At 48.0% G+C, this 144,179-nt stretch overlaps 1 non-coding gene across 1 annotated transcript; it reads left to right on the top strand.

Moving 5' to 3' along the window:
• The first annotated feature begins 28,184 nt into the window (after positions 1-28,184).
• On the top strand, positions 28,185-28,310 carry LOC144147448 (U5 spliceosomal RNA). Its single transcript, XR_013317938.1, has one exon. It is a non-coding gene; the product is annotated as a U5 spliceosomal RNA (small nuclear RNA).
• Positions 28,311-144,179: the final 115,869 nt, after the last annotated feature.

Below are 144,179 nucleotides of genomic sequence, written 5' to 3'. Positions count from 1 at the left end.
TGCAAGCGAACCACGTGACTAGGCGAGGCGTTAACGACCGATATAAGAAAACACTGGGCTCACTGAATTTACCAGGAGGAAACTAGACGAGGCACGATGCAGGCGCACGAAAGAACTGCTTTAACGGCGGCTTTGCGGGTGCTCGCTTCGTCTGTCGATGGCAAGCCGGCTGGGGCAGTCTGTGGGTGCTTCCCGCCGCAAGCGAAAGGTCGAATCCAATTATCCTATGGGTATAACTGTTCGGCAGGCTGCGAAATCTCAAGCAAATGCAAACTTTCACGATGCACTGTGTGCATAGCATTTGCCTTCGCTCTAGATAACTAGTTTTAGAGGTGTTGAACCTGTGACATTGTTTTTAAATCTTTGCATTGCTTGAGCGTTCCAATTCTAGCGAAGACGCGGATTGTGGCCGGCTTTCTTTCGGTTGCAGTAGTGTCACTCGTGTTGCGACCGGGCGGGGGTACCCGATCCGTTCTCCGTGGCCTCCGACATACGAGGGGTAGCGTGTATGATGCGAGCGGCCAGCCGCTGTTGCAGCCGTGAAGAAGTCCAGAGCAGTAGGATAACGTAACTGTTTACTTCATAGCGAGAGGAGAGCCGAAGCCAAAAAAACATACAATGCCCCGACGGGCGAGGTTACAATACAGGACTCGAGCAGAGCGACCGCATGGATTCGCTGCAGTGCTCAGGCAGTAATGAATTTCAGCGTTTGGGCTGCTTCTATTTATACCCAAAAGCAACAATGGTCAAACGCGAACAAGTAGCCACACGCCACGAACATCACAGACACACACAACGCTCTTTCCACAGTTCGTGAGTTATTGATGGCCTCGCCGCACGTGGCGTCCGAGAGAGGGGAGAGAGTGTCCTTGAACCGTGCCGGGGCGCGCTATCAAATGTTGATCGCGCCGATAGCGAAACGTCTGAGCCGGGCATGTCAAGGCGTGACTCACCGAAGCGCTGGCACCTGATGGCGGAGGGGCGCACGTCCGTGAAGAATGCCTGGGCGTGCCGCTGGCATCTGGGGGTGCCGCTGGCAACCGCCGGAGGCGCGTTGCAACGCGAGGTGTCTGACCTTTCATGTCGAGACACGAAAGTATGGTTCACCGACACGCGGGCGGCTGTGGCACACGTGGTGGCTGATGCGGGAAAATACGGCGGCGTTGGCCGATTCGTAACAGCTTCTCCGCCGGGGGTCCGAGATCCCGATGGATAAGGGTCTGCAACCGTTGTCCGGAGGGATGCTTTCGCAGTGAAGTGCTCAGCAGACGCTCGACTCCAGGTCTGGGCAGTACGACACCGTGCTGGAGCTTCACAGGACCGATCACTGGACGAGTAGTGGCTCCCCAAGAACGTCTCTGGCTTGGTCAGGCAAGCAACAGAACAACACAGGAAGACACAACCGCATCGCCGGCAAGTGCGAAGACAAATCCACACTGAAGATCTACCAGGCTTTCTGTTGCGAAAAAATACGCTAATACCTAACTACTCTAGTTATATTTTAGCCCAGCAGTACTTTAGACAAGTGCACAAACTTGAAAGGTGACATTTTGCGTGATTGGAAATGTCCCATACAAAAAAAAACATAATCGTTAAGGGCGAAACCTGCTTCAGGAAAAACAAAGAAATTGAGAAAGTCAGGCGTCTACAGGCCACTTCTCGCGCCGAGAGCTGCGATTTGAGCTCTCGTCAATGCCCTGAGCTTTTCCCCTTCTGTACCGCACTTTAGATGCAGCCGTTCTCTCAACGCTGCTGTGACCGCGTGAAATGACACCGGTCGTCTTGTTCGACACAGGTCGAGCGAGCGGGATTTTCCCCCGTTCATACGTTAGGCGCGCACTCCTTGGAGGCGGCGTTACCTCGGCGCGATGCGAGCTCACGGCTTTGCCCCTCGGCGTGCCCGCACTGAAACACGTGCCGCAAGTACGCGCAGAAGTCTTGCCTCTCTCCTCGTTGCTCCCCTTTTTGCGAACGCGTTCGACAAGCGAACATCGGAACGCGTTTACGTTCACTTCTCTAGGCTGGTCGGTTCCCGACTTCGGTTCAGCCACAGGCGACACCGGAACCTCAACTAGCTCAGCCGATGTTGGCCTATCGACGGGAGCATCAGCTGGGAGTGAAACGGGCACGACGAGCCCATTAGACACCTTGCAGTTCCCAACAGTCACCACCTCGTCGTCCCTCGCGCTTTCGGCGGCAGCCTCAGTACGCGAAGCCCGAAGCGCGTTCCCGTTCTCCTTCCTCACTGCCAGAACTACACTACAACCAGGCTGCCCTGTCTCAAAAGACGGCTCAGCCGCCGCAGACACCTGAATCTCTACGAGCTCGGCTGGCCGTTGCTCGAGGTCAGCTACCTGAGCTGGTGGCAGGACGGAATCGGCTTGCCCAGTGGCGAGATCGCCATGACTCCCAACTGAACCCTGCAAACCGTTTGCTGCCTCAACGGCAGGCTTTCCCACGACGTCGCTCGATTCTGCACTACCGTCCGAAGGAACAACCTCCGTTTCAGCGGACTTGTGTCGCCTTTCGGTAGCCTCATGGTTTCTGCATTCCAGCGAAACCTCGCTATCTCGCGAACTGCGCGCGTTCGGGTCAACAGCCGTTTTCAAGGCCTCCCGTGATCTAGCGCACTTCGAACATGGCGACGAAACATCTCCGCTCACCGTAGGGGCCTTACACACAGTGCACTTACGCTGCCGTCCGTCGTGAGTCTCCAGAAATGCCCCATCATCGCTTTCCGTCTGAGTTTCGCCATTCCTCACAGAGGTGGCGACCCTATCGTTACTCGAGCTCTTCGCAGCGAGCCCAGCTGGTTCTTTCCTCGGCAGTGTCTCAAAATTGCACCCCTTTTCGCTTAACAGCTGATCCGACCTGTTCGAGAATAGGTACCTGTACTCCGGCAGAAGTTGTGGGGATACTGCTGCCTGCGTCACAAGTTCACCAAACGGACCTCCGATGCTGACCTTAGCAATCGGCAGACGCACGTTTCGTGCACCTACGGCTGGCTTCACCCAAACACACTGCCCTGTTAGCTGATCCGGTTCAACGTACGAAGGGTGGACCATGTCTACCGTCGCCGCGGAGAACTCGGCACGGTTGACCATTGACGACTAGCTCACGTACGTACGGCTCTAGAAACTGCCTGCTGTCCTCACTCTGACCTAGAACGTGAAAGTCTAGTTTTCCTTTCTTACAAATGGCAGCGAAATGTCCCGTCTCGCCGCAGTTGTAACACGCAGCCTGTCTGCGCGCTTCGAAAGCTTTCTTTCTGCGCTGCTCCTCAGCGTCTGCTGCTCTCTCTTCGTTATCGTGGCCAGTTTCTCTATCCACGAGAACGACTTCCCTTGCTCCACCGTCTTCCCGGGGAGCTCTGCCTTTCGGCCCTGACTTATCAGGCCTCGGCCTGAACTCTTGTTGGCCGTCTTTCGGCCCCTGCGTACCTCGACGTGCGACAAACTCGTCGGCTAGCTGATCTGCCTGATCCACAGTACTTACCCCTGGCCTATCTTGGACCCAGAGTCTCAGGTTCTCTGGTAGACGGCGCTAAAACTGCTCAAGACCGAAGCACTCAACTACCTTGTCGTGCTCTCCGAAAGCCTTTGCCTCTTTGAGCCACTCTTCCATATTTGGCCTCAGCTTGTAGGCGAACTGAGTACGACTCGCCTCTAGCTTTCTCGGCTTCACGGAACTTCTGGCGAAATGCCTCTGCTGACAGCCTGTACTTACGCAGGAGGCTCGACTTGACTTTCTGGTAGTCCTCCGCCTCCTCCTTTGGCAAGCGGGCCATCACGTCGTATGCCTCACCTGGCAAAAGCGTAAGCAGCTTTTGCGGCCATGAGTCTCGGCTAAACTGGGCCCTCTCACACGTACGCTCGAAGTTGACCAAAAAAAGACCGATGTCTTCTCCTACCTTGTAGGGTCGCGTTAGGTCACACATTCGTACATTCGTAGCGTAGGTCGCTCAGTCGCCGCAGACTGCACGCTGCTGCCACTCTGACGTCTAGGTCGAAACGCCTCGACGTCTGGACGCTTCAGTTCCAGCTCATGCTGTCGCTCCTGTTCTCGCCTTCTATCCTCGCGTTCCTCTTTCTGCCTCTCGAGCTCCTGTTCTCGCTTTTTCTCCTCGCGTTCCTCACGCTGGCGCTCAGCCTCTGCAGCCTGACGTTTAGCGGTCTCCCTGCTGTGTCACCGTGTCACCGAAAGCTGTGTCACCGAATGTAATCCTTACTATGTAAGCTTTTCATCATTCCGGAAACCGGCAAATGGAATGAAATTGTGCAGTGTGTATACAGCATTTCAACTGTGAGAGCTCCCTGCCTTCATCGCACCTATTGTCGCATTGCACCCACAAGTGCCCGACGTTGCTCCTGAGCAACATCATATTTTGCACGCTTTGCGTCATGAGACTGTAAACTGTTTTTTTCAATGCTCCTGTACACGAGTGTTGTCTACCTCATAAATGAAGAGTTGCATGCAGCACTGATGTTGACAACAATGCATAGCTTGGAATAAGAGGCAAAAAATTGGGCCCATCTCCCTACGAGGGGGACTCGAGTAAATGCGTCGCATAGGGGGTGGGTGTATTGCGTTAAAGGGACAGACAACCGATTTTTTTCGCGTATATGTTCTCTAGCTCATATGAAAGCCAGCGTTTTATATAGCCCGGTAACCACAAGCAATTTTTAAACAAACTGGCGGAAATAATTTTAATTTGGCAGCAAACTTCCTGAAATCGGAAGGGTGGTGCACGGCCTCCGCGATCGGCAGCCGGCGGCGCGCCGTTGCTCCGGCCGTCCCAATCGCCCGGAGAGAGCGTAATTCCGTAGAGGCCGTTCCACCGTTTTCCGCCGCACCGCGGCGCGCGGAGCCGATGGTTGAAACGAAAGCCGGGTATGCTGCAACGCTTCTCGAAATGGCGTTTCGTCAACTTTCGCGCTTCGTATCGCAATAAAAAGAAAGTATAGCTGATGTTATGGATGCAAAGCGACTCATAGAACCTGATAATAATGAATTTATTTTACCTACGATTGCACCTATGCGACTTCTTTAACATGGGCCGCATGACGCCTTCAACACACGGACAATATTCCCTACTACCAATGGAAAATTTCTGCTGCTTAAATAACGTTCGGTTCGCTAAAAGGTGATTATTTTTCAGGTATTTTTTATCCAGGCTTACGTACTTTATATAATCTGCATGGTCAATGCAGTCCAGTAGAGCGCGGGGCGCGATCGCGTCATACGCACGACGGACGGCTGCGCTCTTATCTGGCCTTCGAATTAATGCCTGTTGGGTGGAAGCACCCGTCATATTTTGAGGATTAACAGGTTTAAAGAGTATCACGTTGAGCGATAGCCTCAAAGATATGGCAATCTGTTCCACACATGTGAGTTAAGCAAGTTACACTTTCAATTTCAGTCGCAACAAATAAAACAACTTGAAGTCAGATGCACCTCGATATCATTGTATTCTTAAACGTATTTCGGTGACCACAGGCAAGCCCAATTTTCCCTATTTGGGACCCAAGACTAAAGACATTCAAAATTTCAATTACTGATTTCGAAGCCCATCCATGTGTAAAACAATGATGACAGGTTTCATGTTTGCTTTGGTCATGTACACACTGCAGCTGTTTTCAGAGGCCCGTTCTTCCACACGAAAATATGCGAGACTTGTCCGTATGAAAAAAAAAAAGGTGCCGACAACCGTGTTTGCAAAATCATTTTAGTGTGACAGCGCACAACCTGCATAAAACTCCTCGTAAGATTTTCTGCGTTTTGGGGGGCAACCGAATGCTTGTAATGCTGCTTTCTTTAGATAGTGACAGTGTGTCTTTCGTTTAGAGAAAACTGCATAAAGAAGGAATAACACCATCGTAAACAGCGGCTAATTGCTAGCTGAGTTGCACGCCGCAAAAAGCGAAGATAAATTGAAATCTTGTAAATTAAAAAAAGGCATGTGTGTAAGAATATAATCAACTGGCTGCATAACAGGTGTTCCTTGGACGAGGTATCAAGCAAAAATATACAAATGCTCAACTTCTAAAAATAACTGGCAAAATCAAACACGGCGCGCCAATATAAAAAAAATGCAACCACTGCGCTCGATTGATGTCCATAACCCACCCTATGCGGAAATAAAAATATAACTGCTGTTCCAACAAGCAAGCACCCGATAATTCTGTAGCCGAGAAGTTTTCGCACCCAAATATCCGCGCACCTGAATGTCCGCACGGAAATGTCCTGCACCGATCAAGCGCAGCAATCACAGCGCGATTAACTTTTCAGTGCTGTTCCTCGAAGCTTCTGAGACAAGCGAACTTCATGACCCGGTAGTTCGGTTTGTCAGCTCAACAAAAATAAAGCTGCAACAGAGTTACACGAATTCCGGCCGTGAAAACACGCAGCAACTCAGGCCCCAAAAGCCGGCCAGGGGAGTCGGCGCAAGCTGCCGAACCATCGGCTAACACCGCCACCTCGCGGCGCGTTGCGGAGTTAGCCAAATTACATGTTTTTGCTGGGGGACGCGCCGAATGGGACGGCCGGAGCAACGGCGCGCCGCCGGCAGCCGATCGCGGAGGCCGTGGGTGGTGGTTCGTAGTGTCGAAACTTGACACTACAATATGTGTCCCTGTCACGTGACCTGCAAACCTACCAGCTACTGTAACTGCTGAAACGTTTATTTACGTATTGAAAACCTTTTACACAAGTATTTGTACAAGCTTAAATAGTATATGTATTTCTATACATTACTTTGAAAATTCTAAAGGCACGCCGCCCGCCGCCGCTGGGTTGCTCTCAGTGTGGCTAACTGAGCCACCATGCCCAGAATCAACGGCAGCGTTCAGCAAACAGACCCAGCGAAGGAGCTTTGACGATTCTGTCTGAGTCAGGGGCGTTTGTTCTGCCAAAATATTTTATTTCAGTCTCCAAATACGCCAACGGCAGCTTAGAAAAAAAAGAAAAACGTCGCGCCCGGGGAAAATCGAACTTCCCGCCTCCACAACGTGAAGCCAGATTCTACCTATCGTCTATCCCAACAGATGGCGCATTCATGCAAAAAAAAAAACACATAAAGGAACAGGAAAGCCTGCGATTCAAACTTTTTTAGCTGGGAACAAGATTTTAAATATCGTTTTTTGTTTCGCATACAGACAAAACTATGTTGCCGAGCTACTCTATGTCATGGTTGCCAGCATTAGTTTTGGGAGGGACACATACGGCTCGTAGATCAAAAAATTCGATTTAAAAAGTTCTAGAGCGTTATCAGCAAAACCGTTTCTCGCCAAGGTGCTTTAAGTGATGCGCTTTCATTTGGCATAGAGAATATATACTCGACAAAAATCGGTTGTCTGTCCCTTTAACGTTTGTGTTTGGGGAGTTGGTGGTAGTGAATGCGTTGTATCAGCAGCTTCTTGACGTAGTTTGAATGACTCAAGGATATAAGGCGCGTCCGTAGCCTCCCATTCTGTGTCGGCTTTGTGGCGCAGTGGGTTGAGCACCATGTACATTGCGTTCCGCCCGCAGGGTCGAGGGATCGAAACCAGGCACCGGATAGTATTTTTTTTTATATAGTGTAGGGGGAGGGGTGCGGACTACGACTACGGACGTCAACGCGGGTGACATCGTGAGTTACTGAAATGCTCTGCATTTAATATCTCACCTTGTGCAGAGGCACGCGCGGCACTTCTGGAACGCCAGTGTGTGACCTTCTCGTGAGCATGAACGGATAAGTGCTGCCATCTGTTGTTTTTTTGTAATGTTAAGGGACTCACTACGTTAACACGAGGTGGCGCTACCTACTTAAAAGCGTGCTATCAAAAAATTAAAGCCGTTCCACTCAATGTGAAAGCTGTCGGAAGTGCAGAGCAGTGGTTCGCCATAATGGGCTGTAGCGCCGTTATCGGCTTACTGCTACCACCCCATGCGATTCAAATTTCCCGCCTGCGCAGTGCTCACGCACCCCCTGCCTGAAACTGCGCCAGCGGGAGTTCAGTTCTCTTTGTGCTTTGTTGCAAATCGTAGAGGAGGAAGATGAGGCTCCTGGCTCTAGGCCACTACTATCATTATCATTGTACTTAAGCCAGTCATCGCCATTAAAGGGTCGTTCGATCAAGGATCCCACGGCTTCGTTTCCTGGCGGCGCACCCGCAACGAGGTGTCCAATCCGCAACATTTGGTGCCGAATCCCAAGGGGAAACGAGCGGCTCCCACCGACGTGGGCAACGAGCGACGGCGACGACAAGTTTCTTCTAGAAACGGTCGCCCAAGCAAGCTTCGTCCTTCTCGGAACCGCACCCAGGGAGACAACGCGCGGACCGGGCTGCCTACCAAGCGAGTAAGCCGGACTTTGTCGCTAAACGATGGACCGGCTGAAGGCGAAACGAGCTGCCAGGCGAGCCCAAGCCACAAAGATTTCGACCGAGGCGACAGCCCTCATCGAGAGCGGCTGCTCGGACCGGCTCGCGCTCCGAAAGGTGCTGGACAAGCTCATGGCTAGCCGCGAGGAGCTTAGCAAGATCGACGCCCAGGTCGAAGACGCCATTCCTGCCGAGGAGCTGGAAAGGGAGTACGAATCGGCGCCCCATTACAACGACAAGACGCTCGAGGCTCTGACTCGGCTTACGTACCGGCTCGAGGAGCTCGGCGTCAGCGACACGGCGCAACCTGCTCCCTCGGCTGCGGTTAGCATGCCACAGGCCCCAACGACGGTTCCATCTCAGATCTCTGGACCTCGTCTCCCAACGCTTACCATCAAGCCTTTTTATGGGGACGTGTGTCAGTGGACGTCGTTTTGGGAGCAATTCAACGGCGCAGTCCACACCAACCAGGCTTTAACCACCACCGACAAGTTTCACTACCTCCGCAACTACCTGGAAGGTGACGCAGCAGCTGCCATCGCCGGACTGCCAACAACGGAGGCGTGCTATGAGAGTGTCATCCAGCAGCTCCAGGACAGGTTCGGGGACAAGCGCCGGATCGTACAGCGGCATTTTAGAAACCTCCGCGAGCTGCAGCACGTGACGTCTCTCTCGGAGGAGAGGGAGCTGCGCAGACTTTACGACTGCGTCCAGCTGAACGTCCGCTGCCTAAACGTATTGGACGTTCCAACGATCAGCTTCGCCACGATGCTGTACGACATTTTGCTCGAGGTTTTGCCGGAAGAGATCGTCGTGGCGTTTCACCGCCACGTCCACCTCAAAAAAATATCAACGGGCATGACATCATCTTCGTCTGGGGACGAAAACGAAGCGGCTTGCCGGCAACTGGAGCAACTCTTGCGGTACACGCAAATCGAACTCGAGGCAAGAGAGCAATGTGCTCCAGTGGTGACTCCTACCGAATCGAGTGACCCCTTCCAACGTAACGGCCAATCAACGTCAACGTCGGTTCTTCACGCCTCGCATGCTTCGATGCCCAAACGAAACGAGTGCTTTTTTTGCAGATCGCCAAAGCACATGACCGAGGCATGCCATGCTTCTCTGAGCATCCCTGAAAAGAAGAAGCGGCTAGCGAAAGCTATGCGATGCTATAGATGCACGATGGTGGGCCATCGATCGAAGGAGTGCCGGCGAAAAATATGGTGCAGGATGTGCGAGGGGAGACATGCGACTGTCATGTGCGACCCTGGCTACAAGGCCAGACAAGACAAGGTCCGAAGCAAGACCACTTCCAATTTCGCGGTGAAGACGCAGGCCACCAAGTTGGCATCTACTGCCCTCACTAGCTGCCAGCTGGGTGAAGACATTTACCTCCAGACATTCAGGTCATGGATCACCGGTCCCAACGCAGCAAGCTACGTACGAGGCATTTTGGACGGTGGCAGCCAGAGAACCTACGTTAAGGAAAACCTCGTGGAGAAATTGCAACTAAAAGTCGTGGGAGAGACAAACCTCGCAGTCAAAACCTTTGCATCGTCAGTCACTTCTCAAGTGGGAAGAAGAATCGTTGAGGTTCGACTGCGCAGCCAGTTTGGCGACGCCGAGCATAGATTACAGGCAATTGCCGTACCAACCATTTGTCAGAACGTCCCAAATACGGATATGAGCGGTGCTTTTGCTATGGATTTAAGAAAGTTAGGCTACCGACTTGCGGACGAACCAACTGTTCCCCAAGGAAGTGCGGACGGAGACATCGACCTACTCATAGGAGCCGACCAACTGTGGAGAACAGTGGCAGGAGAAATTATTAGAAGCGAGCAACAGGAAGGACTAGTCGCGATAAACACTTCGCTTGGATGGACGCTGCAAGGACCTGTCAGCAAACCGAGTCCTGCGCTTAAGAGAACGACGGGAGTGACTTGCGTGATGAGTGCCCAGGTATCACTAAACGATCGATCAAGACTGGGCTCTGCACAGCATCCACGTGATCGACAGAGCAGCGCTGCTACCCTAACGCATGACGTTGCATCCGTCGCAAAGTGCACCACAGAAAGTGAGGCAGCAAAGGCACTAGACGGACTCAAGAAAGATCGGCCTTTCAAAGAGTCGACTTGGTCACCGGCAACACTCCGGGCTTCGCAGGTTACAGGCGTATATGATGTGCAGAAGCCTACTACTGCTGATTGCGTGACCAGAGATCGACCGCATTATTTACCCAAGACGGGAGCTGATTCGCTGAATGACACAGCAGCACGGACATACTTGAATGCCTACAAGCACCGTCACCACAGCAGACACTGTGCGCATGATAATCATCTGCGCACGTCGGAAGCAACGCGGTTTACAACCTGGATGCACCAGAAGAAACGAAGTAACCGGAAGCAACGCAGGAAGAAAAAAGCTATCTAAATTTAACTGACCTGAACGTTGGCGTTTCACCAGGAACTGCAGTGCTATGTTTTCGCCAGGAGCCCTGTGCCAGATTTTAATGTTTTTCACATCTGTTTTGTGGCCGGGAGTATGCTGCAAATCGTAGAGGAGGAAGATGAGGCTCCTGGCTCTAGGCCACTACTATCATCATCATTGTACTTAAGTCAGTCATCGCCATTAAAGGGTCGTTCGATCAAGGATCCCACGGCTTCGTTTCCTGGCGGCGCACCCGCAACGAGGTGTCCAATCCGCAACACCCCCTGCCTGAAACTGCGCCAGCGGGAGTTCAGGTCTCTTTGTGCTTTTCTGCCCGCACGTGCCGGCGTTGCACGGCCACATTTTGAGTTTACTATCGTAAATTTAGTGTTTGGGGAGTTGGTGGTAGTGAATGCGTTGTATCAGCAGCTTCTTGACGTAGTTTGAATGAGTCAAGGATATAAGGCACGTTCGTAACCTTCCGTTCTGTGTCGGCTTTGTGGCTCAGTTGGTAGAGTACCGTGCACCTTGCGTTCCGCCCGCAGAGTCGTAGGATCGAAACCTGGCGCCGGCGAGTATTATTTTTTTATATAGTGTAGGGGGAGCGATGCGGACGCGGACTACGGACGCCAACGCGGGTGACATCGTGAGTTACTGAAATGCTCTGCATTTAAAAAAAAAGTTTGCGAGTTGTTGCTCCAGAGCAACGTTGGGCATCAATTTGGTTAATGCCGTGCGGGCCTATCGAATGATCAGTATAGGTGAGTTCCCGGCGTATGAATACTATGACTTTGCTACTAATCCCACAAGCAGATGACTCGATTCCTTCATTAATGGGCAGTCTTATTGCAGTACGCAGGTTTGTTCACAGATCTCAAGAATTAGAAGCGGATTATTGACTGCAAACTGGCTAATATCAGAAATGCGGGGTTTGAGACCACTGCCATTCCACTGAAAAATGGATGCTCCACCGAGTTCCTGGCGGAATGATGCGGGAACACGAGCCATGATATCACTTTAGGGTAGCTAGTAGAAGATCCAAATCATCCATAACTTCCAGGGCGCTGAATGCGGTCGGCATTCTCAAGGTATAAAATAGCGTACTCATGGATTTGATGAAGGCGACGAAGTGTGCGCCATCCTTCGACAAAGCAGTCCGAGTCTGTTAAGACTTAGCACCTGCCCATCGGCGCTCCACCGCTGTGATTAGCAGCAACCTTTGCCACGGGTTCACTGGTGGTGATGACTTCCCAGCCTCGTAAACCTTTGCAGATGAAACTGTGGCCACGCTGCTTGTTGACTCCGCTAGTTGTACTGGTGGTTGTGGTGGAGGCGGGTCTACCGGCGGTGGTGGAGGCACTGCCTGCGAAGCCGCGGGTTCTCACGTGAGTGGCCCTGGCCGTCTTTGACACCGACAGCATTCGTTGATATTCGCCGTTGCGATCGTCGGCGGTGTCGCACTTTTGCGGATGCGTCTTTGTGCGGCGAGTTATCAATGACCATCTGCTGCAGAACCTTTTGTTCCTGTGCGAGGCGAGGGCAGGTCCTCGGAGGCGTCATGTGCGCCTTGATAATTGGCACATTTGAGCACACCGTTGCAGTCATTCGCATCACGAAGCCCAGCAAATTTGGCGCACACAGTACCTCGTCCGCGAACGCTGCTAACATGGCCGATCTTTAGGCATTTGCTACACTGCAGCGGTTTCGGCACGAAAGGTCGCAGTGCGTGCCCATTGCAATGTGGCCCACTTTGACGTGTGCGGCAATACAGTCACCTTAGAACAAAAGATTAACACACCGTTATTTTCCCAGATGACTAACCTGCTTTGTAATTGCACCATTCATTGCCTTTTTAATATGGATGGATAAGTTGGCATCCGGAATTGAGACGTGAATATTATATAGGATGCCGACGGACGCCCCCTAGCGTCGAAATACGTAGGCACCTACCTTTAATTGTGCCATAATCGTGAGTGCATATAGCGTTTCAACTGCGTATCAATGCTCCACGTCAATGCCCAGAATATTCTCTCAGTGATTAATTCTGACCTTTTTAATTTTTCCCTGCAGAATGGCTTCCAAGGAAACAGAAATTGCTTGCCGATTGAGCATCCTGAGGTTGTCATTCGGGGACTCCGGCATGAAGAAGACGGTATGAACAGGGGGCGTTGTCGGGGTAGTTAGAGCCAATGTGGTAGACGTTGAGGACGCTCCAGTTGACCGAGAAGCCGGTGCAGGCAGCCTCCTTTTTCGCCTTCTTCCCGTGCACAAACCCGAAGTCGTCAACGGTGCTGTCATCGTTTGGGCAGAATACAGGTCGGTGTCCTCGGAGCCACGCGCGGAGGCAGGCTATGCTTAGGAACGTAGCTTAGCAGAAAAGTTCTTCTTTGGTATCGCCGAGTTCACTCTAACAGCCTTGCCCGTTAAGTGTAGTGTGTATTGGTGTTCGCAGTTGTATAAATGTACGTATGGCGGTGTGTACTATGTTTGATCTGATTATATCGATTCACCCCAATTTAATAAGAACTCAAAAAAAGATAACGCTCAGTAACATCAGTCAGGAAGCCACTTACCGTATGAGCTCGATCTATTAATCTAAAAAAAAAATCTCCAACTTCGCCGTGGCAATAATGAATAAAAAAGAAACTCCAATCTTCCGCTCCAGCAATCTCTTAACTGATGCCACACTGGAACATACAAGCTATGGCCAACAAATTACGGAACCTTTCTATTCTATCCTTTTCCGTATCTCTTCCTTGTATTTCAGTTGTTACTTGGAGCACCTATTGGGAAAGGTCGAGCTGAAAGTGCAGTTTTCCCGTACCTCCGGCCTCTTGTTGTGGTTGAGCCACTTTTGGTTCCCTTTTTGTCTCCTCGGACACACGGCGTGGCTTCGCTGTTCGGCCGTGGGAGAAAATGTCGCACAAGGAAAGTGCTGGCGAAGAGGGGTCGATATTCAAGCCTCGGAATAACCACCATACATGTTTATGACGGTTCCACCAGCCACGCTCGCTCTGCGAGGCAGTTTGCTGTGGCTGCGGTTATAAACCACGATGGACGAGGCAGTAAATGGTTCGTTAGAGTAGCGCCGCGGGGATAAAACGGGCGAGTCGCAAAAGCGGTTAATGGAACCGGGAGAGCGACGCTATTTACGAGGGGTACCTTGTGCTTTGTTGGCTTAAAAAGTCTAAACAAAAATTTGAAAAGAGGAGTCGTGGGGTTGCTAACCTGTTAGTGTCTAAGTAGGCGTGTACAGACCACACCTTCTAAACAAACATCACTGTTAAGTATTGGTTCGCTTGAGACAAAAGAAAAGCGACAACTGTGGAGGCTGCATCAACAGACGGTTATCTTTGTGTCTTAAATTGGCTCTGAAGCGTTCTGCGCCGACCCTACACAGCACGCGGTGTACCGGACAGCAAAGTTTAAGTGACCCTTTCTCTCAATATTCGGATAATACGGCTTTTATGGGCAGAACCTTTGCGTATTTGATCGTATATTTTTAATTTATTTTTCTCCCGCACTGTTCGTAACGCTGTGAAAGGTACCAAGGCGCTGTCTATGGCTGTGACAGGCAAAAGTTAGCGCGAGTCAGTGGACGGCCTCCGGTAAAACGTATTTCGGAAGACTATGGGGCGACAATATTTTGTCTCGTGTGTTTAAGATTTCGCCGCAAGTAGATACCCCCAGGTGGTCAAAATTTATCCGGAGCCCTCCACTACGGCGCCCCTAATCGCCTGTGTGTGGGGCGTCGGCGCGTTAGGCCTCATAATCAATCATTGAAAATCAACAATATCTTGTGCACACTACGAAGTTATCCTTTAAAAACAACATGTTTATTAACAGCAAAAGCTGCAGGCTTCAAGGGGAGCTTTTGTTGTTGATATTTCTTTGGGCATTTCTTTTTCTTCTTCACCTTCTTTACTTCTTCATTTTGGTTTTATATTATAAATAATATAATATAAAACCAGAAAATAGAAAATCCTTCAGAAAATAGATGTTACTGCACAACATATCACCAAGAAAACGAATCGAGCTTAATGTTTCGGAAATCAACCTGCGTTAGTGAACCTGCGTTAGTGAAATCCCACGGAAGAATCCAGCTGTCTGTCTGTCTGTCTGTCTGTCTGTCTGTCTGTCTGTCTGTCTGTCTGTCTGTCTGTCTGTCTGTCTGTCTGTCTGTCTGTCTGTCTGTCTGTCATACAACAATTCCACTTCCAAAAATATAATAAAAACAGGTAGTCGTCGCCCGTCTGAGTAGGCCATCGTGTGAATATAGCACGAAAATAAACCGCCTAAGTGAGTACTAAGTAAGCCAGTATGCAGCAAATCGATCAAGCAAACAAGCAAGCCAGATTTACGGTCATAGTTGGTTACCCGAGCGTTCATTCATTCTTGGCCGCTTACGCTCGTGGGTGCGTACCTGCCAGAGGCTGGTGCGGCACCGCGTTGTCTGTATCCTCATTATTAGGAAGTGTGTTTTATTCTTGAAATCTGCGCTCAAATCGTCTATGCACAAACGCACGCACCAAAGTTTAAAGCTTGGTTGCAGGCTCAATCATTGTTCCAGAGAATCTCTAAGCATATTCTGATGAGGGAACGCGAAGAGATTTTTTTTTGTTGAGTTCGTCGACGAGTCTTCTGCCGATGTCGTCGCCCAGCCGACAAAGGGATAACGGAATCACTGCAGGCAAGGCGAGAGCGCGCTGTGGTTGTAGATGCTACGTCGGTAGTCACGCGTTGTGTTTTATTCCTGATTCATTTCTGTGGGTCCTATCACTGCCAGTAGGGGCTTTGTGACGCGTGCCCTTTCCTTTATGTTTTATTTCTGATGCACGCACTCCGGAACCGTCGCATAGATTGCTACGTGAGCGCACGCCAAGTGTTTCTGCGGCAGGCGTAGAGCTTTTGTGGGCGTATTTTAGGGCATCAGTTGGGTCAGCGCTTTCGCCAACCCAGCCACAATGCGCTTCCTCGTTAAACAAAATTCCCGTTGGCTATGAGGCGCGGTGAAATGGAGGATTCCTTTTGTGTACTTTCAACGTTAGCCAAAACATTGGCACACGCATAGGTTGGGGACTACTAAACACACTTTGTGGCTAGTTTAAAGATGTAACATGTGCAGTGGTTGAGAGCGAATACTCCAGCATGACAGACAGCAGTGGTGTAGCGGACTAGGATGGAAGGAATCCCGTTGCTTCGAAGTTAATGTCGGGAATGATGAATGCACAAATACAAGCTGTACCGTTGCTGCCATGTCGGACCAAAGAGTCTTCATACTTGGAGATCACGCTGCTTAAATTGCTCCAATTAATGTCTTCCTAGCAATTAATTTGTACTTAATTGTATATCCTACTTTATAGAGGACTGCTGTATTCCTCTCTAGCGGCTCTATGCCACTAGCCTTACGCAGGTATTTAATAAAGCGTCACAGACCTTTCACGATTCCATATCAGACAGCTCATTGCTCCTGAAAAATGTAATGTGAGCGTTGCATTTGGTTTGACCACTTTAATACCACTTCAATGGGCTGGGTAAACAGCCGAGCTGTTTCTCAAAGCGAATTTTCTGATGCCTCACTAATGGCTTTTGGTGTCACTTCATACCGCATTGCAGGAAAGCCAACTTGAATTTCACAAAACGATGAAGATGATTAGCGAAGCCGCATCAAGCACCTCAAGCATAAAATTCAAATGCAGCTTGCACAACGGTGCATAGCTTAGTGAGACGAACAAAGCAGCGCTCTGTTCATCTCACTCAGCTAAACTCGACGAGTGCCACATAAGTCACTGAAAATAATTTAACCTGTGTATATATACGGCGCTCGTCAACAGAAGAAGAAATCAAACGCAAATTAAAGTAATAAGTACTTTATTTTTACAGTTCCCGTTTCAGTCTTCGTATACTCAGACTCCGCCGCCGCAGTCTTCGTCGACCGCTGCCTCGCCATTGAAGACCTGCAGTACTTCTTGTTCTTCGGGGTGATTGCATTCTCTCCTGGCAGCGCGGCGCGCTTCCTGATAAGGCGCCTAATCATCGGACGTCCGTATTTTCTTGGGTCACCTTATTCTCCACGTGCACCGCAAAGAGTCGGAGGGAGTGACGTTAGGAATATACGACAGTCGTTTCCTCGCCAATGCCCCAAATGGGTATGTTCTTTTAAATGCAGAGCATTTCTTTAACTCACATGTAGCTTCCGCCGTCCGTCCGCAACAGCTCAGCGCGCAGGTGCCCCCTCTCCCCACTCCTCCTCTCCCGCATCACGCTACCCTCCTCGCTCTCAACAACAGGTCCGCACCCCTCCCCCTACACTATATATATAAAAAAATAATAGTTTTCGGCGCCCGGTTTCGATTCCACGACCCTATGGGCGGAACGCGAGGTACATGGTGCTCTTCCCACTGCGCCACAAAAGCGACACAGAATCAAAGGGTACGAACGCGCCTTATATCCTTGACTCATTCAAACTACGTCAAGAAGCTGCTGATACACGGCAGCAGTTGCATCGATCTCGTCTTCACCAGTTGCTGCAACGCACGACCACTGCTTAAAGACCCCTTAACAGTACACTGTAGCGACCACGAAGCCGTCGTTCTCAGCGTCCAATACAACGACAACAGCAACAAATAAATAAATAACGACTTACAACAACCTACTCCTTGCCTTCACTTCTTGCGTCACAAAAAAAAAAGAAAAATTGGGCCCATCTCTCCATGAGGGGGGACTCGAGTCGCAAAATCATGAAAGTAATAATTAATATATGAAAGAAATAATAATAATTAATAGTAATAAGCAATAATAGTTAACACATTCACTACCACCCCACCACCACCCCCCAAACACTAACGTTAACGCAATACACCCACCCCCTGCGCGACTCATTTACTCGAGTCCCCCCTCGTGGGGAGATGGGCCCAATTTTTTTTTTGCCAACCCTCACATGGAGCGATCCCACGCTCAGATCTGGATACGCATCTGACACACATAGGCGCCTGTCCTGTCAGCTTTTTAGACCCGCCGCGGTGGCTCAGTGGCTAAGGCGTTGCGCTGCTGAGCACGAGGTCGCGGGCTCGAGTTTTATTCAAAGGTTATGTCACTTGAAAATGTTTTTGCATGTGTTTAGACAAAACTGCTTTAGATGCACGTTCCCTTCATTGTATTAAGCTTGATGCCTGCACTGCCAACATTTTTTGGCTATTAGCATAACAAAATGCACCTTCACCTAACCGCGAATGTCCACAACACGTGAAAATGTCTACCGTAACGTTGATGATGGCAGCCAGGTTGCCCAATAGTCTGCTTAAACCAAGCGCTCATTGGCGGCTCGGTGCTGATAAGAAGATGCCAATGACTTGTGTATATCTTTGACAAGGTTAAGCAATACCTGTCGTGGCAATACTGGGTGCAATAGAGTTATAAGGCTTCTTCAAGTGGAGTCTGGCTGGGAGTGATTCAACATAATTTTTTATGGTTCAGCGCATCTAATTTTTAAGCCAAACTACGTTTCAAGCACGTTACATTTTCGTTGCTGGGGACGCCCCAGTCGAAAATGACAACAAAAAATTTTGTAGTTATGTCGTATTTTACTGTCGTCTTGTCGTATTCTTGTTGTGTCGGGACTCTGATGTTCTGTCGTGTGTCCAAATCCTGTCCTCATTTTGATGTTACGTCGTGCCGAATTCCTGTTTTGTCGTGATCCGGATGTTCCATCAGTAGTTGCACATGGTTTGAATGTTTATTGCCCATTGTGAAGGGTAGCGTGAATGGCAGTTCTATTGTGACTACAGGAATGTTTGTCGTTGAGAAAATTGACTTTGTCGTTACGACAGAAATATGTGCCGTAACAACAGATGGCTTTGTCGTAACAACAGGACTTCTGTTGTCACAACAAGATTTTCTGTCGTACGACAGAAATTCTTCTTAGGTTTTTGCGGTATTCCTGTTGTGATTTTAGTCTGGGGCCTTTTTTAGACACAAAAGTTTACGATGCTATTCTGGCCCAAAATTGTCTTATTTCACAATTGATTTGCTGAAAACACTTTTTTGTTTCTTGCGAATTTTTCTGTCCCTGAAATAAGCGCTATTTTGGTGGAATATTTTTAGCATGCTGCTTCCAAACATCTTCAATAGGGTGGGCGAAAAACTTCTCATCTGCATGCGGGTCACCGAGAAAAATATCTGGCAGCTATCACTTGCACGCATAGAGGTATTACATCACATTTCTTGTGAAAAAAAAAAAGGCTGACAACACTCCCCGCTCCATGTACATGTCCCCTGTGCTGTGTAATCTTACTTCCAAGATTGAAGGAACCACCTGGTTTGAAGAATGAAAACGTGCTAAGGCTAAGGTGTATCTGTTCCCTACCACTGGTTGAACAACTCTGAGCATTGATAAGCATTGGAAATATTTTGAGAGGTGTTCAAATTACAAAACGAGCCACGGTATTTCCCTGTCTCTCTCGTTCTCCACTTTCATCCAGAGTTTAGAGAGCCTCCAGTATCCTAAACCTGTCCTTATTGTGTTGACGTTCGTATTCTCTTTCTTTTTTTGTCGCGTCATTAATTTTATGTGCAGTATAATCAAACCGAATGAAAGTCCTTGGAAATGCGCTTGCAAACACCTTCACGCGTCACACAAGTGATATCGTGGGTAAAATTATTGTAGGAAATCATTTACTTGCCCTTACATTTACAGCAAAACTCTAGTGGCAATTTGTCAAGAAGTTATAAGAAAAGGAACAAGATGAATGGAAAATAAATAATAGTTAGCCGCTGCAGAGGGGACGTGCACGTGTTCTGGAACAATGACTCGCTTTTATTGTGCCTCGCACTTTGAACAAATCCTGGCATTTTTTTTACTTCTTTGTTTGGTTTAGAGCCATAACTTGCGTAATCCTGAAACAGGAAGCTGACTTGCAGTTAACACAACTATCATGGTATTAGTGTTGTCTCATATCCCTTAATCTATGCTACGGCACTGCAGGGCAAAATTTGAAAGTCTTTTTAATATTGTTTCGGCTTTTTTTCAGTGAACCAACGCTTCCGTGGATGGAATAGACCCGAGTGACTTAGCGCAGGCTAATTTGTTGAAACTGAACGGAGTTGTATATTTTCTTCATCACACAAAGATAGGAGAGTTTTTTTGCGCGTGTGCGTGTCGTTCAGATTCACCTGCGATTTTTTGTTTAGACACTCTGTGGTGAGTTTTATACTCTCTGAGTCAAAAGTATGGGTTCTACATGTGTGGCAAGAAATTATCTATGATGTCGTCTCGTGCCCAAGCATCTGATATTTCGTGAGGCGTAAAACTCTTCTCTCAGATATGTACCAACAGACACGCTACAGATGGCTAGCTCTTCAATGGCAGGGAGATATCGAAACGATATCCTTAAGTGTCCGATTCTGCGAAAAACCATCGTTGTTATGGTTGTCCGATCAAGAGAATGGCCACGGCTCCGAAAGTGTGTCCGATTGGATTTGAACCCGGGTCTCCAGAGTAGCAGCCTTAGGCATTACCCCTCTGCTATCTCTGCACTTTTTTGTTTTTTTTTTCTTTCATTTCTTCGTGGCGCTTACATATTCGGGGGATTGGCCAGGAATTGGGAACTTTGAGGAGCAATTTGCGTCGGTTTCATAAGTCATCATCATCATCATCATCACAAGACATTGCGGCTTAAAACCAATAAGTGAAAACAAAGGAAGAGACGCAAACACAGTGCAGCAGCAAAGAAGCCTGTCGAAGTATTTCGCACCAAAAGACGAAGAAACGGAAGCGAAGAAAGATACGCAAATAGGATGTAGCGGTAAAGGTGATATTATTAAGTATCGCCAGGCTTTCGCCTTCAAACACGTAAGAAGAGTCTTTAAAAACACGTAAGAAGAGTGAGAGAGAGTCAAAGAGATAGAGAGAGAGATAGAGAGATGGAGTGAGGGAGGGAGGGATAATTTTATTTGATGCGGAGATACGTTCTCAAGGGTAGACGTCTTGGACGGTCTCCCTCCCTCAGCCGTCAGCCAGAATTCCTTTGATCCTCGCGGCGGCTTCGGCCATCCGCTCTGCTGTGAGTTGTGGATCGGGTGTGGAGCTGAACATGACAGTCTCCCAATGTTCTACAGTCTAATGTTGTCTATTTTAAGCGTATTCATACCAAACTTGCTGTTATAGGCGGTCGCACTTTTTAGGATTTTTAAATCCTAGGAAGGCATGTTTGGCTTCAAGCATCCCAGCTGGTTGGAGCTTTCCACATGTAAGGGGGGATAAGAAAATGGGCAGGTCAATTCTCCCTAGTGGCGGTGATAAATAATTCGCCTATCTAGGCGTGATCTGAACCGTTGTTCTTCCACGGTTATGCATTTTTTGTTCAGTTATCATTGACATTGTATTGCCTAACCACGTAACACTATCGTGTATATATATTTTAGGTGTTTTATTTTATAAATGAAGTTTATTTGTGTGTTCAGCGCTTGTCTGGCGCACCCGTCTTTTTGTTCCATGTATACGCTATTTCAACAAGATAAACATTAAACTTAATTTGATCGATTTTCACTACTTCGGCCGTTTTAAACCCTTTGACGAGTCTCCATTTTAATTTAATCGCCCCTGTGTTCTTTTAGGGGCGAAGCTCCTAAAGCCGTGGGTCTGTCCATCCATTGTGTCTCGTGGTACGTGACCGCCTAGTTCGATGACTCACTCGCAAGTGGCGCTACGTGACCGCCTAGTTCGATGACTCACTCGCAGGTGGCGCTGGTGTGAGTGACGTCCTGATGACGTCACTCGCACGTGACTGACACTATAAAAGGCAATCGCTGTTGACACGCTTCCTCTTTCGCAACGAGTCACCGGTTGGAGGAGGTGGTTGTTGACAAGGCTGCGGAGCGGAGGGCGCGCAGGGCGGCGGCAGCGCGCGCTCGCCGACAGGATCCCGCCGTGCGCGAAAGAGAGGCCGAAGCATCTCGTCCAGAAAGTCGCGCTTAAACCGCGCGTCGGCAGCTTCGGGCTGAGCTCGCTTGATGCGTTTTGCAGCCGCCTCGCGAGCTCTCACTGCATCGGGGTTTGCCTGCCGATACGAGCGCTTGCTTGCAGCCTCACGAACCCTACAACAACAACAACAAACGAACAAGAACAAAATAAAAGTTGATTTGTACGATGTACGCACACAGTCTTACGTCTTTCTTAATGATGTAATGGGCGAACTTTCACGGGAGAGTTACGGTTACCGATGATCTCCCCGTCTCGAGCTTCGCCCCACTTATCATCATTCATTCCGTGCATATGGCGTGATTTTTTTTTCCTGCTACCGGCCGCGTCGAGATGCAAGAGTGAAAATATTTTTTTTTCTTTCAGGTATGTCGTAGTGAACATTCGATCACTGTAACATTGACGAACAAAGTAATTTATGCAGTTTGTTGAAGTCAGCATTGGTTGAATATCGTTATGCTTGTAACGTTGTCTGTAGTTTCTCAAAAGAAGGTGAAAGGCAATGTTTTTCTGCCAGGAAACGGCGTTGAAATGTAAAGAGCGACGCTCATTTTTTCGCCCTCGAAGCTTTTAAGAGCTCCTTGAGAGGCGCCGTTATACCCCTCCGGCCATATGTGCACGGCCATGCTAAGCGAGGCGGTAGATAGAACTCATATATCAGCAGTGATTACAGCCGACTTTTATGCGGGGAACTCTGATCAGCCAATAAAGGAGGATTATATACCTCGCTGTATGCGCTGGGAAATCCTCGACTGGTCGAATACGTCGCAGTGTAGTGTGCGGCAGCGCCAACCTCTCGTAATGCATTGTAATTTATCCGGTAAGCTGCCAAGACTGGGTTATTTTGCAAGGCCGTGTCGGAGAATTTAAATAAAGCTCGCTTGGAAGTACGGGCCTTGCGGGTTATCTTCTCTTTCTGGTATTTCCTCCTGCCTCATTTAGAACGACCTGAATCGATGCGAGCAGGGTAGACACATATGAGGTATGAGAATGCCCGCGCTTTTCGTCCTTTTCCAAGCATTTTTTCGTCAATTATGCGGTAACCTTAACCACCCTTCACAAGCGCGTTAGATTAATTGATGGTTAAGGACAAAGAAAAATCTGGTAGCACCATGGCTTTAAAAACAACGTATCGTTTTGTTGACTGGATGTTGGAATACCGCTAGGCGGTTTTCGAGATTAAATCTGCCTATGCAGATATGTTCTGTGATGGGAGATAACCAAATTATCTGAACTGCAGCACGTGAAAAAGGTTCTTCTTAAAACTTGCGAAGCGTTTGCGCCTGATCAAGTTATTTAACTTTTTTCAAGCTCCTTTTTTTAACACGGCTCATTCTTTCTTATCTATTGTCCTCTTTTTGTTGTTGAGCCGGCTTTTTGTGCGTGTGGCTGAAATGCTCCCAAGAAAGAATAGTGCCCTTCCCCTTCGTGAAAAAGGATGATCTGCGAAGCTGGAGGCAGTACACGAAATGCGCGAAACAAAACACGGTTGTTCGTAATTTGCGATCGCGCAATTAGCACTGAGCCCAATGAAACCTTGAAGGACTCGAGTTTATTCTAGTGGACAAACATGGAGCGGTATGTTTCTCTCCCACGTCGTAGACATTTTACTGTCTGCGTAACACACCAATCCTATGCGCTCGACCACTGAGGACACCTGAAAGTTCTCATTGGGACGGTGTACGTACACGTTTAAAACTCCCGCTAGCGCAACAGACCCCCCCCCCACCTTCCCTCACTCCCAATTAATGCCTAATAAACCAGCTACCAGTTATGTGCGCGTGTTTAAGTGAAAGGCTCCGCCAAAAATGTCGCTGAGAAAGCCCTTCAAGCTGAACAATTAGTATTAGCTCACGTCGACGATGCTGTTCAGACGGGAAAGGTTACCACCTACTGGGCGAGCTGGAACTTGAGGTGAAAACGGCGGCGCCAGCGGCTTTCTGTTGTTTTCGCACCCATTCGCACTTCTGTTCCGGCCGACGCTCCTTCGATTCCCGCTGTTCTTCCTCCGAGCGAAGGACACGCGTCTGTCCATAGGGGGTTAAAACCCGGAAGGACTCAACCTTCGTTCTAGTCTACAAACATCTGGCTGTCCGCTTCCGTCCCGCGTCGTAGGCATCTCACGGTGCAACACACCAGACCAAACACAAACCGCTCGACCATTGATGATATCTGACAGGTCGGATTGGGCCGCGAGACTTCCACATTTAAATTTCCCGCCAGCACAAAGCGCATGTCATCGGTAGCAGCATGAAGAAAAGCTGTGCATGCACGCCCCCCTGTTTCCACCCCCAACCAGTGCACGCATAAATCGGCAACCGGTGATGGGCGCGTACTAAGGAGTGTCATACACGGGCGAAAATGTCGTGCGGAAAGCTTCTCATGCTGAAAAAAAAATAATAATGGCCTCACGTCGGCGTTCAAAGCTGACAAGTTGCTCCGGTAAAGCCTGATAAGGGTGCAACCGCCGTTATCAGCCGATTGCACAGCTTGTGAAAGAGGCATCGGTGGTGGCGAGGGGAATAACAGTTGTGAAGGGGTGTCAGCGGTGGCGCGGAAGAGCGCCACAGCCACGCGGAGTAAATCGGTTTCACCGGAATAAAAACTGGTGGAGGGGGGAGGAGAGGGGGGGGGGGGGTTAGACGCGTACTGCTTCGCCAAAAAAAAAAAAAAAAACAGCTAGAATGGCCCTGCTTTATTATTAATGTGCCATCCTCACGATTCTCGGGGCTAAGCTTTAATGACCGGGCAATCGCTGAAATATTTGTCTAGGATGCAGCGATGTTTCTTTGAGGATCTAAGCTTGTTGATGGGGTCGTTATATGCGAGCCTCCGGTCATACCATTTGATGACGCCTCCGCTTTAGCTTATCGCTCAACCCTTGATAAATTTCCTTGAAGATGGCAGCTGTAACGGCGCTTATACGATATATACGTTGTATTAAAATTGCCGGATGAACACGGATGACAAGCAGTAGTGCCACGCTCAGTGAACCTATACCGATTGCCTTCAATAACAACTCTTTGTAGTGCTTAGACAAGATTGGCTGAGTGAATAATCTGTCGCCCAAAAAGCGTTCTTTTGTGTGGACGTGGTTAGTTTGTATCTGCACTAGCGGTCGCTTTTACCATCAAGGACTTTGAAGCTGGACCTTGCGATATATTTTGTTCTATAGGCACAGGTCGTGGAGAGAGAGAATGAGAGAGATTACACGCAGTCACAGACCGATTTTGCTGACGCCGATTCCGACTGCGCTACATGTTCAAATTTTGCTTTTTTTGTTCTTGTTTTGAAAAATTTTAATAGCGTAGACTGGTCTTTCGGACCATCTGATTATTCGGACATGTCTACCTTCCCAGTCAGGTCTGATAAAGCGGTCGTTGACTGTGAGTGCATATGCTCCCAGTGCGAGCTTAATTAAGCTGTGGCGGATAGATTTTGCGACCTACTTACAAGATATTTTACGGACCACCTGCCTTCAGAATTTCGGATTCTTTAGGGGGAGTAATTGGAAAACAAAGCATGCCCTGACTTCACGTGCCGCAAATAAATAAAATTCAAGGCTACTCGCAAACATTGACGATTGGTGACCGTTACGCTCGTTACCCAAAGCTAGTCAGACCTGACATCGACATGGCGGCCGTTCGTTCTACTTATCTGCACAAGTAGTACTCATAAAAGTGGAGGACAGAATCCCAACATAGCAAACCACGGTTCCAAGACCAATCGTGTGCTGCTTGCCTCCTATACTTCGTACGCAACTCTTTGTCTACGTCGAGCCGCTCTCTAACGAAGCGTAACGGACTTAGGATACGGGTGCTTCGCAGTCAAGCTTGGTTCCTGCAAGATGAACTGGACGGGCGACAGCTCGCCTAGGAATTTTAATTCGTTGCCCTCAGGTGAGTCACTGAGGTGGAGTCTTCGATCTCGGAAGCTCGGGACCATAACTGACTGACGCGTGACGTGAATGTACACCGCCAGGCTTCGTGGGGCGGTTTTGAGACATCCAGTCACATATAGTCCCGTTACCGTCGCGCTTATGCGAGACCTCGGAATGAAAATGAAGGCCACTTTCTACACCGGGGAAAGGGGAGGGGGGGGGGGGGGCTTAGACAAAGCTATATACTTACTGTCAACAATGCCGCAGCTATACAACGGAGTCATCCGCGGTGTAGATATCGACGCTCACGCATGCCAGTGTGCGTGCAAACCCCATGCGTAGTTTTGACAGCCGAGGCTCCCTGTGAGTGCAGAGCTGCGCTCAAAGTATTGCAGGCGTGGTTATGTTATCATTGCGCCTGTGTCAGCATCAATAATTTGAGGGCTTCAAGTCAGCTTAAAACCACGTCGCAAACCTGTACGGAGTCACTGCAGTAGTTTGTGTTGCCGTCGTAAAACACTTCTAACGTTTCCTCGCCTTTCCAGTCTCAGAAGTAACCTAGCGCTCTAGGCTTCGGCTAAATAGTGAAATTAAAGTTTGCATGAGTTGAACGCATCATCATCATCATTGTCGTCGTCATGATCATCATCATCATAAATCATCAAACTTCTTTTTATCACCTCATTATTGTGTTATCGAGTATTTCCCCACGTCTAGTATCGTCGTTCGGTAGCCACTGTGTTACCAACACAACCGACAACGCCATGGAGCTGCAAACAACAGTTCCAGGAATCGGCTCCAGTGTCCCCCAACGTTCTGTCGGTGCGAGGAACCGCCCTCTCTTCTACTTTTTAGCAACCGAAACTGTTGCCTAACAATGAAAACTTTCAGCAGAGATACTTCCGGCAAGACAGTTTACGGATGAGAATGCATTCCCACGATCCTTCACTGCGCAGTTCCCGCCGTTGAGGTCACACGACTTTGTCATCACTCGAGTCGACGCCGATGACAACGGCGGTCACTTTCATGTTCTCTTTCCGCGTTTGATTAGACATATATTGGGCTTTCATCTGAATTAAGCGAGTCAGAAAATAACTCAAGACGAATTTTATCAAGCGGCTTTTCTTTCATGACTGTTTGAAAGTTTGCCAGCAGTGGAACACAGCCAACTTTGCGAACAAGAAAAAATGTCTTAACACACCTAAAATTTCAGCATTTTTAATACACTTAACTGTCACAGTCTGATTATATATTTACCTGAACATATTTTGGAGGCCCTTAGGCGTGGAAGTGCGATAGTTGGTGCTCGGGAGATCGCCTCTCCGAAATAAATCTATCTTTAGTGATCTCGGGCTACACCAACCACAAAATTTCGCGCAAAGTCAGCGTACATTGCCGTTTACACAGCGCTGCCCAATACCTCCCCGCGCATTCGAGTTATACCTTTATCGAGATGTAAACTCCAAAATATGGGACGCTTCGCCCTGTCAACGGCTTGCTACATCCCCGAAATCGGCCCCAACCTTGCAGACAGTGGCTGTGTAGGAGTGCTTCCTAGCAAAACAAGAAGCTGCACTTGCATGAGTACCTTGTCTCCGGTGCTCAACTTTCAGATATGTAAGCGCGAATTACTGATTCATTGATTGACTGAAGGGTTTAATGCGCCGACGCAACGCAGGCGATGAGGCGCGCCGTAGTGGAGGACTCCGGAATAATTTTGACCACCTGGGGCTCTTTAACGTGCGCCAAAATCTCGAATACAGGGGCGTTTTTGGTCTTCGGCTCCATCAGAAAAGCGGCCGCCGCCGCCGGGAATCAAACCCGCGACCTCGTGCTCAGCTGCGCAACGCCTTAGCCACAGAGCCACCGCGGCAGCTGAGCGCTGAATTAATGATATCGCACCCTACTTAATATTTTGCTTGTATTTACCAACCAAAATTTTACGCCTTTTCAATGGGAAAAAGTGTTCCCTTCAAGCGCTCGGGCTAGGATAATAATTTTTGAAAAGTAAAAGCTAAAATTGCGTAATGCTACGAACTAGTTACTCGATTCCCGATGCAATGTGGGCTTTGTTCGCTGACTTCGACCGGCAGTGTCCTATCAATAATGGTGCCCGGCTGCTAAGGCAGCCACTCCGGTATTTTAGATGGAAACGTTAGCGCAAAGAAAGAGCTCATCACGCGTCTACAGTGACTGTTGGGGAAGCAAGGTAGGGGAAACGAGTCACCCGATCGCTGCGGTGGTCATGTGAACAACGGCGCGTGCCCGAGGACCCAGATTAGCTCCTGGTGCCCATGCGCGTGCGATATGCACTTCTTGTATACGCAATTATAAACAGCTACGATTTCGCTAACCAGGACCGACTCGAAATTATTCCTATAATAAAAACGTGCTTTTTAAGTTGCCGAACGGTGCCATTATAACCAAAGCGCTACTTGCCTGGCCAATAATAATTTATGCCGTCCCAAACACTCCTGCTCACCGGCGAATGTTGGTCGTTCGCCTGGAAGGGCCCCCGAATGCCGAAAAGTTCAGGCATGCGCTCAGGCCTCTCCTCAGTTATGTGCGCGCTGATCTTTCGCCTTTTACTAAAGATCACCGTGGGGAGAGGCTTTTGAATGAGCTTTTCACATCTAATTTTTGCATGGCCTTTGCCGTTTGGCAATGGCCTCATACTGAAACCCAAAATGAGAACACACGATGAACACCACCTCGCAACGTCTGTAATTCTCCAGACAGCGCCTTGGTATTCCAGCATTTTATTGTTCAGGGTCATTGACTCCACGGAATATCGTGCGAAAATGGCGTGAAATCCGGTTTTTGAGACATTAGGATATGTAACACTTTGGTAGGCTTTCGTGAGCGTTCACGCACTTCTTCTGGTGGACCATATACTAGTGCTTGCGCTCTACTTAATTGATTAATTGTTTTTATAGCTAATACATGCCCCTCGGACTGTTACATTCCAGGTTTTATGGTGTTGGCCAATACACCCCTCTTCGTCGGCATGTGCTGTACTGTGGGAACCCGCCCTGGTGGCTCAGTGGCTATGGCTTAGTGCTGCTGAGCACCAGGACGCGGTTTCAATTACCGTTCGCGTGGCCGCATTTCTGATGGAGGCGAAAAAAAAAAAAAAAAAAAACGCCCGAGTGTTCGACATTTCGGCGCGCGTTAAAGATCCCTATGTGGTCAAAATTAATCCGAAGCCCTTTAGTACAGCGCGCCTCATCGTCTGTGTACCGTCGGTGCGTTAAACCCTACGATCAATCAATCAAATCAATCAGATACATTCTGTGGGCGCGCGTCACTTGGCTGCAATAACAGCAACTGGCGGGTAGGCGCAAGAGCTTAGGCCTACCGGTTGGCTATTGTAGTTTCACCATGTGAACAGATACCCGCAGCTTGTTGCTAACAAAGTTGGAAGAAAGGTACTTCAAGGCTCCTAAGACATCTCTGATATTCACAAAAAAAGAGAGAAAAGGTTGATTACAGCGGATGAGCAGGCTTCTTTATTTTTTTACAGCGACAAGCAGTTGCGGGCACAATGTCGTGAAGGTCCTGCACTGCACAAACCTAGCCCCGCCTGAAGCGTGTCAAAACGCCTGTAAGAGCGATACAGCCTCCGTGTTTTCTCGGTGGCTATAAGGCGCGTTTCTGAGCACGAATACGCGGTTTAATAATCTGCAGCCCTCCTTATGGTGGGCCTCATTTACGGATGCACCTCGGCGCGTAAAAATATAAAAAAAAATAATCAAAGTCCATTTTTTAAGGGAAAGATTGTTAACCCGCAAAGCTTTCACCATGTAATATGAGACAAAGTCAAAAATCCGTTCTCCTTCGCAATCAAATAGACGTCGGCTTCATAGCGCGAGGGACACAGGTTCGTTTCCGGCCGCGGGAATCGTTTGGTTTTTGAGGCGCTTCTCGTTTCATCATCATCGTCGTCGTCATCGTCATCGTCGTCGTCATCGTCATGTCATTCTTAAAAATATTTTTAGCACAAACATATTTTTAAGAATCATGAACTAACAGCCCCCCAACAAGTTTTGTTAAAATCGTCATGTGACCTTTGTGAAAACGTACCCATTGTGTAAATTTGACTTTCCTGCAGTGAATGTTGGTGTTATGGTCCACGGCGCCAGTGAGGGTTAGAAAGCTCTTTAATATTCTTCCTCGGACACTTAAAGGGACACTGAAGTGATATGTAAACATTGCGGGATTACTAGCGCAAATTGTAGTCCGGAGTCCCCAGGCCATGTTTCGACCACTCTAGGCGCGTTTACGCGATTTTATTTAGTAGAAAAACTAATTCGAAAATGCTGTCCTCGTCTCTTTACGCTCGCCCATTTTCTGTGGCGTTTTCGTGTGACGTCAGGAGGGGATGAGGTGGCAATTGGCTGGCTGCGCTACTGCACGGCTCCCCGGCCTTCAGACAGAGTCAGTCGGCCCAGCGTTTCGTCCGCCGGCCGCCGGCGGGTCGTCGCAATCAAGGAGGTTAAAAAAAATTGCTTGGTCGCAATTCGTTCGCTTAGTTAAAACGAAGCCAGGACACGTTTGTGAATGGAAGAATGTGCCTTTCTTTACTTGGTTTGTTTGTACACTGTATCTAGCTCCAAGTCAAGGTCGCTTCACACAGGCGCTGCACAAGCGCACATGCGACGCTTCGCTGACTGGTACGCCAGTAGGAAAATATAAGGCCTCTTGAAGGCGGGAGAAGAGTCAGCGAAGTTAATATAGGTACTAAATAAATAAAATCAACTGATATTTTTACCGTACAGCGTAAAACTAGGGCGCGGGAAGCACTTTTTTGCGCTGGGCGAACAAGCACAGCGGTCAGCAGCACGACTACGCATCTGCGAACGCTTTTCCGTCTACGAAATGCAATTGCTAGACGTGAGCTACTGTGGAAACTCGGGCGACGCTTACTGCACGAGCGCAGTACAACAAATAGTCACCTAAGCTGCTTGAAATGCCAAAACTAAATAAAAGTGTAAACCGGTTATGCAATATATACCCTATATTAGGAAGGCCTGCAGATCCGGCTTCGTGGCCGAGTGGGCTCAGGCGTTATGTAGTTCACCGCAAATGTTTTGCAAGTCACGAGTTCGAATCCCCGCGGGTACGTGCTTTTTTTTTTTTTTTTTTGTAAGTTAACTTTTATGTTTTCCGCCGATGCTTTCTATATTGAGTTCACCTTTTTTTGGGCCGCAACGTTCATGTCTACACGAACTAGTTCACAAAACACGCGCAAGCTGGCACTGGCGCGCTAGCGAGTTCTCGTTGGCGTGCTGTTGCCATAAGCACCGACTGCTTGCAGGCAGTGGGCACAGGCCAGAATGAACAGACCCTTGGCCTGGTGCGAACACGCTTTTTACGATACAGGCATGAGGGAGGCAAGCTCCAAATATGGGGGAAAAGCGCATGACATTTGGGCGTCTGCGGGTACGCGGAGGGCGTTCATGCACTGCGTAGGTCTCGGCTAGTGAATGCTACGACTACAAGCCGTCCTGGGAGGCTTATCTTGTGCATTTTACAGCCGCCAACATGGCAGAAGCGCGGTACGATGATTACTGAGATATTGAAAATGCCCACCCAACAACGCCATTGGTTATGTTTTACAGAACCGAAACCGAAACCGAAACTTGTTTGATTGCTAACCTTGGGCATCGTCCAATCACGGCGCCCCTCCTCTCAACGTCACAGCCTTAGTTGGTGCGGCCGCCGCAAACCGCGCATGGTAGTTTTTCTTCTTTCGCGCTTTGTAAAATAATTACCGATTTGTCAACCGGATAAACGATGAAAAGTGTGCTAATTTGAGCCAGTCTACGCAGTTCAAGCAAAAACGGGAGCTTGACAAATTCACTTCAGTGTCCCTTTAAGCTTAAGTCTGCTTATGTGGGTTGCAGGCGAGCCTAACACTTGTAGACTTCTTCACTGCTACATCGTTTCTGCATCTGTTTCATGTAATTTCCAAGTGTCGACCGAGGCCTCAGGCCATGTCAAGATGGCTTCTCTTTTCCTAATAAAAGAGTGTTCATTCATTCATTCATTCATTCATTCATTCATTCATTCATCCATTCATTCATTTTCACAGTCTCTTGACGAGCATTCCTCCGACAGGCAGGCTGGCCGAACTTCACGCTGCATCTTCGGCAGCCTATAGTTCTCCGTGCGCACACCTTCAACGCACGTGCGGACATGTGCACCTTCCACAGCGCACGCATTAGTCTATTTCTTGTTCCGCACTGACAGGGTGCCGAGTTAGCGCTGTGACTGGCACACCTGGTTGCTGCTTGGGATACCAGGGCTCAAATACCACACGAAGCCAGCTTATTTTCTCTTTCAGCGGTGACAATTTCAGTAACCTTCGTGCTGACGCCTACGACGACAGCGGAGACGACGACTACAGTCAGTTTTTCCATTTGACGAGGCACCTATGAGCTCGGCCTTAAAAGAAAAGAATAAGAGCGATGCGGATTGTTCCTCTCCGAGAGACACGTACGTTATGGCGCTGGTGTCTTGTTCCTCAGAGGAGCCCGCTGTGCTGCCTGTGTTCCCGCAGGAACGCTGCGTCGTTTGCAAAAGGTTTTTCGCACCGCAGAAGACAGACAGCCCATCAGCTGCGTCACACGCGTGTCTACTCCTTTGGTTGGCAGCAGCAGCACCGGATGCGATATTTTGGCGCGGGTTGAGACCAATAGAGGCCATATTGACCATCTCAGGAAGTGCGTGTGTGCTGGAGACCGAGCAATTAGCGCAACTGCACAGTAGGCGAGTTTTGTAGCGTAAGCAACTATGACCGAGGTTGAGCAGTTTCGCGTGGACATTCAAGGGCCGTGCTGCGCAAGCGCGAGGAGCATTGGATTGGATTGGATTAGATTGGAATAAATTGGATTGGGAATCTAATCCAGTTGGAGAACGGGTGTGTAGAGTATTGGTCTGCGCATTCGCCGCTGTACGCTTCCAGAGGAGTGACGTCATAGCCGCGGCATACGCACTGGTGCCGGCGCGTACCCAGCTGTGCGCTTGCGTTGCGCAGTAGCCAAGTCTGACGTTGCACCGGAGCCGCTTGATAGCCGTTTCTCGTGGCTCCTGGAGAGCCGTGCTGTGCATGCACAAGGAGTGGTGACTGGACTGGACTGGATTGGACCAGACCGGACTGGATTGTATTGGATTGGAAATCGTTTTAGCAGCAGTAAGCATGATAATCAGCTAATCCTAGAGAACCAGGAAACCTAAGAATAACCAGCTGAACCTTAGCTCACGCTAAGTATAGCCCGGCATAGCCGAGTTAAACTGCTAATTTTTTAATAACTGCCATTCACTTGATGCCACCGTAGTAATATCTGCCAGAATGTTCAGTGCAAATTCCGCTGCTGTGTAAAGTGACTAGTGCACGAAAGAACCTTGGGGCGGCTTTTCAGAGTGAGGTGCAAAAAAAAAATAGTTCATCAGAAATTGCCGGTCAGGCAACAGCGGTATGGGGAGGCGTTCAATATTCTGTCCTGGGCTTGTGGAAGGAGGCTCACGCCTTCAAAGGAACCCCTTTACGTAGGTATTCCTGTATGTTCCTTTTTATATACTGACATTCAATGCGTGAACCTCTGAATGAAACAAGGTAGCCTGCTTTCAACATACGACACATAAAATGGCAAAACCCGCCGAGATGCACCATCTATCTTGCATGGGAAGAGTTACACAAGGACGCTGTGAGAACCTTCCCACATGTCTGGTCCGCTCTTATAGAACAGCATCGCTGGAGGCAATAAATAGCCAAAGCAACTAGACAGCATGGGCTATTCGTGTTTGTTCCTGCCCAGACGGCTCACCAGTAGGGCCTTCTTGTTTTGTAACGATTGATCTGATTTCCACACGTCTGTCCCTACGCGTACACTGCGTTCGCGTTGGGAAACCCGTGGGCTACGACGCTTAGAAATAGCTCAATGTCTTCTGCCTACTCGCAGTAGCGACAATACTTGGGAGTGCCGATAACATATGCGGCTTAGGCCCTAAAAATACATTTCCTGCCGGTTCTCCCTCTTGCTTCCTTTCTTTTTTGGGGGCTTGGCAGACAAAGAAAAGAGACCCGGCCTCAATTTTTTTTCGATAGGAAGTAGACGCACTTAATAGGGCCCCTTACGTGTTGGACTGCGAAAGCCTTGCAGTACCTAGGGGTGAAAAAAAAATGGTATAGTTTTTCTGCACAGGGGCTTCGATTATTCTAAGAGCGCGCTGAATACTCGGACACCGCAGTCACAGCCCCGCGCGACACCCGGCGCCGCGACAGCGGTGTCCCAGGTATTCCCGGTGTTCTAGCACGAGCACTTTGCAAGTGGCACATCTGGAGCTGTGAAGGTCACGGGCACTTAAACGAACCCTGCAACACTTTCGATAAACGCTTTCACTCTTTCCTTCGCGTCTTGAAGCACTGCAAAAACTACAGTTATCGCCAGCACGGAGTGGCACTGCGTGATTTGCTCGTCGCACGAGATACGCCTTGCGTTTCTGCTTTGCTTTTGTGGCTTTATTTTTAAAGTTGCTATCCAAAAGCGTTCATTGATGCAACTGAAGGAAAACCGGCAAACAGCCGCTACATGGCCTCCGTGACGTAATTCGAGCCGTCAAAGAACGTCAACGCCGCGAAAGAGAGAAAAATCTTTTGAGCGAGTTTCCAAGTTATCTGATGTGCACAGAGCAGTAACTTTTGGCTGAGGCACTTGCGACCCCTTAATCTAAGCACTGGGTGTGTTCGGTGATGCAAGGATTTAAGATTTCAAAAAAAAGTTGAAAAAAGTGTTGCAGGGTTCCTTTAAGGGCCATGAAGACAAAATACAAGTTCGGTCGATTAAAAAGTTTGTTTTGTCCGATAACAACAATGCCAATGTTATTGCCTACGTCGAAGAAATAAACGAGATATTAAAGAAAGCATATTCACGAGTGGCGACCCCCTAGCCACTTGTCGACAATTTTTCAACGACGTCACAGAATCTTCTTTGTGCAATTGGCGGTCGCCATGCCACCGCCAATAAAACATGACTATGAGATTTTTGAAGGCTCTCTGGATCCGTTTCGTCGTATCACTTGAACGCTAACGCGAAGTTAACACACTGATAAAAATGTTTCTAATGCCGGTCCGTATTACGATCACGCCGATATTACGTCACTATAGCACGAGATATGAAACTTGTTCGATATTCGTTGCATTTTTTTTTAAATAACGTCTTTCGTAGCTGGAATGGCGCTTACTGAGCTACAAAAGTCTAGTTATTTCAATTCGAACAAAATTGTATTTTGTCTTCATGGTCTCTAATCTGCTTACGAGCTTTGAATGCGAAAGCGGCGAGCCACGGTGGCTCAGTGGCTAAAACGTTGGGCTACTGAGCCCAAGGGTGCCCTTGATCCCCGCCCGCGGAGGCCTCTTTTTTATGGAGGTGAAAAGCGAAAACACCCGTGCGTTTGAGATTTGGGCGCACATTAAAGATCCCCTGGTGATCAAAATTATTCCGGAGACCTCCGCAACACAGGCGGCGCGCTACACAGGCGGCGCGCCTCACCGCCTGTGTAGTGTGACCGGGCGCGTTAATCCTCATAATATATCAATGAATGCGAAAGCATTGGGGGACGAAAGGGGACGCGCTGTACACAAAAAAGCCATTGCCATGGAGTTCTCTCGGTCGGAGGAGGGGAACGTTTAAAGATCGTGTCAAGGGACCTCGTGGCTTACGTGACGACTAGAAACATCGTATAAAGCGCTGTTAAGAAAGCACTCAAAACGACTAACACGAGTCATCCTGCAGTGAAAACGATCGTGCGCAAGACTACGGAGGTCTTTTTTTCTGTGTGTATTGCTAGATGCATTAGACCAAAGCGTCGCTGAGTGAATGTGCGTGAAAACAGTAGACGAAATATAGATAGCCGAACTAACGGCCCAGAATTTTCTACTGGGGAAATGGCTTAGATGGAAGCTAAAAAAAAGGTCTCCATCTCGCCCTGCCAAAGTCGACGTCAAGCGAAGTTCTTGTAAACCACTACAAATGCAGATGGGGCAGGGTATGAAATGTTTACCATCGTCTCCGTGGGCTTGTCGCTTGCGCTCGGTTTCTGTGGCGGAAAATGCTGGGTCGTGCTATCCTGAGGGTTCCAATCTTCGTAATACTTCTTTTGTAAGTTCCTTCTGGGGCGACTGTTCCTATGAATTGTTTTACTGTTCATTTACAAGAGGTCCCACCTCAGTGCCACACTTCGGGCCCTCTTTCTGTATTATTAATCACCATGCACTGTACCTTTGTTATGGGTTACAGTAAACTGAACAAACCAATATTGCCCCTGGTAAATGTCTCTCCTGTAATGTGCTTCAGTGCGCTATCGAAGTGAACTTTAAATGGGCCTGGCGAACAGGGCTTCACTGGGGTTGATGGCGTCATATGAAATTATTTGATAAAAGCCACTAGTGCCTCCATATTTTCATATAATTCCGATTATATCGGCCCTAGAAAGAAGTATTAGGAAGAAGACCCTAGAAAGAAGAAAAGTAAGGAAGCCGACTCCAAAGCACTCGGCGAGTCGGCGTATAGCGTGTATTCACTGGCGAGGCACGCATGCAGGCAACCACGTGAGTGCGCTGTCACTGGTTACGTCAGGCTCCGTGGGATGGCGGTACTTCTCCGTGCTAAGCACATGATGTGTGTTGGACGTTCCGAACTTGACCCCACCGAGCGCAAAGTAATGCTTCAACTCCAGTGTGAGCGCGAAGAATAACATCTCTGTTGGCACCACCGTTGAGAATCGGGTTGAAACGGAGCATACAACGCACGCTGGTGTTTTTTTTTTTTTTTCTGCGGCGTGCGGGCGCAGTGGCACAAACCGCGCCATGTCCGTGGCGCTTCGGTCACGTTCATGGCCGTTTCCAGTGTTGCCAAGTGAAGAAATTGACAGCTAAACTTTTCAGTGAGTACCATCTATAGTGCTTTGTAGGGATAGCTAGGGTCGTTTGTTGGTATTTAATAAAAGACGCTAGGATCATCATGCTCAATATCAGACTTCTTATATTGTCCCTAAAGAATGCCTCCCTATTAAAAAAACAACGGTCTATAGCAGTGAAGCCGACTTTAAGCGACCCTCTGTAGAGATACATGGGGTCTTGTGGAGGCATTTAATAAAAGGCTCCAGGAATTTCCTACTCTGGTATCAGTCTGCCTGCATTTCCCCTAAAGATGTCCCCCAAACAATGCTTTTGTATATAGTAGTGAAGCCAACATTAAAATGGCTCGGAATGGAACAGAGCGCCCTGGGCATATCCACTTGGGCTATTTTTTTTTTAATTTAAAAACAATATTTCCAAAGGTAGCAAGAAACCACGACAAAAGCTGTAAGAGTACGTTACCTAATGTCTCAGCTCAATCAAACGTTTAATAAATTTCCAATCTTGTTATCTGCATGGACGCTCGGACTTGTGAGGAATGGAATGGATGACTTTATTATAGGAGGAGGCCAATAGGCCCTGATGTGAGACATGGGAAAAAGGTTAGGGGTAGATTGTTCATATCACTCTGAGCGTTCACTTAGCACGATATGCACAGTTGAGGTTGTGGCGAGGACACTCTAATACGATCAACCATGATCTGGGCATCCAAAAGGAGCCGTTCAAGAGCCACAATAGGTGTGTTTGGGGGACATCTGGACAATGGGTGAACGATCCGCCATCATACTACTGACCTGTTTTGGGACCGAATTCTGTTTTTTTCTGCAAAATTTGGGGGTTGTTCCTGACGTGTTGAACATGTTCTTCAGAAGTCGTCGGGCGTACTTGCGTTGTAAGGAACTGGTCGCGGTCAGTTGAGTAAGCTGAATATGCCCAGATGAGGTCGAAAATGTTTGGTGTATTGTTGCTGCAGCAGTAGGGGCACCGAGGACTAGGAAGGTGCCTATGCGTTGTCCATTTGGAGATGACGTCCGGAGTGTAGGCCGAGTCAGCGCAGACTTTATTGGCAAAAATTTCTTCTGTTCTTGGCAGGGACTGCAGAGGAGCAAGAAATCCAGGTGGTGAGGCGTCGGCAAGCCGTTGCCGGCTGAGTTTCTTAATTCGACGGAATTTTTGCTGCCAGTCCAATTCGCATGCCTGTTGGGGGTCAGGTCGTCCCTGGATGGACGCGGGAACCATGGGAGGATTGTGTAAACACTCCCGGGCAGCATTATGCGCCGAATGGTTTCCGTTCGCTCCATGTGTGTGAACAGGAGTCCACACCAGGAGTATCTTGAACCCTTCGTGAGTGAGGTGTCGGATTTTGTAAAGAAGGCCGGTGACCGTAGAATTGGGCGAGAAGATCCTGTTCAGTTCCCGTAGAGCGACATTGGAGTCAGTGATGATACGGAACTTGTTGGTGGTGATAAATGAGGTCGCACTTTGTATGGTCTGAATGGCGCCGAGGATTCCTAAACGTTTGACTTCATCAGTGAGACCATATGGGTTTATTATGTTGCGAGAGCGATTAAGCTGGGGAATGTCAAGGCAGGTCCAGGCAACCGTTGCTGTTGTGCCGTTCATGGCTGCGTGGGTAAAAATGCCGATCTCATCCGGAGCTGTGTCGTTGGCGAGAGTGCGAACATATTGTTCCCGCACGGCATGGTTACGGCGAGAAAGGGGTCGGCGTCTGAGATGGCCCAGGGCGGGTCGCTCCCAGGGTGGAATAGCAGGTGGAGAAGTGTCAGCGCTAAAAGTACTGTTTAACGTGTCCCACTTCAAAATAAATTGTCTTTGAGGTACGTATTCAAGGAAACATGACCTAAATAATACAGGGAGCAGCGGGATTGTGATTACGCCAGTAGCTTCGTCGCTCTGGTACTGGGTCGAGCCCCATAATGTCAAGTGGACAAGACGATGATCGAAACGAGAAAGCGATAGGTCGCTGCAGTGCCTTGTCTTTCATTGAGAGAGCAACTTTCTCCCTATCATCATGGATACAGCATGCTGATGCTGTACCGACAGCGCATTACTGAAAAGTCAGCACCGTCGTTACGCGCGGCGCCTATGAAATTCCGGAGCGTCATTAATGTAGACTGCCACTGAACTGAGTGTCACTGACTGGGCGTTATTAAGGAAGAGTACAGTTAAACCTGGATGTAACGAGCCTTTATGTTACGAATTCCTGAATTTAACGAAGTTTCTCCATTCATTCTCTATGCTCAACCGCATTGAAACCCACGTGTTTGCAACCTCTACGTAACGAAGGCGTTGCGGCGGTTAACCTCGTGGTGAGGTATTCGCTACGCTGGTGATTCGTTAGGTTTTTTCAGTTTCCCTAAAAAATCGGCTGGAGAAATGCAGTAATTTCGCGAATTTCGCCAACACCGCAAAAAACCGTGCGTTTCCACGTGTAAGGGCGATATCAGGTGGTAAGCCTACCTGTTGACGTGTAGTCGCGCGTCTCCACTGCTGTCTCTGGTTTTGATTAGTCGGTGATGAGTCTTGCTGCCACAAAACGAAAAGTTTTCTTTTATTTTCGAGACAAGCTCGCAATGTTAAATGCCGTCACTGCCGGCGAGAAAGAAGAACATTGGCACTACCCGGGACAGTACCTCAGCTACCACCCTCTATACAATTTTGAGTGCGGGAAAGAGCATCAAGTTCGCTAAAAGGCGCCCTTTCAGGAAAACATTGGTCGTTGAAACGCGTTAGGGCACCGAAGAGTGTCGAAAGTCACAAGTGATTCTGAACAGTTATAATTGTAAATAGGGTGTAGGTGACCTTGCTTCTTGATGGTGCCCTGTAGTGATACATCTCGTGGGAAAGACGCAAATCACGCAGTTTTTCGGTGTGAAATAAACCCATAACTCGTGAGTTAACCTTCACTGATGTCTAGCATTTCGGTTGCGTTTCTGCTTCATTCACACGAGACTCAACTCAAAACCTGCATGTAACGAAAAATTGTCGTTTTCGACAATTTTTCAACTTCGTTATATCCGGGTTTAACTGTACCACTCATGTCGACTCTCATGTCGGTTTATGGACACACACCGATATGAAGGTGGCGGATCGCTTCTACCCCCTTGGAGGATGAAGCTGCTGGGTGTTTCAGCTGTGCGGCCTTAGGTTTACTGGTGTTTATAAGCCAGTAATACGAAAAAAACGGCTTGAAGAACACAAATAGTGTTGTCGCATTTCAGAAAGCCGTTGAAGCATTTGTAAAGCGAGAAATGAACTAGGAAAACCAGCGTGACGAGTACCGTCTTTTAACGCCATATTCAATTGTGAGATTCGAATTGTGGGTGCAGCGTGAAGAGAAACTCGTGTCCAGCGATGCGCTCGTTAGTTAACTGCTCTTTATCATGCCACAGGACGCAACACGCGTAGGTCAGAGTGTTCAGTGCAGTACCATTCCTCGGCAAGTCCAGCTCTTGGATTCGCAAATTCTCTTCAGTCCACCACTTACGGCAGTACATCTTATGTTTTACGCTACATATTAAAGAGTACAATTTTTTTTTTGGTGCTTTGTGGACGTGATGAGCCAATGCGCACGTGTTCTTACGAAGACGTAGGTAGATAAAGCGTTGGAATTGAGCAAGGGGGGGGGGGGGGGGGCGTGTCTAAAATATACTTGCTTGCTCTGTTTTTTTCTTGCCGTGTGTGAAGGGGGAGCGTGCGTGGCGCTCGAGAGCCACCGAACATCTTATACGCTGACTCAATGGCGCAGAAAAAGTGAGTAAAAAAAAGGTAAAGAGAAGAATGCGAGGTAAATGTGCCAGCTGACCCAAGATAACCAGGTTTTCACTTCGAGGCAACTCATCCTGAAAGAAGCAGGGTATGAGTCTCCAGCAGCATACAGAAAAGAAAACAGAAGAGAAAAAGAAGCGCCTGCTTGCATTTCTAGTTTCATAGCCGCCCCCGTGGTCCTTTTCGAAGAAAGCCGCTTTGGTCAGCTCTACGCTTTACCACAAAAGGCGAAAGAAATGCTTGACACTAAAATGCTTTTTTGCCCGGCCATTGCGGCAGCCGAGTGTTGAACACTGTGGTCATTTGAAAGCTTCTAAAGCGAAGCTTGAGTGTTCTCACTGATGGCGGCTCTAACGGGAGATTGCCCTGCAGGAAAGCCAACTTTCTCTCACGATGAAGATGGATGATCGCTGGTGAAGTGAAAGAAAAAAACGCTTCAGTGGCCGGAATCGAACTTGGTTACCCCGCGTTATGAAGCCAGCGTCTGTCCGATTGCTCCATTTCTACAAGGTTGAGACTCAGTCCAAAATCAGACGATGACCGAAGAATTCGTGATAAGAAAGCTTCGCGTTCAACCATTGTCGTCGTTAAACTGAGGGGTGCACAATTTTTTAAAAGAAAACGAGAAAAAGAAAAAAAAGGTAGTGAAGATAGGGATAGAGAAACCAGGAAAGGAAGAAAATGATATTATAAAGTTGCAACCTGCGTCGGAACGCATTTCGGAAAATGTCGGCAGCTTTAACCCTGAAGGCCTCCTTCAGTTGCCGCTTAGCTAGTGGCTGTTCACCGTTTGGCATATTACGAGCAAAAAACAATTGCAGCGTCAACGGGTGCAAAAAGGCGAAGAACTCGATTTCCCGATATCTCCGGCATGCAGACGACGGCTAAGTTAAATGCAGGGGGACACAGTGATTTTGCTTTACCATTTATGGAACTTAATCACGTCCCCCTTTCTGCCCCGCATTAGCTTCCAAGCTCGTTTGCCCTCGAGAACTCCAAACTGAGAGCTGGTGGGCATAAGGGGTGTCCCAAACGACATTCATGCCTAACTATAAGGTTACCATAAGGTTAAGGCTAACTATAAGGTTAAATGAGGTGGCAATTGCTTCATAAAATGTGAAGAAGTTTTAGCGCCTCGGCGCTTGATTGTAATTTATATTGGCTCTTCTCAGTGTAGTCGCGTGTTTGCTCTATTAGCGTCGGGTATCCTTTTCTTTCTTGTTAGAAGTCCGCTGCCGAAATTCGCTTCAGTTGAGATATTCAAATATGCCTGGCCATAACGTGCTACAATAGCTCGTCTCCCCCGTTCCCCTACCGCTGGTGGAGCGCAGGTAAATACACCAGCCTTGTTTGAATTTTCCCCATTTTCAGATGTTCAAATTACTGGAAACGTCCCGTGAAATCCCGACTGTGCTCGTATGCAGGGGGGTATCCAGAAGGGGGGAGCAAGGGGGGATTATGGGGTAAAACCACCCGCCCCTAACTGCCAATCAATCAATCAATCAATCAATCAATCAATCAATCAATCAAGGTCTTTAGTTTCGTTCATGCTTCTCCGCTTTGATTACAGTTGCGGGTCGGATGGCAGAGGTAAGTACAGATTTGGCCAAACGCACTGTTTATTTGTTTATTTACTTATTTATTTTAAATGAATAAGCAAGGAATGTGAGGTTAGCGCCCCCCCCCCCCCCCTTCCTCCCTCTTCGCGCTCGTACGATATTTCTGGCTGCGCCTATTCTTGTAGGACAGAACCGTTTCTTCGATCTAGCAACACATGAGTGTTGAGGCAGTGGAGTGGAATAAATTTTATTATGTACCTGCAAAACTACAACTAGGAATCCACAATACGCTCGAATAAATAGCAGAAGCACAGAGAGTGTCTCAACTCGAATGGTGATCAGCAACAAAGACAGGCCACAAAATCCTCGAAAAACTGCAGATCAGATACCACCGACAGCAAGGAAACAATAGCACGCTCAGCAACGAAGTTCACCAAGCCCTACGCATAGACCCAATACCTAGGAACGTTCACCCAGAACACAACAAAAGCAGGCGCCAAGCCGAGCCAAGGCCCTCACGGAAAAATTTAGCGAGGACACCGGCGCTCGCTTCGTCGACGCTACAGAATACGCGGGCGGCAGCCGCTACGCCGTGGCGGTAGTTGACGCTGCAGGCACTACAATATCTGCTGCAAGCATAACTTGCGTCAAGTCCGAGGAGGCCGAGGAGGTGGTCATAGCCCTGGCGCTTGCCGACGAAGGTTGCACCACAGTCCTCAGTGACTCACGCCAAGCAGTACGAAATTATGCCAAAGGGGAGATCTCACCCACAGCGACCCGCATCTTGGAGCGATCCGACCTTCATAACCCGAAACACATCACTTGGTTCCCAGCACACGAAGGCAAGGTCTCAGAGTGTTGAGGCAGCTATAATTCTGGCATATTTTGAAAGGCGGGAGCTGCTCGTGTGGCGAAAGCCCACGCACAAGCCGGGACGACATCGGGCGGTCGCCGCGAGCACGCGCTCACGTGCGCTTGGTATTATTATTATTATTATTTTCTTCTTCTTCTTCGTGCGCCAGCACAAAAGCCCTCCGCCTGTTCCTGGGCACGTTAATAAACGATTGATTGATTGATTGATTGATTGATTGATTGATTGATTGATTGATTGATTGATTGATTGATTGATTGATTGATTGATTGATTGATTGTGTTTGCTAAAGCCACTGCAACAAAGATTGTGCCGGGCGCCTCACGCCGGAGACGTGGGCGGTCGCTGCGAGGCAGGCTTTCACTTGCACTCGGGGTTTTCTGTCTTCGCCGAACGGCATTTCTCGGCCTAAACAGCTCTGAGCACTGTTAAAACATACTGAAATTGGCCGCTAAGACGACTGTATGATTTCGCTGAGTTTGCCTTATTTCTCATTATTGGTTCAAGTGAAGTTGTAAACCTTACAGAATTACCGTGTGCTGTCAATGCTCTGCCGTGACCGGATGGAGTATGGTTAGAGAGAACAGCCGTAACGTCTTTTGTGTAAACTATCCGAAACAAAGTATATGACAAATAGGCGCTAAGACGACCCTAACATTACTCAGAGTTTCATATATTTCTTTGAAAATAAGTAGTTAGCGGTGAATAGTGAATATTGTGGAATTCCCGTCTGCAGTCAATACATGAGATTCTATGGGAGGAAACGGACAGCCCCATATTTCTCCGGTAAAATGAAACCCTCGTCCTTGCAAGTTTCATTCAGCTAATTAAGTAACAAGTCTGCTCGCTCGCAAACTACAAGCAAAATTGTTTTGTTTTATGCACTTGCACTGCGCCCCGGTCAACACATATCGTCGCTCGAAGCTCTGTTGCTCGGTATCCTGCAAAGTTGTCCTGCCCAGCATGTATGCAAATTCATTTCCGTAATTTGAAATGGCTCAGACAGCATTTTACCCTTCTTGTGTACTCTTGAGGAGAAGCGGGAAGACGTAAATGTTTATGCAGCAGGAAACCAGCGGACATTTTTTTTTTTTTCAAAAAATAGCAATTAAAACGAAACTTTTCCTTTACGTGTACATTTCCCTACCATACTTGGGGAGGTGGTTTATTCTGCAAGGACTTCGCTATACGGCTCGGTTGACCAGGACGTATCTACGCTTTTTTAGTTTTACCGATCCTCTCGACCATAAAATACAATGCCTGATTTTGGATTTCAAAATAGTGAGGACTGCTGAGCAATGAGTCCTTTCGGCACGCAGAAATCAATCGCTGAAGCGGAGATTTTTTAACAGACGAAGAAAAAAATCTTGAGCATAGGTTGTGCGAACGAATCCAGTTCGAATCAGTTCGTCACCGGTGTAATTTTCTCTTCATTTCTGTCGCGCAGAGATGGGACATCCTTTTCTGTTTCGCAAAATACGTAAGTTGTATTCTCTGTGTGTCAAAACCAGTGCTGAAGTATCATCTCGCAAGAATAAGCAAACATTACAGCTCAAATTAGAAGAATTGGCTTTTTTTGGTGATTGAGGAATTGTAATTTGAAACCTTTACTTCGCAATACTAATAGCCAATGTACGGACGCTCCACTGGAGATAATAGGGGAACGGGCTCTTGGAGCATGCCGAGTTTACTTTTTATTTTTTGATTTCTGTCAACGCCAAGGAACTTTTCGTGTCACCATGAGTTGCGACGAATTTTCCGGGACTAACCGGGAATTGTCCAGCAGCCACTACTACGTCTCTGCTGCCTGAGGCTCCTCCGAGTTCTCGCAGGTGCCGTGTAAGCAAAGCCTAATAAGCGGAGGGTCCAAAAAGTCCATACTATACCCATTTTTGTGCGAGGAATGCAATCTAGACCCTTCTGTAAGTGCGATGAGCTATTCCTTTTGGAAACAACTTCGTACAACCAAAACAGCGGTTCTTTTCTCTGCACAAAAAAAAAATTAGATGAGTAAAAGGTGAGCTCGTTCTTTCAACCTGTTCCCCTGTTATGAATTTTCGCCAATTTAAGTGTTTAGATTTCGATTTTTTAAGCGTCTGTATACTACCTCTCGGAAAGCAGTAAAAGTGACTTCGTTCGCCCTTGCCAGCTTTGATAACGATTTTTAAAATTGAATTGCAGGGTTTAACGCGCCGACTCAACGCAGGCGATGAGGCGCGCCGTAGGGGAGGGCTCCGGATTAATTTTGACCACCTGGGGATCTTTACATGCGCCGAAATCTCGTACAAATAGGCGTTTTTACTTTTCACCTCCATCAGAAAAGCGACCGCCGCGGCCGGGAATTGAACCCTCGACCTCATGCTCAGCAGCGCAACGCCTTAGCCACTGAGTCACCGCGGCGGATGATGACATTTTTTTTGTTTTTGCTTTGTGTTCGTAAGGCTTCGGATAAAAAAAAGATAACAATTTTTTTTATCCGAAGCCTTACTGACACAACCTCGACTTATTGGCCTGTCGGCCCTATCCGTGTCCCTGTGATGTATATATTGTTGATGAAGTACTTCTCTAAAATGTTTCTCTTTATAGAGCTTCACTTTAGAAAGCTTTCAAAATATTTCCAGCTCATGTTCTATACTAAGCCGAACTACAAAAACAAAATTGCCCCGTATCTGCTGACTTCGCTGCAAATGTCGTAGAAAGACAATAGTTGTCTGCCGCCCCTGTCAAGTAAATGCCTCTCTGCTTTTTTTTTTTTTCAGAAACTATCACGCTCTTCCCACATTTTCTCCCTCTTGCCACGATAAACACAGCGGACGTTTGCTCAAGTCAATTAAATTTGGCTGCGCTCAACTGCTTGCCCTATATACTTTTTTTTTTGCATTTGAACTTGAAATATTGCCAAGTGGAGGCGTAGTGAGTGTTTTTGCTATATTAAAGTAAACACGTTGTTTTTTTCAAAGCGTACGTTTGTAATTTCTCGCACCAAAAATCAATTTTTGAATAGATTGGAGTTGTATTCATTGTTTTTAGTGTTCCTACTTCTTAGTGTAATATTTTTTTCTTTGGTTTTTGTACTCATGGTTCTCTGTTTTATGCTGAGTGTTCATTTGCCGACATTGTATTCTAGTGTTGCTTGATATTTATTCTTTTTTTTTTCATTTTACAATCATCATGAGAGGTCCCGCCTGCGGTTGTTACCTTGGGACCTCCCAGTGCCTCTGTACCCACTCACGTTTAATGTTCATGATTTGTCAATAAAACTCAATTCAATTCAATTCAATTCAATTCAACCTTCTATTTTTAATTAAAAGAACAATGACAATATCACTTATGCACTGGTGGTCTGCCTCAAATATGCCTAATGTTTTCTTTTTCGTCAACAATGCTGACAAGTCAAATATATTGGCACCAGACTTGGTAGTTTAGGAATGCTTTGCCTGTATTAACGCCTCGTTCACAATTTCTTTTACCTTTTGCCCAGGTAACAGACAGGCATACGTAACAGATATTTTGGCATACGAGGGACAAACAGACAGGCATACGTAACAAATATTTTGCGTTTAAGTAGACCGAGAAAGACTATCGTCTTCAAAGGGACACTCAAGTGAACTTGTCAATCTCTATTTTCGCTTTGAATTTCGTATACTAGCTCAAATAACGACGCTTTTCAGCGTTTCATCGATAAGACGATAATTATTTATAAAGCCTGAAAAAATGAGAGTGGCTTAGCTCTGCTATGCCAGGATATACGTAGCGTGAGCTAAGGTTCAGCAATCCAGTCCAATCCAGTCCAGTCCAGTCCAATTCAGTCTAATCCAGTCCAGTCCAGTCCGGTCCTGTCCAGTCACTGCTCCTCGCGCATGCTCAGCAAGGCGCGAAAAGGCTATCAAGCGGCTCCAGTGCAGCGTCAGACTTGGCTACTGCACAATTGAGGCGCACACCTGCAGGGCACGCGCCGGCGCCAGTGCGTCGGCCGCGGCTAGGACGCAGCACAATCCACTTTGTTCCAATCCAATCCAAATCAAATCCATTCCAATGCAATACAAGCCAAGCCAAGCCAAGCCAAGCCAATTTAGTCCAATCCAATCCAATGTCCCTCGCGCTTGTGCAGAACGGCCCTTCACGGCACACGCGAAACTGCTCAACCTCGTCCAGTGTAGCTTACGCTACAAAACAAGAACTTTCATGCGTGGTATGCGGCGGCCGCACCAACTAAAGCAGTGACGTCTATTCCAGGTGTTACTGTGGTTGGACGATGTCCAAGAATAGAATTCAAACCAGTTTACATTTAGGTTCTGTAAAACAACATGCTTGACATCCGGCGGTACGGTTGGCTGGGCATTCTCGATATCTCAGTAATCGACATAACGCGCTTCTTCCATGCTGTCAGCTGTAAAATGCGTCAGATAGGCCTACCAGCACGCTCTGGAACCATAACGATCCCTATCCGAGGCGTACGCAGTGGATGAGCGCCCTCCGCGTCACCGGAGACGCTCAAATGCGATGCGCGTTTCTACCACCTTTGCAGCTTGCCTGACTCGGGTCTGTACAGTGAGAGGCTTATTCGCACCAGCCCAAGGGTTGGCCGAATCGGGACTGTGCCCGCAAGCAGTCGGTACTTATGGCACACCACGCGAACGAGAACACACCAGCGCGTCCCTGTCAATCTGCACGCGTGCTGCGAACTCGCTGGTGGAGCTATGAACGTTACAGCGTAAGAATGGTGAATTCAGTATAGAAAACATTGCCCAAAAACAAACCAATAAACTTAAGTAAATGTGCTTTTGGGGATTCGAACTTGTGAATTGCAAAATAACGGACCTGATGTTCCAGACCACTTGTCCATAAGCCAGATTTTTCAGGAATAGAAATATAAAGCATTATGGCATAAGCGTTTCCATTTTTATCTAGTTCTAGCATTCCAGGCAGCTTACATAACTATTTCTTGAATAACTCTCAACCAGTAGGCGTCTCCTAAATTTCCACAAATATCTCATCTCTAGCGACTGCCTTCCTTTGAACTAAAAGCAGTCGCAAATGTGGGGTCGTGCTGCTGGCCGCTGTGCTAGTTCGCCCACCGCAAAAAGTGCTTCTAGCATTTTGGTTTGGCGCTGTAAATAAAAGTTTCGGTTGATTTTAATTCTTTACTGCCTATATATACTTCGCTGACTCTTTCCCCACCTGTAACTGGCCTTAGATATTTCTACTAGCATACCAGTCAGCAAAGCTTTGCTTGTGCGCTTGTGTAGAGCTACTTTGACTTGGACCTTAATACATTCTACAAACTAACCAACTAAGGGCACGTTCTTCTAGACACAATCGTATCGTGGCTTAGTTTCAACTGAGCGAACGAATTGCGAAGGCCCTCCGGCGGCCGGCCGTTTAAACGCTGGGCCGTCTGATTTTGTCGGAGGGTCGGTGAGGTGCGCAGTGGCACAGTCAAGCCTAGCCATCTTGTTTTATCGTCATACGAAACGTCATAGGAAATCGGCAAGGAGGATGCAGAGAGGAGGACGGCACTTTCGAATTGATTTTTCTACTGAATGAAATCGTGTAAACCAAGCGAGAGTGGTCGAAGCCAGGGTATAGAGACTCAAGACTGCAATTTATGCTAGTAATCCCGAAATGTGTACAAATCACATCAGCGTCCCTTTAATGCCACCCAAGTTCTTCAACTTGAAAAAAAAAAAACGTTCGTGCGTTTAGAATCGCGTCGAAATAATGTTTTAATTCAGGAAATATAATTAAGCTCCCTACTGCTATGAACTACGCATGTAGGAAATCACACTGTCCGTAACGGCCATGAACAACCAGTAAAATGTACATTTAAAAAGAAAACTACGGGTGCCTGCATTCTTGCTTTTCAATTAATTTCTCCTCTTTTTTAGAAGAAAACAATGGCATCACGGTAGTTATGACAGGCTTCCGAACCTCTAGGGTTCTTAGTAGTTCTTTCTTCGCCCCCTCTTTTTCCCGTTTTCAATCCATGGTGAGGACTGATAAGGAGCGACAAAAAGAGGCGCCTAATTAGTCGTCGCCCAGGGAGAGCCAGTGAGGGCGAACACAACGAATGAACGGGAGCTGAATGAATACTCCCGAGGGGAATGCCCGGGCAGAGATATCCGCTGACCGTGCGCGCGGTGCCCTGTCTGTGCGTTCTTTTGTTTGAGGCCCAAGCATCTCAAACGAACGCGCCTAACAAGAGCCCACCGGGTAGGGCGTTTATCTGCCACTCGTGCGTTTATTTGCCTTCGTCTGCCAGACCCGGCCTTTGTTGGAGAGTCCCCCTTCTCTCTCTTCTCTCAATTGACGCCGGCGTTCTGCTTATTCCGTCGCTAGGCACTGCATCTCTATTTCGACGGGACAAAGAATGTTCGCTGAAAAAGACGGGCCGTGTGTGAGCGCTCCGTGGGGATGACGCCAATAAGGCTATGGGAGTACCAACACTGCAGAGATATCTGAACATGAGTATTGGGGCAGCAATGAGCCCTTTCCTTCTTTTACCATCTTGCCCTTATGACTGGTATGACTCTTTCCACTTCTGCAATCGTCCTCCTCGATTATTATTCTGCCTGCGCCTAGGTTTTCCACCCTTTTAAGTACGATAGATTACTGTTAAGCCAGGCACGCAAAACGCTTTCGCCTTATACAAAGTTCGGCTTACGAAATCCTCAGGCTTAGCGATATCCTTTAAACGCATGGCACTCAGTCGGGCCCCCTTACGCAAAAGGTTACAGAACCGGTTATCAAAGAAAATAATTCCGTGTCACATACGTAACGTTCCAAGTTCCCCACTTAATGAAACTGGAGAGACAGGGAGAGAATGAACATTTATTGATGAGCTTAAGTGCTGATATCAGGGCACTCGCCCGGTAGAGGGCACCCCTGCTCTGGGATACCCGCGCCGTGAATTGTCGTGTAGGCCTTCCCTACCAAGTCTCGCAGTTGCCCGAAGTCCGGATCGGACAAACGAGCCATCCACTGTTCATAAGAGGAGGAGGCGATTGGGGATAGGTTTGGAGTTTGTTGGCACCCCTATAAGCGGTGGCACAGGGTATACCGGGGACGCGCTCCTTGTTTTATGTAATTATTATGGGAGCCACAGAGCCTAGTTACGCCACAAATGTTTCAAGTTGCTGTTTCATAAAGCGCCCGTGATTGGTTTTTGCTTTCTTTGCCGCAGTAGAAACCCCACATCCTGCTGGCGTATTGATCTTTTTAGCGATGGCATGAAATGTATCTCAGCTGTTAGTCTAAACCAGTGTTTCGGTGTTTGTGGCTGCAAAAGCTATTACATGTGTTAATCTGGCTTTAAGCGGTTAGCTCATTGTAGTTGGAACAATTTTATCTCTGGTTGCCTTTGTTTCAGATTATTTGCTTATTTAGCTTTGATCGCATACGTTGAACAGCAGATGAACAACGCAACAGCAGGCAAACCCACACGACTTGATCTGACCCGTTCCCTGACTAGACTCTCCCGAATGGTCCTCTCTTCCGGAAACATTCTTGATACAACCTCAAACTACAGTGCCTGAAGCAAATGAAGCAACGCCATTTGTTCTCGGACGTGCTGCCGGATTTTATTCGCAAGTGTTTACTCTCACTGTGCCTCACTGGCTTTTCACCTTTCCGGACCACTGCACACAGCCAACTGCCCGTGCGACGGATTTAGAAAACGACAAACCGGAACCACCTGGTGTCGTAATTACTGCCACCGGTCAGAGGACCGAGACGTTCCTCCGCGAAGGTGCGAGTCTGCGGCCCTATCTAATGGCTTGGCGCGAATAATGTTACTACTGCTCGCGTGCTTTGTCCAGTCACATACGAAGCAATTACCAAGTTCGATACTTCGTATTCAAGGTCTCATAACCCGGAATAGCACCCTCGATGCGGCTGAAAAGGTTGAAATTTCACTGGTATTTTCGCCTCACTGCTCACACGCCTTTCGACGTTCTTCTCTGCTCTCCTATACCCCCCTTTCGCCGCATACAATTTTGTTTTTTGTTTACGTGAGCGTATATGTTCCCCCACTTTGAAGAATGCTGTCGTGGGTGAATGAGAGAGGGATGTGCGCCGGTCCCAGTTTCGTCTTCTTCATAAAAGGGAAATGAGAAGAAGAGATCTGGTGCTTCTTGTGATCCTGCAGCTGTACCACGAGCTAGAAGGCCGAGATGCAACAGAAGCGTTTTTAGGAAGAGCGCAAATCGTCGCTAAGCGTCAAGACAGGGCAGAATGCGTGCTCGGAGACGCAATAAACAGCAGTGGATACTAGTGAATGAATTGAGAGGAGGAGGAGGAATAAACATTAATTTACAGAATTGTAATTGCACTTCTGGTCGGCTTCCGTGGTCTTCAGCGGCCCGCGCCGCCCTGGTTGTTAGCCAGAGCTCGATATCCAGTGTCGGGTTAAACAGCAGGGCCTATTAGGGTAGTAAAGGTGCTGGTAGTGGCCACGGAGCTGGTCTAGGCGTGTTGGGACAGCCAAGTACTGTCTTTTGCAGCGTGTTAAGTTCGTCTTCGCAGTACTATTCGAATTGTCGCTGGTGGAGTCTTAGTGTATCGCATGAAGTGAAGTGCCATGTTGATACGTGTTGGTTTTTGAGCAGCACCAGGTGATATATTTTTCGCGGTCGAGCTTGTGATATAGAGCAGGAAAATAAAATAGTTACTCAATAATGCACGAAACTGCGCTATTTTAAAGTTGGATAAAAACATGACGTAATTTCACAAGTAGGAACACAAAATATTAAATATTCAAAGAGAAGGGTGAGATAAAAAATGACAGTAGAAGTGAGATGAAGAACGCTGACGCGAAGTACAGGGCCATTTCGTGAAATGACCTAGTCATTTTATTTATCTCTATATCAATTTCTGTTTATTTGTATATTTATTTTTATTTATTTGTTTCGCTAATAGAAATGGCATACAGACACAGCCCCATAATTGTGGCAGCACTGTTCGGGTGATTAAGTTTGTTAAAACTGGGATTGTAAGGAGTTCGATTGGTGCAAGTGAATGTGGTCGGGTGTCAACAACGAGCTATTGTTTCGGCGAGGCCGGCCATTCAAAGCTCGTGTACGGCCGGTGGTTACGGGTGATACGCGAGAAGACGGGCAATTTTTCGCTTCATTCCTGTACGTGTTCCTTACTCATCTTTGAACTGAATGAAGATCGAGCTTGTTAAAGCGAAACCTCTCTTAGTGAAACGGATGGCGTTCTGTCAAAAAAACCTAATACATTTCCGCCATAGTACGGTTTATCGACCGAAATGCTCTCATAATATCTCTAGACATACAGCGCTTGCGTGATAGCGGGCTTCCATTGTGTCAAAACGGTTACTTGAAAATCACGAAAAAGAAATCGCTCTAGATTAGACAATACGCGCATCGATAATGAAGGAGGAGCAAAAGAGTATACTTTTATCTCATAAACCACGCATCGGAATTCATTTAGATCGTTCGTAGATGCGTTTACTTAGTGCGCGAAGAATCGGTACATGGATTCATTCTTCGTTTGCGATTTGTGTCATTGAAGGTTTGACGATCGATTGGACGCTCTTTCGGCGAAGGTTGGATTTACTTTTAGCTTTCGCGCTTATCTCAACTTTGATGGTAATTTTTTTTTTCTTGAGAACTACGTCGCATAGAAGTCGGGAGTAACCCAAGATCGATCTCATAAAACGAGCTATGAAAGCAATTCGGCGAGGATGCGGGTTACTTGTTATTTGTTCCACGTGTGTCGTAATGTTAAGGGTTTGGGTTTGGGTTAAGCAGGGTAACAATGCCAAGTCCAACGTTGTGGATCTTTCCCTGTCATTTTTTTTTTTGCGTCCCACAATCGTGTGCCACCCATTCCTAAATGTGGCACTCAGTAGCGCTGGTACAATGGCCTGACCTAACCTAATTGCAACGTTTATAGCCACGTTTCCCACGTTGAAGACGGGATACATGAAAGCTTTTTCAAGGAGCAGAAAAAGTTTGCGTTCCCTCACTCTTCAAACCCAAGGAGCTGGCTTTCTGCTCTAATGGCATATGGGAGATTACGACCGCTATATAAGAGAAAAGGCGAGCACCTCACGAACGAATTAGCTGTATAATTCTTCTCTCTCTCTCTCTCTCTCTCTCTCTCTCTCTCTCTCTCTCTCTCTCTCTCTCTCTCTCTCTCTCTCTCTCTCTCTCTCTTTCTTTCTTTCTCGTTCGCTAACTCCCTCCGCTGACTTACTCTTCGCTAATATCCGGCTTATTTGACGTCCCTATTTTCCTCTCGATTTCTTCCGCCCCTTTTCTTATTTTTCATTACTTCGGAACTTTTTTCTCGTTCTGCACTCTTTTTTTACAGAATAGACCAATATAACTATTTGCCATTGGCCTGGGCACGTTTTCTGAAGGAAAAATCAATTGCGATATCGAGGAATGGGAGGACAGAACAGCCGCGGGGGAAGGGCCAAAATAAAAGCGGGCAAGTCGGAAATTCGCTTGCATGGGAGCTTCACGCCGAATGATATGTTAAAATGTTTACACCAGGGAATGAGTGGAAGAGGTTATTTCTATTTTAGCGCGTCGGCTGTTACAACCAACATTGCTGCGTTTGTGACGTGTAGTGCAGTTTGCGTTCGTGGCGGCGCCTTCCCTTCAGTGACGCGTCGCATACGCAAGAGGATGACGTCACTCCGCGCGTCTTAAGAAATGAATGTAGCTACTATTCGATTATCAGCCCCATGCTTATTTCGGATATATATAGTCCGCACGGAGTCCGAAAACTTTCTTCAGCGTGGGGGTATGCAGGGAAAACGAATACCGGATTGCATTCCGAGCAGTCCGCAGTAAGGTCGGGACTGATTTTCGGAGAGCCCCAGTGAGTGCGGGATAATGGCGCACGTGCGTTTAACCACGACCACTCGATGAAAGGAATCTTTCATCCAGCGGCAGTGGGGTTGGTTGCTTCAACTGCGCATTGACGTAATCCCTTTAGGTTCCCATCGATGGAGCTTAAGAAGTCGTAGAGACAACGAACGAAGGCGTGGTAGTGGTTGCGGCCTAAAGACCCCGAGGTTTGTACTTCAGAACTTGAGGCGCTGCCATTGGCTCTGAAGTCCGCAAGGAAGTTTTTCCCTATAATAAATAAGTGAATACGATCTGTATCGTAATAAGAAAGCATCACGTGGAAAGCTTGTTTGCCTGAAAAGTTATTCACGCGAGAACGCAGTGCGGTCGTCTTTGAATCTCCTGTTTGAAAATAGTGTATGACACAAATAGGATTGAAAGCTAAGGCGGTATTTTAGTCTGAGTGGCAAACAAAACGATGTTCCTGCTTTCCGCTTTTCAGGGGATCGGGGGATTGGAGAACTTGTTTATTTTTCGGCGAGCAAAAAAAAAAATGCGGTTAAAAGACATCTTTGAGAATATGAATATCAAAAATATGCATGGAAATGAAACGGCAATACTCATCACAAGCTGTGGGCATTTAAAGAACAAATTATTTGGGCGAAAGCGCCCCAATTGTTGTGGTTAGTGGTTAGCTTGAACGCAGTGCAAAAAGAGGAAATAGCAGTGACGATTAGAATAATTCCTGATGAGAAATTTGTGCGCAGCGCGAACGGCAGCCTGCTCGATCACGGCACATATCTGCTGCGTCTCAGGAATTGATCACGTGACCAGCGAACGCACGGCGGCACGCGCTGCTCCGCCGTTGTCTCGCAGCGGGTTGCCGACGCCGGCGAGCATGTTGTTGCGAATCGTGTTTGAACCTGCCGCGCAAATGTCACGTGATTGGGATGAGGCACGAAGGTAGCACGACCGGTTTTATAGGTAGCGACTTGGCCATCGCGACCGGCGACAATGGGAGCCAGCGTGCTAAAATAAAATTTTACCGTTGGACGGCGGGCTCCGGCATGTGAGGCCAACTTTAATCCCCTAACTCGTCCTCTTCGCTTCTCTCGCAGTGGGGCCTGCGACTGCTCACATAAAAAATAACTGGAGTACCAATCACTGCCGATTGTACCGCTAACTCCCTATATCACCGGCGAGCAACGATAATTACCCCTCGTTCGGCAGCCACAGAAGCTGCGCTGCTTCTCCATCGGTAGCCATCTGGCACGGCGTCTTTCATCGGCATGCAGAGATGCCATATTTCTTGTGTCGTCGCCCTCCATATCTGCATTCGGGGTTTCTCCGAGCCGTCCATTTGTTCTTCGTCCCGACGACAAGATGGCTGCCGTGGTCGAAAATTGCAATGACTTGCAATGCTTTTAAAATGCAAGCGCTCGCGAGCTGCTTCGACAAACCCGGTGATACGTAGTGAAGTTGCGTTTTCTGCCCGACGCCGGTGCTAGCACACCGCGATGAGATGCGATGAGGTTTTTAGGGGGCGGGGAGGGGGAAGAGGGGGGAAAAGGGCTACAAACTGTCTGGCGTGGGGTGCCGACACCTTATCAGGCCCTAGTATGTACGCCGCCCGCCGCGAAAAGATGACTCGTCACGTCTGTCTAGACAGCCATTTGCCTTCGCTCGCAGACGATGCTTCCCTCAGCGGCACAGACGCTGGAACGTACGCTCCAAGTACCCTCGTTCGCGTGCTTGGTTTTCGGGGTGCTTTACGTAGTTGCCTGCGTGGAATCTTCGGGTAAATCGTTGGGCATTCCTTCCTCGGTGGGTGTGCGAGTTGTGCGGGTATGTGTAGCAGTGACCGAAACGCGGTTCACGCCGTTCCTAGTGGACTAAACGACGACTGCTGACGACGAGTGGCGCTGCGCAGTTTCCATCGTTATTCGCCTCCCTCTGAACTACGGTGAAACAAATTTTTCCTGCAGTTTGGAGCTTCCGAAAAGTGGCAACTGGTTGGTTTTGCCGTTTTCAAGTCGGTGGAAAGTTGGCCATAACAAAAATGCACCGCGTCGGGGGCTGCAGTGTGCTTAAATTGTGTTTTTGTGACTCACAGTGGTGATGGAGGAGACTGCAGGTGATGAGAAACTCAAAGGACATGTTTTGGGACTTGTGAGTTCACTAATGATGATGAATATGCAAGGAGTTTCCTGCGGAGGCTGTCGGCCGTCATCTCTCGCGCAGGATGGATCAGCGTGGAACCAAGATAGCCGGTAAGCGAACTATATAAACATTCATTTTCTCGTGAATGGAGACAGTCCGCTCGCAGGAAATTAATAACAGCCACTGGTCTAAGAAATAGCCAGATTTTTCTTGCCGCACTTTGTGAACTTTGTTGTGCTTCGTGTTCCGTGATTGCGTTTGTGAATTACCCTGACACATATCCGCAAATAGCAGTGTCAGAAGTTCATAAGGTTTTTGCAACGGCAGTAGAGCCCCCGCTGAAACATTTACACGTATAAATATATGAACCGCATATATCTCGTGAGCTGCCATCCATAATGGCCGTGACGCCAGGACATGGTGAAAGTGTGGCTTTGAGAGCAACGTCATTGCGACTGGTGAAGTGCTTCCTGAGCGGTGCGGAGACGCTTCGTCACTGATGTCCAGAGCCCCGGTCGCTTCGCGTGCCTTCGTTTAGACGCTGCTCCGTTCTTAGCAACACCGCGTCGCGAACGCGAGTGCTCCTGCACGAAGGCAGTCTTTCTTGGTCCGCGCAAACACAAAATTTGCTCTGTCTGTCTGCGCGAGTGAGTGCAATTGGTGAGTGTGAGCGCGAGTAAGGGTGAGTGGTGGATATGGGATTCTTTAGCCACTGAGGACGAGAGAGGCCTTCAGACAAGGGAGACAGCGACCGAGTGGTCGGAAGGTTTACGTCTGACTTCCAAGGTAAGCTCACTTCGTACCACCCTCCTTTAAGTCGAATCCTGTTCTGGAAATCGCTTTCGACGTGATCTATCGGTGAAGCTTGTTCTGTTATACCGATGCTCTCTAGCTCCCAGAACTGTCTCAAAGCGGCTGTAATATCCGACGTATTTCTTTGAGAACAACGATGTTGGAGCAGTGGACGACAGGCTTCGATGATGGTGATGTCGTCGGTGCAACGCTGATGATGATAGATTCTACAGTGGGTGCTAGCGGTAAGCGTGACGGGGGGTGAGTGAGTGAGGAAAAAAAAAATTTAGTTAGTACGAGTGAGTGGGAGCCCGCCGGCACCACCAGGGCCGCCGGGCGTCCCCCACCTGCGCCGACTGCCCAGAGCCCGAGACGCTCGAGCACTCACTGTGCTCATGCCGCCAGCACGACACCGCGAGAGAGGAACTCCGGACCGCATTCCAGCGACTCGGGGTACCAAGCCACAAGCTGGAAGACTTCCTGTTCCCCACGGGATCGGACGCTTTACGACGGGAGGTCTTCCAGCACCTCCTCAACTTCCTAGTTGTGACAGGACTAGTGCAGCGCTTGTAGCCGTCGCGCCTTGGACGAAACGAACGCTAGATAGACTGTGCCCCACTCTCTTCCTTCCCTCCTCTTTCTCTTCCTATCCTTTGAAACCCCCCTTCCTCTCCCTGGACTGGGTTGCATGAGGGTGAACTCCCCGAATGAGTTCAACAATATCCCCAGCTCTTTTGTCTTCCCTTTTTTCTTAATAAATCCCCACCACGAGTGAGTGGGGTCCAGTTTTGCCGAGGTATGGACTGCAGGAGATGCGTGTTGCACTCGCAATTTGTAGGTACCGGTTTGCTTTTATCCTGTGTGCCGTGTCGGTACTTTTCGACCCACTTTTAGCTAACGCCGATGCCGCAGCCGCATTTTCGCTTAATGGGACATTTGACGTTTTCTCATTATTACTGCGAGAAAGCGGCCGCTTGACCAGGTTTATTGATAACACTGTGGCGACCAATTTTTCTGGGTGAATGTAAGCACATGCTGTGACACACGTCTTTTATACCCATTAGCGTGGGCTGGGTGAACGAGCGCTCAAGGCCGCATGACGGGACATCTCGCTCTGCGGCGGGAGCGCGGAAGTTGGTCAGCTCGCCATGTAATGTGCGTCCCTCTCTTTCACTCCCTTGCACCTCTTCCCCTGGGATATTCCGGTGGCAACGGGAACACAAGGACAACCATGGTCACTGGCTTTTCTATAAAGTCGGCTTTGCTACAAAGAGCTTCCCCGCAAGCCGGCATATTTTCTACCGACTACCCCTAACAAAGCAGATCGTTGCGCTGTTGTAAAAACTGAACGTCCGAAGCAGTACGCAGTGCTTTCTGTCGCGGTAGCGCTACACCTTGCGCTACACACGTGGGGCGCTTACCTTTTCCGGCACAACGAAGTACAGGACTCCCAGGTAAAATGTCTTATATCTGAAATCAACGGCGAGATGCGGGAGGATTGGGCTTGGGGCAAGATATTTTATGGCAAAATTGTTTGATACTCGCTCAAAGACAGAAAAAGGATGGTAGCATGGTACTGGCGCCCATCTAGGACGTCCTTGCCGCTAGCAGGGCGCGCATTTTAGAGCACACTCCTGGAGCCCTAAAATCTACAGTCACTGAACTAGCCAGCAAACCAGTGGCTTCCACTTCATGGTGAACGCATCGGAACCGGCAGTCGTAGCAGCTGCACGCATCTACGGGAAGGTCGGCCAGGACTTCGATACTCAGCATCAGCCTCAGCCATAAGAAATGCAGCTTTCATGTCAGAGGAAGTGGTGAGTCTCGTCCATGTACAAGGCTGGTCGAAGCAGACCCCTACTTGAATAAATCCGGCCTCAGCAGGCCAGGTTTCCGGACGGGCTGACAGCTCTGGAGATGATGGGGCCTGACGATGGGGATGATGAAAGGGTGTCGGTGAGTAGCCGGTCTTTCGCTGGTCCAAGGTGGAGCCGATGACTCGAACGAGGCCGTCGCCGATGCGATGCCGACCCCGATGCAGACTTACTTGCTTTTCCTCGAAAGCAACGTCTTGTTGCGCTGCTGGGGCTCGTCTCCACCCTCAGCCCGTATAAGAGAAGCCTGAGAACCCTCAAACATCTTGTCAAAGGTTGCTGGTGCGAACCCTATAGGAAAACCCAGCGGCGCTGGAGCTCCGCTTCCAGCGAATGCCTGATTATGCGACTACCTAACACTGAAATACGCCGGACGCGGAAACACGTGGATCCGGCGCGCGCTGGAACGTGACGCAGGAACACGCCGGAGACCACGCCGTATCCAGCGTATAGCTCGGCCTGTGCTCGCGCTAGGCCTTTTTTCTTTAATAGCCGTGTAATTACAAACCCGCATGGCTGTTAACAAGAAATACAGAATTCCTTCCTTCGGGGAAATCGAAGTAGCGCTACAAAATTTAGCTAGACTCATTTGGGCACTTTTCAGCTGCTTTGGCCCTGCTGAATGCATTGTTTCATCATCGCGTTCCGTCAGTAGCGCTCAATCTGTTCATAAAAGCCAATTTATTCTCCCGGATAAAAAAAAATATTAAACGAGCCTCGACAGCAACCGTTCGAAAATTCGTTCCTTATATTTTTAGGGCCATTAAAACACAAGTAAACACATATTTCTTGAACCTCTTTTATTTTAACAGCAAAAGGTGAGAATTAAAATAGAAAGTTAATTCTTAGCTGGATTTCTTGCCTTGGTGAACCTTGATCCGTTGACAATGCATTCGTACAGCAAGGCCCGGAAGGGTATCCTGTGACGAAAAGCGCACGTTCCGTGGTGCAGCACTATCACGAAGAGTATACGCGCACGATACCTGCCCAAGTCATGCAGGGGTCTTTGCAATTTCAGTCGATCGTGGAAGCACATCGCACGTATTCTAAATCACGCTGCCTCCGAGAGTCGCCGTATCCACTCGCATCAAAGTGCCAATAATCCCAAGCACCACGGTTTGTCGTCGCTAGAAGAGTCGTCACTTCGCGATGCTTGGAATCCGGACCACTGTTCTTGCTTCTACCACAGCTTTCGTAGCTTCACATGTTGCTGCTGACACTTCCCGGAAACATAAGATGCACGTTTTTACAAAAAAGTTACGCGTAACTTCAACTAGGCACAGCGCCGATGTGAAATGTGGACGGGCCACTCAGCCACGCAGCCACCTACGAAGTTTGACCGAAAGGCGAAAAGCAGGGAGGAACGAAGTGCTCCCCGGCCGATCACGAGTGCTTGTTCCGCGCCGCGACCCCTTCTGACCCCTCTCGATTCTCCGTATTGTGGGCTCCCCCGCCCCGTAAGTGCTGTCGCGCGACAGGTTTTCGTTATTGACGGTGCATCCCCGGACTTTCTTCCGAGCGGCCCTGCTGGAGGAAGGCGGGCGTTTTCTTTCTTACTACATTTATTCTCTTTTAACACATCTTGGTATTGTAATGGGTTCACTGGCGCCATTTCTTTTTATTTTAACACCGGTAGCGGCAACGGGTTAGCTGGCTTTAAAATCTTATTTTCACTAAGATTGATTGTACACATGGTTCGCGTTAAAATAAACAGGTAGTTCGCTAAAAAAATAATACAACAGCACGCAGATTGAGACCATGGGGCTCTCAAAGGCCCAAAAAATACATGTCCCTATGTGAGCTGCAACAATTACACCACGTCCTCAAAAAGCAAGTCTTGCTTGCCGTTTATGCATCCGTTTTGCCAACGGGCTACCCTTATTGCTTGATTCTTTCATCAAAGGTTGTCCACGGTACAATATATGCAATTGCAATTCACTCAAACAACCCCAGGAATTTGTGAAGGACTTTATTTATCCATTAGTTTGGTTAGCGGGCTACGCTTAGATGTTCCAACATTACCGTGACCTGCGATAAGTTGCGTTGTTAACTGCAAATTTGTAGCGAAGGTTTTTTTCAAACACAACCGGAATGCTAATGGCAGCAATACAACAAACTTTCATTATGACAGACGCTTGCAATGCAATTGAACGACATGATCGTCGCTCGTACGGAGCATTGTTTCTGCGAAGCGCAGGCTAAAAAAGTGGGATTTTGTGGCACCGCACGGGCCGCAAACGCGAAGTTTCGGAGCATCTGCGTCGATCGCGGCGCTGGATTACAACCAGTCGACCACGTAACCGGCGCGAGGCATTGCTGTGTCCAGCCAAGCAGCGGCGCCGTGAGAACGTACTGACCCGTTCGTCCTATCTGAATCCCAGTCTCCAAAGGCAACGTCCCCGTGTTATTCGATGCTTTCTAGCAACCTCCCCGCGTTGATGTCTTCCAGCGCGGCGTTTTCCAGTGCTTTCCGTTCTTTCCGGCGTATTCCATCGCTCTCCTAACGCTGGAAAATTCGGTCCCCGCGTTACTGTCGTCCGGCTCGGTGTTTTCCAGTGTATTCCGTTCTTTCAGGCGTATTCCATCGCTCTCCTAATGCTGGAAAACGCGGGGTTTTCCGACAGGGAACGCAAACTTTAGAGGAGGAGGAGGAGATGATGATAAGAATGATGATGATGATGATGTTCCTCGGTGAATGGCACATACCCACACATGGGATCGGCCAAACATCAGGGTAATAAAAAATGTTATTTTTTCACAGGCTTGCGTAAATAGTAAATTTCGACAGGTTGTCAATACTTTTTGAAGGTAAAATCCAAGATTTTAAAAAAGAATTGAGAAGACCTCAAATTAATTACGTAAGTTTCAGCGTAAAGGAATCCAATCAGAGCGGCTATCGATTTGAGTTTTCTATGAGGCTCAGAAGGGCTGAGCACACAAGCCGGCGGCATAACCCCGTCTCAGACGCCCGAAGCGAAAGGAGACTCGGTACAGATAATTTAATCACCAGGCTGCGAAGCGGCCCTTCAAGAAGCTGAAATCTGATTGTAGCAAAACGTCGACAGGACACGAGATAGTGGTCGATGGACTCATCTTCATTGCAGTAGCCACAAAGAGGAGATTGCGTTAAATGTGACCGATAAAGATACCTTTTTAATTGTCGAACACGACAGCGGATAGTGGTTAAAATAACCTCAAGGTTACGGGAACGGCACCAATTTTAGGTGATCAAAGTGTACCAATGATAACAAAACGAATGCTTTGCTGGCTTCTTCTTCCTCTTATTCTTCTTCTTCTTCTTCCTCCTCCTCCTCCTCCTCCTCCTCCTCCTCCTCTTTTCGCTGCGCTGGCGCTATACCTGGCAGCACGGGCACTGCCCCGCAAATATGACTGGCTAGATGATGATGACGACCATGGTGCTCGACATATGATACTAGGTTTCTTCTGCTTACACATTTTTACTCCTCTTGCTCTTCTCCCGGTGTTTCACCATTCAATAAGTACGAAAAGGGCAAGCACGAAAATGTTGACATTTCTCACAAACGAGCGTCGGTTAAGCAAAAAAGGGTGAATTCGATGAAAAAAATCAAGGGAAACAAAGTAGAGCGCTGACTTAACGCGAACTTCTGAGATGATAAAAAGATTGAAACGATATGATGGGTATGAAAATAAGGCGAAGTGTTTATTTTAAACGAAAATGCTACTTCGTGGACGCAAATTGGAGACAAAACCTGGTGTCAACTTGACGCGCAACAGGGTGCGTTGTGCACAGAGACACTGGCCACTGCACGATACCAGACAGGGCACGAAGCATGCCCTATGCAAATGCTGGGTGTCGGCTTCGGCATGGCGGCGATTGTGAAGCGGATGGCCGGGGCGATGCAAGACACATTGGAAGTGAGTTCAATGACCACATTAGCGGCAAGAGTCAGGTGCGACCTACGGCGGTACCGTAAAACGCACAATCAGAATGGGTACGTCCTAGTGGGTAACGTTAGGGAGGAGGGAATGGGTGTGCTGAGGAGAAATTTACGAAATTTAGGGCATTGTCATGTACCCATGAATGGGATTGTTTCCTTATTTCCTTTTTGGTCTTTTAAATGCGGAGCATTTCTTAGGCTCACCTGGTCCTCCGTCGTTGATGGCGGTGCCGTCCACACGCTCACTGCGCATGCGCAAGTCTCCTCCTTACACCCACAGCTCCGCGATACTACACTATAAAAAAAATCACGCCATATCCACGGAATTAATGATGATAAGTGGGGCGAAGCTCGAAAGGGGGAGATCATCGGTAACCGTAACTCTCCCGTGAAAGTTCGCCCATTGGCCCATTACATCATCAAGAAAGACGTAAGACTGTGTGCGTACATTGTACAAATCAACTTTTATTTTCGGAGTCAATGCTCCCAGGCCCAGACCTGGTGAAAGACCCCGCGCCATCGAGGACTACCCCACACCTCTACCACAATTTGTCACGTAGGTTGGGACACAACGGTAAAGAAAGAACTTTTATTTAGGGCGAACTTGTGCCCGAACAAGACGAGAGGAAACGAGCAAAGGTCCTTGCGTCTCGTTCGATCTCCGAGAACGACTGCCTGCGTTCGTGGCGTGATCTCTTGCGTGATCTCCGGGGCGCTGTGAGCGGTCGCCGGGAACAGACGTGTGTCACCTCGGCTCCGCGAAAAAGACGATATTTCTTGCGGAAGAATTTGCCCCAGCTTCCTGAATTTGTGAGTACTTATTCAGTTCGGTCTTCGGCATCGCCCGGAGAAAGAATTTTGAAAATCCGACCATTTTTTTCGGAAATTTATGCCCGATCTCCAGCGGCCGACGTGGCTGAACGGCTAACCCTAACCGAGCGGCAACGAGGCCTAGCGACTGTTCCGGCCGCCGCGGTGGCAACCATCACTGACGCCGGCCTCGCCGGGACCGGAGGCATGCCTGCGGCGAAGACGGCGGCGGCGGCAACGCCGGAAGACAACCAAGCGGCGATGGAAGTGATTCCAGCGGACGAACTCGACGAATACGTGGACAGAGACTCTGGCCGAATGACTGTGAAAGTGCGCGGTGTGTCGACGGACGAAAATTCGCCGTCGCCGTCATCCGAAGATCATGCGGGGTGGATCGTCGCCACGCGGCGTGGAAGGAAGATTGTGAAGGATTCAACGACCGGGGATGCAACGCAAAAACAGCAGCATCGTCCCCGCTCTCCTGGTAAGCGTACGCCTGCTACGCGAGCACAGATCACGGAGAGAGTTAACTCTAAGCTAGCAAGAACAGCATGCATGCCCAATTTGCCAGCCAACGACCACAGAGTTATCGTCCGACCGCGTTGCGGTTTCGCGATGGGAAGACTAGATCTGCTCGAATTCGTGGCGACCATGGCCACGTCAGCATGTATACCACTCGAAGCTACGCTCGAAGATACCGTATGCCCGAACTTTGGACAGAATTTAATAGTCATCAGCACTCCTAGTCAGGATAGGGCTGGCAAATATGACAAAGTGAGAGAGATCACGATCCAGGGAAACAAGCACGAGATCTATGCGTACCGTGCTGCACCCGATAACACTACGAAAGGGATAATATACAACATCCCGCTTGCATATACGCAAGCCGACATCGATGCATGCCTGCTTGGAGAACGAAACCCAACGGTGCTGGCCGCACACCGCATGGGAGAGACAACAGCAGTGATCATACTTTTTGACGGGGGCAGGGTCCCACAATACGTCAAGTTTGCGAGCCTCATCGTACGCTGTAAGCTGTACAAACAACACAAGGAAGTGTGCCGTTCGTACGGTCAGGTCGGCCACCGTAAGGACGTTTGCCCCAGGCCTGACATAAATGTCTGCTTCGCTTGTGGGCTGCATAACCCCCAAGAAGGACACGAAGCAACGTGCAAGCCGGTTTGCAAGTTATGTGGCGGCCCCCAGCCGTCCGGCATGGGCAAATGCCGAAACAAGTACAAAACGCCATTTGTCGTGCGGCAGCGCAAGATGGCGGCCAAAAAGGCGGGAGAACACAGGAGCCACGACGGCAAGGTCAGCTTCATGGAAAAAGAGGACTTTCCCCGGCTGCGGCGCAAGGGAAAAGAGAACAATGGGGGTACACGTCAGCGTATGCACAGCGGTAACCGGAGCAAGAGCAGAGAGAAAAGCGCCGAGCGAAGGAGGAGCTTATCAAGCCATCGCGAGACGTGGGTAAGTGTCGCAGCGCTCAGGAACGCCCCCCTGCCCGACAAGCGCACAGCTGCCGGAGAAACACGAGGTCGCGGGGGAAGGGACAAGTCACCCCTCTCCCATACTTCAGATCGCGCCGACAATGCAGAGGTCAAAGAGCTGCGCGAGCTCGTGGCACAGCTCCAGGAAACGGTTAAAGAACAGAAGAAAATGATCGAGCAACTTCTTCGAGCACAGACTTCACCTGCCACGGCTAGCCAACAACCGTGGCGGTTGGGGAGCGTGCCGCGTCCACCCAGCCTCACCCCAACGGGAGAGAGCGGGGGCGGCCCGCTGCAACCACCAGCCAAGATGCGCAAGAGAACTGTCGTTGCGGAGACAGAAAACGAGGAAACCATGAACGAAGAATCCGTTATGGAGGATAACGAAAGCAACAATGGCGGTAACGCCACAGACGAAAGTCGACCGGCACCGGACGAAACCGGAATCAACTACGGCGTCAGGATACACAAACTCGGGAAACGGCTGGACAAGCAAGCTAATCAAATCAAGGTTCTTAGCGAGAAAATTACCAGCATTGAGCAAAACATAGCCAGCATGAAAAGGGAATTCCCTGACCTCAAGCAGTTCATAATGGACCAATTCGCGAATCTGGGAGGAAAACAACACGGAGGGAACCAGGGAATCAACGATGGCCCGTAATCAAAACTGCATCAGAATATGGCACTGGAACGCCAACGGTTACCGGTGCCGGAAGGCTCTACTACAGCAGACAGTTCGTACAGCGGCAGAACCACCAGACATCATCATGATACAGGAGACGCACATGGAGGATCCCCCCAAGCTCCTGGGATATCGCACGCACGCATCGCCCCCTAGCGGCCGTACGCATGGCAAAGGCGCGGCGCAAGGAGTCTGTACATTCATACGGAACGGCATCACCTTCACCCCACTCGACTCTCCGCTCGGAGGGGCGACATCACTTGAACTATGCGCCACTGAAATTGTGATTGGGAAGCGGGATCTGGAGTCTCTCACCTTCGTCAACGTGTATAGTAATCCCCAACATAGAGGTCAACGTTTTAGAACTTTCTTCCATAAGATCAAGCAAAATGTAAAGGACGCCCCCTGTATCGTTGGTGGAGACTTTAACTCACCACACAAAGAGCTTGGTTATCCCCGCACGACGGCTAAGGGACGGAACCTCCTGGAAGAATCTGACGCAGCTGGCTTTAATCTGCTCACCGATGCCAGTCAACCCTCTAGACTAGGAACATCCACGGCGCGAGACACGACCCCGGACCTCGTGTTCGCACACCTCCCGGACGGCAGGTCGGTCACCTGGAAAAATACTGGTCTAAACTTGGGAAGTGACCACTACATAATCGAAGTGAGCCTGGAGCTGAGGGGAAGTCACGTTAACGCCCCCAGTCGCAAACACAAGCTCACGGATTGGCATGCTTTCCGCAAGCAAAACGTTCGGACCACCATTGACGACATCGAAGAATGGACAAGGGACATCACGGTGGCGGTGGAAAATGCGAGCACCGAGATTGACACAAGCGACTCCATTCCCACCATGGACCCGCACCTGGCTCATATGATAGAAGAGAGAGAATCCCTTCAACGTCGATGGAAAAGGAATAGAACTAACAGAAATGTACGAAAGCGCATCGCCCGACTTGGACGGGAAATTGAGGCTAACAGTCAGCAACTCTGCCGACAACAATGGCACGCCATTTGTAAGGAGGCAGATGGGCAGCTTCACGCCAGTCGTACTTGGAAGCTCCTGCGTCACCTCCGAGACGAGACGCAGAGTAAATCTTTTCAACGCCACCTTCTAGGACAAATCCTGCACTCGGCAATCAAACATCGCGGAGAACAAGGGGTTCGAGACTACCTCAACAACAAATACCTGCCCAAGGCAGCGCAGTCCACACACCCGGGATATGCAGGAGCCGACAACCCCGAACTGGATGCGGACATAGAGGAAAGGGAGGTGCGTAGAGCCATCCAAGAGCTTAACTGCCAATCCGCCGCCGGCCCTGTTCGAGTACACAATAAGACGCTCCGCAACCTCAGCGACGAAGCCATCTCGGCACTCACAGACTATTACAACAGGTGCTGGCGCTCCGGGTACATACCAAAGCAATGGCGAACGGCACGTACAGTTCTAATTCCCAAACCGGGTAAGCCGCCTAGCATTGACAACCTCAGACCCATATTCCTCACGTCGTGTGTAGGGAAGGTTATGGAGCATATACTTAATAATAGGTGGCAGGCGCACATGGAGGAACACGACAAGTACCCACCTACCATGATTGGATTCAGAAGTAAACTAAGCACTCAAGACGCCATGCTCCTTATCCAGCGCGACCTACTGGACCGCCCGAGCAGCACGGATTGCCGGGCGATCTTAGGACTAGACGTCAAGAGCGCTTTTGACAATGTACTCCACTCCGCTATTTTGGCACAAGTCACAAGACTAGGGCTGGGAAAGCGCTCTTATGAATACATCCGAGCCTTTCTCACCGATAGAACAGCGCAGCTCCATGTCGGACACCTCCAGCTAGAAGAGAGAAGATTGGGAAGTAGGGGAACACCGCAGGGAGCGGTGATCTCCCCCTTTCTCTTTAATTTAGTTATGATTCCGGTAGCCGACAGCCTGGCCGACCTGCCCCACGTCCGGCATACCATCTACGCGGACGACGTGACGCTGTGGGTCGCGGGTGGTGCGACCGGACATATCCAAGACCGGTTACAGGAAGCCGTGCACCGGATAGAGGGATGCTTACAAGGACAGGACTACAGTGTTCCCCCCAGAAATCAGAGTTGTTGATCCTGCCTCCACCAGGGCACTGGAGGAAAAGCGCTGAGGAAGAAGCAGCCAGTATCGTCCTCCGAACAGGGGAGAATGGCATCATCCCTCACGTGTCTAGCATTCGAGTATTGGGCATTCACATCAACGCAGGCAAAGGAAACACGTTAGCGATTGACCGCCTCATCACGAAAATAGGCATCGCCACTCGTCTCATTAAGCAAGTGGCTACGAAAAAGCAGGGCATACGAGAGACCAGCTTGCTGCGATTGGTGCAATCCTTCGTCATAAGTCACGTCGCCTATGTCGGAGCTTTCCACAAATGGTTACAGCATGAAAAGGATAAAATCAATGCGGCCGTCCGTAAGGCGCACAGGGCGGTCCTGGGTCTCCTCCCTAGCACCAGCAACGAAGCCCTAGCACGGCTAGGCGTGCACAATACTTTAGAGGAAATCGGAGAGGCACAGCGCATAGCACAGCTCGTCCGCCTAAACGCCACGAAGGCGGGCAGAATAATACTCCAGAAAGCAGGGATGACCGCACCAAACGAGTTTCCCACTGAAGAAGATCAACCGAACGTGGAGAAAAGGCACATTGGCCGCTTGACCCGGCACTTGACCATACCGCCGCTCCCTCGCAACATGCACCCGGAGCATGACAGGGGGCGACGGGAAGCAAGGGCCAAAGCACTGGCCCGAACGTATGAGGATGACGCCCAGGCATACTACGTTGACGCGGCCATGTACAAGAACAAGCCCCACACCTTCGCACTCTCTGTCATACGGGCCTGTGATGGCAAATGCGTCACAGCCGGTAGCGTATCCGCTCATACGGCAACGCAGGCAGAAGAGGCAGCTATCGCGCTGGCGCTAACTTGTGAGTTGGACAAGGCCATCACAGTATTGAGTGACTCACGCTCCGCCATTGTCGGCTACAGCAGAGGGATCATTGGGCGACCCGCCCATGGACTACTGCCCACAAATAGAATGGCGCGGGCCCACATTAGGTGGTTCCCGGCGCACATGGAAACCACTCTGGGAAGGACGCCAAACCGCAACGAGGAAGCGGACAGAACTGCGCGCGAGCTCGCACACCGCGCAGTCACCTCGCCCCCTCTCTTGCGATCGGAAGGCAACGACGAAAAAAACGAACCACACCCGGCATTGAGCTTCGGTGAAGTCCTTGCCTGGTATCGCGAACAACGTCGACAAGCACCGAAGCCTCATTCGCTTCTGAGTAGAAGTGAGAGAGTGTTTCTTCGGCAGCTGCAGACTGGTACAGCGCTCACGCCAGCTCTGGCGCGACACATCTGTCCGGACCTCTACCAGAGTGGCGTGTGCTGTGTGTGTAGTGTGGTGCGCGCGGACCTGCCTCACATAATGTGGGGGTGTGACGAACACAGATTGAGGGGTTACCCACCGGAACTACCACAACATGTCGTGCAAAATATGAACTCCCCGACTAGGGAGCTCCTACTCATGGTGATCCAGCAGCTGGAGACAGCTCTGGCCAGGCAGAAGCGCGGGCGGCTTCCCGATCACGTCAATGGACGGACCTCCCAGCGCCGACGCCTCCGGCCGGACGCGGCCCCGTCTCCGGATCGGCTTTAACACCAACAGCCGACGGTGAGGGCGGAACCCTGTGTGGTGATCCCCCTCACCGTTAGTGCAGGATAACCAATAAAAGTCCTTTCTCTCTCTCTCTTGCGTGATCTCCCCCTCGCAGTGCACGTGCGCTCGCGCCTCCATTGGCGAACACAGACAAGCTCGCGCTCCCGGTGCCGAGTTTGCGCTGCCGGTTGCAGCCGGTTCTTGCGCGGGCAACGCGGCCCACTTTGCGACATCTCCGAAAGCATGTGGCGGTCACGTACCACGAAACACAAGGGATTGACAGACCCATGACTTAAGGAGCTTCGCCCCTGAAAAGAAATAGTTAGCGGCGCCCGGTTTCGATCCCACGACTCTCTGGCCGCAACGGGAGGTACTCGGTGCTCTTCCCACTACGCTACAAATCCGGGACAGGAGCAAGTGCTACGAACGCGCCTTATGTCCTTGACTCATTGAAACTACGTCAAGAAGCTACTGATACAACGAAGGCACGCGAAGCTGAAAGTCAACGGAAACGACGAACTGAAAACTTTAGAGGGGGATGCTGAATTTCCCGTGGGAAAGCTGTGGCGGGAAGCGCCACGCGCCTTGCAGCTCAACCAGCCCTGTCCGCAGCGCCTCTGATGCTGATTGTGGCAGGATGCCCCTAGGGATTGGCCAACCAAAGAATCCATCACGAGATAGGTTCGCGTTCAACCACCGTCGTCATCTTACCGCAAGGGAACCGCTGAAGAAGAAGAAGAACGAGAATACAAAGCTGCGAAGAGGAGGGCGTGTACATTGCTCTCAGCCGGTGCACCAATGTCAACAACCTTTACCTCACCAAAGCTGACGGAGACTACCGATTCTACCACAGAGACAACATCGACAAGAACATGACGGACGAGTTTCGGTGCCTCGAGAACCACCGCCTACTCACCGTAACACAACAGCACTTGCGTGCCTTTGCCACCGGTGTGGACCCGGACGCGGAATTCCCTCTGGCGCTAGTAAAAACCAGATCACTCAACATAACGGCAACACGATGGAACCACACGGAACCGCCACGATGCTTCGCATCCTCATCAGGGTTCCCCACGGGAAGATGGTGTAATTTTTTATCTTCACCCTTGTACGCACTTTATATTTGCTATTAGCGCAATCGCCCTTCGATACTTCTGTGATTATTATACTCTAATTAATTCTGTAGGCCTGTATATATGTCTCTAAGACACGTTTATAAGTCGAAGCCGATGGTACATTAAATAGGTAACCTTTAATTTGGGTGAAGCTGGGGCTCGGTGATGGTGGAGTGGGTGTGCGTTGTACTCTCATACATTAGGACGCAGGTTCAAAACTCAAATCGGCACTTTCTTAATTTTATTTTGGTTGCTTCTATTTCCGTCTCTCATTTCCCCGCCATCTTCCTCTCTCATTCTCATTCTCTATTCTCTTTGTTCCCCGTCCTGTTCTGACGCACAAGATAGCTGTCCAGAACTAACACCATCAGGCCGGACTTTCTGTGGGTGTGTTTTTTTTTTCATTTCAATAAAAGAGAGAGAGAGAGAGAGAGAGAGAGAGAGAGAGAGAGAGAGAGAGAGAGAGAGAGAGAGAGAGAGAGAGACATTCTGTTTGTGCTGCCTGCCGACCGTTTTTAGCGTTATTTTTCGATTACGAACGCCGAGGCGGGCGCTGCATTTTCGGGCGATGGAAAATTCAAGGATCTCGCAAAAATGAGTAATAGGAAAAACTGTTGATAAAATCATTTTGTTCATCTTTTCGGAGCTGGGTGCTTGAATGACGGCCCACTCTATTGTGCCTGCACGCATCTAAAGCGTGTGGGAAGTTGACAGCAAAACTGAATAAATTGCATAGAAGACGCAAATCAGCTTCACTCATACTCTCCCGAGCCTGCAGCGCGCCAGCGCTGTCAATATCTCCCAGGAGTAGGTCAATACGCGAAGATAAGTAAAATCGGCATCACTTGCTAATTTTTTTTTTCCATTTTGGTGTGCGGTTGCCTGCGTGATTGTCGGTAACGTCGCCAATAAACGCAAAAAAAGAAAACCGCTTTTTTTGTTCTTTGGATAAGCGTGGGAGAAGGAACTGTTCATTGTTTGAGTTAGTAGAAAGCGGTATATCTTTTGTTACAGTTTCGCTGCTATGAAAACCGCCACCGGCGTTTTCACCTGTGTGGGACATTTAATGCATTAGCATTAAAATAACCTACTAGCACTTATATCGGCATTCGTTATGAGAGAACGGTGCAGGTTCTGAGAGAACCAGCACTTCCGTTCGGAAGTTGCGTAAAGGCATCAAGAAAAGTGATTCAGTGAGCGAGAGAACGAAAAAAAGAGAGAGTTAGAGAGAGAGAGAGACAGAGACAGAGAGAGAGAGAGAGAGAGAGAGAGAGAGAGAGAGAGAGAGAGAGAGAGAGAGAATGATCCTATGTATTACACTGACACCTCTGAATTAAGGCTGTTTCCTTCGACACTAATACACAACGTGATTCGAACTGAAGTGATCCAAATTTTGAGCTCGTTTAAAAGTAAATGCCCGCCATAGCCGAGCAGCCGCTTATTTTTGCGTTGACGTTGCTTCGTTCAGTCGTAGGACCACTGGGTTTCCCCGCCTCTCGACGTTCACCCCAAAAATCGCATGTCAGGGGTGCTTGAAACCTGAAAACCTGCTTGGGCGACAAAGCGGCGTGCAATACGGCCCGCCGAAGCACACTACGTCCTATTAGGGGGATAACTTAGTGTCCAGACGCGGAACAACGCAGCAGACGAGTCGTACGGTGATGTCTGTGCTCGCATTTTATTCGCTCCACTCCTTCACGCAGTAACCAGATAGCCCAAGAATTCGAAGGACACAAACGCGAACTCTCATCGTATAATTTTGTCCGCTCAAAATCAATTTCGTACATTGATGGAGTCGCGTGTACAGTAGTCATGGGTACTACTCACTAGTCATGTAATGGCGAGTTCAATACTCATGAGTACTACTTGAGGGTATTGTACACACTCGTTATCGTACTCCCATTTTTTTTGTCTGGGCTTGTACTCCTCATCATCGTACTCATGTTTTGTCTGGGTCTGTACTCACTCATCATTGTACTCACTCGTGAGTTTCAGTACAAATGAGTGTACTCACGAGTGAGTACACCGACCTATTAATAGCCAGTGCGAAGAGCCGCGTAAGGTGGTAGTCACAACCTTGCTGGTAAACATCTTGCGCAAGGAAAAAGGACAGCAAAAAACCTGCGACAGTTCTCGACATGCCACCAAGTTTTCACATCGCGTAAAGTAAGTTGGACTTACCTTAGACCGTGACTTCAGGCACTGAAATACTTCGCGCAATAATAATGACCTCGCGGCATGACAGATAAATACTGAAGACAATAATGGAGGACAAAGACAAGGCTAATGCATGGAAACCTTGTCGCAGGGACTTGTCATAGGATAACGTGTGCTAAGCTGCAGCTGTCAAATTGCAAGCTTCCTCGTTCATTTCTGTTACGGCCGCACACTGGAGCGAAGCCCCAAAATATGACAGTGATGGAGGTTTTGCCTGCCCGCGTACGGGGGTCCCGAGCAGTCACACAAACACGCGGCATTCAGTCCAATACGTAACAAGACAGGTGGCTTTTACGCGACAGCCCTTACAACATACTCGGGAAACTTCGGGGTTACGAAAGCCCAAGTTATATACTGGCTTTCACTCGGTCCTTGTGGCTCTCGACGTTGCTATTTTGTATAAGTTCAAAACTTCGGGGCGTGTTGGACACATTTTGTTTTCCCTGACGTGCTGTTCAGCCATGAGAGACGACTGCGACAGGCGGTAGCTGTCAGCTGCGGTCGTGGTGCACACCTATTCATTTCTCGAGAGTGAAGTAGGCCTTCACATAATACGAGAGCCTATTTTTGGGCATGCGACTGTCGCAGCAGGGTCCCCAGGTTGACAGGTCAGACACGTCACAGCAAGGTTCTTTTATACGAACATCTTGGTTTCTAGGAAGACATCACAGCGCAAGGGGAAGGCAGGGTGAACGGTTTGACAATTTATTTATGGACATATGACTGGGACTGCGGATGGTATCCGCAAGAGCAGAGTAAAATTATTTTCTCGCGCCACCTTATGGAGCGTATCTGTACTCGCGACACACGAATTTCACGCGCCGTATCCTTCGTGCAAGCCGCAATATCCATAAGCTCTGTTCCATTGAGCGCTTTTCCCTCCCTCTCTCCATCCCTCTTTCACTTTCTCGGGCAATCATTTTACGCGGTCGCGTCTGCTGCCGCTGTAATACGGCCGCCTTAATGCATTCAGTTTTACAGTATTATTTGTCATTCTGCCTTGTGTTATGACGTATACGATGGTGCACGAAATTTTGAAAGTTACGACTGTTGTCTTGTCTTCGTAGATGAATAATAATAAGATGAAATATGCCTAAGGATTCAAAGGGCACATTATATGATAGTTGACGCGATTCATGATTAAAAAAGTTATTATTTGCCCATAAGTGCATGAGTGTGTGCCGTATCGCGCCCGTCTCTTGGGGCTTCGCGAAGTTGTATGTTTGGCATTTCAGATGTTCCAGACTCCGCAAATGACAAGTTTTTCTGGCTTACACTTTTACGACTGGTAATAGAGTGCACTAAACTAATCTTTGCCATGCACATCCTTTGCGACCCGCAGCCGGCGGCCCATATCATCGTCAACGAAACACTGTGTTTTTGAGTGCTAGCAGAACTCCCCAGTCTGGAGAATCATGCAAGCAATGTGTAAAGGATTTTTAAAGCAAAGGTTTATTTTGATTTTTTCCAGGGATTAGCACTCGTTGTTTTTTCTAGCCTAGGAGGTTACGGGACCGCGAAGAACGGAGAAGGAAGGAAGCAACACTACGCACACAAACAGCTGAGCTTACTCGCAAAAGGTATCTCTTCATGATTAGGAGGTCTCACCTCCTCGCTACGGGCTCCTGTCCACCGAAAATACATCTGTGCCTGGATAAAACGGGGCCTTGTTAGTGAATGTTTAGGAATGCGTGTGCGTCATGGGACCGAAGCACGGCTGAGGAGTAAACGAATTAGTTTGACTACTCGTGTGCTAATTTCACAAGTATGAGCACCAAGCTAAGCGCGGGCAGCCATAAACTTAAAAGAAAAACAATATAGGAGGCTTCACTTCCCATAACAACGTGCACCCTGGAACTGCGACAATTTTTAAAGGCCTCGTACCTCGTTGCAAAAGGTCGAGTGCATTGCGGGACACATCGTTGGGGCACATGTCAAACCAGCGTGCTTAAGCATGTCGGCCTTGAACGCACCAATTCGTTCAAGTGGAAATTATTTATTTCAGTTTTCTAGTACTGAACTGAGAAAAGCGGGGTTTACGAAGGATGAATTTTATCGCTGTCATGAAATTTGGCACGCGTGATAAAGTTTCATCTTAGAGGCATACTCAATCAGATGTTTATTCGCCCGCGACGACAAGGCAACAACCATAATTGCAAAAAGTTGGCGAACAAGTGTTACATTTGCGAAGGGCGTCCTGAACCGGGCTCCGTCGCCTCCGTCATGTAGTGGTAGCAGGGTGAACGCGCGACCGGCAGAAGCAGCTGCCTTGGTGATGGCGACAAAAAGACGAAGCAGAACTTCACTGGTTTACTGCATGGCGGAGCCTGACTCTAAGAGAGCGACAGCGGGACCCGATCCTGGAAATCGAATGAATTATGCGCTCGGTGGAACCGCGTAGTTATCCCTCGAGCCAGTATCGGTCAAGCGTTTTTGCACACGGCTACAACACAGTACAGACAGCCACGGACACACTTTCCCGGGTTCGTGAGAGCCGGCAGTAGCGGCGCACGTTGAGCATGAGAGAGGGGGAAGAGATCTCGGTGAGTGGCGTCCGCTGGCAGGTTCAAGTCTCCACATGCCGAACAACTTATTTGTATTTGGCAACTGCCGCGGTTCGCGTCATCGTATGCGGGGCCTGCGCGGCGGGTGCTGACTCAACACGTTCGAGGAAGACGGGCTTTCCGCAAAGCACAGGTGCTTCGCCGCACTACATCACCTTGTAGCACGCGCGAACAGGGTAGCTGCACGCTGAATCGTAACACACCGCACGCACCATAAAAGGCGTGACGCTATGTTTAGGTTGTGGAAAACTCTTTTGATTTTCACGATACAGGGATTCGATATGTGGGGAAATGAGAAAACATAATAAATAGCGACGCAGTATGTATGATGACGCATTCAAGTGCTGGTGTGGAGACATTTTAGGTTGTATTGCTGTTCGCGAAACTTTTCCTTTACCTTTCTTCTCAATAAATATGCACCATGTGTCATCAACAGCGAATAAAGGAAGAGCCCCTATAGCGCACTGTTTTTTTATAGTTCTTTAGTTCGCTTTTTCCTCTTAGGTAAAAGTACCCATTATGGTTAAATTTTTTTATAAAACTTAAAAAGAAGAAGCTGAAGCAAGGAGGATCCAGTATTCCAGTTTTTATTCCATCTTATGACGTTCTTTCCCGCAACGCCTATTTTACAGCCTTGAATCTCGACTGTGCATGGTCGTTTGCCGATGGGACAGCTGTCTGCTGTCGGCGTTTTTTACGCTCTATCTCTCTCACGTTTTAAGTTAGCCATTTCTCGCCATGGCGAAATTCTCTGCGAGTATTTTTTTATTCGAATATCGCTCACCGCACCGCTAGACGCTGGTCCTCCCACGGAACTTTGCTGTTCTGCCCGTCATATTCCTTCGCCGCTTCACACCCCATCAAACATGTATAGGAGCCGTTTCCCTGCCCCGGAGACCGATCGCGTAAAGCAAACTTTGCGCACATTTCATTTTACCGTTTCTCCTTGGTTTCTTTCTTTTTGCTCGAGTGAAAACAACACCTGCGTCCGTATTTTCGAGGAATTGGTTGCCATGTTGCCTGCAATACTCATTTTTTCCCCTCTTTATCCTCCATTCGTTGTCCGCGCGTATCTAAACCTCACCCGCAAGCGCATTGGAGAAAGACAGCTGTCCAAAAGCAACGTACAGTTTCGCTAAACAATGCAACGTTTAGCGTAACTGTACGTCAAGCAACGTACAGTTACGCTAAACAATGAGATCAACGCATGAAGCAGTGACTCTGCGCTCACTATCTCGCACAGCACCATTGACGTCACAAGGACCGGTTGTGTGTTTGACTGCTACCAGTAGCCAGAAATGTTTCTCGGGGGCTGTTATACCCCACCCGTAATAAATGAAAACATTCGGCGCCCACAATTATATCGCATGTTCTTTTTGCTATGTTATTTTCGCTTGTACACTTGAACTTATATATGAAGTGTGTGAAAAGCACGGGCGGAAAGCGGAAAAATGCCGACAGTAGCTGGGTGTGGCGTGTGTGTGTGTGTTTGTGTATGGGGGGGGGGGGCGGAGCAGCGCCATTTATATATTTTCGGAAGGTGTTCCTAAAACGAACCCCCCCCCCCCCCGGCTACGCCCCGGACTGCTAGTGAAAGGTGTAGTTTGCCTTAAACCACAAAGTAACACAAATCACGTTAGAACTGACCATCACGGAAAGATGACACGTCCGCTTAGTAAAGAATGTGCTACGTACAATATATACACCCACGTAGAGCAACAATGGTGCGATCGTTTGTATGCACCTATAAGCATAGGAACGTCCCTCAGTAAGCGCATAGAAAGGGTGATACCGTGCAACTACAGCAGTGCATGACATGAATGCGAGGAGTCGTGACATTTACCTTGTGAGCGCTTGAAACGATGGCGCAACGGAGGCGTCCACTCCGAGATTGTCGCTCTCAGAGAACATTTCGGCTCTTTATTTATTAGAGTTTTCATAAGAGGTCCGAGGTTTCGCTTGATTAGTAGAAAACTGGTGAGATAATGTTTCCAGTTTCTACTTCGGCTAGCAGACAACAGTTCTATTTCACTTTATTTGAAAGACATGCTGAATCTATTAAATGAAGGTAAAGTAGTTCCACTTAACGTGAAAGATGTCAAGTGCGGAGCAGTGATTCGCCAGAGGGGCTGTGGCGCCGTTCTCTGCTTTTTCCTACCACCCCTCACGCCCTTCCCCTCCCTGTCTCACCCCTACCTTGATGAATTGAACAGAGGTTTGTTCAATGGAATTCAATTCTCCCGCCTTCGCAGTGCTCGAGCGTCTTCTTATGGGACAGCTCGCATATTTTACTTTATATTTTGTTTTTTGTTCTGCCTGGAACAACACGAGTTCTCTGCGCTTTCTTTCATCTCGCACGTGCTGGAGCCTTTAGTGCCATTTTTAACGCGTCGTTCTGTTCTTCCCCGGCCACGTTTTTTAAAGACGATAGTCTTTCTTGGGCTACTTAAACCCAGAAATTTTGGTCTGTCTGTATGTGTCTGTCCGTCTGTCTGTCTGTAACTCGATTCAGCCACCCGGCCAAAGTAAAATTGATATTGCGCAATAGTCTTATATACTCACAGCCAAATGTAAACGTCTAAGCCATGTTTATATGTTCATACTTGTCAACTTTGTTCAACAAGATCAAGACATTACACAAATATAAGACAGGAAATTAGTACACAACGGATATTTACAGTATGCCTTTATAAAAAAAAATTCATATAATTCTTGGTTTTTCGATAACAAATGATATTCTACATCTACTACAGAAAACCGCCGCCTCCTGGCTGCATATGAAAAATCACGCGGCAACAGCAACGAAAGGTTCCACTAGCTAGGTTCCACGTTCTGCTTGGAACGCACGTGGAGCAGGGCCACGCGGTTCTATAAACCTTGTAGTCGGCCGCCTCCATTCATGCGCGTCTCCGCCGTACTGCAGCGCTGGCATCGAGGAACCCGGCCTGTAGCAGTGGAACGCGGTAAATTCAAATCGCCTTGCGCAAACCTTTAGTGTGTTTACCTTGGGATGAGCGCGACGGTACAGGAACAGCATGAGAGCTGAGCGGGAAAGCAAATGGGGGCATTTTCTTGGCAAATGTCTACAAAGACTAACGTCTTTTGACGACATTTGCAACGAAAGGAGCAGATACGCGGCCAATTTTTTCGATTAAAAATCAACCCAACGAGCAATTCAGACTACATGAGCGCGAGGACTGCCGGTTAAGTACATATATTTTGCCTCAAGTATACCTGTAGTTTTCTGTGCGCTAAATAATTTGAACATGTATGACCAGTGACAGCGGTTCTAGGAGTTTCGAATGGTTCGGCCTATATAAGGCCCTCGTTCAAGTATTCTCTTACGGTTGGCCGGAAGGCTTAATACTGGTACAAGCGGGCATCTTTTCGAAGCCTCTTTTTGGATGCCGGAAGCCGCGTGACACCGGCACCACGGACCACCTACGACAAACCGGGCCCCTAAAGTGCTCCGCAGTTATTAATATCGTACTAATTTCCCACGTTGTTAGGCGTTAGAGCAAGGTAAAGCCATATGGGACATTTGTTAATACGTGGATAGAAAACTATGAGCAAGAAAATATTTCAAGCCAAAAACAAAAAAAAAGGTACTCAGGTTTGGCTAAAGCGAACGAACACTAGTAATACCGCATGGATGTTTGTAGGGATATAAAATACACTGACTGTCTTCCTGCCCTCATCTCACACCGGTGTTTTCGTATGCACAACCCTGATACCTACACATTAAAAATATCTTGGGGGACACATAGTGGTACGCATTATTTTATTGGCGTTAGTACAGGTTAGGATCCACTTGTGCAACGCTCCATATTTACTGCCGTAATGCTCTTTCGGAATTCGTTAGTCCCGACAGCACACTAAAAGACTCTTTAACCACCGTCAGCGTTCATATTTTAAAAATGCCGAAGCAGTTACTTGTTTCTTCCCTTCTGCTTCGGTTTTTCCCGCCGCCGAATTTTATTCGGCGGGGTTCAGGTGCACGACCGTTACTGTACTTGCTCACGAATGCCGAATGACTCTACCGTGGAGCGGCTTATATTTTTCGTTGCTTACTGAATATGGCTTTCGCACTCAATCCAACGCCACTCGTAGACATCGCTATGTTTCGATGAGAGTATTAAAACACCGTGAAAACACACAGTTCACCGCAACTAAAACGACCTATAAATCGGCGGAGCAACGCACTTTCTTTTTGAGTCAGCTGGGTGCGGTCGTTATGGCTCGACGGCTATAAGCTCGTGACCACGTGCGAGAGGCGATCGTTGCGTTAAATTGAAACGTTATCTTCGCGCGGTGGTGTTACGGTCACGTGCCGGGCTTTCACGCACTCGCCTGGTTCCCTATAAAGTACGATTTACGGCGCTGTAAGAGCGATGGCTTGCCGTAACGTTAAAAATGTGGGAAGACGAGCTTCCTTGGTCACGTTCTGGCCGGTTGTAAATGTCGCCGCGAATGCGCCACGTTAAGCTGTGGGGCTGGTAATCTGCAAACAGCATTAGAAAGTCTACGAGCTGCCACATAATTTCCTTAAGAGCCTTCTAACTTGACTCTCTTGCGGTGAATGTGCGAATTGAAGGAACTATAAGAACGCGTATTCAAGGTCGAGCTCAGTGATCGTAACTGTCTTCGCCGTCGAATGATGGCATATCTTAAGGTCGAAGCACATGTGCGGAGATCTACGCTTCACGAACGCGTTTTCGCTCTCAAAAAACCGGTCCGACAGAGGTCAGGAACAGCCATGAAGGTTGCAGGGCCAGTTTTGGAGAGGGATCAAAAGCGGGCGGAAACGCTCCGTTCTCCGCACATGTGATTCGCTCTTTATCAATGACTAGCGGCGTTTGTTTCATGATTCGGTAGTGAACAAGAGGAGAAAGCTCGCTCATTCGTCTCGCTAGGAAGACGGCAGCTATGAGACCTTCTCATCTTGGATATGTCGCTGCAACGTCCTGGGGTTTTTACTTTTGTGAGGGCCGCGGAAGCAGGCGCGTCGGCGAAGACGTAGCAATAAAGCGCGGCCAGACGGCTCTACTGTTGAGGGACCTTATTCCCTGCAGCGGCGCCGAATTAGTGCCCGGACAGGTCAGTGGCTTCTGCGTCGCGACATTGGGATGAACACTAAATCGACCCACTCGTTCACGAATCAAGTCTCTTCTTATCAGCGTTTCTGCTCTTCTTTTTCGCGTCTCAGTCTCTCTGACTCGTCTCAACTTTTGCCGTTTTGCGGCACCCAGCCACGTGCATGCCAACGTCTTTTGTGAAGGGAGAGTGTGAACGAAGATAAAATAAGGCTGGCATACCCGCGAATGGATAAATTATTAAGACGCCGATGTCGCCATTCCCTGACGTCAAATTTAAACGGCCAGGCAGTCTATAACACAAGCTCCATTGCTTCTTTCCGTGTAGCTTTCTTCAAAAGGTCGCAATTACATGGGAAAACCGTCTCAGTTCTGCAGCGATGCCGGCGCAAACTTACACCATGCAGCGGAGCTTTGTGGGATAGTTGTCATAGGGCCGGTAATATGAGTGAGGCTATGTTGAAATCGACGCACGGGTTTTAATGACGCGTCTAAAAGACAACCGTCGAGGAACTGCAATGAAGGGATTATGAGAGGCTCGCTGCCCGTTGGGCAAGTGGTTCTGAGTTATGAGCTTATTTACCCCTTCAAAGGTGTCCAGCCGGGGGGATTCATCTATGTGAGGCTAGTGCGTTTTATTACCTAGAATGAAGCCCCTCGCAGTCATAGTGGCCGTCTTCAGTAAAACTTTCTTCCGCTCAATTCACACAATGAACTTACGCGCAAAAATTAAAGAAGACAATTATGAATATTCTTTAAAGGCCGCCTGCATGCATCAAAATGCAAGAAAATTTTTGAAAAAAGAGAAATACTACAAAAATACAGGCGAAGTGCTGACTTCGATAGCATGAGGGGTTTGCATGCTTCATTTCCGCAAGTAGACATGTTATGCGCGGACGTTTGGAATGAGGCAGACTTGCTTTATTGTCCAAGCTTTGAACAGGAGTTCGCCTCTAGACAACTCGGATGATTCTTATTGCAGCAATTCACATTCTAGAAGATGCAAACATTACCTTCTACCAGAACATTTTTTCACTTAAGATTTACGCTTAAAAGCGTCAGAACAAAAAGCGGCTTGCTCTGTTCCCTTTACAAGAGTACACCGAAGAAAAGCTGGAATATTCGGCCAGCAGAAAGCCGACGTTTTCATTTCTATTTTTAACGGTAATAAACAACACCGGCGAAGACTCGCGTCTCGTACTGGTCTTCGACTATGCACTTAATTAGAAGTATACCCGCCAAATACCGGAAGCCACGGTTTCAAGCAAGAACTAACGGTGAAATTTTGAATCAACGCGCGTCGCGCCATTATCTATAATACGCAATCAACGATCCAGTGCTCGCTTAACGAAAATTGGCGGGCTTGTCAGCTAACCACTATCAATGGTTAAGTCAAGAAAAGACTTCCCGTTGGGTTGCCGCAGGCCCAGAAGGCCCTCCATGCCGGCGCTGGGAAAGCCTTGACGCTGGAGCGTTCGGTGGAGCTGTGGTCTCGGCGTGGCGTGTTGGGGGCAGACGCAGAGTAGGTGCTCCAGAGTCTCCGGTTTCGAACAGTCCGCACATGTAGGGGACCCCTAGCGCTTGTGTCGGCGCAGACCCTCCGTCCCATTGCAGCAGTCGAGCCGCATGCGGAGCTTCACGCAAAAAAGCCGATGCTATGGCTTTAAAGGGGCCTTGAAGACAAAATACAGCATTGCTTAACTTCAAAGAAGCAAGGTTTCGTAACTAGATCAACTCCATCAAAGCGGCGAAAGACGTTTCTAAAACAAACGCAAAATATTTTGAAAAACGTTCAAATATTGAGCCACAGTGACAGGATATGTAAAGAAGTGACAAAATACAGGCAAACACTGAAACATAGTTACCAGCATGTTAGCCGCACGTTAGACTTCTAGTGATGCGATCAAACGGAAAACGGAACCAGAGGCCCAAATACAATCACACGGTCATGTTTCTTGGTCATTGCCTACGTCGGCCTCAGCCAATCGCAGAAACAAGATTCCGTGACATCACACAGAAATCGGCAGAAAGCGGCTGAGCGGTCCAGCTACGGCTTCATATTTTTTATTTGCTATCTCGGAGATGCGTTTCATTTGTGTTTTAAAATCAGTATAATTGTGATCGGGACAAGGCAGCGTTTCTAATTAATTGACCGCAGTTTCTCTTCCTGGCTTCTTTAAGAATCATGCCACATTCCGTCCAACCTTTCCACTTACATAATTGAGGGCCAACATGTACAAGCTTTGCTAAACAGAAAACGCTCTATCGCAAGCGTAGAGGCAGCAGGTTATACGTCTATGCGCAATGTCTGCACTGCAAATACACGGACGCGAAACTAGCCGAGGTGCCTCGTAATTACAGCCTAGGTAGAGTTTATATTGCTTGCGGCGAATACGTACGCGAGGAAGGGCGAAGCCGAAAAGATCTACAACAGCGTTGTTGCAGCCGTTCTCTGCAGTATGATAAAATGCCTCCTGTAGCCTAACACCTTGCCGACGCACACGCGCAGTAAGCAAACTTTGTGAGTTGCATGTTGTAAATAGGAAAGCTAAAAAACGTCTTTTTATAACTTGTTTTACTTATTTTTACGACAGCGAAGATCCTCCACACACCCATAGGCTTTAATGAGAAAAGTGCAAGACGTCCTGGTGTAGAAAGGTGGGAAGGGGAGTAAAAAGGTAAGAGAAAATATGGATCATTGAGCTGTCATATTCAGTTTTGGCATGCCGCACTCTCAAAAACACTCTGAAGACCCTCGTAACTGTTGTAAAGTTTGTGCCCATTTCCTCAATTAAAGTGCACTGGGGGGCACTATAACCATTGCCCAATTTGTACACTTTCCCACATATTTCTTCGAGAGGACAAACTGAAGAGCGGATACTCGTTCACGTATCAAACAACTTTAAAGAGACCATCCTGTAAATAAAGTTGCACAGCTACTTGAAGTAGCGATGTGCCACTAGGCACACATAAAATTGTAGTTGTCATTGACTCAGCAACTTATTTCGCAAGAAAAGAACGCTTCAGCCGAAGGGCTTTTCTTTTTCGCTGTAATAACAGCATTCAGGCCCCAAGCGCTTACGCAACAACATGCTTTTCGAGCCAGGAGTGCCCCGCGATCATATACGTGCATTGTTGCATTAACTTACAGTACAAATTCCCAAAAAAGCCTCCCAGCAAGACAGAGGAAAAGTGCCAGATGCCGGTAATCTCGGCCAAACTTTAAAACATTGTTGGTTGTAGCATCCGCCCTCTTGAGTTTGGAAACGCACTTGTTTTCAGACGAGTGGCGACGCGGAAAGCAGTGATGACACGACGATGCCGGTGACGCCGTTCGAGGTGGAGTGAAAGTTGAAACTGTGACTCCTTAGTCGCCATAGCAACGGGTCGCCAGGACGAACCATCAGGGATGTCTCGCGCCCTTTTGCGAGGAGCCCGTCGAAACTTTTTCTGCTGGTTTATACGTATTGCTTCTCTACGTGAAAGGTGCCCCTTTCAGTGCCCCTTTCAGCTTCTAATTGCTTCCCGCCGGCGCTGACGCTTCGATGCAGACTCTAGTTCACCCACTCGCTGCCTTTCTCTCTCTCCCCTTAGCTGGCATGATGCGTGTACGTGGTCATGTCTGTGCGTGGGCGTGTGTACGCGTGTCAGCCGTAAATCCCCAGCCTACGAGCGGTCTGGAAGGTATGGTCTCCCTCCCTGCTTTTTAAATAAGGTCAGCCTCTTTAATAAGGTCACCGCACGTGCGATTACTTTTCAGCGGATAGCGGCGGGCTCTCCTTACATCCCTTGGCCATGTGCTCTTTGAATAGTCCCGAGGCATGCACGGCTGGATTTGTGCTGTCGTCAATATGTATGCACAAAGGGTCATTTCTTTCTGTACAGTGCCCATTCATTAGAGAGAAAATATCCGCGCAAAAATCAGCGACGAATCGCGGTAATTTTATGGGCTTAAAACCTTGTTAAGAAAGCTCCTGTAAGGTTCCTTGTACGCGGCCAGGTGGCCATTATTCACGGGAGAGTACTGCTTGCTGGCAAGTATTTTACTGAGTATTTCTTGACCTTACGTCTGCCGGCACATATTTACAGGTCTCATATTACGTAAACAGCCCATCATTGTGTGAGCGAATTTCTGCGCCTCCAGAATACGTGATCGCTGATCCTCGAGCCATATATGCCCATACAAATCACACATCCCTGTCCAGACTCGTGATGGTTCATCCATTTACGTGAGATATTGGAACTGTTTTTTCAACTGTGCATTGTACAATGCAGTTTTCTTTTGAAATTGTTTCATTCACGATTATGGCAACCGTCTGATTGGTCATCCGATGCCACAGCACATTGCTTCTGTTCGTATAGAATGTTTGCTTCGGCCAACGAGTATCTTTCTCAATCAGAGTCACATTCTACAAGCTGATCTTAGATGCCATGCAAAATTGGTGACATTGCAGGGTAGAACGCCGGTGCGTTTTTTATTAGCTTTGGCGACAAATAACGTAATTACGGGCTCGCCTAAAACTCGAAAGTGTACGTTTATATCTGGGTTTGCCTTTATCAATATCTGGTTTCGTTTATACTACTCGAATGTGAGCGCTTACACCCTAGAAAAATTTCTGTAGTAAATTATGCTCAGTCATTAGGCTTCTAAGTGGTGCCTATATATTCTGCCTGGCTTTTGCAAGCGTTAGTGCATTGGTGTGAGTAGTCCTTACCCTTGTCACCACCCTGTGTCCTCTCAAATTACTTTGAAAAAGAACACATAAATGGGAGCGTAATTCCTGTGGTTAAAATCCATCCGTAATCTATTAATGCGTGCAGAATAGTGTGGTTAGCGCCTTCGCTACGCTTTGTTCCTATATGATAACAGTATAAATAAACCCTATTCTTTTCACGCGCGTTTTAATTTACACTTTTGCTTTTAAAATGGTTCCCTAGAGGGCTCTACGCACTCCCGTACTTTAAATATGCAACAGCGCTTCATTGCAAGAACCGCGCATTGAGCCCTGGGCAGTATCGTAAGGGTCGGCAAAAAGAAAAAAAAACGACCATGCAAGAAAAAAAAAGTTTTGGCAACCTTTATTGTTTTACCTTTTCAACTGTTGCCTTATACGGGCAACTTTCCACCCTTAGAATCGCGTCGTCCCCTTACACTTCACAGCTGCGAAATCTCTACAGAAATCTCGACGCATTTGGTGCCCGGTTTCAGACAGCAGCGCTGGCTCTTGTTTGTGCCTGCTCCGGTCTGCGTTGTCGGCCATAGGCCCGGGGAAAATGTTTTTAAAGACGATAGTCTTTCTTGGGCTACTTAAACCCAGAAATTTTGGTCTGTCTGTATGTCTGTCTGTCTGTCTGTCCGTCTGTCTGTCTGTGACTCGATTCAGCCACCCGGCCGAAGCAAAACAATGCCTGCGCAATAGTCTCACAGCTAAATCTACCCGTCTATGTCCGGTGTAATGTTCATACTTGTCAACATTATTGAAGAAGAACAAGACATTACGCAAATATGAGACAACAAATCAATACAGAAGTGATATTTGCAGTGTTCCTTTATAAAAAAATCAAACATGCTTGACTTTTGCGAAATTAAATACTCCATGAACTGCGGAAAAAGAATTCACTCCGCCGTCGCCTGCTGTCGCCCGCGCCACTATATAGCTTCTGGCGCCATTTTAAGAAATCAACCGGCAACAGTTACGCAAGGTTCCACTAGATAGGTTCCACGTTCTGCTTGCAACGCACGTGGAGTAGGGAAACGCGGTTCTATAAACGTTGAAGTAGGGCGCCTCGATTAACGCGCGTCTTCGCCGTACGGTAGCGTTCGCATCGAGACACCCGGTTTGGAGCAGTGGAACGCGGGAAATTTAAAATGATTTAAGCAGACCTTTGGCGTCTTTACCTTGGTAGGAGCGCGACGCAAGAGGGACAACATGAGAGTGAGCGGGAAACCGAAGGGAGGCATTTACTTCGCAAAAGCCGACAAAGACTATCGTCTTTTGACGGCATTTGCAACGAAAGGAGCAGATACGCGGCCAATTTTTTCGGATGCAGAATTTCCATTTCTTTTCATTCACGTCACCTCGACAGTGCACCAAGCAGTGTTTTTTTTCTGTGCGGCCCTTCGACGCCTCTTCGTTCTAATGGACCAGCGCACCTTGAACGCACCGTACCTACGCTTGCTCAGAGGCAAAGGGAGACTATGAATGCCTTGTACGCAGACGGCCACCTCCACGAACCGTCGAAGGGCGAAACCGTCTTTTCTTACTTTTCTCTCGCCCACTTGTTCATGTAGCGAATGTCAATAACCATCTGAAGGACATTCCGTTGTACGTGGCGGACCCTTCAGACGCTGCGACAGGCCTGTGAGAAGAAACGGTGACCTCGGTTTGCAACATGGATACGAAAGGTCGCCTATGCATTGCGCAATGATCTGTCATGGGTGCAGCTGTGAGTGACCTTTTTTTGAGTAAATATTACGTTAATCGATCGCGTATGACATGCGCTTTCTGTTTACTTCTGTTGCTCAATCGACTAGGCGTATCCTTAATGCTCACGTTGCTGCACACCAAACTTAACAGCACATGCAGGAGGTATCGTGACCTGACGGCTTAGTTGAAAAGAAAAAGTCGATGTTAACCTGAAATGCAGCGAGTGCAGTGAATGTCAACTTTCACAGTGATAGCGGCGAACGTTGACATGTGGCTGTGACACGGCGCGTGTCCGGCCTTGCGTAGATGTGGAAAACAGAATACCCTTTTTCCAGTTCGGGAATCCATGGGCGTTTAATTCCCCCTTCTCTAGCGGGAATCCCAAACACCCGACCACGGGTCTTCACTGATGAAAAGCAATAACTGCAAGTTTTGTATGGGAGTGTTATGACCTTTCTTAAGACCCAGAAGGGAGAAGAAAAATTCATCATGGCTCGCCGATTAAAACGCAGCGGGAAACAGCAACTCCAGAAATGCATGCAATGCTGCTCCAGACCGACACCCCTGCACACATGACGCTTCAAATTTATCCGAAAAAGTAACTTGCAAAAAAATGATAGGGTCGATACCTTGCTAGCACAGTAAACGGCGGCTATTTAGTGGTCATAGGAACAGGAAAGCTCACTTCGTTATAAGCGGCACTTCGTTCAAAGCGGGGATTGCTTGCTCTGCATGCAGTGCAGCGGGGACTGGGAAAAACGGAATAACGCGATAATTTGAATAAAGCGATTTCATTATAGGGATATTTTTCTGTATATCTGGAGGGCCACCCGTGTGTGGCCAATGTCCACGTATGCATACAGCACACAAGCTCGCGTTTGTTTTTCTCTTGCTTTAAAAGACGAAAACATAAGGAATCAACTTATATAATATAAAAAATCGCCATAATCGCGTGGCGTTCCTTTAACAGCTGTCAAAGAAGGTAGAATGATGTGGGAAAGATCGTGTGGCAATATTTCCGGTGTAGGAAGTTACTTCACGTTAAGGACTTTCCCTTAACTGGTCTGCTAATGGCCTTCTCCCCTCTATACCCATTTTCCGCATGCTATAGATTCCTCATCAAGGAGTAACGCTAAAATCGGGATTACGATAAGGAAACAAACAAGAGAAGCGCTTTGTCGCTACTGAAGTTTCATTCCAAAGAGCGAGCAGATATTTTGAAATGAAATGCCTTGTGCTCCTGCATTTCTGGGGGACAAAAAGGAGAAATCAAACCAAAACAACACAACCCTGCCTTGCAGAAGTTTTTTAGGCATGATCCGTTTTACTACAGGTATAATAGACGATAAAAATAAATTCTCACGTTGCAGTGGTCGTGGGTTCCGAAGGGACATCAATCTCAGCTGCAACAGTCCGAACAACCGACACCGATGTCGCAGAAGAGACAGCCATCGCCCTAGCGGCCACCTCCAGCAAAAAACAAATTATTACAGTCATCGCTGACTCTCAACAGGCGTGCCGGCATTACCTATCAGGACGAATATCTCTGCATGCGCTCACACTTCTAAAACACGCCAAAACTCTCCCGACCATTCACATTGTTTGGACGCCTGGTCATGCCTCTCTCCCGGGGAATGAGGCGGCTCACGTCGCTGCCCGCGACATTTTACACCGGGCATTCCAAAGGGAGACCGACGACACACCTCCAATCGCCTCGTCCAGCCAGTCAGTCCCAAAAACATACACGGACATCCTATATCATTATCGCCGGGAGCACCTATTTTACCCTCCTCCTCAGTGTCCTCACCCATCACTCAATACACAAGACTCTCGAATCTGGCGCAGAATCCAAACACAGACTTATTACAACGTGGCAATTTTGCATCATATTTTACCAACTGTTTTTCCCTACAACTGCACAACATGCAATACACCAAACACCACCTATCACCTCGTATGGGAGTGCGTCAAACATCCCAACCCAATTCCATCACCTACATTGAAGCAGTGGGAGCACAGGCTGACCAGCTTCCAGCTCGAGGATCAGGAGTACCTGATCTCCCGGGCGAGGGCTGCTGGGGGAGCCTGAAGGCGGCCTGGACTGAGGCCACCGCCCACTCTCCTTTCCCCTTCACCTTTCCCTTAAAAAATAAATGTTATTTCTCCTCCTCCTCAATAGAGGCAAAGCCATTGCCGTATGTTGGAATATTTAAAAAATCGATGAGTCATTGAGATTTTAAAGAACGTGTTGGCATCCCATTCCTCTCCCTCTAGAACTTGAGGCCCCCCTGGATGCGCACGCCTTCTCCGCCTGCAAAAGCTCGCAGTACGGCGTTTCTCGCACTCCTCTCGTGCACGTGCCAACTGTTCTTTGCGCTCTAACCGTGCAAGTGTCACGTTCGCTCTAGAAGTGGCATCAACTGCCTGTCGCTCCTATTGTTGTTCAGCAGTATCGACGCTTCGTTGCCGTCATTCCCATACCATCCCCTTTCGCGCCTACCCAGCGCTGCATTCGCTTCACACTCCATTTTACACTGGGACATCGAGCGATGGGGGCAGCGCCACCATTGCCAAGCAATGGAGGCAGCGCCACCGTTGCCAGTAAGGCAGCGTCACCTCTCTCACCTCGGTCCCCGGATCAACGGCGCTAATCTTTTCCGGCATGGGCCATCTACTGCTCACGCAATCATTCCGCGTGTGAGACGGTACACTGCAAGGAAAATCTCGTCCTAAGAAGGTCAATGCCGAAAGCAATGGGTTTCCTCATCAAAGTAGTGAGAACATCAGAATAGGTCGTCAAAGCGGTGGCGCGAGAGCTTTCCTCGGGCTTCGATTACTGCTACCTGTTCCAGCAATTTGTTAAGGAGAAAGCCTTAGATGTCTCATAAAATGCAAAAAAGACCGTATCTGTTAGAGCACTGCACGGGCCTGATTTTAAGGCCCGAGCCCGGCCCGAACCCGCTTCGCGAAGCCCGAGCCCGACCCGGGCCCGTAACACCTAGCCCGAGCCCGGTCCGGGCCCGGGCATTCATAAATGGGCCTGGCCCGAGCCCGGCCCGGGCCCGCTATCTGAAGCCAGGGCCCGGCCCGGCCCGGTAATTTATTTTTTGGCCTAAGGAGGGCCCGCGCGTGTGTGACCAGGCCCGGTCTTTGACGCTAAAGAAAGTTTGTTTATTATATTCCGGGCGATCAGACGGATCATCTAGTCTGTACAAGCACGTCATGAACTGAAACGCAAAAAATGAGGGTTTAAAAGTGCACATAGTTTAGCTAGCACCGTCTGCAGTTCACGCCACATCAGCGTAATAACAGCTCGTATTCTTACACGAGAGACATCATCACCTTTGATGACCAGACTCCTGGCAACTTCAAGTGGTTGTCTCGGCCACAAGTTGGTATTGCTGACATTTTTCGATCCGCATTTGAACCAACGAGTATGTAAGCGCGTTGAAATATTTTCCCTGGAGTGGATGTTAAGAGGTGGTGTTTCTCTGTAACGCAAGTTTGATTCCCGACCATGGTAGCCGCATTTTGATTGGTGCGGCATCTAAAACACACGTGTACATACATAGACATAGGTGCACAGCTCCAGAATGTCTGAATTAAGTCCCTCCCCTCTTGGGCATTCCTTGTAATCGTATCTTTGGTATGTTATACAACAAAATAGAAAATCTTGATGCTGTACAAGAAATATCATTAAAATTGCAGTATAGTGACCATAAGACCTAGCAAAACACGTTTTTAAAACAATGCGTACAACTAACAGCAAGAAGCGCGCAAAAATAAACTAAGAATATTCATTTTGATGCTTTTTTTCTACACTTCACGTCGAACCTATTAACGGCCGTGCCTATGAATTCGAGCCCGAGCACGGCCCGGGCCCACGGCGTCGAGCCCGAGCACGGCCCGGGCCCACGGCGTCGAGCCCGAGCCCGGCCCGGGCCCGCGGCATTGAGCCCGGGCCCGGCCCGGGCCCGCCAATAATCGACTTCGGGCGGCCCGGCCCGGCCCGCGGGCCGGGTCGGGCCCGGGCTTTCGGGCCGGCCCGGGCCCGTGCAGTGCTCTAGTATCCGTCCTATTACGTCTACACGAACGGTACCAAAATGGCCACCGCTGTCAGGAGAAGATATATAAATCAAAACACATTTGGATTCGGGCTGGATTTGAACCCAGGTCGTAGGTGGGGACTAGCCAACTCGGTGAAATTTGGTCACTTATAACAGCTGAGCGCATCATTAAGGTATGCCACGTTTACCGATCTCTTGGCAAGCAGACTGGGGAATCGCTGCTCCGGCTCAGGCTTCAGCAGTATCGCGAATGGCTCGACACCACCGAGAGCGCTCGGAAGTACGCTGAGGATGCCAATTGCCGACCGTCTTCACCTTGGGCCTGCCATTCTGGTGGCATTCGACTACGCCCTCCCAGATATCGCTCTTGTCCAGTGAGATCAAGTGCGCCTCTTTAACAGAGAAACCTTCCCCGTCACATGGTGTGAGTTGGGACGAAGTGAATAAAATCTTTTAAACACACAACACACGCTTATAGGGGACAAATCAGCATTATTAGACTGGCTAGATACTATTTAATTACAGCTATCAAAACACAACATGCAAAAAGTACGTCATGTTTACTCTTTCCGCTACGAGGGGTGAAATAATTCCCTTTTTTAAAACCTGAGATTTCGGTTTTCTCCTCCAAATAAATACTGTTCTGTGCAAAGCTGGTGTATTTAAAGCGCGCACTCCGCACAACGAGTGGACACTGTTCTTAAAACTCGGCACAAAAATGCGTTTGGCGTATCGGACCAATAACATGCTAGCGTAACTATTTTGGAGGGTTACATGCTACATGCATTTTTTTTTTGTGCACGCGGCCGTGCATATTCTTGCATGTTCCTGTCCGTGTGCTTGTGCGCGTGCGTGCGCGCGCGTGTGTGTGTGTGCCAGTGTGTTAGTTAGTTTGTGTGCGTGCGTGCGTGCGTGCGTGTGCGGGTTCGTGTGTGTGTGCGTACCTGCGTGCGTGCGTGTGTTGCGCCTAAGCGAACTTTGGAATCAGAGCACTAAGAGCCCAACAGCAATATATATTAAACATGGATGAGTGGCCTGTGACAGTACAGCCCTCCCACTAGTTCTGTTCAGAGCCAGCCGACATGTGAAAAAAAAAAAAAACAGCAATTTGTGCCTCACAATGAATTGTTTTTTGAACCAGTTATGCGGACACGCGCTCGGAATTCTGAAAGGTACCCTTCATTACTAATACCAGAATGAAAAAATATATATTTACCGCCTCAAAGCCACCATCTAACGATGAGGTTCATTGTTTACGACTGAAGGCCCTAATGACGCACGTGCGTGCATATAATTTTGAATCCTGAAAGCCTCCCCTTTGTCGAGGAGCTCTTACAAGAGATACATCGTGTTTTGGAGAGCTCTGTCATTTAGGTGGTCATTACGCGGCTAACAGTATAATTGTATCATCCTACTCCGCGCTAGTGCGCTTGTGTTCTGCCCGTGATGGGACTCCTAATAGGAACCGCTACAAATGTTCGGCCTCACGGGTGCCGTCAATCATGGTGGGTGCTATAAGCAGAAAACGCTCGCCGGTTAATGTGGATTCAACCCACGCTGCGACCGGGATCCAGCGGAGGTACGCCTCCTCAGGATACCGGCATGCGAGTAGAGTGTGGCATGAATCACAACTAGCCCACGATAAACGGCGTCGGCGTGACCGACGCTGAACCACGCGGGAGTGCTTGTGGCGTGTAATGTGCCACACAACGTGCACACGCGATGATTCAGTGGTAGTGACATCCCCTACTCGCCACAGCCGGCGTGCCCTATACAACAGTCTTCGCTCAGCCTCAAATATTTTGGTTAGTACGCAGAAAAATAGCGACCAGAAGCTTTTTAGCGATGCCCAAGCCACCATGAAAATATTTCGAGGAGTAGTTTTACAGCTACGCAACTCAGTAATGCTACCCCTGTTGCGAAAAGAAAAGTATGCGGCCAATGGGTACTCCCGGTAACTAGTTATAGAGGTTTGGGTACATTAGGACATAACATGAGGACATTAGGACCAAATTAATGTCGGCCCAGTGAGCCACGGGAAGAATATTGATGGGAGTAACGGTTAGAGAGGGGAAGCAAGCGTCTTGAATTAAGGAGCAAGGCCGTGTAGAAGACATCCCAGCTGAAATTAGGAGTATTAGTCTATTAGGTGCATTTGCGCCGCGTATGTTATGAGAAGAACTGACCACCGGTTTTCCACCAGGGCAACGCAGCGGCCACCGAGAGGCGAGAATAGGAGTAGAGGAAGGCTGGTAACTCAATACAGGGATGGATGGACCTCTCCCTGCTTGTAAACACCGTGACGTCACGAAGCGCACGTGCGCGACAGGGGGCAGCTACTGGCGCCTGCGAAATACGGCGGTGGTTGGCACAACGTGCGTGGGCCGATGACCCTACCAGGCCACGTGGCACCCGAAAAGAACGTTGTGGTGTTGGTTTGTACCTTCGCTGGCCTTCTACATTACAGGTGGGGGGTATAGCTAGCCTATCAGCGGCCGTCGCACCTGGATGTGGCTTTCTGCCCCTAAAATCAGCGCAACATGACTGTGTACCATGCGGCCAACTGACGACGGGTATTTATACTTTCAGATAATCAGTGCGCGACTGAACAGCACAAAAGGGGTCATTCTGATGATGGTTGGTGCTGTTGCGACGTGTTCCGAGAATGTTTTGGAGAGTGCTTTGTGTCGGCTACATACCAAGGAAATGTCATTCATTTTTTTGTTTTCGAGATCCACTACGCCGAGCCGTGCCCTCAGGAAGCGTGTGCACTGCTTGTTCCTGGTCTCCTTGCGTCGCCCACAGGCAGTGGCGCACGCACGATTTCATGTCGAGGGGAAAAAGGAAAGCTTAAAGGAGTACTGACACGAAATTTCAAAGCTGAGATAACTATGTAAAACGCTTCCTTTTTATCAGGAGATATCTCCCAGCAAGTTTCAACAGCAACCGTTCAGCGAAACATATTTAAAATCCATTTTAATCTTCGCCCGCACGAGAAAGCCCAGAGCGGGCCGACGTGACATCATCTACTACGTGCCCCAAACTGCCGACGTCGGGGCTCCCCTGACGAAGTCGACGCGCTGGCTGTGGTTGGCGCGCGCTGCTCGGGCGTGTGTACACGTCATGGTTTTGGGACTGACGTCATGCTGCCCGGGCCTGTGGGGACGGCGAAGACCACGGCCGGTCTGGGCGCGCGCGTGCGCTCGCTCGCGCGCGATTCCAGAAAGGCAGCGATACGGCAAGAATGGTGACGCCATGTGATACATGCTGTCATGGCGGCCGCTCGGCGTTTTTTTGTCGAAACCGAAACTGGCACGAATAAACGACGCCGTAAATGAATGTTTACGCTGCGCTCGACCGCCTAATCTGTCATTCTATGATTAGTGGGCTGGTAGGCACGCATAGCAGCGAAAAAAACGTAACATAAAAATTTCGTGTCAGTACTCCTTTAAAGGCAAGAGAAGTAACGTAAACAGCAACAAAAACAAAAAATATAAACATCCAAAGTCAAAAACTATTCCAATAAAAAAATATCGGGTTGATGTGGTGTTATACATAAGCTACCTTAGCTAAGTTTAGCTACTTTAGCTACTTTTGCTACTTTTTTCTCCAGTGAAATCGCGAACTCATTCATCGTCATTGTCAGAGTGCGCATAGCAGTCACATATGGTTAGTGCGAAGCTTGCGACAGTGACAGTAAAACAATTATCGGTAGTCATTATAGTCAAAGTTACTGGCCTTATCTAGATCCCGTCCCCCTACCACTGCTTACGCCAGCGCCGGGATACCGCGAAAAAAAAAATAAACATTCACTGAGTCCGTTCGCTTAGGGCAAACTGATTTTTCGAGTTTAGTGTGGAGCAACACAGACGCGAAAGTGGCCTACCTCGCGGAGGAGGCGCGATGCTAAATGCGGGCACGGCAAGCATCTCTGTCTTGCCGCGCATCACAGCATAATTTAATTTATCGCGCCATACATTTATTCCGCTTACACGAACGCGTTTCAAGAGTATTTTCTGCTCCCCGTACGAGCAAACGTGTCGTGATCGATCTGTCTGGTGGTGGGAGGCTACCGCAGATCGCTGGTCGAAACATTCATCGCGTCTCGCCTAACCAGGTTAGACATTCATTGCCTTCTTAATGCTGCCTGTACTCTACTTCGTCGAAAGATATTTCGCAGCACGAAAATTCCCCTCGGCACTATTTCACTGGACAAAATGTCTGCTGGCGCTGCATGAATGCGTATGATTAATACACCGCGTCGTTTTATGGCACTAATTGGCGGAGACTGCCAACGTAGGCAGTGTCACTGCGTGTACACGAACAGCAGATGATCGAAAATGGGAAATGTTGCTATAAGTAAGAGCCCACTATGTCGCTTTTTCGGCTGCCAGTCTCTCCGACGCATTGCGTGTACCCACAATGTTAGCGCAATTTAACTTTTGGGGGACACGCAAGACTCTGATGCCACTGCCGTTGCTCGCGCGATTTGCGTAGCCGGAAGCACAGCACCCCCCGTCATGAGGAAAGCCAACACACCAACAAAAAAATGGCCGCGTATCTGCTCCTTTCGTTGCAAAAGTCGACAAAAGACTACCGTTTTTCGTCGACATTTGCCAATTAAATGCCCCCCATCGCTTTCCCGCTCCCCTCTCATGCTGTTCTCCTCCCTTCGCGCTCCTCTCAAGGTAAAAACGCTGGAGGGTCTTCATGTCCCCTTAAATTTGCCGCGTTCCACTGCTCCAGCCCGGGTGCCTCGATGCCAGCGCTGCCGTACGGCGGAAACGCGCATAAATCGAGGCGCCCTACTACAACTTTTATAGGACCACGTTGCTCTTCTCCACGTGCGTTCCAAGCGGAACGGGAACCCTATCTAGTGACACCTTTCGTTGCTATACGCTAATAGTAAAAAAAAGCCGTCACACGAGAGGGCACTCAGTTTCATCCACGCCGAAATACACGTTCATTCCCCCGTATAGAGAGAGAGAGAGAGAGAGAGAGAGAGAGAGAGAGAGAGAGAGAGAGAGAGAGAGAGAGAGAGAGAGAGAGAGAGAGCAACAGTCCACGACTGAAGCCCGATAAGCAGTAGGAAAAAAGCGCTTATATCTCCGTTTCTTCAGACAAACCACCTGGTAAACAGTGGTGGATGGGTGCCCCTATTTGGTCGATATCCGCTCTATGGCCAAAGATAGCTGGGCAAACAAGAGCCGCTATGATGAACTCGGTCAGATGAAAATGGTTTGGAAGGAGCGTGGGAGGAGGCTGCAGCTTTCATTCCTGGGCAGGTGCGCCAGTTGTTTTGATGGCATCATTTGGCGTTCTGTGCCCCAAATGACGGTTGGGTAGCAAGGTAGGCAGAAAGATTGAGTGCAGTAGCAGGTTGTTTTGTCTGTGGGACTTCCATCGCTCCTGCGAAGAAGATAAATGCTTAACTCTCATGCAGGCACCGGGTGCCATTCCTGTTATTGCATGCATGAAGCGAAATGAAACGCAAATCTTCCGACCAAGACTCGGCTTTTGGAGAGCTCCGTCGTTATGGCAGTTGCAACCGTGAGCCGAAGGGCTGCATCATCAAGATTAGGAAGGGGTTTTTCGTGATGCCCTTTTTTCTTTGGGCCGTATTCTGAGTTAGGTGGGCGAGGTCTTGGTGTTGTTCTCTGGCCGCGAATAGGGCATCCAAAACACCCTTTGGGTAGGCCATAGGAAGCCGCTGTTTGGGAGTTATAGTGGCCTTAGTTTCCAGAAGCTAACTGGGGTGTGTTGAGGTAGCTATGTTCAAGCTATGGATTTGCTGATGCATTGTGGTTTTGAGGGTTTACAAACATGTAGGTAGCGAAGTATACGCTACATCCGTTTGTTGCTGAGCGTACCCTGGAGTTCGCCGCAGAAAAAGCGCCAGTTTTGAATTCCGAACATTTGAGCGTATTGGGCGGCTTTCTGAAAGATCTCGGCAACTGTCCGTATTAAAGAGCGGTTATGTTTCCGCGTTTTTTAGCGGTTGGAGAGGCCGCGTCAAGCAGCCTAGAGGGCATAAGATATGAACCAACAGATAAGTTTCTGCGAGTAGTCGTGCGCCTTTGCACTAATACTGTGAGGTCGGTCATCCGGTGCTCGAACTCGGTGTCGGCTGGGGGGATCGAGGGAAGTTGGTCTTCACGGAAAGCTGGTCAACGAATTATCGTAGTGGGTGAATGGGTAGTTGAGGCAAGGTGAGAGAGAAACGAGGTAGTAGTCTCTGCCTAAAGTTTCAGGTAGAGCGTGTCAGTCGAGGTGCCGAGCGTTTCGAGTGAACGTAAGGTGTCTTGCTTGACACTGACGCCAAGTCGGGTAGGGAAGTCAAAGCACAGCGTGAACATGGGAATAAGGGTCTCATAGATAGGGGCCGTCCCCTTTCGGATCCGCGATGCCCATATGTCCAGGAGCGTTGAAATTGCCTTGAAGGTCCAGCGTGCTAGTGGAGACCTTCTTGACTTATGTATAGGAAAGGGTCAGTATATCGTAAACAGATCTTGGAAGGCTGTAGAGTTGTGTAAAAATACTTTGAAGCTGGCGCGTATTGAAATTATCGTGATGAAGGTATACGGGCAATCAATGAGGAGATGGTGTGTTCCTGGGTCGTTCCCGTGCGATCCATCAGTGCAGCCGGGTGGGCACCAAGATCATAGGTATAAGTCGTATAGCCTCGCAGCTCTGGCGTCGTCTTTTGTTGTGCTGCACAGGTGTGTGTAAGGGAGAGTAATAACGCAGTTAATAAACAGTAACGCAGTTATAAGGTAGTGGCTGCAGTGGGTTATTGGTAATAGCGTAGAATGAATGGAAGCACGGGGGTGCATTCGTACGCGCGCACACTTCTCCTGGACCTGGACGTTACTGACGTAACGAGCTGGTAGAACGCTTCTATTCTTTCATACGTTAACGCATTGAGGTTCCTCTAGAGGATCATGACACTACTCCAGGAGACAAGGGCGTGTCATTTTGCGTTTTATCTGCTCCGACGCTCCACCGTTTCACGAGCAGCTCCATCATGATCCCACTGCTTCTTTCGCTCCTTAGGAAAGCGACGATGTAGGCGAAGCTGTTGAGCCAAATGGCGAGGAAATATGGCACCATTTATGATTCATCTCGCGACAGTGCATGAGGACATTGATTGTGGAAACGGCGTAACGTTCGTGAGAGAGAACAAAACCAAGGCAAAAACCATTAGCGCCCAATTGTTGGAAAAACTGGCGTCGTTCGGTACAGAAAATAAAGAGTAAATAAAACACATATTTTAGTTCGTATAAAAATTGATCCCAGGTCACCAGAGCAGGAGCCCAGTGCGTTGCCACCACGCTACCTCTGCACATAGCCAGAAGTCCGGGAGACGAGTTACCCTAGTGTGCAGCGCTTGCGTCTTATCTCCAATGCGGAACACTGCATCCCCCGAGCTTTTGAAGAAAAAAGAAACGGTCTGATGGCGAAACATCGGCAGAAGACGTCAGAGTTCCAAAAAAAAAAAAAGAAAGCGTAGCCTTAGCGACATCGAAGGCCTTTTGATCCCGGAGAAAAACACGGCGAAGGGGCGACTTTTTGCCAGAGATCTGCTGGTCCCACTTAATCGCTGCAGATATTCGAATGGGTGACCTCGCACGCCAGCGTTCTCCCACAAATAAAGGAAATGGCAACGAAGTCTCAAAGGTCAATCATAAAAGCCTATGCTCCCGTTCGACGGTAATTTGTTTTCTAGTGCTATTTTATGGGTTGTGCTGGCTTTAAAAAAAACTTCATAGGTGATAAAAAATAAGGTAGGAATGTTAACCTTGCTTTAACCTAGTTTGCTGTGGGCGCCTTAATCGCTTTGTGGCCTGATGACAGCGAAGGCCAGTGACATATGACCTTCTCCTCAGAGAATGGCCGCAGAGAGTCGAAGTTGCGCCGATAAAAGCTGATTTGTTACCCCTGAAACACGTGGGCACTGACACGAAACGAGGGGTATGGTCTCGGACAGGCTTTACATTCCTCCCTTGCTGCAGTTCCGATCAAGTAGAAGTAAGCATTTCGGAATGGCAGGGTTGCCAGGTTCGGAATGTCAGATCGTGGAGGTGTAGTGGATGCGGACGTTAAAGGTGTGGATCAAGGGCACCGATATGCTCACAGGTCCATTACTCGGTAAATCAATTAGACATGAACCATTAGATTCCCTTTTTCCCCATAAAACTAAGAACTAAATATTCCCGCGACCCATGCATTCTTTTGTATACTTCTGGTTTGTTTTTACATTGAGAGGGCGCCCGCCTGTGTTATCAGTGTTTCAGGCAAAGTGCATGTATCCTTTCCTTTCTTTTTAATACCGTACGGGCTATCTTATTTTCATAGGGAGAGTGTTTGTCCCTGAGGACACTAGCCTAGCATATTTTCTTTCATCTCCGGTGTTCTCGCTGTAATTCAACGTTTCGAGAAACAATTGCGCCGAAACATAAATACTCCCAGGGCAGCCACCGCGGTACTCGATTCGCGGAAACTCGCCTGCGTACGTCCCTTTGTTGACTGCTGCTTCGCCGCATGTGCATTCTTTATGTTGTTAGGAAACACAAGTTTGCTCCAATAAACTTGCTTTTCTTTACAGACAACTGCGTCGTCTTTAACTAAGTGACAATATGAAACAAAACCTGCTCCACCTTGTCTACGGGAGGTTTGCAGCATTTAGTACTGAAATAACTGTATGGGAAAAGTCAGTACACTGAGAAAGAACACCTACAGGTGTATCCCTCATGCAAACTGGGTACATTTGGGCACAGCGGACACTGGTACAATGCTGCACTAAAACACAACTCAAACGTACTACATGAACCACACAAATGTAGACGATCAGGGCGCGGATTACAGAGCAAACACCAGCATAACACACACCAGGAGGATCGCAAAAGCTCACATCCCTCAAATGGGCAGGCGTGCGTGCCGATACCGAGATGTCGTCAGAATTGATGTCGAACGCGAAAAAAAAAAAAAAAAAAAACACTGCACACGATGGCCACGCTGCGGTTTTTCCACGATTCCCTGTATTGTCCGGACGTTTATTACTTATAAATTCCGCCAACTCTATAAGAACTGTTACCGTGCGAGCATCACTCAACGCCCTTCGTAGCGTTGAGTGATGCTCGGTGAAGCGTTGAGTGATGCACGTTGAGTGAAGCGTTGGTCGGTGGCCCGACCGACCAGTTAGTGGTATGTTCCACTCGCGCTGCAAACTATCCCGTTTTTGTGCAGTCCCTTAGGTAGTGGTCTATACTAGGCGCAGGAAAACTACAGAAACGTCTACAGTTTGGGAGCAGTTGAACTTGGTGAAAATAATAGGGGAAGCCTCCGTGGCCAGTGATAATTTGAGTCAGTCGTCTTGGTGGCACAAAGCAGTGTGGTGTATCAAGAACACTCGGTGTCCACCTGAACAACTCGGTGTCATTATTGTGTGAAGATCACCTCTCCTCCCATAGAAGACGCCCAGCCTCCAAGGGTCACGTCCACTTTAAATTTCAGGAATCGTGTTACAATCGCATTCGAACCTAGAAAGCTCACCTAGCGAGTCCCGATTTATCAAATTTCGGCTCACTTTTGCCCTCCATGTGATGCAAATATTTCAGCAAGCCAGTATTTGAGAATTAGCAAAACGTGTCGAGCACGACACGTGCCGTTTGGACGGTGTTGTTTCCCAGCCAAATATGCGGAGAGCCCTACCTGCGTCCTAGCCATATATGCATCTTATGTTGTGGAATGCGTTCGGTCCCCAGCCGCTTTTTGATGGGCAAAGGGGTGGCAGCATCCACACTTTTGTTCCTGACAATGCCGCAATGAGTGGGGTGCCAGTGAAAGGTGACATCAGGACCCACATGAGTAGCACGGTGGTAAGGCCTTCTTACTTGTGTCAGTAGCTATTCGTGAGGCCAACGACACAGGGCCGAATGCAGTGACTGAAGTGCGGGCTTTGAATCACACAAGATCTCCCATCTTCAGCATAGAATTTGCTCGATCGTTTGAAGATCGCTAGAGATAACCGATATTTCTGTACTACTGACGTAGAAGTTGAACGGGCTATCTTTACTTTGGTGGGCAGTGACATTTGTGGCATAACAACAGCGCCTCAACAATCAGATCCTACCAAGCCAGGGCATCGGTGTAAATATGGGTTCGGTCAATGTATGTCTCGTGAAGGTAAATCAAAGTCAACTGCTGCAGGGCCGGTATTGAAAGATAACTTCTCTTCTTCGCATCAGAAATATCTAGGCATACTCAGGGCTGCATCATACACCAAAGCGGAAGGAGTGACATCATCGCGGGTTCATGGCTATATGGAATGCTTGTGGTGTGGGTGGTGGTGGTGGTGAACGTTTATTGGAGAAACAGGGGAAGGGGAAGTGGTGTGGGAAGCCTCCTTATATTCCAGGAGGCCTCGTGACCGCGCTGACTACCTGGCCAACGACGCACGGTGGCGATGGGCTGGCCTACCTGCAAATTGAAGATCTATCAGTCAGGTTACATACCTTATATGGATACTGAGTGTTTCATTTGTCACGTAAGTTGACATAAGATTAAGGCACAGCAACGGTCACTGCTGTTGACGTGAATCACGGATGGCGAGGACATGTCCGAACAGCCTGTGCTTGAATGTTCTGAAATGCGTGAATAGTTAGTTATGGCTAGTACCAGAAACGACATGAAAACTGTACCGCAAAGAGCCCAAAAGAGGTGCGTTGTTAAGTTGTAACATAGACTTCATGGACTTTCCCCACTTCTTGCCGCAGACGAACAAAGAATGTCGTAAAATTAGGGGGGCGTAGTTGCACCGCCTTATTCGTTGCTATGAATCGAACCCGTCCTTAATAATTGTCGTAGAATCACGGCTCTGTCTTTTTCCAAAATCAATGCCCGGCGGTTAAAGTTCACATCCCTACTGATGGTCACGTCCCGCTGCTATATCTGCACACCACTCTGAAACGCACAGCTGAAAGATGGCTGAGTTTTCCGAGTTGGACCACTTTCCGATTTCTGGCGGAAAAAAGAAGAAAGTAAACTATGCCACCACTTTTAGGGCAGGAAAAAACACCATGTGTTGACAGCACAGCTCAGATAGTTGCAGTCTGTCGTTCAGGTCGAGAAGCGAGCTAGCAGCTACCTTTATGTGGGGTTGTCCTACCCATAGGAAAGAAAACGATTTTGTTTGGTTGGAAATCGTTTTTATTGAGCGGGGGAAAAAAAAGCAAAATAAAGATAAAATATGGCTGGCCACCCTAGTTCGGAAAGGACTTGGATCTTGGTGGATAAAACACTTTTGTATTAAACCCCTTTGAAACATTTGAAGGGCCAGATACTGAGAAACACAGGGATCACTGAAGACTGTAGACTATGGCGAGACACAAAATAGAAGCATTACCTAACCACTTGAGGCAGTACTATTGCACACCAATTTTGTTTTTTCCAGACTGCTTGCTAGGCATACGCAGAAAATTTCTACTAGGAAAGCATGATCCTGTTTCACCTCGCAGCAACAAACTGCACACTGTGGGTGACGTTATACTTTGCATTCTACGAATTCGACGGGCAGTTGCATAAAGTTTCAGGATACTTTGTTATAAAAAGGTCGGCTTTTCTGCAAACAATGGTACTGCGCATTCCCTGTTGTGTGTTGAGGCATGCTGCGCATATAGTAGGCGCTTTGTTTGGCGGCAAAATGGACGCGTATGTATATCTATAAGTATATATATACGCATTTGTATATGGATATGTATATGTACATTTATATGTGTATATTAACACGTACATGCCCTCGCTGATTTGTATGGGCGTTCAGCGAAGGCGTAGCGTGAGTGGAAGTGCACGACGTGCATTTTGACAGAAACGTAATACTTCCAAACGTTGGGAAATTGAACCAACAACATTCCCAGCTCGAAACAGAAGACCAGCTGCTGGACATCGTTTTTTTTTTTGAAGAAGGCTGCGTAGTAAGTTATATTATATCCTGTGCTTCAGTCTTGTTTTTCAGCATTCTCATGTGCTATTAAAATGCCCCTGTTCTTTTAAAAAGTTAAAAGCGAACTGGCTTTTGATATTTAAAGAGGGAGCGGGAGAAAAGACTTTCATGCGACAGAAGAGGCTGCGCTGCTTACTTCAGTGCTGTAGTTAGCCTTAAGACCGTAGACGAAAATTAATTGGTGCTCTCGTCCTTGTCTGTTCTCTACTTAGTTGTGTTAGTTTTTGGCTCTAATTAAAGAGCAAAAAACGCGCGCCGGGTGCATGCATGCGTAAGTCCAGGAGGGTTCTCCAATGTTCAACCTAATGAGGCACCCACTCGAAGTTTTACACAGTAGTGACCATATGTTAGTTGGAGATATAAAAAACCCTTTGAGGTGTAAGGGTAGTTTTTATGGTAAAAACAACAACTCAAAGAGTATATACGAGGGCCTTGGGTTTTATGCTAAGCTATAAAACCACCTTCTGCAGTGAGAAGATCCTGTTCGTGCCTGCGTATGGCGAAAGCGCGAAATTGGTTGAAACTGACGGATAGCAATGCAAGCCCATTTTCACCGGTGGCTTCCTACATATTTGGTATGAAAATATCTGTCACGTTACCAATTACATGGTCCAAAGATTGTGAAAGCAAAGACTAACATTTTTGTCCGCACGTTCCGTCCAGAATGTGAAACTCATAGACCACACCGTTGGTTCGTGAAAAGTACGTTTACAGTAATATCTAGTTTTGTTTTGTTATCAACGAGAAGTGATGTTACACATATAGTGCAGACCAATTAAGTAGATGTACAAGCACGTGTCACGGCTACCCTTCTCCTCATTACGTATCGTTTCTACCTGCAGCAACTTGCCACGTTACGTATATACCATTTGCCGACATGCGTAATGCCGAATTACCTACAGCGGAAGAATCACTTTATCGAACTGTTTAGGACGTCGTCTGTTCTCGTTTACAGCCGCACCAAGATCCAGTAGCCTCGCCCCGAAAACGGGAGCCGAGGAACAACCTCTAGCGAAGCTGGTTATTCTGGCGCTCCTATATCGACCACTCCTCGCAACTTCTCCTCCGCCACAGTCCTTTCTCGGCCGACCTAGCTACACTCGGCCTTTTCTACATTGCGAAGTTTGAGACGCGGAAAGAACATAAAAAAACAGGAAAGCTCGAAGGGAACCGGCGGTGAGAAATACGGCGTAACAGCGTTACGACTGGTCGCCCCCATGAAACAGCAGCTCTGAGGAACAATCAAGACAAAGCGAAGAGATATGGCCGAGAATCCTTGGCTTTTGTATGGACCCTTCGTTGGCGGTAACCGGAGTACACCTGAGATATTGGCTGGGAAGGACCGTGGAGCCGGCTCTGGTAGAATATGCTGGAGCTGCGTGATGTTATGCCCTAGATCTAGGCAGATGAGATGACCTTTAGGTGATGTTTGTAAGTCTTTCGGTTTCGGCGAGGTGGTGCGTGTCGAGATTGAAGAGAAATGGCTGAGTAGCCTTTACTTTTTTTTTCTTGCGCGGTGCCTTCCTTGTTTAGTAACCTGACCACAAAAAAAAATTTGGCCAAACCTTCTTTCACGCTTTTTGGGCCGAATGGTTTTTTCTGGTACGAGCAACCAATAAAGCCATTGATGTGGATTCAATAATTTCTGTACAGAAAACGAAGTTTCTATAAGCGCCACACTTACTAACTGCCACTGGTGAAATTTTTCATACAAGTCAAGATGGCCTTAGGAAAATTTACGGCATAGCACAAGTACACAAATAAAATTTATAGCGTTCTTGTAAAGAAAAATTCCAGGTGAAATGTTTCTGGCGAAGAAAACCTAGGTGAAGAAACAGCGCCGAATAGAGGTGAGATATCAAAACAAACCAACAGATAAAAATATCTCCATCTCCATTAATGTTAACCTGGGGAGGGGTGAAGCATGCATTGCATAAGTGTATTCAAAGATTATGTCTCTCTCTTTCCACACGGCGCGCGCTGATTGGGTGCCGGAGAAGCGTCAGTGGGAGGAGCAATTCCGCGCTTGCTGAGGTGGTGGCGCCCTCTCCTGCGTTGAACCGGATTTAAGCAATTAAATTATCTGGCCGTGTGTTGCCTACCCGTCACACGCCGCAGCGTGCTAAGAAGTATGTCAAAGAGTAGCGCGAGGAGTTGGGAAACAAGCGTTCTGGTGCGTTGTTTTAGTACGCGTTTTACCAATAGGGATGGAGCGGTTTAGCTCGAGGCGATCGAAAATGAGTGTCCCAGTGTGTTTTTTTAAGTACGCGTTACGTTCAAGCTCGAGGCGTTGGAAAACAAGTGTCCTGGTGTGTTATTTAGTACGCGTTACGCTCTAGCTCGAGGCGTTGGAAAATGAGTGTACCCGCCGCGGTGGCTCAGTGGCTACAGCTCTGCGATGCTGAGCACGAGGTCGCAGGTTTGATTCCCGGCCGTGGCGGCCGCTTTTCTGACGGAGGTGAAAAGCAAAAACGCCCGTGTGTACGAGATTTCGGCGCATGTTAAAGATCCCCAGGTGGTCAAAATTTTTCCGGAGCCCTCCTCTACGGCACGCCTCATCACCTGCGTTGCGTCGGCGTATTAAACCCCACAATCAATCAATCAAATCAATTGAAAACGAGTGTCCCGGTGTTTTAGTACCGTGACTACTTGAGACGACAGGAAACGCCGACAGCCCGAGCCCCTAAGGTGCTTCGTCCCTAAAAATCATGGCCATGTTCTGAGCCTATCCTCCACTCCTTGTGTTTCCTTGACAAGACTGAATGAGGATAGCGCAGTGTCTTTACATAAGAAAATCGCTTTCAAGGGCCACCTCGAGCACTGGCCACAGTGGAGGAGGAATTCAGAATACGAGTGTCGGCCTCGCGCTGCCCCGAGCGACCGCAATTGCAACAAAAACAAAACAAAAAAGTCCGGCATCACTGGCGCGAACGAATGAGGTCGCCTGGTTTTAACCGCATATATCTCGTCACACTGGCCCGTTCACCTGAAAAGAAAGCGCGACGAAGAAAACTTCGACAGTGCATGCGGTGCACTGTATGACAATTCTGCCGAATGCGAGTTCCGGCCGATTTTTTTTTTTTTTTTTTTTTCATGTGCGGCAGCTGGAATTTTATTATGCCCGCGATCTCTCTAAACACCTCGTCTGGCAGTGCAAGCATCACGTCATTCTCCGAATTGGCGAAAACGGAAACGCACAATCTCACCCCCCCCCCCCCACCCCTCTTTCGTGCGTCTAATCCCCCTCTATTGCGCTCCCTGCGTTCCAAAAACAAACATAAAGTAGGTTAGGAGATCAAAGAAAGAAAACATAAGTAGAGGTATCGACGCCATGATTTGTTAAGCCTGAAACACCATCTCACGAGGACTCCTTACCTCTTATACTTCATACGCCCTTAACACCTTCGATGGCTTTTGTGACTTCTCCAAATGTCTACTGCCATCAACTACTAGGTATCAGCCGTACCGCTCCATGTCAGTGAGAATCAGAGGGCCGGCCTTCCGTGGCAGGTGCAAAGGCGCTGTTCCTTTGACCCTCCGATGTCCGTCTGAGAGCACGGGATTTCCACAACACTTCTTAGATTGAATGGGGTGCCTTCGGCGAACCTTTAATAATCTATAAGCGGGTGACAAAAATGGTGGGACGGTCTTTGTTCACTGTCACGGCGAACCCCATTCGCGTATTACGATTGCGGCGTCACCGTGCAAGCTGAAGGACAGCGCCGGCTATGAAGAAGGATTTGGCCGAATGTGCCCGGTTAGGCGCAGTTTCGCAATTACGCGGGCTTCAGTCATAGTCGCCTGGTTTGCACCGACCGTATCCTGTGTGAATTGCCCTAGTCGTACGTTGCCGAGGGAGGCAAAATTATCAAATGTTCCTAAATGCTTGTTTACCTAACGTACGGGAGAGCAGCCAATCTTTTCCATAAGCGAACGAATCCAGAGGGAAACAATTTAAACGATACAGTATTTTAGTGCTCTGCAGCGTGTTGTGGCATTAAATCTAAACCCCCGTGATATTAGCCACATATTCTAAAATTTTGTGACTGAATGTTGCTAAGTCACCGCTAAGTCACCGAAGGGTTATGAGTAACCCGAACGTTTCTGGCTTTCTGTCGGGTCTATACGAGGTAGTGTTTTGTTAACGTGGTATTGGCGGTGAGATATTTGAGTGGCGCCCCCTGATTCCTGACATCAGCTTTAGGACTGGTGCTGCGGTCGTCTGCTACACTCCGTTTGTGAGGGGCAGCAGTGCCTGTGCTAGGCTAGGAATGGCCCATTTTGATGCTTTAGAAAATTAAAGAGCGTATTTCCAGTAATTCAGTTATTTTACCAGCTTCTGACACTTCTGAAAAATTTCAATCTGTATTCCGCACAAGTTTGCTACACATGAAGAGAGAGAACTTTCTTAAGAGCATCGTTTAGAAGATCGTGTGTAACTTGTACTTTCTGGCTATTTGCGAGGTCTAGGGCTCTTGGCTCCTCGATCAGTATTGAAAATGCTAAGGCTCCCCTAAAGTATTTTGAGATGCTCTTATGAAGACTCTACAGTCTGTAGTGTTACACACCAAGCCGCGGGCCCGTACACGCGCATCGCACACCAGGAAATAAAACGGCTACTTTCTATTTCTTTCCTGGTCGACTGGTATCAGATGAAGGTTTCTTCTATGCCCAACGGTTTAATTTTTTCGCACCGTCACGAACGTTTTATTAGAAGATTTGGGAATGTTTGGGAGGCTCACAAATTTTGTGTGGATATTTTGTTCAGGCTGCATGGCTAGCATTTCGTTGTTCACAAATTGGCTGTCGTTATGGCTGCGTGCAAAAAGGTGCGTATCCGCAGCGTGTGTTGTTTATTCACGTGAAAAAAAAAAAACAAATCAGAAATTCAGAAAACTGCCTACTAATGCGTAGCATTGTTATGCCGATCGTCCACTGTGTGAGTTTTTTACTGCCAAGCTTTTTGGTTTTTCTAGATTCTGTTAGAACAATTATCACCATTTACGCTGTTATAAAGATTACAGGTGTTACTTTCGCCAAATCTGCGTTTTTGGGTAAATGAAGGGGGTTACATGGACCGCCATTTTCGCCTTTATCGCCATTTTTTATATTTTTCCAATTTGTTGGTTTTTTGTAAATTCTGTTTGACCAATTATCTCCACTTACTCTAATATAAGTATTATCGGTATTACTTCCAGCCAAATCTGCAGTTTTGTGGAAATGCAGGGCGTTCCACGGTCCTGGCTATGGGGGTAGTCGGCAAGGAATGCTACGCATTAATAAATGCGAAAGTTTGTGATACTCCACCACGAAGCGGCGCAGATAACGTTGTCCAGAGTCCTTGAAGGCGGCATTTGTGCCCCGAATTTCTATCGTAACCATCGTTATCATAACGAACTGACTCTCAACTCGAAAGGTTATGACATCATTTCGGTGTTGAAGGCTTGATATACTCGCTAACCAACGCAATAAATAGTATGCTAGCTGGTTTCTATTATAACAAGAATCAGAACTGTCAAATATGTCCAAGCAGATCTTTATTGTTTTCCAGCCACTTCAAGCGTAAAGAACAAATCCTGGCCTATCTTCGGATGGCGTTCCATGGAATGAAGGAAATTATTCGATCTCTTGAGAGCAGTTTTACTCTAACGTATATCTGAATATGGGGAAGGTATGACGGCGGGAAATGTGCCTTAAATATTCCTCCAGGTCTGAAGAAACATAATGCTACTGTATTTTTACCGTATACGTGATTAGGATGCGTTAATCCGCGTGTGGGTGCGCATGCGTGCGCGTGCGTGAGTACGTAAGTGCATGCGTGTCTGCAGGGTGTGTGCGCTGGCGTGTGTATGTGTATGCGTTCGAGTGTGTGCATGTGTGCACGCGTGTGCGCGCATGTGCGTGCGTGCGTGCGTGCGTGCTTGTGTTTTATGGCGGAAACACGTTATGGCTGGCACCTGCACAAATGATGGAAACTGGCTTGCTCTAGTTCTTTCCGGGACGGACTTTTTAAACTCTTTACTGTATATTTATAGGAACAGAAAAACAGTAATGAAAAATCGGTGTGTCATTTCTATAATTTGGTTTACACCTACAAATATCAGACGAGGTTGAAACGATGGCTGCCTTGTGGGTGAAGCGGTTGTGGCGTCGTACCCTGTATACGAGCACGATCCCCGATCTTGAACCAACCACGTTATTCGTATCATGCTCAATTGCTAACGTTTTGCTCAATAAACCTCCATACTGGTTAGAAGGATGGTATAACTCAAGCAGGTGCCTGTACAAACAATAAGTTATTTAGAATTCAACCTACATTTCTTGCGGCCCATAGTGTATGCCGGCATACTCTCATGTCATGATAACGTAAAATTGTGTGATACAGTACTTCTGAGGGTTTGGCAAGGTTACAAAACAGTTTTACCACCTCCATATACGATTACCGGGGAATCGTAATGCCTTCTGCCAACGCCGACAATACCGATAACCTGGAATTTGTTTTCGTGTTGCATTTTCACTACTGTCGGTTGTTAGCGGCTGACTGTTCCCTTTGTTCGAGATATTACTCGATACAGAAGCTAACGCTTAGTTCCACCTCATCGCGCTCCGCACAGAACTGGCTTTGCAAAGAATGTGGTGACGCCGGCAGTGTTTCTTCCGGAGCGGTATCAAAAACAGCACTTTAAATAACGCCTTCAGCTAAATGTATGCGATTTTATGTCGTAGTATGATAAAACGTTTAGCACATGTAAATTCTGGTGCGAACAAGCATCAAAAGACAACCGAGCGTCAAGAAACAGCAGGGAGAGCAAGCTCGAGTAGAGCAGACGACAAATGCGAGAATCCCTGAGACGCCACGGAGACGCGTTTCGCAGTGTTGGCCGTGGTCGCGCTCACCGCCAATATTATATGTGTAGTAATGTTCATGCCGCAAGATTCAAGAGTATAAATACTCCGTATAAACCCAATCAGCAGTGTTATTCTAGGGACCAGTATGTCGTAACCACTGATGCCGGAGTTCTCCGAGCGTAGAGTTAAGAGCACGCTGTAAGCTTTCAATTATAAGCTTTATGCAATTATAAATACGGGACGTTCATAAAAAAATGCTACCAATGCACTTTCTACTGCACATATCATGCGAATCTGTTTTATTTACGAAGCGTAGCTGCGTAATTGAAACATTGTTAGTGTCTGCAGCTGAGAAAACACGATCTTTGAGCAAAATAAACAGTGCAAAGATTTTTCCTTAGAGGATTATTTCATTGTTTGGGCTGTCTGGGACGAAAAACTTCAAGGAACTTAACAGGCAAGGCGTATGGCATTGACCGATCGCAGCAGAACTTGTACAGAGGGAAGGAAGTTTCGCAATTTTCTGGTGAAGGCAAATGTTTTGGCGCGTAATATATGCACGTGTCAAAAAAATGGCTTTTGATAAAGCCTGCCGGGCGCATAACTATGAGAGCTGCAATGGCGTTGCAGCGAGGCCGGGGATTGTTATTGTTACTTCTCAAGAACGGCCATGAAAGCTGGCCTTTTTAAGAAGGGAAAAACTCGAACTCAAACAAAATGAAGGAAGATAGCGTAGCCATTGCTCTTTTTTGGTTTTTGTTGTATACTAACGAGCAACAAAATGTTAATAGGCCCAGCCTATGACATGATGCCTGGAAAGCTGGCCCTAAAACAAGGAAATTTTAAATTTTAAATTTTAAATTTTTTAGTCCCCAGAAACTCACACGCGCCGTGTCGTGGCTTTTGCTTTTGTCATTCAATTACTGGTTCTTAGAAATCTCGGATTTAGAACTCTTAGGAGATTCACAGGGCATTGGCAAAGCACGTCGCATGTTGTAAATCCATCGCCGAATCATGTCAGCATGTAATTTCTCTGACAACCCCTGGGCGGTTTTCAGCAATCAGACTCAGCAATAGAGAGAGACTCCTAGGCAGTACGTCCTCAGCATCTTGCAAATGGTAATGACTCATAACGAAAATGAATGAATGAATGAATGAATCGATCGATCAATCGATCGAACGACTGATAAATCAATCAATCAATCAATCAATCAATCAATCAATCAATCAATCAATCAATCAATCAGCGATAAATTCGAGCAAACATAATTTTTATTGAGTATTTATATTCTCTAATCATGGAACAATCAATCATGCCATAATAGAGTGCCGAGGTGGAACAGTATTAAATTTGTACTATACGAAAGATATTTTTAGGAAAGGGTCCTATTTGTAAGAACATTGTCACGTGGCCAAAGACGTGACGCAGTTGTCTTGAAGGAAAAAACAAGTTTATTGGAGCGAAGTTGTGCTCCTCCCCTAACAACTCAAAGAATACAGAGGCGGCGAAGCAGCAGTGAACAAAGTGACGTGCGCAGGCGAGTGTCCGCGAATCGAATACCACGGCGTCTGCTCCGCGGGCACTTGTCTTTGGGCGCGAGTGTTTCTCGAACCTTCAAATTACATCCAGAACACTGTAGATATACGAAGATTATTCTCGGCTGTTGGAGTCTCTCCCTATCAAAGGAGATAACACGTGCTGAATGGAAATCAAGAACGGCACACGCGCTTCACCTGGCACACAGATAACACAGACCGGCACAGCCGGGTGGTAGAAGCAAAATCTAAAAATTTACACCATCTTCCCGCGAGGGGAACCATGGGGTAGATGCGACGCATCGGGGGTTGCCGTTGCGTTATTCAAATCATCGGACGATGTCATCGGAGCGCCGGTGGCGGAACGACTGAGCGGAGCGGCGCACTTACCGCGTTTATATGCAGCGGAATGACAGAGAGCAGCGTATGCGCCTCGAGCTTCGCGATCGCTGCGCCGCCTGCCGCCGCTTCTCCGCGGTGTTGACGGGATTTGCGCTGCGTGACTGATAGAGGCTCGTGCAGTGTTTTGGTTCTATTTCGCTTCTTTTCGCCTTTCCGCGCCCTAAAAAAACTTGTTATGGTGACGACTATAGGCAAAGAGTACGTTTAGGTCACTTCAAAAGCAGCTGCGTCTTCGTAGAGTACGCGATCGCCTGCAAGAGCTACCCGGGGACGCGGTTCTGCGCGCTTCGTCGCCGCTCTTCCGGGCGTCGGCGACGGCAGCAACATATCACCCATGTCACCTCCAAAACATCAGGCACAAATGAATTCTACTGACGCCTCGTTTAGACCTGATACTGGCACAATGAGAGGTTGGCTTCATTTTGCAGCGTGGACAACGAATGCGGCTTAGTTTCGCATATATACGCCGCAGAAAAATGTTTCGGGGATGTGATTACCCAATCCCGGGACCTTATGCGTTTTATAAGAATATAAACCATGCGAAAATGTAAAGTATATTCCAAGCCTGTGCGTCGGCCCACACACGCCATATAGCAAGAACCAAGGCAATCTAATATGAAACCACGGAAAAATACATGATGTGCAAGTGCGGAAGAAACATAATAGCTCTAACGGAAATGAAAAACAAAATACAGTGCAGCTTCTGAAATGCCAAAGACGTTCGTCGAAACTTAAAGGGGTCCTGAAATGCCTTCCGCCGATGCATGGATGTACATGTAACCAAATAAAGCAATGTATTAGCAATCTCCTCCTGCACTAATTTTGTTAAAGCGATGAGTATTAGCTGAGAAATCGTAAATCAAAAACCGCGAATTATCGTCGCGCCGTATTTCCTCCTCCTTTCAACTGTTTCTTCGCTGTTGGCCTCCCCTCCCATGATGCTCCGCTCCTCAGCGGTGACGTACTTCCGCTATTGCGCTCATACATACTGCCGTCTGCTACGGGCCAGCTCTTTCGGCTTTTTCATCTCTGTAGACACCATGGAGACAGGCTGGAAAAGCGAACGAATGACCTGGCCGCATGTGTGCGGCCTGGCCTTGCCCTTTCGCGGTGTACGTAGCTGCAGGGCTGCAGTTGGTATCGGCGGCGAACTCGCAGCCGCGTGGGGAGAATCGTGCGCTCGTTCCCTTTGGTGCAACGCGCACTGTTTATCCAAACAGCGCGGTCTCAGATGTGGCCCCGCTGGTGCCGGGTGTTATTTTGCGGTGGTTGTAATTCCTACTACCGGCGGCATGTGAAAAAAGACATTTTGAACCGACACAGAACCCGTGCACAAAACGCGCCGGATCGGATCGCTTTATCAGCGGCGATGAACGTGAAGGCGAAGAACAAACCAACGCTGCACTCGATCAGCGAGAACCCGTGTTCTGACAAGCTGCACCCATGTGTTGCATTCAACACTGACGGGAAAGCGTTTGTTTGCACTTGTTTGGATAGTCGTAAAATGTCCAAACACTCCGGCACTCCGCTAGCAGATCAGCCGGCGAGACATTTCGGAAAACATTTGACAGATGGCGCCGTATGCATTAGTGTGTCGCTACGCAAAACTGATGAGACGCTCTACTAAAACTCCCATCGCGGTGTCACGTAGCGGGACACAAAAATTTAGCGTTTAGCGTATGCAAAGGCCACAAACGCTGTACTAAAACTCTATTAGCAGCAAAATAGCGTGCGTATGTGAAACCGCTTGTGTTTACAAAGCTGCACGCCGAGCGCGTACGTTTCAAACCTAGTGACATCGTTTAAATACACTGGCAAGCACAGTGTAACGTAGTCAGATATCAACCGTATGCTCAGGCGACAAGCAAGAGCTTGTTTTATGTGGGGCGGAGATTGCGCATAAAGGCCCGTTCGCACTTGCGACGAAAGCGAGTGAGAGCGGCAGGAATTCCGTCGCTTTGTCGCGCGACGATCGTTTTTGTCGAATGGTCGGGACAAATTTTGGTTGCGCGACAGAATTCCCGTCGCTTTCGCTCGCTTTCGTCGCAAGCGGGAATGGAAAGTTCTGCCGCTGCCGTCTGCTACGCAGCTCGGAGGTAACCGCGCGATCTGCTCGGGCCGGATGAACGCGCACACTCCCGCACGGCAGCGCCCCAAGCGGCAGACGGCCGCGTACATCGCTCCCGGCGCCCGCCTGGAGCCCGCCCTTGGCACACTAGCCAGTATATTTCAGGCACTATAATGGAGGAAAGATTTTTTGCTTCCGATGAACCTAGTTCTTTGCCCCTGTGTTTTTAAATACGTGAAGTGGTTAGCACGTCGTCCTCACGCAGCTCTGTATCGTCGTAGCATCGCTGATTGTCCGAACGAAGCTTGCAGCTAAGCCAATGCAGCGACCGAAGCTGTGTGTGTGTGTGTGCATCGCCTCCTGTGTGTTGTGGACGCGTTCGTTTTGCGATGAAATGCGACATTGTACTTCTGCGGGTGGATAGTGCTTCCCATGGTCTGGATTATCTTTCTCGAACGACGTACCACTCAACCTCGCATGGGGTATGTGTAGTGTGCCTGGCTAAAAGCCTTCTCGCTTGCGCGCCAGAGTTGTGACTTGCTGCTCGTCCCCGCAAACCGGGTGTGAGGTGAGTGCCGTATTTACGACGGGCAGGAGGAGGCAACTCATCGTCTGTCAATCGCGGTTCAGACTTGCAACGCATGTTGTGACGTTGCGTTCGTTCGAAACGCATCTCTGGATTGTTTTGAAGTTGAATAAAATGTACGCGTCAAACCCGGGCATTCGGCTCAGGGCGTTCTCTGCGATTGCACCAAAGAAGTGCCACGGGACTTTCTTTATGGTACGTACTCACGTAAGATAAAATCCACGTCGTGTTATGGCCGTGTTGCATTCAATACAAACGGTTAAGCGTTTGTTTACACTTGTTTCGTTTGTCGTAAAATGTCAAAGCACTCCGGCACTCCGCTGGCAGATCAGCCGGCGAGCCGACGCTGAGCAGACGACTCATCTCTTTGCCGGAAGTGCGTGAAAAAGCCGCCCAATAGCAGGATGTCTAGCTCATGACGAACATCTGGGAATCGATGATGTAGACATGTGAAGATGGCGGCGTCCAAAAACACGAAGGAAAGGGTGAGAAAAAAGCGACAAACTTTGCAACAAAAGTGGGAGCTTTCCGCTGCGCGTAAAAGAGTAATACTTGGCACAGGTGACGTTGGCGACCCAATCTAGCGATTGCGCTAGTTCATTTAGTGTGCTCAAAATGCCTTTCAGGGCCCCTTTAAAGGACCACTGACACCAATTTTTGTGCCTGATATTATTGTACCATTAGCTTCCTTTACCTGCCAGACCAACAATACGCAAAATGCACCGCTATTTCATGAGACATACGGGGGGGGGGGGAAGTAGGGGAGGGGAGGGGGATGCTGTGTACAAATGCGGAGCGGAATCAAGCAATGAGCTTTTTAGTAATCCCACACATAAATCTCGCATTCACTTTACTTTTGTTTTTATACTTCAACGAAGAGCTGATCGTACGGCGGACGCATTTTTGGAAGTATACAGGGTAGGCTGTTCAACAAGCGATGAAATGTGTCGTTGGAAGAGTGTGGTATGTGATAAGGCCCTCTGATTTCAGTTTCTGGTTTATTCTGCAGGCTCCCTGTGCCATATGACGATATTTCGAAGAAGCATTTAGTCGCGGGCGCGGATTATATTGTAAGCCCGTCTCCGCGCTGCTCGCAGAGGATATATGTAGCAGATGAAGGACTGCGGGCGCGCACCTCACGACAAGACGACTCTGTCGTGTGCTGATCCCCGAGTATAATTATGCATTGTCCATCGTACTTTTGTTGAATATTCCCGAAATTAACACAGACTGGCTTGTAAATGATGGTGATCAATATCTGAGGTATAATATTGGCAAACGTACTGTCAGGTATGAGTGCTCCGCTGATTATGTAAGCGCACAAAACCGATTTAAATGGTAGTGTATAGCCGTAGCATGAACATCTGAGGAACCGGTGGTTACGGAACCACGGCTAGTAAATTCAGGTCAGTGTAACTACAATCGGCTCCATCATACGCCGGTTCCGCGACGCTGGCCTGTGACACACACCTGGCGCTTATACAGACCGAAAATACCACACTAAGATCGCGTCGGATACATTTACACTCTCGTAAACACACCCCATTTGCGAACAGAGTGACTGCTCCACACAAATATGAATTTCAAACGCCCACAAACGGTAAATCTCAGTCATGAACGAGCCGCAAAAGCAGCGGCGGCACTGGGGAGCGGGGCGCGGACTCCCGCGCCTGCTTTCGAAACGGGCCGCTAGGGGGGTTTCAGTGGCGCCCCTACAGGCCGCGCTCGAGGCGTATAGCAGCGCATAGCAGCGCATGCGCATGTGTTAACCGAGCGCAAGTGCGAGCGCAAGCTGCGCGCTAACGAACAGCTGGCACGGCGACGGGAGCGAGCTGACCGCGCTGACGCACAGATGGCGCTGCGGTGAGAGCGGCGGAGCGCACAGCTGCCGCGCCGAGGATGCGGACTACGCCGCGACAACGACACGGGACAAGGCGCGTTAAAGAGATGCGTCGCATCTAATAAACACACCGAATGCATGGTTCGCGGCAATATTTACACAAGGCCGACATAACTGTAACAGGGTTATCAAAGGCTGGAAAGCGTGAAATACGTCAGTATAAAGAGAAAACTAAATTTAAATCTACGAGGACTTGTCTGAGATGGGTTATTCTTCAGTGCGCTAAAACTGTCATCCGGTAATGGTTCCTGTCTCTAGTCGTGAGACGAACGAGACGACTCTAGTACGTAGTTAAAGCAACGTGCCGTTAATAGACAAAAAGGTGCCCACAACAGCGTGCGTCAAACGGCTACCTGTTGCTCTAAATAACTTTCAGGAAGGGGATGTCAACTGCTCAATCAACTTGGAGATCGACCTTGAGACTTCTGCAGAGGAAGCTAGGTATATGCTACTCGCTAGGTGGCACGTTTCGGTTTAATAGAAGGTCTGACGTGTATCGGTCGTGTCGGACTTACGAATTCTAACAGGCCGAAAAGATAAAGTGCGGGTTGATTCCAGATGAAATCATAGTTCATCGAAGCCGAGTCGACAGTTCGATTGGCAATCCATCGCTTGGGTGATCCTCTCCTTACTTGCACAACTCCCAGACTCCTCTTGGTTTGACGAGGCACAAACCATACTTTCAAGCGAGGCAGGGCCGTGTCAGGAGTGACGAACTATTTTTGGCTTAAAATAATTTTTCTTCTAACGCACACCGGTTATGAATTGCCAGACAGCCTATATCCTCGGCACGCATCCCTCTTCACCTCCGCACAAATCCCTGTTGCGCTCTGCCCAAGACCTTGCACCTTACCTAGAACCTGGCTCTCTTTTATGCTCTTCGTAAGGCGTTAATCACCAACAAACAAAGCGTCGGTTACGTGGACGCAGCTGGCTATCCTAACAAGCCGGCCTACGCCGTCGCGGTGACCGATCATCAGGGCAACAAATTCCCACCCGCCACCTTTCCGAGAGGAAACCGCCATCGCTCTCGCCGCAACCACCACCGCCTGCCCTCTTACATTTGTGGCCGACTCTCAGGAGGCACGTCGTCATTGCCGCTCCTGCAGTATCGTTCATCCTACCCATCGCATTCTCAAGACTGCTCCCGTTCCTCCCAACTTTTACGTCACCTCGATCCTGGGACTCGTGTCCCTGAAGGGGAATCCGGAGGCAAAGGCCGCAGCCCGCGCGTGTATCTTCCGGGCGTCCCCCCTCTCCCCCACTCCTGAGGAAGACAACAGTCTGTTCAGCGCATCTACCATGACTTCCTTGCCCACTATCGCCTCTCCCGCTGCGCCGACTTTCGAAAGAGGACTCTACTGATTCGAGGTACCTACAAACCAATATCTTTCCCCATAGCACTCTTCCCATCGTTCTCCACACCATCCACCCTTGCACCTACTACGCCACCTGCAAATACTGCCCATCTCCATGCATCCTCTACCACATGGTCTGGGAATGCTGTCAAACTTCCAACCTCACTCCTATTCCCTCCCGTACCATCCACCGGTGGGCAGGCATGCTGGCCAGGTCGGACCTAGGTGACCAGCTTCACCTGGCCAACCGCGCACGCATTGCCGCAACAGCCCAGGCACTCGCGAACAAAGGAGCCCTCCCGCGGCCCGGTGACTAGCAATGAGAAAATACCAGTATAGTTTGGCCGAAATAAAGTTCACCTCGTTTACAACGTTCACAAATTAAACTTTACTAACGTAATTTATCCTTCTATTGACGGCGACGACGACGAAGGCGGGTGGTATGACGATCGTAATAATTTTATAATTAATCTGGTGCGATTCCGCTGTCAGATAATGGTTCGTATAGCTACACCTAACCTGATCAGAGATCAACGCGCACCATTTTTCTTTACAGCGAGGATGTTACTGTCGTTTTATCTAGAATTATTCGTGGCGCCCGTCGTATTTTTTTGACATCGACAGAAAAACTTTGAAACTGAATTCCTCCTTCTCAGTAGTCATGCTGTCCAAAGCGGGTGAACGGAGGGGGGATGTGATCCCGCTCCTCAAGTGGTGTCAGGAGAAATGAAGTTGGTTACGAGCAGAATGAACACCCGTGCTTTTTAACAAATAATGCATTTTATAGCGCGTTCCTGCAAAAAAAAACAAAAAAAAACGACATATTAGGTTGTCAGTGGTTTAGAAAACGCTAGTTCAGGAACACCTTCTGGCTGGATTAGATCCCCTGAGCAAGTGGTTCCCGGTTCTAAGAGGACCGAGTGAGCCGCGATAAGACACGGTACGGACAGTAACCAGCTGGTGGCCATCAGGGCGTTCACGCAATGTCACTTTACGTGAAATCACGTCTTTATTTCATTTTACAACGCTACCCACGAGGTAGAAAATAAAACACGTGGACAGACAGTTTGTTCGGCCGAATCATCCAAAGGAAGTCCAGTGGGAAACACCCTAGGTTTCGAAAACGCTGTGCCCCCTAGTGAACACGGCTGTCTTCTCCTCTGCCTTCTTACAGGGCGCAGCCTCCACCGTCGAGCTAAGTTTCTGAGTTTGTCTGTTTCGTTGTGTCTTTGTTGCTTCCTTATCTATCGATAAAATTCAATTTTCTGGCCACACCATAACGATAACTATGCTTCAGGGTTCGCACTTCAACTGATGTAGAGATCGAATGCATTTGCTGAAGCTCGAACGTTTGATGAAGTTCGGCACCGCACCCTAACGACTGATTTGTCTAACAGTCTCGTTAATGCAAATTCAAAAACGGAGGCGTACCGCAAAGACTTCTGGAATCTTGAGCCAAGATGTGAGTCAACTGACCGCGTTAGTAGAGCGGGCTGCATTGCTTTATTTTTGTCAACACAATCTTATCTGAATGTCCTTGTTCTAAAATAACCTCGTACTAACATCCTTTCAGTTACTTTCATTTCGCTTTAACTTGCTTCAATTGCTCTTAAATTCGCTTGAAACTCGTAACTGCTTTAACCGCTTCGTGACGGCGTCATCGGATAGACGTCGGCTACGTAACGCGAAGGACCAAGGTTCGATTCCGACCAAAGGAGGAGTTTTACTCTTGTGTCATCATTACCTTAATCATCATCATCACCATCATGTGGCCTCCCATTGTGTAACGTTGGCTTTACTGCAGTGCATTTTGGTTGCGGCACGGTCATCAGTGAGGCCAAAAAAGCTTCGCTTTAAAACAAAACCCCAGTGCATATACGATTGTACCGCACGTTTAAGGCGTCCATGCTGACTAACAGCGCGCACAGACGAAAGACAAATGCAAAGACAAAGGCCCTTGTCTTTCGTCTGTGCGCGCGCGCGTAGTCAGCATGAATCAGTACCAACTCGCCCAATTGTCGGTTCTTCTGCGTAATTATGCAGGCGCGCTTCGTATTCCAGGTACAGATTCGGCACGTAAAGCGTAATTATGAACTGAGCTGCTTTCAATGCTTTGAAATACCAACGTTTGTCCTCTGAAGAAGATGGTCTTTGCAGTGGCCCATGTTCTCCAGTTCACCGGGGCAAAACGTGGGGGCCGCTATGAAGCGCATGTTGCAGTTATGCAAGACACTTTTGTTGAGCTGTCTTGGACAAAGTTTGCCTGTATTTTCGGGAATTGGCCGATCGAATACTCTTATTTAGATTTCAATGAAATTTATAGGGACGCTTTGTCGTGTCGGTGTGGCTTGAGGGTGCAAGCATTACGGCTTCCGCTAGCAGCGTACACCTCCTGCGCTTAGGCGTTTTTGGCGTACTTGCGTGGTTGACCGCTCTTTGCCGAAACACAAACTGCCAATGGACCCAATGCCGAAGCACTTCACAGTTAAACACACAGCGGGGGTCACTCTCACAGCCCAATAAACAGCAACAAGAACTAACAGCTTTCCTTGGCGCGCCATGACGCCACGAGTAGCGTGAGCTTCGAACCACAAGGAGCTACTGCTAGTTTTCATTTCTCTTCATGGTGGCCCGGAATACCACGCAGACTGACTGCAGGCCTAATGGGCTGCAAGATGCCGGCCGAGGGGAAACAATCCCGGAAGACTTCCGCCTCCGTAACTTTTTTAATCTCGTCTTGGCGAAATGAAATTATCACCAGGCTGACGGTTTCCCCTCACGCGCTTTGGACTCATGATTTGCGCCTGCTCCTGGGACCACGTGATGCTCGCGATCTGTTTTCGTTTTTTTTTGTATTTTAAATCTCCTCTTCCTAAAGTTTCATTTGAAAGGAGCGTTCCACTCGCGCCGGTGGAATTTTGAGGCCATCCGCTGCTCACGTGACGCTTCAAGGTTTTCACGTTCAGGGGCGTCTGAAAACTGTTAATCATGGCAGCAGCAAGAGCATGGCGGAGTGGTTAACTTTAATCGCGAAGCCGAAGTCACACGAAATCGGCGGCGAGCCGGAGGAAACACCATGCATATAAAATGAGTGCCGAGAGTAGGCTGCATCGGCGACAGCAATGGCGTCGCCGGTCCCGTGAATTTGGTAAATTTAGGTGGGCGTGCAGAAAACGCAGAAAACGCACCTTTAAGAGCTATTGTAATATAAATTGACGAGCCATTACACTGTGTGAAAGTGGATGACCGGTGAAGCTTGAGTCCGGATTACATGTGGCACCCCCGCTACGATGGCATAATAGAGGGGATGTTCACAATATAGAACGACAGCTTGTCTTGACGACGGGACCGCTGCCCCGAGGAGCCGGAGGAAACTAGATATGCAAACACTTGGGACGCCAACAAAGACAGGGTGTTGCGAACGGGCACGGTGATGAGCAGTAAAAGCTTGGGGTATGCACCATATTTTGAACTGCGTGCGATTTGGCGGTCACCGCGAGCATACGCGCCAGCACGGTCGTTTCCAACTCCGCGCGCTATGGAACGCCTCTCGCTTGAAGGGCGCGTGGAGCTTCAGGATATTTTCTTCGTGCACATAAAAAATGCACAGTACCATCGCCATACAAACCTTCACTTTAAAATTCGACGCAAAGGTTTGTAGCCCCTACTTTAGGACAGTGATTCTCAAATGGGGGTCCACGGACCCTTGGGGTCCGCGAGAGTATTTGAGGGGTCCGCGAAGCCTACCTCAAAGCTTTTACTCCCGCCATTTTTTTTCTCGATTTTGCAATCAATGCAAAAAGGTAGCTTTGCATTGTCAATGTAGCTTTGTAGCTTTGCCGGATTACATGTATGTTTAGTTTCTCCGCGCCGCACCTATTTTAACATCTGCTTTTTGCACGACACGCCAGCTATGAGAAGGAAAAAAGCAGACACAGAAGGGGCAACATATAGGTGTTTAAAAGAATTTTAGATTCAAGACCAGATTGTTTAACATGGTGCGCATCGTCATTGACGTCAACCATAAACGGCGGGCATCAAATAAGTGTGTGGGCGACGTAGGCTGCAAGTAGAAATTGTTTGACATTATGACACGAATCAATATAGGCTCCATCGTGGGGTACCCCATCACCTTCGCAAGCACAAAAGGGGTCCCCGGGACAGTCATGGCTGAGAACTACTGCTCTAGGAGATGCGGGCATAAGCGGGACAAACTAAGGAGCGGTCAATCTTCAGTGGGAGCACGAAGGATTGACGAGCATGCGACAAGAGGGGACAGGGGCCGATGCACATTCAACAAAGTGAGTGCTTCTTACACGCGCGCCTTCAGCCTTCACGCCTGTTCGAAATATATTACATAAAAATTGCATAGGAGGAACGCTCAGAATGCTTTTTTTTTTCGGAGCAAATCATCGGGTTTTAATAATGCATCGACGTGTCGCGCTCGCTTTTTAGTATGGCTGAACGAGCGGCTGCCAAGGGCCGAAGTGGAAAGGAACTACTAAAACCGCAGAAACACACAGGCGGATAGGAAGCGGTGGTTCTCGACGTCTGAATAATACAAACCGAACGCGGCGTTATAAAATCAAACGAGCGGACCCGATCACTCTGCTCGTTTTTGAGCGCAGTGACGCTGGAAAATGTAAAATGCCGAACCGAACGGTACTATGAAGCGCCATGCGGAAATTCGTAACGCCTGTGCAGCTTGAAAAATTCAACAGGGCAGTTTCTCTAAGCAACAGAAAAATCCCCACGGTCAGAACGAGGCTTGTGCAACGCGGGCATAATGTAACCGGCGTTGCAACTATAAAGCTGTACAACGCTGTCTTAAACTATACTATACTATACTATACTAAACTATATTATACTATGCTATACTATACTATACTATACAATACTATACTGTACTATAGTGCATTATACCATATCATATTATACAATGGAATACAACACTACTGTAGCAGGAACGTTTGTTACTAACAAACTAAAGTACTGGACATCCTCTATAATCAGTCCCGGACCGTCTGTGGACTGTCCGGCGCGCGATCTGGTTGCTCGATTTTCTCATGCATTTATACGCTCCCCAGTCCGAGGGCAGTCCTCGGACGGCCCGAGGACTATACAGAACTGCTTAATCGAAGATGCTCATTATTATTAATAGCGAGTAATTTCAAACGTAGTGACCGGAAATTCCAGCGTGTTTACTCAAAATATTGTCTTAAAAGCTATATTCTCAGGGAAACTTCCTCAAACTCGACTGCTTTTCATCTCAATGACATTCCTCCATAGGAAATTTTTCATCTTAGTGTCATTTTTTTTCTGCTGTCGGTAAAATACTGTTAGGTGCAGCTTCGCACGAAGTTTGGAGCGGAAAGTTTTGGCTTACCTGCGTGCAGCATTGCGAACTATTTTCCGAAAACATCTTTACTATCAATTACTATTTTTCCGTGTTTACAATGACGGAGGCGTACAAGTACGGCCTTCCGTCATGTCGAGGTACCCTGGTTGGCGGGCGGCTTGCAGGAGAGCTGCCCACGTTCCGCCGACGAAATGCCAAACCCAAACTTAACTTGTTTAATGCATGCCGAGTACAGAAATGCGATGGTACAGGGAGCAGAACACTGGCGTGTTTAAAACATCACGACTCGAACGAGCAGAGAAACGTTCTCTGCGTAGCCCGAAGACGCACACTCTTGCTCGTAAGATAGGGAGCCTATATATAGCCTCCAATGCAATGGTCGAAACAAATGCCGACACGTTTGAAGAATTGTCAAACACCCACTTACAAGCAAAAGCACTCTCACAGATTCGATGAAGCGGTGAGTCAGACGTCGCGAACAGCTGACGTGGCAATCCCGCGCATGCGCAAGCGGGTTCTGGCCACGCCGCATTCTTGATATCGCATGAGCTCCGCAGCATGTACCAACTTGCAAGGTTCAGTTCTGGAAGTAGTCTTTCTAACATCTGAAGCTCTGCAGGAAAGGCTAACGGCGAGTCCCGCCGTGCGCAGTAGAAGCCTGCACACCGTTGTCAACACAGATCGCAGACCATTCACAGCACCCGGCGCCCTCAGAGGAAATCAACAAAACAATAACTGCAAAATAGAGGTAGTGGTAGCCTACAGTTGTCAGTATTTGTACTATTGTTTATATTAAATAGAGCAGTAGGCAGCTGCACCTTGCATTATATAGTCTAAAAAAGTAGGCTAGACGTTCTGTGTTTACACTAGGTAATGCGGTTTCTTTAAATGTTTTTAATTGTATTCATTGTTATTACTTGGTGCTTCTCAGACTAAGGAAACTCAACTTTGAGACAATAGAACTTTCTGGCCTCATGTTGATGCTCTCAGGTCGTAGATCCCATGTTTTTAGGTAAATTTGTTCTTATATGGTTTCCTTTGAATTTTTTGTCGCGTCATGGTTATTTATTATAATTAGCTAATCTGGCTTGCCTGTCCAAAGAAAACTTTCTGCATGATTTTATAAAAGAATATTTCTTCTCCCTCTATATAAAAAAAATGGCGGATACTAATCACTATCGACACTGTGTACTCACTATTGGTGTACTCACTACACGCTTCCAGAGCAGTTCGGCTGGCCAAGTTCACACCACTATCTAATAATGTCTTTTAACCATTCAGTAATAACATCAAAGAAGAAACGCGCACGTGTGAAGCCCACAACAAATTAAAAATTACGCCCATCTTCCCGTGAGGGAACCCTGATGTGATGCGACTCATCGGGGGGTTCAATTGGCGTTTCCATTGGGTTGATTCTCTTGCGCTGACGCTGGTATTGGATTGTGTCAGCCCACTCGCTGAAGGGACCGTCGCTCCCATCACGTCTTCATCGGAAGAATCAAGCCAAGCAGGAAGTCGTCAAGCAAGTCAGGCGGAGTCGAACGAGAGCGAGCGCTGACTGAGCCGCCGCAGCGCGCTACCCGCTTTATAGTCACAACACCTGAAGGAGAGGAGACAGCAGAGGAGAGTCGCGCATGCGCGCACTTGCGCGACGGGAGCGGAGCGAAGCGAGCGAAGCGCGCGCACGCGGCTGTTGTTTATGATAATGAGACGGAGTGAGAGTGTCGCACACAGCTGTCGGAGAGAAGAGCGGAGGAGAGTCGCGCATGCGCAGGTGGCATGCGGACGCCGCTGACGCCGACGCAGGAGGGACGTGCCTCAGAGCAAGAGATGCAGCGCATCTAAAAAATTACGGGTGATCACTTTGACTGAAGCGTCGGTGTCCGCGTTAGCAGTGTTATTCCTGTTGTGACTACATTCGCTCCACCCCCTCACCCTCCATTCGTTATATCATCCCTACGCTCCCACTATCATCACCGCCACAATTCCTCCCTCTCCACTTTTGTCCGTGCTTCAAACCGCTACCGACTGTCCGGGTTTTTGCAGGTTTACACCGCTACTGCTAGCACTGTGAAAGCACGCTTTGCCGCATCAACACTCACTATGCGGAAGTGCACCCTTTACAGAGAGCAGGGTTTGTAGTTTGGCAGGTTGGTACACCATTTAACGAAACAGCGGGACAGACTGAACAAAAGGAAGAAACGACGACAGCTCCTGTGTCGTCCTTTCGTCGTTTTGTCCCGTCTGTCGCGCTGTGTCGTTCAATGATAAACCTTTAGAGGGATGTTGATCACCCAAGTTGCTGCGCCCCGACGTCGCAGGTTGGTGCCTTCTACAGTTGCATAATTATCCAGGACAGAACTACTGGACATGCGCACAAACATTTTTTTTACGTGAGATAAAATGGTTGTTGAAGCCTTGTCCCTCTTATGAGCTGCACAAACGTGCATGCTGATTCGCGTTAGATGAGCAAGGAATATCAGCCCCTGACTGTGTAGGCTACCCGATGGCAGGTTTCCGAAAAGTAAACACAATTGACATCGACTGGTGGGACTCAGAAAGATGACCCAATGTAGAAGGAAAACAACTACGACTGCCCCAATTGCCAGGAAAACATGCGTGGTGGGATCCAACTGAGAGGAGGAGTGGCGACTGGTAGAAAGGATATTGAGCGGAAAGAGGGGATGTGGCATTATTAGGCTAGGGCTGCAGAAACGCTATAGCCGTAAGACGTCTCCGAAGCAAACCAAATATACTAATTCTGTTAAAATAGAAAGCAATTTAACGATGAGATTTCAGCGGCAATCTTGGATAAGCCTGTCGATACGGCTGTGTACACGTATTTCCCCGCATATGAACCTACCGTGTGCATCAGGACAGTCTTAAGAATTATTCCATGCACCGCAGTGGCTGATAGTAACTTCAGTAGCTGCTGAGGTGTCCTAAGCAGGCCTAATTGCGAGATAAAATGTTTTAGTATTGTTTAACATTTTAATTAATCAGCTAGAGAGAATAATTTTATGGGGTGTCAGGAACTCTCATACCATTTAGATTTGCGAGCTGTTTATTATCATAAAGTGGTATAAATTCACCTTACCTGTTGTTACTGTCCTTTATTTACGCTGCTAATTTAGATTAGAATATTGGAGTGGTTTTTTTCTTGAAGATATTGCGCCACACAAAAGGATTTTTGTATTTCACAATTAAGTTACTCTGAGAACACCTATTATTTTCCCAGGTGGTCATTATATAAGCCAAAAGTAAGGCTTCGATTACATTTATTTTTCTAGTGTACATTATTACTGTCACATGAAAGCCCACAAAAAATCTCCTGGTTCTTAAATATCCCAGCAAACAATTTAAATTAGAAATAAAGTTTAATCTACATTAGTATATCTATATATACATGGATAGATAGATGTTTAGTGATGTACATACATAAATTATTTTGTTAGAAAGTGTTTTTTTTATTTTCTGGATCCATGTTCGTTATTGCAATGCAGAAATATGTTAACACGACGAATAAAAAGTTAAGTTTGACCGCTTGTGAACTACCATACTTTTTTTGTCAAAACCAATGTGAAGAGCAGGCTTCGTAGTATGCTGAGCACACTCCAGCTTTGAAAATACTGAGTATGCAGGCAGAATGCTGCAGGACGTGACCTCTGGAGGAATAAAAGCCTGGAAAATTGCGCTAAAATGTACCGTAAGTACGCTTGAGTGCGTCGGACACGATTTGCTAACGTAATCCTCTTATACCTGAGTTCGGAAAGCAATACGACGTGCTCGCCCGGTCTTAGTTCAGCGCACCTGTGCCGTATTAAGAATAATCCATTCAAATAGGCCCTCGTAATAGCGATAGAGGGAATCTCTCTGAACGTATAGCGCTTGTATAGAAGCCGCCGAAAAAGAAGAAAATCCCGTTAATTCCTTGCTTTACATGCTTTAGGGAAAGGGATTTAAAAGTTAGTCGATGGTTCAAAGTCAGTAATAATATTTGTCTTTTTACTTTGTTATCTGCAAAGGGTGATTACACAGACTTTTGGGGAAGCTGGTTATTGTTTTCGAACTTTTAGCGCACGACCAGGCGGCCGTCATGGTGTGCAGAGTGTCAACTAACTTGGAGTTCAAGCGTTTCAACACCGGCTGTACAATGCTGTACTTTTAGGTCGCTAATTTTTTAACAGAAAAATACACTAGCGGAATTTTAAAGCTTTACGGAGTGGGAACGTATTTCAAGAGCTTAAGTAGGCTGACGTCAAACTATTATAATCCCACTGCTTGGTGCCTGTGATAATAACGTATATTTCGCCACGTCTTCGCTCTCGCTTTTAGGTAATGGCTGAAAAAGCAACTGCAGCTTAGTTAAAAACTATCGGGCTCGCGCAATTCGCCGAACAGAACGCCAGGTGGATGGCAAAAAATATTAGATCGGAAAAAAAATTACAGGTGCCATAGCAAGAGAAGCCAACAACCAAGAACGCATTTGAGGGCACAAAAAGTGGTTCGTTTCCTTTCTTGCGTGAAATAAGAAATTTCAAAATTGTAGTAAAGAAAGAAAATTAACAACAAATTTGCATTCCGGGTGGGATCCAAACCAACAACGTTTAGTTAACCCGAACGATGCTCTACCAATTGAGCCCAAACTACTCCGGGACATACTTCCGGAGTACAAGGCAACCGCATGGCTCATGACGCTGCCCGGGAGAGGCTACAATCACCTCCCACGGTGCCTGCCCCGTCCGTTCCCCCTTTCCAAGCAGATTGGCAACTCCAGCTACGGCTCCTAAAAAAAGAAAGCAGTAAGCGTTGGCAATATAAAACTCCGGTTGGCATCTGTGCACCTCTCAAGCCCTTCCCGCATCCAGGCGAGGTATTCGCCAATAAAGTGTGCGCGAAAACAGCGTATATCCCGCAAATTATACATAAGTGGTCAGCCCCAGCATGCTCCTAATTGAACCGATGCCCCCACTGTAATCGTGATGACATACAAAATCTCTTCCACTTAATGTAGCTCTGTCCTGAATTCATCCGTAACCGCCGTCAGCTGCTAACTGTACGTTCGGCACCCGTTACTGAACTGGAGCACGTTAATCGTGTCCGTGACGACCCCGCTGCTATAGAAATAATAACCCAGCACACCCTTGAATACGGTCTCGACAAATTGGTGTAGTGGTCTGGCAGACTGTCCCGGAGTGACCATACCCATTTACGACCAATGTCAACAGTGCAAGCTGCATTTTGGTGCCACCGACTGAGTAAACTGTGCATTTTTGGAATAGGACCGCAATATTAGTACTGTGTACGTTGTGTGAATTGTGACCCTTCCCTTTCCCCTCCTCTTCCCCCATCCCCACTTCCCCGCAGGGCATCATGGCCTCTCGTCTTTTATAAAGTGCGTCACTTCACTTACAATTGAGCTACTCAATTGGTAGTGTGTAAGTCCTTAAAAAAAATCAAGGAATATGGCAACAAGAAGGCGCATGTCGTAATGTCTTCTGCTCAAAATGTGTGACAAAATCGTGTTTTTCTTTCGTGACATACAGATCCTGAAGTCAAATTCTTTCCTACCGAAGAGAGGGCAAGAAGGAATCTGTAAACCCATTGCGACCTTTTTTTTCACGTTGTAGCGTGAAAAAGCCCTGTAATGCCAGCCCGACTCGTATCCCGGTGAAACAGATGCGGGATGGTACCCCATTGAGACAGGCACGCTGCATTGGGCAGGAAAGTACAGTACGACGCCGTGGCCACTGTCTAGCGCACGAAGTCTATGTTGGAAAAAGTCAGGCGCCGACATTGCTGCAGGTGAAAACTTGACGCCAGCTGCCATTCCCAGGTGACGATGCAAGTCGGAGCAATGGCTGGTAGAGAGAGAGAGATGGACAGATGTAGTCAAAACTTGGAGTCCGCGCCTTCTGCTTTCCACTCCCTCGTGTCGTGTCTTGTTAGAAACTGAAAAACTTTATCTCGCCCACAGAAGCTGTACCGGCGGCGCAAGCTGCCTTGCCTTCTCGGTTGACTTGCCACTTGCACATGGCACAAAGTTCGTTGCCCTGGTTGCGTTGCTAACATCGCTGTTGTGCCGATTTCTCAACGCCAAAGGGCCAAGTTGAGGCAAAGAATAATCACATTGTTTCACCGCGCTGGTTCATTCGAGCTCAAAAAGGCCTGGGAGATAAAAGATACAACTCCCACGAGTAAGTATTATTTCAGGGTTTCGTCACAGGCTCCGCTTGCTGGGCCACGCTATCTCGTTTCCCATATTTCACACGCTCGAGTGAACCGATTGGAATCGCATTGTGAAACCATTTGCAGGCAGCCATTATTAAAGTAAATGTGGAGGGTTCTCTAGTCTGAATGTTGTTTATTGCAGCCACCAGTATACATTGTGGCTTTATAAGAGTGAATATAGCCCGAGAAATCGATCGGTCACTAACCTTGACGCGCGCGCAGCGTTTGCAGTCATGCTCCGCCAGCTCTCTGGGGAATCACAAAAAATAAGTATGGCGGCAGATAGCAAACCTCGTTTTTTTTTGTTTAAATATTAATTTTCGGCTGCACTTTGTGTGGTGTTGCGGATACGATCGCAGTCCTGCATGAGCAGAGCGGATAACACAGCGTGCAGAAAAAATAAGAGTGAGGAATTGCACTTTTGAACATATTGCCAATATGTTTCATGGAGGCAGACACACCGAGATTCGTCTCGTATAGAAATATATTGACAAAAAACGAAATGAGTGCGCCAAATCACGTGGACCACAAAATGCAGTTTTTTTTTTTGTGGATGTAGCGTGAGGGGAGAGACATATTTCTTTTACCACGCTCTGTGAATAATTCCTGGAAATAGAAACCGGACTATGGACGTCTACAATCATCGAATGATCCTGCAACTAAAGTTTGTCAGTTACTTCATGCATATCTGTAAAAATTGTGCGTGGTTTTGGCAAAGGAAGAATGTTTCTGCATTGTCTATTGTTTAGAAATTGAACTTCAACCAGGGCCTAGCAAGCAATCTAAACAGAGCTGTTCGATGATGATGCTTCTTGCCAGTACCAATAAACCAAGGAAAACTACCACTTATTTTCATCCCTTCACCATTCCCGCTCAAAGGGAGAAGTGATTCTGCAATGCAAGAGAAACAAAAAATCAGCAGCAGCGTATTACCTTTGCCTGAACTGCTTTTTCTACATTATCCGTTGTAGGGAGCACACCGTGGACAACAAAACTAAAATGATAATATTAAAAACAAACAAAAAACACCACTGGCGCTGTTTTCCGCCAGCGCTCATGAAATAAACATTTATTCCTCCTCCTTCTCCTAAAGAAGACTTGCCTTCGGCTCTCCCCCTTTTCTAATGTCTGAAAAGTACTGGGATAATAGTAGGACCGATATGACCTAAAGAAAACACTCATCCAAGCTTTATTTTAGAACGGTCGTTATACCTTTCTTTAGGACTATTGAAGAATTTCGTCTAGTTGTTGACTGTAACGCCGCAATCATGCACACGCTTCTGGTGTGTTTCGGCCAGGAGTTTGGCTAGCCGTTGGATGAGAGCCAATTATTTAACTCTTCTCATCGGTTTAAACGTACGATTTAAATTTGATTCGGGTATCTGAGCAGTGTTCTCTAAAAAAGTCATAAAACGACAAAAATACATTGATTTAATATTTTCTTAATAATGTCAACAACAAAATAGAGACAGATAAATTTTCAAATAACCACACAAACGATGCTTCTGCGCAAGCAGCTTAAGGGAAGGGTAACCGTTTTTGGGAGAGTACGTGTGCTCTATCTGTTTCGAATGCCAGCGCTTTATGCTGTGTGGTAGCCACAATTAATTTGTAAAGACGTTGTTGGGCATCATTTTAGTTTGACACTAAACTTTCTAATACCCCTGTCACACGGGCACTTTCAACCGCGATTGAAGTAAATCGCGATCAAGTTTTCGAGCGGGCTCGGCGCACTGCCGCTGCTACACGGCACGTTTCAATTGCGATCGAGAAGTTGCACGGGTTGCACTCGTATACGCGAGATGGCGCTAAAAATGTACTTGCGGCTGGCGTCTGGGAACTTCACGCGGTAGTAGGTATACGTAACTATGTAAACACCATAGGTAAATACTACCTCACGCTTATTTGGGTCAAGTTATTTGACACAATTTGTGGCGTTAGTTGAAGTTGTCACCATCTGTGCCATTGCTGAGCGGGGACGAGAGTATCGCCGCCTTCGTTCGATCGCGCTTGGAAGCCTCGATCGCGCTTGAGAAACCAGGATTGAGTTCGAGCGGGATCGAGCTCGATCGCGATTGAAACTGCCGTGTAGCAGGGGCCCGATCCGGATTGCGCTCGATCCGGATCGACTCAATCGCGATTGAAAGTGCCCGTGTGACAGGGGTATAAAGTATAGATGTTGGTGCCATGTAAGGTCTCAACATGACATCAACCTTTGCGTACAGGTAGTTCCGCCAGTTTCAATGCGTAACTCAAAACCCGCGTAAAGTAAGAGGAAGGACTGTGTTTTATTATTATACTTTTAGCTGGGTACTGGGGGTAAGTTTTTTCATACCTCTTACCATCCAACGTACAGTAAAAGGTTGTTGCTGCTCAGGTTACTGTTATGGTTGCCGGAATTAATTTTGGCAGCATACTTAAAGGAACACTGAAGGCCACCTACTAGTTGAGCTCAGACGAAAGTTCAACTGCCCGAAACCCCAGCTCTCAGAGTTTATTCAGTGGCGAAAGATGCTTTAATTGCAGAGACATTACCAATTGAAAGACGTATTTCATCCCTAACGCCATTTCATGGCGTTTCGCGTGACGTAAAGGGAGGCTGGAAGCGAGTAAGACAGCGGTGTGATCTAGCGGGAAAACTAAAACCTACGATCTCGGTCGCACTCTCGGCGCACACTACAATACAACTTTGAGGTTGCCCGTCCTACACGTCCGTTACTTGCCACTCCGTGTGCGTCTATCTTGGTGCCGCACTGGGCGGGAAATGGTGGTTAAACAATGTGAATGTGCCGCGCAGCCTTTTACTTAACTAACAAAACGTCTAGCGGACAGCTCAACCGCAGCGAGAACGACGAGAGGTGCGCTCTTTTTAATTTACATTCTCGTTATGGATACTCGGCTTGTTGTAGTCGCTTCGATGCACTAGGCTTGGCAACGTGGCGCCATCTGTTAGTTTAACTTAGAACATCGCCCGATGCTGGTGTGAAAACGATGCCTAGGTACTCCAGTGTCCGAGCACCTGAATTAGGGTTACCCACTATCCCGTGTTTTACGGGACTGTCCCGACTTTTCATACAACGTCCTGAGTCCCGCGCCATCCCTGTCGGGGCAGCTAAATGTCCCGGATTTGTTCCAGACAGTCCAGTTAAACATTTTTATGTGATCGAATGCGCACCAACAAGGCGGGTCACATTACGGAACACGAAGTTAGCGTGAACTTGTCCAGGCAGAGCTGCGGATAAAGGTGAACATTCGAGGGAAGTGCGACAATTTTCACGTGTACATTCTCCAGCAGAAGGAAGTGTTGCGAGCAGCACGTAGCCAGCTGACGTACCACTTAAAAAGGCCGTAGCCATAAAGACGCAATGGATTTGCCTGCAACATATTGCAATAAAGAAATCTGTTTTCGCTGGCTACCCGCTTCCCCCAATCCCGACTTCCTTCATTGAAGAGTTGGTACCCCTAACCTCAATGGCAGTACATGTATATTTGCGGGCTATTACTATGCATGCGTGCGTGTGCCCTTTCACCCGAACACTTAAAAAAGACAGCGAATTTTAGTACGGATAGTTCTAACACGGATACATCGAATCATTGTCTATATCGAAAAGTACGAACATCCCCTTTGAAATCCCATTCAAAGGTATAGCGCTGTTGTACGCGTGTACCGAACTCCCGATCAGGGGTACATTCGATATATCGAACTCTGCACCGAAAGTGCCTCTGAAAGTGCGCTTCTCCTGATGGGTCGATACTATGATGATAATGACTTCTCGAGGGGGCTGCCGCGCGCAGTGAGAAGGCGGCGGCGTCGCGTCGTTTTCATGGCCTTCAACACCTGCTACTCGCACGCTAGTTGGGGGGCACCAGCATGGCAGCCAGAACTCGGAGAGTGATTCAATGCGAAAAGCAATGAAGCAGGAGGTGAAACCGATCGGAAGCGCTCAGTATATGGCATTTTTTTGCATGCTTGAGCTGTTACTAGTTGTGGCTAGCGCAGGGGGACCGATGCTGCGTGGTGCGCGTTTATTTTGCCCACGGCAGGAGTTTCGGAGCCATGGTCACAAAAAAAAAAAAAAAAAACGGAAGAATTTGGATTTAGTGACAAAAGTGTACATTATTATACGGGTACAGGCCGGTGAACAGATGTCGGCTGCAGAAGCATTCCAAATTTCTCGAAGCAAAGCGAACGCAGCACGGCCATGGACCGGCCGATACGGAGCGTGTCGTGTGCAAAGCGGCTTTGTTGCGCGGCTCCAGACAACAGGTGTTCAGATACCTAAGACGACAGCGCCGAGTGCTTCGAGAGTGAATTTATGAGCGGTCAGCATTACCATGTGCCATTTTGTATGATGCAGCGGCGCACGAGTTCGCAAGTGCCAACGACAATGTGCAGGCTGTGGTGGACATCACTGATTCCGAAGATGCCGACCCTACTAGCGGCCGTGACAACGTTCCCCACCGCCTTCTGCATCCGAGCTTGCGTCAGTGTTCAGATTCGCCACTGTTGTGGCACAGAGTACAAATACAGATTTCCTCATTTGGAGGGCGTTTGTAAGTTAGACAATATTGTTGTGAGCTTTATGACGCAGAACAAGAAGCACGCGAATCGCACAAACTTTTTTCATGTTAAATAAAGGGCGGTTGTCGTCTCGCTGTGGTTCCAATTTTCTTGGCTGTGAGAAACGAATCGGTAAGCTACCGCTTGTCCCAATCTCGGAAAGCTCTCAGTGATGCTCTGAGCTTTCAGATAATCTTCTAACGGGCGTATTTTCTATTTCGAATGATCGATATATCAAACTATCTCGTGATCCCCTTGGAATTCGACATATCCTTGTTCGACCGTACAGTGTTTGCCGCGTTTGCCTACGTGCAACGCTAACGTTTTGCGGCCCCCTACTTCGGCCCCATGACGTGAGTTCTCGTAGAACGTTTCATCAGTTTCCAGTCGAGATACGGCAACGCTTATTAGGTGCGGAGTACCTTAGGACCGCACAATGTCCGTCCGCGTCCGTGCGCATAGCATTTACAATCGCAAAAAATTCCCCGCATTTCCCCGGGGGGAAGAATGTGAAAGTGCGAATGCACGAGTTGAATTTGCGCTGTTCGGTAATGTTCGCGAAAGAGAGATCACACACACACACACAACTACAAAGAAAGAAAGATGCATTTATTCACAGACACCTATTTGTGTTGTCGTTGTACTTGATTGCTAGAGCGGATCTCAGCTTTGAAATTTCGTGTCAGTACTCCTTTAAGCAGGTGCATTAGCCCTTCTCACGCCCGATTCTTGGCCAATCCCCCACGTGGGTATGTGCCGTGTCAGCGGCCAGGCAGCGCGCGCCCATCTCCCCCCGTTGCCAAGGAAGACGAGGAGATTCCTGGCCAATCCCCCACGTGGGTATGTGCCATGTCAGCGGCCAGGCTGCGCGCGCCCATCTCCACGTGCGCGGACATCGCCGGTGGACGCAGGTTCAGGGTCGCTTAAGAAGTGCATTCGCACATAAAAAATCACACAGGCACCCGCAGGATTCGAGCCTGCGTCGGGCAGACCAGATAGAGTTAGTGTCAGTCGTCTTACCCATTGGGCTATGACCGTGAGTTAGTACCCGAGAGTCAAACGGCTTACTCCCTTGTTTGTAACGGTGTGGAGTACCTTAGGACCTCCCAATGTCCGTCCGCGTCCATCCGTGTGCACACCACAATCAAGCGAAAATCGAGCTAAATTCTATTTGAGCCGTGAGTTGCAGTTTTATTTAGGGAATAATCAAGGTGCAACTCACGGCTCAAATCGAGTGACGGTCGGGGCGCAAATCGGATGCCACCCGGGGCGCAACTTGGATGTCATTTCGAGTCCCCGTACTCCGCACCTTCGGCATCATCCACAGAGTGGATATGCTGCCAATTTTGCGGCATCTGTTGAATGTGTTGCGAAGCGAGTTGCCTATTAGCCCATCTGCCAGAAGTGTGCCTAGAGCTCTTACGAGCGCCCAAACCACCACTAACAAACGCCTTGGCGCCAGTATGGAAGAATAACAGCACAAAACGCCCTGAACCAAAACACCCGGTTTGACGCATACATTTTATTCAACTTCAAAACAATCAAAAAAGTGTTTCGAACGAACACGTCGTCACTGCATACGCTGGGAGACCGAAGCGCCAAACTAACAGGCGATCGACAGCCTTCTGCCCGTCGGAAGGATAGCCCTCGCTTCTTGCGCTTTAGAGGGGCGAACGAGTCACTTTACTTCGGCGCAAGCTGAGAAGGTTTTTAAAAAATCGCTCCCACTCGACATACCCTGTTCGGGGTTGAATCGTCGCTTATGATAATTCCAACATAGTAAGCACAGTCTACCCGCAGGAACGCACCGTCGCATTTAATCGCGAAGCGAACGCGACCACAACACAGTCACAACTTCGGCTGCCCGCTGCCGGCTGGCCTTGCTGCAAAAGTTCGTTCGGGTTGACAGCGCTACGAGAGGAAGCAAAAAACCAGGCATCCCTTCGTCTAACGATGACGATGGTTGAACTAGAAGCTTTCTCCTGACGGATCATCGCCGTCTTTACGCGGTGGGGTGCAGGAGTTTTGTCTAATTTTGCACGTCTATGCAGGCCTCTCAGATCCAAACCGCTTCGACGTTTTCGAAATGGAGCAATCGCATAGACGCCGGCTTCAAATCCAAACCGCTTCGACGTTCTCGAAATGGAGCAATCGCGTAGACGCCGGCTTCATAACACGAGGGACGAAGGTTCGATTCCGACCCCCGGAAGCGTTTTCCTCTTTCACTTCACCTGTTTTCGCGTTACAGACGCCATCAGTAAGAACACTAAAGTTTCGCTTTAAAAAACTCGTTCTATCAGACGCAAAGTACTGTCCGCAGATTAGTGAAACCATTGAAGGCCGTCGGGCTACTTGCCGCCATGATGAAAACAAGGAGATACGAAATCCCCCTAGCGTACACGAGAATAACTAGAAGATATAACGTACGCTAACCCTTTGCGTACGGCTTCGTAGGCTAAAACTCTCTATTCAAATTTACGGCTGGACAGATCGGTTTATGCAGCAGAGCCTTGCTATACGTAAAGTTCCACGTAACAGGCATGTGACTATGCCGAATCTGCAATAACCATTGCAACCGCCACCGGCGCCGCGGCTTGGCAGCTTGCGAATTTCGGCACGGCTTGAATTATACCCGTACATTTATGATTCTTTATAACTTATGAAATTTAACGGGAAAAGAAAGATTTTCTGCCCAGAGACTGGTATATTCGTTTTCTGGGGATGCCAATCTATTTATTTACACCAAGTTTGGTTTTGTGTCTAGTGTTCATTTAAAACTGGTAGATCGGAAACTTCTGCTTTCAAATGTTCTGGGGCCATATCAGGGAAACCTTATGCTAAATAAGAGAGCTTATGCTAAAAAAATTGTGTGTCTGTCCCTTTAATTCGGGGCAGCAGTGTTTCAGCTGGGTCGGGAGACAACAAAGTACGCAGCTAAATTCAAAACTGACCGAGCACACAGTAATCATCGTGTCCGCGCCAGGCTATTCCCTGAAATCTGCTACTCGTTCTTTTCCTTTCCATACAGCTGTCATCATGGCGCTGCATTACCGAAATCACGTGGTTTCCCGAAAGCAGCCGTTCACCTCCACATTTTCCACGGTACAGATCCATTAGGAAATTTCAACGCTTACCATCTTACGAGAATTACACGTCCTGTCGACACAGAAAAAACAGAGCAACCGCTCGTGTATTCTATTTCACAACCAGTTGAGTTATTTTTACTAGCAAGAAAGAGAGCAGGCTTTTTCCATTTACTTCACTAACCAGAGCATTTTTAGGTGCCGGTGATTTTGTCGAACTGCTGTGTGCAGCACAGCGTTCATTAACAGGGGCTGAGAAAGGAGCGCTAATTTATCCATACCGACGTGAACAGAAATGCCTTTCTAGGCAGTTCCCACGAGTGTGGAGGAATATATTTCTAGAACTCGTTTGTTTGTCCGTCTCTATTCCTGTGCTCCTGCGTGGCGCAGTTCCTATTCTCATCCAATATTGCATGACGCTATCTCGAAAGAAGCTTAGATGTCTTCTTTTATTTCACTTGTCGCCTTCTAGGGACGGGAATAGAACCGACGCTTTTATTACTGTCTGAGAACTTTTCCTGGGGAAGATTGTTGCGTAACTCATATCTCTTAGTGATATCCCAGTTTCTGCCATGGGCGAGCATTCTGGGTTTTTAAGGGAAAGCGAAGCGAGAAAGTGGATCAGTGCTAGACAAGGGAAATATTCCATCGTGAGCAAGTGTGGGAAGCCTGCAACAAACAAGAGCAATGAGATATGTTGCATTTCTTGCTTGACTGTCCGTCGTCACTTGCAAAACAACTTCCAGGCTTCCTTGACGATGCCATACTCGGGCGAAGCGAAAAGAAACGCCAAGTTTATGGTAACGATCTCTTTCTCGGTGGAAGCTTGATACCCTCTCATTAACAAACGTTGCGACGGCCAGTAAAAAGCCGAGTTTCTCGGAGTGAAATATAAAAACAGACGGGAAAATGAAGGAAGCCGGAGTTCTGTGAAGAGGCAGGCGGTACTTCGGTAAAAGTCAGCCCAACCATCGTGCACACCTTTACCTGCTATACGGTTGCACCTCTAGCCAGATGTTTATATACCTCTTGTTTTACTTCTTTCAGGTGATAACACACGGAAACGTTCGATAAACGGCCAGGCGTACCGCCACCCCTGCACATACACATACACAAGCGCAAAATGGCGAAGGCGGGGTTTTAGGTTGGAGGAAGATGAACGTGAAAGGCTGCATATACGAAGCTTTGCACTATCGGCGCAAACGAAATCTTCACTAGATTGCAGCAGTTATTTTTAGTTTAGTTGAAAACTGAAAATCTAATCCGAAGGTCGTTTTTACGGTTTGATGCTACCAAGTTTCTTTTCTCGTCAAAAATTTATTATCTATGCTACCCGGGCCGTTACGTTTGCTAAGGCCTGTGTTCTTTTTTTTATAGGACGAGGGGAAGAGTAGTAACAGCTGCCTGTTGTCTTGGAGTACTTTACATGTGTACCTATGTAAAGTACTTACGTAAGGTACTTATGTAAAGTTACACGAGTGAGGTCACAGGAGAATATTTCGTTTATTGGAGTGAACTTGAAGGAATAGGGCTCACCGATCATGTTTTGGCGCTTTCGTTTTATTTTATGGGTCTGCCGCTGCTTGCTATTAGCGGCTGCGTGGAGGCTGCGAGCAACTGATTTTCGGCCGTGGTTCGCAATTTTTTTATTTTATTTTTATGGGCGCCTGCAAAACCCACACACGAAACCTGCTGTTGATATTTCTGCTCACCCTAATGGGTGTTAAGCTGGTAATTTAATAGTAGCTTTTATAACAGCATGAAAAGTTTCTAGCCATAAGTTCAGTTTCAGCCAGCCAAAGCAAAAAAAGAGGGATATTGAACGGCAAGCAAGGAAGCAGTAATAAAGAACAAATGACAACGTTTTGCGACAAACCACTCCTTTGCTGATTTTTTTAGGGCGTCTCTTTTTTTATTTATGTATTATTTAGAAGAATGCCTGTCGTGAAAAAAAATCATCGTAATGTTTTTCTTTTCGGAAGTAGGAGTAAGAAGCTTGGCTGCAAGAGGCAAGTCGAGCGGCATTCAAGAGTTATAAATTTGGGATAACCGTAGATAAACTTCGGCTAGCCACGCACAGAGCACTTACAATTTTCTGGAAATCACAAAGACCGCACACTCCGTCAACGAAAATGCTTTGTGGTAGTTCTTGACCGTAGAGCTCAATGCTAAAAATTAAAAGTTACAAAAAGCCTGAGGTGCCATGACTGAGTTCTTTTTTAGTAATAAATGAGAGAGAGAGAGACAAACATTTATTATACTGGTGAGCAGGAGGATGTTCGTAGGGCCTACACCCAGTGAGAGGCATCCTTATTCCAAGATGCCTTGGAGCTGGCTGGCCGTCCGGGCCTCTTCCACCAGTCGGCGCTGGTCCGAGAACTCAAAAACCTCTGTCCCATTTCTCTCACATCGTGCGTGAGCGTATGGTTCACAATAAATGAGTGATTGTTCAACCAAGGAACTTCTGAGCAGCCGTTCTTGACAAACTAGAAAGTCTCGCGTTCTTAGTCCCGCAATCGGGTTCCTAGCAACCAGTTATACATTTGAGTTTAACTTGCAAAACTAAGTTCGTGCACCTCAGGATGCAGGCTGCACGTGGCACAATAGTAGCTAACATAGCTAGTGTGTAACTTGTATATGCCTTTATGTATGTTGTATCTGAAAAACATGTGGTATGTTGTGTGTTGTATGCGGTATATCAACACCTTCCGTCTTTCAACAACCTATTTGAAATACAAGCACGCATATTTACCACGTATGGCTGAAACCACGTACGACCAAAATATTTCCACAACCTGGTGCTTGGTCGCTACATTAGTGGGCCGCCTTCCCAAGGAGAGCGATTTAATGCTTAACAATCGTGGCGCCGTTCACGCCTTCTAGAATCACCGACGCCACAACCACCAACGCCTGCGAAGTTTCCTAATTTTCTGCAAAAAAAAAAAAATCTAGGTTGATTTAATGTCGTAAATTTTATTGACTTCAGTTTGACTCTCCGATGTGTGCAGAACTTAGTTGCAACAATGATTGTGATCTCTATTTCGATTAGATTTAGTTAATAGCTTTTATACAGCATGAAAGACGTGAATGCCGGGAAAATTCACTCAGTCAACAGTTTTTTTATAGTCACAGAAGACAAATAATTATTGACAAAAAAAATGTGCGTGTCCAAACGGAATTCAATCACGACTGTCCGCTGCTGCTGACTAGATGGTCATGGTTTGCTTTTTTATCGAAACGTACGCATATCACGGTGTCTGTTTTTACTGCAAAGCAGTATATGTCTAACTCGCCCCCCCCCCCCCCTCCCCCCCAATTTTTACTCCGGTGTCATAGATTTACTCGGCGCCGCTCCGGGGCTCGTCCTCACCACCGCTGACACCTCTTACCTAACTATTTTTTCTTAACTTATCCTAATGTGTCATTGACTACCATCATTAGGAGATAGCGGACAGTGCTAACGAGAGGCGACGACAAGAAGTAGGGTGAGTTAATTTGGAGCAAAAGTTTGGCCCCCGCTTCAGCGTTTTGTTCATGTATTTTTGATGTGATAATAAAGCGGACATCGTTCTCAGTGCCAATGACAGGCGTGTGAATAAAAACAGCACTTGCATTTTTGATGCTTTCCCACTTTCATTTGATATGTACGCTCTTTCTTTCGCGCCAAATCAGAGACGAGTGAGGTGGATAGAAGGACAGGAAAGGTGAACTGCTAAAAAATAGGTGGATGAAGAAAGCAGGTCTGTCTAATTAGTCGACCCGCGTTTCCTGGAAACCGTGAGAGCTAACGAACAGCTTGAACAAACGGGCGCTCAGTTTAAAGTTCTCGGGGGGGCTCTCACCCTGGAGATAGATCCTCGTGCCCGATCACGTCTGCGGACTCGTTAACACGACTCCTTCCTTGGGGCCAAAATGTGCTCAACGCAGATTTCCCTAACTTCAGGAGCCCACGTGGCGGGGGAAAGGGGGCTAGCCTCTTCCCTCCTGTTGTAGTTGCAGCCGTGACTTTTGTCAGATGTAGAGGGGTAGACACAGAGACAGAGTAAAGCCTTTATTTATCATATATATGAATTGGAGTAGCTTAGTCTAGAAGCACAAGCACCATCCTCAAATGGTCTGTCCTTTCCGCCTGTCTGTATCTGTCTGTGTCTGTGTCTGTTTGTCCGTCCGTCCATCCGTGCGTCCGTCCATCCGTGCGTCCGCCCGTCCGTCCGTCTGTCTGTCTGTCTGTCTGTCTGTCTGTCTGTCTGTCTGTCTGTCTGTCTGGCTGGCTGGCTGGCTGGCTGGCTGGCTGGCTGGCTGGCTGGCTGGCTGGCTGTCTGCGTGGCCACAAATGTGAAAGCTGATGCGCGCAAACACACACGCAGATACGGACACACATATACACGCGCACACATTCACGCACACACATACACTGAATGGCCCACAAAAATTATATCGCCTTGTGAGACAAAGCTGCATGCCATGGGACGTCACTGTAGCGATATAAATTCCAATTTCAATTTCAATTTATTTCCGACATAAATACATGCATGTCGTTATGTCTACGAGGCATGGTAAAAGGAGGCTCGTAGATCTCCTGACGAGGCCACCACCCCAAGTATACACATCGGAAAGGTGTGGGTACAATCCAGGAAAACTGAATAGCGCAAAAACTCTGCACTAGAACATAAAAACGAACACTTCGAATATATGAAAATGGCAGAACAAGCAAACACTATTGGTACAGTATACAAATAAGATGTTGATTACGTGCGCAACTAAAGCTAATCACACGTCTAAACAATAGATTCTTACAATTCTATATTTATACAAGATACAATGTTAACAAAGCTGATGCATACTAGAATAAATTGGTTATTAAATACAATTTCAAAAGGCAGGAAAGTCAGTTAAGACCGCTGCTACCTACCAGAAGGAGTTTTATTTTCCTTTTCTATTGCCCGATCGTTTTAAGTGCAATGCACTTCTTAAGCGACCCTGAACCTGCGTCCACTGGCGATGTCCGCGCACGTGGAGATGGGCGCGCGCAGCCTGGCCGCTGACATAGCACATACCCACGTGGGGGATTGGCCAGGAATCTCCTCGTCTTCCTTGGCAACGGGGGGAGATGGGCGTGCGCTGCCTAGCCGCTGACATGGCACATACCCACGTGGGGGATTGGCCAGGAATCTCCTCGTCTTCCTTGGCAACGGGGGGAGATGGGCGCGCGCTGCCTGGCCGCTGACATGGCACATACCCACGTGGGGGATTGACCAAGAATCGGGCGTGAGAAGGGCTAATGCACCTGCTTAAAGGAGTACTGACACGAAATTTCAAAGCTGAGATCCGCTCTCGCAATCAAGTACAACGACAACACAAATAGGTGTCTGTGAATAAATGCATCTTTCTTTCTTTGTAGTTGTGTGTGTGTGTGAGATCTCTCTTTCGCGAACATTACCGAACCGCGCGAATTCAACTCGTGCATTCGCACTTTCACATTCTTCCCCTCGGGGGAATGCGGGGAATTTCACAGTTGTGAGATTCATCAATTACGGAAGGATGGCTGTTGCAGGGAGATACCATTTGATAATGTATAGTTTGGCTGCCATAGTTAGTTCGGGGTCTAGTTCCAACTAAGTAGTTCGTACGTAAATTATATACGCGCATTCCGGCCTACATCCTGATATAAAATTCCCGTCGCATGTATGTTTCTTACGGGGAACAAAACATCTGGAATTAAGGTATCTGCTTCTTATAGATCGATATAGTGTTACACTTTCTCACTCAAAACTCACCTGTAAGCGCGAGTTCGTAGCGACGCAAGGACTTAATCGCCGTCGACGTCGCTAATGTGACTGCAGGAGGTCCCTGCTCGGCGTCACGACTCGGCACTCGTCTCATTTGCAAGCGCTGCTGTGTGGTCAACGACAGGCGTAATTAATCCCGCCGCGAACAAATAACTGACTTCTTTGCCTGAGGCCGAGCAGGCGGACACAAAAGCGCTGTCGCGTTCCCACAGGGGTACTGCTATGTCTAATTAGCAAGCTAATAACCGATCCGAGCGTCGAGGTAAAGCCTGCCTCTGTGCGAGCCTTTCGAAATTCGCAAAGACCCCCTCCCCTCCTGCACACGCAACCGAAAACCTAACGCAGCATTCTTTGTCCCCATGGATTAAATTATACGTACATCGTGTATGCTTGCTTTGGGTAGATCCAACGCCGAAAAATGTCGACGCAATGCCTCTTGTTCATTGTGTCGTGGATATTAACCCTTTCAGCCCTGAATTTTTTCTTTCTACTGGAAAGTCTTTTTTCTATGTGTTTTCTTTAATATTTGTACCCTATTAGCTTACAAACAAAAAATTGAGCTTGTGATGCATGTAATTAGCGATCTACAGGCATGACAACTAATTAGGTCATTAGGCAATTAAAATTTTAAAGTCGAGTAGAAAAAATATTTTTGCTTGTTTTCCTAAATTTTGGAAAGAACTTAACCCACATACAAAAATTGAAGATGGTAGTGCAAATATTTTTCGATTTTACAGCCATGTAAACTAACTATGACTTCAGTCCTTGAAGTCACCCTGACGTCATTTTGGTCTTCACTGCAATGCCTTCCTCTTTCATGTGTTCAGCTATAGCAAAAAAACGAACAATAGTTATATCAATCGGAAGGGGCATCCTTAAAGAACTATTTCCCAGAAAACTATCTGTTTTCGTTTGTTCTCAAATTGCTAGAAGACTTTTGGTTAATGTCCTAAATATAGGACACCAGGGCCGAAAGGAAGCTTTGGTCCGTGCTTGAACAATTCGGAAGATTGAACGAGAAAAACGATTAATGTTTGCTGCATTTCCGGCTTTGGAGGTTGGTGATCGTCGACGGCTACTCGGCGATTGACCGCCCGGCATAAAAAGTGTAGCAGGCAGGTTCTCAGAGCGCAGGAAACTTATATGACAGCTAGGCCTTTTGTCTCTCCCAGATATCAGCGTAAAAGGCCCGCCATGTGTTCCCCGTGTCAACATAGGGCCCTAACACATTTACAGCGACCTCAGAAGAGTATTTCAGGACAGGAATGGGGTAAATAACCCCACGCTTAAAAGACCCGTTTCTTTAAAGAGGGGAGGGGTAAAACCACTTCAAATGCTTGATAATATAACAAGTAGTATTTATTCAATTCATATACGTCGCTGCAAACCCTCTTCGGTATCAACGCTCCAATCCGGGCTTGCTTTTAATTTGGAAAGCATAGCTATCTTTTTTTTGTTGACGATGGCCTTCGGAGTAACTGCCACTGAGTACCAATATGCGGGCTGGGACTTTTTTGGGCAGCGAAGGATTTTTTCTGCCGTTAGTGTCTTGCCCTTCTGGAGGGAAAAGCGTTCGTTCCGTGTCTGCTAATCGTTCCCTTGAGCTGAGAGAATCATTATAACGTTATAACTCCTGTCGCCCTAATCCATCATAGTCCATGTGAATTCATCTTAATCCACCTTAAACACATACATCACATACCTATAGTTCGCTAATTGGTCAGTAATTTACTTTGGTAACCATTTATTATCGTTTATACAAGGGTGGTGTGCTTTTGGTTCACTTCGGCTTTTTCGTCATTCATTTGAATGCCGGCATCATTCTGGTTCAACTTTCCGATGAGACACACAATGCTTTCTTTAGCCGTAGACTGTTTAACTACAGAAACCAACGAACGTTCAACAATAAATTTGTTGTGTAAGTTATG

The sequence above is a fragment of the Haemaphysalis longicornis genome, unplaced genomic scaffold (assembly GCF_048455015.1).
Source record: "Haemaphysalis longicornis isolate Haplotype H1 unplaced genomic scaffold, Haemaphysalis longicornis Haplotype H1 scaffold_7, whole genome shotgun sequence".
Lineage (NCBI taxonomy): Eukaryota > Metazoa > Arthropoda > Arachnida > Ixodida > Ixodidae > Haemaphysalis > Haemaphysalis longicornis.
This window is presented reverse-complemented; position numbering and strand designations above follow the sequence as displayed.